Source organism: Peromyscus maniculatus, chromosome 1 (assembly GCF_049852395.1).
Source record: "Peromyscus maniculatus bairdii isolate BWxNUB_F1_BW_parent chromosome 1, HU_Pman_BW_mat_3.1, whole genome shotgun sequence".
Taxonomy (NCBI): domain Eukaryota; kingdom Metazoa; phylum Chordata; class Mammalia; order Rodentia; family Cricetidae; genus Peromyscus; species Peromyscus maniculatus.
In genome coordinates, this window is record NC_134852.1 from 166,861,692 (window position 1) to 167,005,870 (window position 144,179).

General features: G+C 39.2%; 1 pseudogene; it reads right to left on the reverse strand.

The window, feature by feature from the left end:
* Positions 1–8,031: 8,031 nt before the first annotated feature.
* Positions 8,032–71,081, reverse strand: LOC102906553 (amyloid beta precursor like protein 2 pseudogene; annotated as a pseudogene).
* Positions 71,082–144,179: the final 73,098 nt, after the last annotated feature.

A 144,179-nucleotide genomic window follows, 5' to 3' on the forward strand; every position in this document is an offset into this window, starting at 1 on the left:
CATAGGGCCTCCCTTGAAATCTTGGCTAGTGACTCTCTCAGCTTCCTTTTTCTCTCACAGGCATAAGCAGGCATATAGGGATAGAAAAGCTGGAAGCCAACCAGAGCCTACTCCAGTAAGCTATGACAAGGTATGTTCTGTATGCTACCCTCAAAAAAACTTCATTTATCCATGAAATGTGCTGAGCTATAATTTGTTTATTTGCTTGTTTGATTAAGAATACAGGACCTATTGGGAATCCTGTTTAGATAGGTAGGTTGGTTAAGGAAGACACACATACAAAATAAATAAATAAATAAATAAAATAAAATAAAAAAATAAAAACATTGATTGCATCTGAAGAGATGGGTGGCATCATTAATGGATCAGGTAGGCAAAGACTCAAGGGGAAGATAAAACCCACTTGCCTGGGGAGAACAAGCTAAAATAGAACTTAATATAAAAAAGATAGGGTGAGTCTGGATGCAAATAACTAACAACCTGGGACTTTTTCTTTAACAACAGCCAGCCATTATATCTGTCATCTTACTCATCGCTCTGCCTGAGGCATTCGAGTTAATTCACATGCTAAGAGGAAAAGTTGGGTGAATTATGTTCCGTAGGCTGAATATATAATTTCACCAGTGATGAAGTCCACCAATAGCTCGAATGGTTGATTTGCAATGCTGGTTCACCACTTATTTATTAACTTTTTTTGTGTACTGTTTATGTTGCCATTCTTTATATTGCCATATGAAGAACTTAAATGGATATTCCCTCAACCAGCACTGCTGAAGAAGGTTGTTCATTCCTTGCATTCCATGTAATTAATTCTTGGCTAATGCAGGAAGGGACTCTTCCACATCATTCTTTATTTTCCTAGCAACTGCTATCATTACTAATCATTTGAAGTGAGTTGTAAAGTTTCCAAATTTAATAAATTGGAGAGTGAGTAAATAAATTAATTGAAGCTATGTGGAGAGACAATTAAGCCCAACTTGAAATTTTGACACATCAGTTTTTTTTTTTAATGATCATCTCAATACCCATCTAATCACATTAATTCTTTCTGAACTATCTTGAATATTTTGGGAAAAATTGAAAAGAACTATTTTATCTGCCACAGATGGTAACCACTAGATGGTTCACACTTCAGCACCCTTGTGATGCAGTTCCTAGTTTCAGAAATCAGCCGATTCCCCAGGTTAGCTTAGATGCAGAGGCTAATAACCACTGTCCCTTTTTGGTTATTCCTGGAATTTTCTCTGCATTTCCAGCTTTCCTCTCTTGTGTGTGCTTGAAGTATATCAGAGGGGCACACCCTACTTATACTAAACAACAGCACCAAGTAGACTAATGTCTTCTAAATCATAACTCCACAGAGCTCAAGCCAATACCACATTTAAAGAGACCTTTTTTTCCTTCATATGGCAAGAAGTGGCTTTATAAAGGCCAGTTGGGGAGGGAAGTGTTCCCAGCATTGGTTGTTGCACTGAAGGTACCAGTGTAAAGGTGAAGATTCAAGGGATGGCCACACACTGAGAAGTAACTCAACACAGCTATTTTTGTGGTGTGAGGGACCTCTGAGGCCAAAATACCTTCCCAACTGTACACTACGATTCCTAAGGTTGGATGTTATCTTTAAAGATCATCAAGAGTTCCTAGCCTCTTTACTGTTCCAAGTATTATATTAACCAAAAATATAACATATAATCAAAATGTCAAAAGACTACATCTTACTTAAAAGATACATTATCAGTCATCATCATTCTATGAGAATAAGGCTCAGAAGGGAGCAATCCTTATGTCTAAAAAGGGGAGGACAAGGTGAAGAAAATCAAATCAACCTAGGATAGTATACATGTGTCATGGACATGTATGTGTGTTTGTGTGTGTCTTGGACATGTATGTGTGTTGTGGTATATATATGTGTGTGTGTGTGTGTGTGTGTGTGTGTGTGTGTGTGTGTGTGTGTGTGTGTGTGTGTGTTTGTGCTTGGTTGGGTGGGCAGAATATAACATGATTAGTGCTTTCCTTGACTTATGATGTGAAAGTTTGGGTCTGTTGAGGAGCAAATGTCAGATGTCAAGATGCGATTAGAAGGTCAGTAGATTTGTGGGTCCAAGGTTAACAGAAGGTGAGGATAGAGAGGTTAAGATGGTTGAGAGAGACATCTGTGAGACTATGACACAGGTCTGCTACCTAAAAGCCCAACCTTCAAAGAGGGAATAGAAGATGTCAGGATGAGGAGCACCATGCTCTTAGAATCACTTAATTCCAGAAGCTATTCCACCAAGCAAGTCCCTGAGCCAGAGTTGCTGAGTTTTGAGTTTCAGTGAAGCAAGCTTTCCTTCCTACTCATCTCAAGAGTTAGCTTACCATACCCCCTCTAAAACTACACCAAGCACAAGTGAAGTGATATAGTCCACATGTGGTACCTGGCTGCTAGTGAAACATAGTATGATGATCAATACTTGTCAACTTGACTGGATCTAGAATCCCTGGAGACAAATCCCTGGGCATATCAATGAGGGAGTTTCTAGATTGGGTTAATTGAGGTGGGAGGATCCATCCTAACTGTGTTTAGCATGATTCCAGGGACTGGGTTCTGGAATGAATAAAACCTAGAAAGAAGCTGAGCACCAGGACTCTTCACTTTGCTTCCTGACTGCATAGGCAGGGTGATGAAATGTCTCACACTCCTGAGATGGTGCCTTCCCCACTGTGAAAACTGTAAGCCAAAATACACCATTTCTTAAACCAAACCAAAACAAAAATTGTGTGTGTGCGTGTGTGTGTGTGTGTGTGTGTGTGTGTGTGTGTGTGCATGTGTCTGTGCCTGAGAGACTTTTATGTATACCACCTGCATAGAGTTGGCTAATAAAGCCAGAAGAGGGTGTCAGAATCCAACTTATAGGCAATTGTGAGGCACTTGATGGGTTTCTAGGAACTGAACTCAGATCCTCTAGAAGAGCAGTCATTGCTGTTATCTCCTGATCCATCTCTCCAGCCCCTTTCTACAGCTTTTGTTTTGTACTTTGTCACAGCTGAAAGGAAACCAATACAGAAAGCTGATACCAGGAGCCAGAGGTTGCTCTGACCCACCTGATGCCATGGTCTTGAAGTCTTCAGAGCTGGTTTGCAGGGGAATGTGGACAGTTTAGGAACTTCGGGCTGGAAAAGCCCTAGAATGCTATAAGTAGACATTAACAAGCTGTTCCAGTTGGAGTTTGGATGAGGAGAATGCCAAGAGAAACATGGATAGTGAACTGAATAAAAGGTAAGAGGAGTTACTGATTTATTATTGTGTGAGAAAGTGCATGATGCCAGGGCTTGCAAAGGTGCACACATGGAGGTCAGAGAACAACAAAATTGTAAAGTCGGTTCTCTCTTTCTACCTTTATGTGGGTTCTGGGGATCAAACTTATGTCAACCACTTGTGTGGAAGGGATCTTTAACACTGATGCACCTTGGTGGTCCAAATAAACTTTTTTTAAAATAAAGATTACATTAAAATAGTAACCAAATACAACATAGTACACACAACCAGTAACATAGTCATTGACTTTCATGATCATGTATTATGCACTGTACATAATTGTATGTGACATCCTTCTATACAGTTGGCACAGTGAGTATGCTTGTACCGCCATCACTACAAATACGCAAGAGCTGTGCTGCGATATCACAGTGGCCTTGGCACCAATCGGCAACTCTGCTATAGTTTTATGGGACTATTATCACATACATAATCTGTCCTTGACCAAACTGTGTGTATTATATGATTGTATATCTATACACACACATGTATGCTTGGTACTGTTTTGCATATAACATATTAGCTATATGTATTCATTATAGAAAAGTAAAGAGATATGATTTTTGAGCAACAATGTACGTTCAATTATATTATTAGCAAAAGTATAGCTCCACACTTTCTGTTCTTATAAAACTGAATTCAGCTCCCAGCACACACCCACACTGAACAGCTCACAAACCCCCCTAATTCTAGCTCCGATTCTAGGTCTGGTGCCCTCTTTGGACTTCCCTGGGCCCACGCACACACATGGCATCCATTCACACAGACACATAACACATAAATGAAAAAAAGTCTTTTTTTTTAAATGTTCTTTTAGCCAGGTGGTGGAGGCATAGCCCTTTAATCTCAGCACTTGTGGGCACAGAGACAGGAGGATTTCTGAATCTGAGGCCAGATTGGTCTACATGGAGAGTTCCAGGAAAGCCAGGGCTCTGCTGCAGAGAAACCTTGTCTCAAAAAACCAAAGGGGAAAAAGGGTGCTATTTTATTCTTCAAGGTTTCATGCTATAAATAAAATATGAGATCAAGATGGAAAGTAGAGGCCAGAAAATAAATGACAAACTACTTGGCTGCTGGAATAAGGTAGTTTTACTTTTTACTTTGTATAGTACTCAAAATCACCTTTTACAACCACTAATTCAGCCTGTAATGCCATCTATGTGCTGTGTGATGAAGACGTCCCTCTGTTGCTGCACCTCTTGGCTTGTGTCCTGCTGTCATCATCCAGCCAATATGACGATGACATTTTGACACTGCATTGTGACACAGTGACCTAGTGCTTAAAGCATCATGGAAGGACAAGTTGGGGACGACATGTGGCACATTAGGAAGCAGGGAAGTGGTTCATTACTGTGTAGAGAGAAAGTCTGCTTGGGAATTCTTATTGACAGTACTAGACAGTCTGCAACTGACTGATTATGAGATCAGTAACAAATACTTCTAAGTGGTGACTCAGCTTTTCTGGCTATAAAATGGAAATTATTCCATATATGTAATAATTTCATCCCACAGTGGTTATTACTTTTTAAACTCTGGACCAACAGAAGTCGTGGAAGCACACTTGGAAGAACAAAACTGCATGCTGATCCCATGTGACTCACTGGCTTGCTCCCTCCTATGCCCTGTCCTACAGGTCTTCATGATAGTTGAGTCAAGCTGTATCTAACTCGGTATAGTCCTACACATGCCGTTCAGCCGCAAATCCCATCCAACGAATCTCAATTTTGAGAATAATAATTTGTTGGTTCTGGTAAGTCAGGTTCTTGGGGAGAACATGTTCCAGACCCCAAAGGAAGAAATATCTTGTAAAGTCATGTCTTTCTCAGGTACCTGCTGGTCAACTCTATGGTGTATTTTGTATATTCAGCTTCTCCGCATATAAAACACAGTCACAGACTTTCTTGACTTGAAGTCCATGTCTTCTCAGGTCATCTTGATCAGGACCATTTTGGAGCCAAATTTTTTTTTCAGAAAGCAAATGGTCTCCCTAGAATAAAGCTTGTCTAGCAAGAAAATGGCATCTATTCTGCATTGGGTGGCAAGGCAGAATCTTGTACTGTGTGACAGGTGTGAGTAATGTAATGAGCCTAGGGGATGACTACAGCAGGAATTTTGCAATCAGACCATAAGGGGGTGGAGAAACATGCTTGCTTACCACCTCAGCCAGGGGAACTTATTGTGATTTGTATTTTTTTAGCCTTGTTTATTTTCTCAGCTACCTCAAGAGTATACTGATAAGTATTGTCACCAAAGAGGGTAAGATGGGATTAAGTACCAGGAAAAACCGTTAAAATGAATGAATGGGATAAAATTCATAACTATTCCTGAAGCTCAGATATTTCCTGTCCAAAATAAATGAAGACTAAGGTCAGTCAAGGCCATGATTCCTCCCTGGGCCCCTGTGTTGGCCAACTACACCAAGAGAGGCTGTGACGAGATGAATGACAGGTGTCTCAGGAACTTGTTGTTTTTAGCATGGAAACCTCACCTAGTTATTTTTAATGGCATTCTGTGCATATTTCCTTTTCTTTTTTTCAGACAAAAATCTTATATAGCTAATGTTGGCCTAGACTGCACCATTGCTGTGGGATGGTATGTATGTCAAATTACTCTGATTGGTCAATAAATAAAATACTGATTGGCCAGTGGCTAGGCAGGAAGTATAGGCGGGACTAACAGAGAGGAGAAAAGAAAGAACAGGAAGGCAGAAGGAGCCAATGCCAGCCACAGCCATGACAAACAGCATGTGAAGATGCCTGTAAGCCATGAGCCACGTGGCAAGGTATAGATTTATGGAAATGGATTAATTTAAGCTATAAGAACAGTTAGCAAGAAGCCTGCCATGGCTATACAGTTTGTAAGCAATATAAGTCTCTGTGTTTACTTGGTTGGGTCTGAGCGGCTGTGGGACTGGCAGGTGACAGAGATTTGTCCTGACTGTGGGTAAGGCAGGAAAACTCTAGCTACAAACCATGTAGGCATTCTGGCCTTAAACATATAGGCTTCACCTGCTTCTGCCTCCAGGAGCTAAGACAGAGACCTGTGCCACCACACCAGCCTCAGCACACAGCACTCCTTTTTAACCTTCACAACAAAAACAAAAAGAGGAGGAAAATGCACTTGGACTCTCACAGCAAAACCCGGCAAAAAAGAGTTCTTGATGAAGGAATGGTAGTTACCATATAATCTGACTCTCAACTTTCTATTCCCCAATTAATTAGCTTATGTCTCAAAGATCTTACCTCGGAAAAATTAATTACTAATGAAATATTCAAAAGAATAAAATCAGTTCTGCTGGTAAACACTATACATTCCAGGATAGAAATATGCTCATTAATGTTTTTGTATGTATTTATTTTTATATTTGAATTTTAAAATAATAAGATAATGTAAAGTAGAATATTAAAATAATGAGAAGTCATTAATTTCTCACCAAGAATTAATAAACAGATGTTAACATTTGCTAGCTGCATTGCTCCTGAGCCCCAAAGAAAAGAAAAAAGAAAGAAAGATCAAGAAATATCCCTGCCTATTTCTGTTTCCTCCCGACCTCTCTCCTTCCCTCCTGAGTGGAGAACATTTCCTACTTGGTGAATTTCATTCCTAGTCAATGGAATTGCACACACATTGTTGCAGCAAAACCCAGCCTAGGAAACACCATGTTTCAAGATAGCAGGCCATTTGCTTATGAAATGAAATAAAATTTACTAGTTAAATAACGGTAAATCTAGCTGTACTAGTAAATGAAAGCAGAAAAGCAAATTGTGAAACCAAACAAACACTCATATAAATCTTTGAAACATACATTCAAATAAGATGATGGCTACAAGTACCTAAGATATCATGGTGCAGTTGGTAATTCCCTTATCATGTACTGTGATAGGCATGGCAGAAGATCAAATGCATGTGATTTAAGATCCTGCTCTCAAAGATTAATTAGAGAGTGACAAGGAGAGAGATTAGACACTGCCTCCTAGGATGGCAGCTCAGTGGCTTATGCTCCCTCCGCAAGTAGTCAGTACTACCTGTACAAATAATTGCTGCAGACCATTGCCTTGGCAGTTAGGGGATGAGATAGTAGGTTTAAGTGAGTGACAGTGTCTTCCAAGTCAGCAGGAGCCTGGAGGCAGAGCTGGATCAGAACCTGTGCTTGCCTGCTGTATGCGGCCCTCTCCCTCTGACTATGCTAATTGACCTCTGTTCCAGGTCCTGGGAAAGAAGAAAGGCTGTAAAAATAAGTAAACCTAAGAACTCAAGATAACGCTTTGGGGACAGAAAAGAGACGGGTTGGGAGTTGAGGTGAGAGATGGCTGTAAGGGGGAGCAATTGATGTTAGGGATAAGCAAGAGTGTTCTAGATGTTCATCACTGTGGTGCTTGCTTATCGAAGCTCATAGAACTGTGTATTAAAACAAGTGAACTTCATTGCATGGAAGTAAAATCAATTGCAATAAGCCTGATTTTAAAAACAAAGAAAACATGGTTAAAAGCCCTCCCCCCCCCCCAGAACACCTCATTCTCCAGTTCACTGCGGCCTCATGTGTTCCTATTAAAAAGCTAGGAAGGAGAAAGGAGGGCTTGGGGTGCTGGGGCGGCCAGGACTCACAAAGCAAAAGAAAATCGCATATTTCTGCTGCAGTTTCTTTTCTAAATGGAGAAGGCTGGACCTGTGGGCTTCATTCCTATCTTTCTGCTTCAGGAGGAAAGGAGAGGTAACTGACACACCCTGCTGTGTCATCCGGGAAGTCCTTCCTGCTCCTGGCCTGTGGGCCTCAGGTGTCCACTCTGAGTGTGCAGCAGGCGTGGGTCCTCCCTGTCAGCAGCCATCCAGGAGGCACACAAGTTGCGCCAGCCTCCGAGCCTGCCTCTTCCACAGCCCACAGTCTGCACACAGGCAGGCATAAGCCACTCTTGTTTGTTGCCTAAGGATTTCAGCTCACGGCTTGCAAAGCCTGGCAGCTTAGATCCTTTGATTATTCCTGGCACAGAGGCAGGAAGACAACGTGGGGTGCAGTTTATCCAAGGCGGTGGGGCTGTCTACACAGAACCTCGCTATCCGCTATGTAGCAGGGAAGATTTTGTCTTCAGTCCTTGAAAGCTGCATTTCTTTATAACATGGGGCTGAGGATGTGTAGCGATTTCTGAGTCCATCACAGAGCCCGGCAGCACAAGACTTTAACAAGATTAGAAGATGGTTTTACCTGCCTGGCCTTACCAAACGCTTCGCGTAGCTCTTGTACTCCCTCAAGGGAATTAGTTGCAATTGGCAAGCTGGGAAGTATTTGATTTAGACTAATCTCACTTGCCAAGGTGGAGAGCCTCGTCACTCTGACAGGCTGACTTAGCCACACTGCCCTTCTTGCTCCAGGAACGTGGGAGAGGCTTCTGGTTTATAGCTTTTGATGGGTAAGAAAACGGGTCATTATCATTTTTTCATGAGACCCATAAAAGGCATGCAGTAAAGTGGACAGAAGAGCCATGACAGGGTGGTGACCCCGGGAGCTCACTCTCAGCAGGGCCACCCGCAGAAAGTAAATCTTCAAGAGCATGTTGTAGGTGGCATTCATCCTTCCAGGATTCTCTTGAAGTTAGGAAAGTCCAGTGTGTTAGGTCCAGCTGGAAAAACAAATCCATTAGATTTTCAAATGTTTTGTTTGTCACAAAGTGGGAAACAGCAGCAATTGGCACACACACACACACACACACACACACACACACACACACACACACTTAACAACCCAAAACTTCCTTTAATTAATTGCAAATGAGTGAGGTGAGGTTTTATGAGCCATTCCTATATTAAAGTGGTGGGAAATAAACTTCGGTGAGAAATTAAACTATAGATGTAAGACCCAACATAGTGCTCTTCAAATTTGAGGGTGCAACTGTATCCTTTGCAGACTTGTTAGGATGCAGATTCCTATCTAGAAGGGGGAAAGGTACCCCAGCTGGCCTCAGGAAACACTATGAGAAACCAGATCCTGAATAATAGAAAAATGAAAACTCGGTTGGAAACTTAAGGGTCTGAGCCACATAGATCATTAAGCTGACAGATACTCACAGCCAATTCCTATTTATATTTTTGTTACTACCAAGCATCAAATTTCTCTCCCCTTGGCTTGTGTGGTGATGCACAGATAGCTTCCAAGCTGCAAGGCACAGTACCCAACCCAGTCTTGGCTGGTCCTTGACTTTTCATCTTCCCTGAGATGTCTGTTGTACTTCATGGTTATGAGGTTAGTTTGACAATGACATTACCTGTCTAAATGCATGCACAGTTGAATCATCATTTTTCTTTCCAGAAAACCAGCCTGGCCCTTTCCAGGTTTGCACATTTTTGCCTCAACAGAAATCCTCATTTTTTTGTTTGTTTGTTTTTCAAGAAAATGCCATAAAAACAATCCTTTAGAACTCTGACCTGTATATAATTTGAGCGTGTGTTACTCATTTAAAGTCACTGATGTGCTCTATTAAAGAAATCACAATACTAAAGTCACCAATCTGTTGTTTATTTGGTTAAAAAGAGACAGGCTATGAAAACAGATAAGTCTAAAAATTTAAAAAATATTGTATATAATTGTTAATAGGTACTATTTCTAGGCATAATTATATATTTTAAATCTAGAGATGAGGAGGTGTTTCCTGAAATATGGAGCAACAACTGGGCCCTTTTTAGTGGCTTAAACACACATAATTAGCAGTTTAATTTCCTCTGTGGCTAAGTTAGCCGTAAGATTTCATTTAATAATAAGCGCAATTTTATAGCCCCAAGTAAGTGCCTGAGCCAGCTTCAGCTCAGCACTGCCCTCTGCTGGTCCTCAGCTGACTCATGCCACCCTGCTCAGGGCAAAAGCATCTTACTTGCAAATTACAATTGGGCTGCATAAAAATTAATTGCAAGAGAAATGTAGAAATATAATTCACTTAAAACTCTCTAATGAGGCTTTTATTTTTAACTGAACAAAACCAAAAAAGTCGGAAAGTATATTCCTAGTTGCCTTTCCTCCAGTCTCTCATGAAGCCATTATCATATTAGCCTCGAAGCAGGTATCTCCTCACTGCTCAGCACAATATAGATGATACTCAATATTTCCATTCATGGAATGTCCTCCAAATAACTGCTTTTCAAAACAGCAGTTGTTACTCCTTAAGTAACCTAAGCATGGCTTGTCTTACATTTAGCCAGTCCAACTTGGCTTTACTTCTCAGTCTCTTTATTTGATTATTTTTAACACAGTAATGAAATTTCCTCTATGCCCAGACTGCAGTCACTTTTTGTTAGCACCAACGAGGGCTGACTACAGAAATAAAGATGTGTCCTGAAGACTCCTGCTAACAAGCTGACAAACGTCAAAGCTGCTATGTTCTCCCAGCTTTCTCTTTTCATCACAAGGGGGAGGACTGACCATTACTTCAGCCCTTCCATTCCACATTCCAAAAGAGAAATATGCTGTCATCATATTGTAGCAAATAACTGTCTGCAATGGGAGTCAGAAGAATTCACTAGGGCTTAAATATAGCAAACGCTCCCATTGGAAATGCAAGCAGGCTGAAAATCCAAGTGGCTGTGCTGTTTGGTGCACTGAGCTCTGTTGGCAGTGTCCTCTCTGTGGCCTGCCAGTTACCTCAGACAAGACTGGCAGGCTCAAAGGCCATGGATAAGGAATTATTGCCATCAAAGCTTTTTAAACCATAATGTATCAAGTTTTGACTTGGGTTAAAACTAGGGTTCAAATGTCAGCTCTGTGTAGCTGAAGATCAAATACATCTCTTCTACTTCCTAATTCTTGTCTACTTAAGGTGATAATATGACTCATGTAGCATTGCATGAGGTTTAAACTGGATACCTTGTGAAAACACTTGGAGTCAGGCATCTTAGATAGTGTGGCTCCTGAACTGGATACACAACCAGATTCAAGGTTCACGTGATACAACAGGAGAAAGAGGAAAGGGATTGTTGCTAGGAGCCTGGTTCCTTAGTTGCATCATTATCAAGGGGCCTGGAAAAGACACTTTAATTTCGTTAAACCTCAGTTCTTTCACCTACAAAAGAATATTGGCAATTCCTGCTCACAGCACTATGGGAACTATAGGGGAAAGGGTATCAACATAGAGCTTTGTATAGCAAATGTGCCTAAACAGTTCATGCTAATAGGGGAAGAGAGCTGATATGGCGATGACCCATTTGAAGTGTTGAATTCATCATTTTGGCTGCCCTATGTCCTTGCACACTACATAGCTAATCATGATTGCTCTTTTTTAGTTCACCATAAATTTAAGGTTGATAGTGGTACTACTATGGGAAAAATAGTTGATCTGAAGTTCTAGAAAATATCTAGCATCTTGTCTGTGGAGCTTCCATAGGCTTTGTGCCCACTAGTTAAGAAAGAACTTTGACAGCAGGCTTATGGAATTCATGGGCTACACAAAGATGACCTTGACTAGTATCCCTTCATAGAGGGCACAATGCCACTAAACTAAAGCCATATTCTAAGTGCATCATTTCTGACTTTTTTTTGGCATCTAGTACCAGTACTATTTGAGGAACAATTAAGAAACCTCCCGGATGGAAATATATTGCTTTGCCTGGCTCTAACCTACCCAGAAGAAAAACAAGATGTAAAGACAGGTTTCAGAAAAGCTTCAAAAAAGCCCAAGCAGGGTGCTGATCTGTGCTGCCTGGGTTTGAAACAATTAAGAAACAGATATGAGCCAGATGTGATGGGACATGCCTGTAGCTAGAGTTTTCCTGCCTTGCCCACAGTCAGGACAAATCTCTGTCACCCGCCAGTCCCACAGCCGCTCAGACCCAACCAAGTAAACACAGAGACTTATATTGTTTACAAACTGTATGGCCATGGCAGGCTTCTTGCTAACTGTTCTTATAGCTTAAATTAATCCATTACCATAAGTCTATACCTTGCCACGTGGCTCTTGGCTTACAGGCATCTTCACATGCTGCTTGTCATGGCGGCGGCTGGCAGTGTCTCCCTCCACCTTCCTGTTCTTTCTTTTCTCCTCTCTTTTAGTCCCGCCTATACTTCCTGCCTAGCCACTGGCCAATCAGTGTTTTATTTATTGACCAATCAGAGTAATTTGACATACAGACCATCCCACAGCACTTGCCTATATTCTCAGCTGTACTCAAGGCTGAGGAGAACTAAGTCCATAAGTTCAAGGCCAGCTTGGATAACATAGTAAGATCATCGTGCCTTAAAGAAAAGCCAAGAGAAAAACCACACAGAGCATAAAGGGAGGTCAAGGGTCAAATAGCTTTGTGATTGTCAAGATGAATTGAATAAGGTATGATTCCAGAGCATTTTCTGGTCCTCTGGTTCAGAAACAGTCAGATACTCACAGGACAGAGCTGGACCATCCTGGAGCCTACTATACCAGGAATGCTTGCTTCAAAAAAGAGAAGGATGCTTGCTCTGCTTCTAGGAAGATGCAGGGGGAGAGTTGCTGACTTAAGACTTTGTTGGCAGCTTCTAGAACTCTTTCTTTTCAGATAATTTCTCTTCCTTCTGATTGGAACAATGAAGTAAGAGACAGAGTTGTAGACAGTACTACTCCCAAGGCAGAGCCTTGGATGAGCCAAGACTTTCTCCAGAGGCCCGGTGGAGTCTGGGGCCTTCATCCTGGGATTAGTAATTCAACACATAAAACAAAATATGTAGATTTGCAAAGGAAATACTTCATATTTAAATATAGGTATCAACATAATTAAAGATTTTAAATATAGCAATACACGTTTCTTTCGACTTTTTAATATTAGCTTCTGGTTAACATGCAAAGAAATGGGCTTCACTGTGACATTTTCATACAAAGGTATTATTCTGCTTTCTTCCTGTTTGCTCTTCCCCTTCAATTGCCTCCTTTGTCACCAAGAATGAGACAAGGGTGCCCACTTTCTTTATTCTCACTCAACATAGTACTTCAAATCTTAACTAGAGCAGTAAGACATTAGAAAAAATAAAAAGGATAAAAATAGCAAAGGAGAGTCAAATTATCCCTACTTACAGAAGACATGATTTTATACTTGAAAGACCTTAATAACTTCACCAGAAAATTCTTAGATCTGATGAACATTTTCAGCAAAGTAGAAGAACACAAAATCAACATGCAAAAAATCAGTAGCTCTTCTATATTCTAATCACAAACTTACCAAGAAAGAAGTCAAGAAAAAAATCACATTTACAATAGCTTTGAAAAATAAAATACCTAGAAATAAATCTAACCAAAGAATGAAATACCTGTTCAATGAAAACTTTTAAACCTAAAGAAATAAATTGAAAAACACACTAGAAGTGTTCATTAATTCGTATCTGGCCCTGAACAAAAAAGAAATTCAAAATGGGTCAAAGACTTTAAAGTAATATCCCCAAATGCCAGAAGAAAATAAATGCGATGTGTAAAAGTAATAATTAATGAAGAGTCATGAACTTGAAAGGGAATGTGGAAGACACAAGAGGAATTGAAGAGGGCAGAGGGAAGGGTGGAGATAATGCAAATACAGTATTAATATATGAAATTCTCAAACATAGAAAATTTAAATTAACAATAAATTGATAGTTTCAGGAAAATGGATGAAACTAAAGATCATTACATTGAGTGAGATAAGATAGACTTAACAAATATTACACACCCTGATGTCAACATATGCAGCAGAATCTAGATTTAAATGGTGTGTGTGTGTGTGTGTGTGTGTGTGTGTGTGTGTGTGTGTGTGTGTATGAAGAAAGCAGAAAGAGAATTACGAGAGCTGGAGAGATAGCTCAGAGTTTAAGAGCATTAATTGTTCTTCCAGAGGTCCTGAGTTTTATTCCCGGCAACCACATGGTGGCTCACAACCACCGGTAATGAGACCCTGTGCCCCCTTCTGGTGTGCAGGCAAACATGCAGACAGAATACTACATACATAATAAATAAATAAATCTTTTAAAAAAAAGAAAGAGAATTATGAAAGATGAGGAAGGGGACCATCAAGAGAAGAATATGATCATATGATTTCTGTTCATCTGTTTATCTGCAGTATTTCAATTTATTGATTTGCATATATTAAACCATCTTTGCATCTCTGTGATGAAACTAACATGATGATAATGTATGAACTTAATCTACTATTAAATTCAATTTTAAATATTTTATTGAGACCTTTTGTATCTATGTTGATTATGGAAATTCACTTATCATTTTTTTCTGTTGTTGTGTTGTATCATTATCCTGTATTATATACACAAATATATCCAATATTTGTGTAGTTTCTGTTGCTATGATTTAGCATTTGTTTTATAGGGTGGAGAAATCTAAATGTTCAATACATATGTATTTACAACTATATCTTCTTGATGAGTTGTTCCCTTTACTAGTGTTTAGAGACCTTCTTTATCTATAACTAATTTTGGCTGAAGTCTGTTTTATCAGATATCAAAATATTCACGTTAACTTGCTTTGGTTTTCATTTACTTGATAAAATGACTTGTATCCTTTGACTCCAGCAGTGGTGTCTTTGCCAGTGTGGTATGTTTCTCAGAAGTAACAGATTATTGGATATAGTTTCTCTTATTTATTTATTTATTTATTTATTTATTTATTTATTTATTTATTTATTTATTTATTTATTTATCTTCTCATACAACACATCCTGACTGCAGCTTTCGCTCCCTCTACTCCTCCCAGTGTCCCCCACTTTTCTACTCCCCCAGATCCACTGACCCTCCATTTTCCTTCAGAAAAGAGCAGGTCTCCCAGGGATACCAACCAAACATGACATAACAAGATGCAACAAGACTAGACACAAACCCTCATATCAAGATTCGAAAAGTCAACCCAGTAGGAGGAGGGAAAGGATCCCAAGAGCAGGCAAAAGAGTCAGAGACACCCCTGCTCCCACTGCTAGGAGTCCCACAAAAACCCATGCTAAACAAACACAAAGTATATGCAGAAGACCTAGTACAGACTCATGCAGGTTCTGTGATTGCCACTTTAGTTTCTCCGAGCCCTTCTGAACTCTGTTTAATTGGTTCCATGGGCATGTGCTCCTGATGTCCTGAACCCCTCTGGCTCCCCCTCTTAATTCAGTCAACTGGTCTGTGTCTTTTTATGGTGTGCTGAGCTTATATTTAGGTTATTATTGAAAGAAGTTTGCTGATCCCTGTAATTTTACTGATTGACTTTCTGGTTAGTTATACTGTGGTATGTTCTCTATCCCCAACATAATATTTTTATTGATTATTTGGGAATTTCATACAATGAACCCTGGTCACACTCACTTTCCATTCTTCCCAGGTTCACCCTCCCATCCTTGCTCCCTCTCCCTGCAAAAACCAAAAAAACAAAAACAAAAACAAAACAAAAAAAAACAAAAAAACCCACACCAAGTCCAATTCATGTTGCCTGTATACTCATGTTGCCTGTATACTCACTGAAGCATGCTCAAACTTCCAATGGCCAGACACTTAAAGATAATTGACTCCCCCTCCACAAACCATCAATGGTGAAGAGCTCCACTTCAGCATCATTAACACAATTTTTAAGGACTCTCTTCAGTAGCTTTCTGTCTGAACTGTTTCTGTTTTGGGGAGGGTAGTCACAGAAGTCTTCTATGTCTCTCATTTTCAGTTATGAGTCTGCAGTCATTGACACCCCTGCCAAAGAAGCTTCCTTGCTCATAGCAGTCAGCCACAGCACAGATCATGGGCTTCCACATGGTTTCTAGAGGCAGCACACACCTTTCTCCTTATTGCTATCAGAGGTTTGATAGTTCGCTGTGCTGGACATGATGGAGTCACTCTTAACTTTCTTTTGTTCATCTATCTGTTCCTCTCAGGAAATTCATTCTTTCCTGTGTTCTTGCAATTGAGACTGACTTTCTTCCTCCTCTCTGTGTTGTATTCCTTTAAGAAATTTCTGTAGTGTTTGCTAGGTGGCCATTAATTACCTCATTTTGTTCATATCTTGAAATGTCACATTTCTCTATCAATTTTAAATGCAAGTTTTGTTGGGTATAACTACCACTGTTGGTAGTTATTTACTTCCATGGCTTGAAATATATCATTCCATGCTTTCCTGGCTTGCTAATCAATGATCTGATGTTTGTTCAATGATCTTGCCTTTGTAAGTGAGTTTGTAGTTTTTTTTTTTATTTCAGCTTTTAATATTGTGTAATCACTTTGTATTTTTAACAAATTGCTTTCAATAAGTCAGAGGGAGGTTCATTTCTGGACATGTCTATTGGAGATTTTTAATGCCCCTTTATTTGATTTCCAGTTCTTTCTCTGTATTTTGAAGTTTTTCTGCTGTTATTTTATTGAACAGATTCTCTATGCCTTTAGTTTTTATCTTAGCTCCTTATCTTACTTTGTGGATTCTTGGATTTGGTGCCATGACCTTACCCCAGAGTTTTGGATGTTTTTGTTATGCTCAATTAGGTTTCTCTGGTACTGATGCTTGGCTGTAGTATTGCTTCAGCTTAGCCCTTCACACCTGATGTTCTTTCTCATGTTTGAATCTGTTGGCAATACTCTCTGCTAGGCTTTTTATTCAAGTTACTGAGTTTTCATTTATGACAACTCTGCATTTTTTTCATTTGTATCATGTTTATTTATTCATTGCCTCTGTCTATATGTGACCCTTTCTTTTACTGTTTGGATTCCTCCCTATGCCCTAAGTTGATTTCTTTATGCAATTCACTTATTTGTTAGTATTTTCTTTGAGATGGTTGATGGTTTCTTGCTAGCAAATCTTTGAAATCTTGTCTGGCCTTACCCATTTCCGTATCTTTGTCTTCAGAAGCTGGAAGTTGTGATCTTTGTAAGGGTCACAACACCTTGCTTTTCCATGATTTTTATGTTTCTCTGTTGTGGTTTGTGCATCTGTTCATTTGGCCATTTCTTCCAGTTTTATTTGTGAATCTCTTTGTTGTGAATAATCTACTCTAGAAGGTTCAATAATTAGTACCTCTTGGGAAGGAGAAAATAAACTAATTATAACAGCCATAGTACCAAATCAAGCAAGGTATGGAAATACAATTACAATAAGTTAAAGCCTGTGATACATCACTAATTACCATAAAACAGAACATGGAAAATTTAATATATCGTGTGAAAAATTCTTCAATATACTGAGGGAATAGAAACAAATGAAGGGAGAGAGGGAGAGGAAAAATAGAAGAGAAGCAAGGTTAAAATAGCAAAAAGGGGGAAAGTGGAGAAAAATATGACCGAGGTGAGAAAAAGGGGGATTAGAAAAATTAAAGACAAAATTTTAAAAGAATAAACAACAACAAGAAAGATGTCCTAATCATGAGAAAATTCATAACCAAAAGTAGATTGGGAGACTTTTAAAAATTACAACATGAAAAATTTAAAAGCCACTGAGTCACTGTTACTGCTCAGATTCTCCATCAAGTCACTGGGCCATCCGTAAACGCTTTGGCTGCCTGGTGCCTTCAGGTAAACACTTTGGCCCTTCTGTAGCTTGCAGATGAGGAATCAGCAAGGACTGTAGAATAGCTTGTTCTGGCCTCTTCAGACATCAGGCACATCTGTGTTGCATAGACATACATGCAGGCAAAACACCCATTCATATTAAAATAAAAATAAGAAAGAAGTAAAATAAAAAAAAAATTATAAACTAAAAATAAATGCTAAAGGTATAGTAAGAGGAGAAAAAGGGAGCACAAGGATCAAAAAGCATAAGGGCAGGAGCAAAGATAAGGAAAGAGAGGGACAAGGAAAGAGAAGACAAAGGAAGAAAAGGCACAGGAAGAAGACAGAGACAAAGCACTAGACCTCTTTTTGAGGTGCTACTCTTGTTACTTGCAGCCTCTGACACACAGACTGGGGGAGGGGTTGGCAGTCAAGCTAGTGGACTCCTGACTTTGCTGTGACTCGTGCTAGCAGTGACGTGCACTAGACCAGTGCCTTGTGTCTACCAGAGCCATCCTCATTTCAGTAGCTTCTCTTCTTGGCTCCCAAATGCTTGTGCTGGCCACAGTTGGCTTTGTCCTGCGTAGTCTGGCAGGTCCCCTCCCCTCCCCCGAGACTCCTTACATCATATTCCCTGGAGTGGCTGGGTGCTGTCTCCCAGCACTGAGGGCTGTGAAGGCAGAGAACTGCCTTTCTCCTTTGACAGCTCACTAAGCATTGGTCACCCCGCTGGACGGATCCATCTCTGAATACTTCTCTACCCGATAGCAGTGAATCGTAGCTGGCTCCAGACACTGGTCTACCTGCTGACCTCCAGCTCAGGGTTATCAAACTCCAGAATTACCTCAGATGACATGGCCCGATATCAGGTTCCCTTTACTATACACTCTACTGTCCCAGCTGAGCCTTCTGCCTTCAGCTCTTTGAGACTTGTTTATGTGGCCCTTCCCCTGTCTACAGCTGTCTCTTACTTCATTCTTTGGACTGAAGAAGGTTGAATTCAGGCTTGGACCTACTCCCTGTTCTCAGGCCCTGTAGGGTAGCTCAGTTTTAAACAATGAGCTCTTCTTTAGATGGCACTTGGCCACAGCCCTGTGAGCTGGGAGAACTCTTCCACTTGCTGACCCAGATGACCCGCTGTCTCCCCAATGGATTTGAGGCATGTGGGACCTGTGGGCTTGTTCTGAGGGAAAGACTGCCACTTTCTTTTCACTAGGGCAGCCTGGCTTCCTTTTGATGAGGTTTCTGTTTACTGTCTGCCCCCAGGGAGCTACCTTTAATCTTGTCCCTGCTCTGCCTGGTGTTTCTCTTCACTTGTCAACTGCCCAAACCCTTCTTTTGTGGATCCTGAAAGTAAGCACTTCCTCCCTTTACAACAGAATATTTTCTCTTATCCAGACACTGCACCGTCTTCTCTAAAAGTGCTTCAAACAAACAAACAGAAAACAAACAAACAAATGCAGTAACAACCACAACTAGCAACCCGCCACGTATTTACCATAATTTCAAGACAGCAATGATGTTTTACCATAACTGCAAACCCTTAAATGTGATCCGAGAATACCTCTCTGTTCAATTGGAGAACAGGCGAGTTCTGGGTCCCTGTCCATGCTCAAAACACAAATACTAAACTTTGACTAGAGGTTAGTGAAAATAAACATGTAACTTGTTCCCAATTCAAACTTGTGAATATCTAATATGTTAGTCTATTCAGTCTGCCACAAGAAAATACCAAAGATTAGATGGTTTATAAACAGCAGGAATTACCTCCTCACACTCAGAGACTAACTAGAACAGGACAGTGATGAGTGAACTGTGGAGTGGGGACCACTTCCTGGTGGCTCACAGGTAGCAGTGACCTTCGGTTTTCACCTGGCGAAATCGGTGAGTGATCTCTCTGAAGTCTCTAAGGACTCCACGCTCATGATTTGGTACCACCCAGAGGCCCCAGCTACTAATACTATCAAACTAGGGGTTAAGGTTTCAGCATACATATTTGTTGAACATCTAGGTTTAAGAACATCTAAGAAACCCTTAAGACCAGGAATCTTCACATTAGAATATGAAAGAGAATTACCCACATATCTTGTTAAAACACAGACTTCTGGGACTCATCTCCAGTGTCTGAATTAGGAGGTCTAAGTGGGGCCAGAAAAAAAAAAAGTACATTTTGTACAAGTTATCAGTGCTGATGCTGCTGTTAGGTCAACTTTGAGCAAATTATTCTGGAAGAAAGTTTTTCCCTAAAACTAGGGAATGCTGGCATCTCAGAGACTTTGTACACAGTTTCTAAATAAATATGGCAGACAGTACTAATGCTGTCGCTGCTCAAATCTCACTCCATACCAAAGGGTTGTTTCTCATCAGTTAATGTCTCTAAGACGCTTGTGTCAAGCTCTTTTGAATGTGTGGAACTGCCTTGCTCACCTTCCTTTCCCGTTGCTCCCACCCCTGACCATAGCAGAACACGTGCTCTGAATGAGACTTCCATGTAGCACCACCGCCCCTTCCTTCTGCATGGAAGGCTTTGGGACTCACTTGCTGATCATACCATCTGTGGTCGCTTATTTAAGTTCAACCAGTCAGCCGTACAGTGCATCAGTTTTTATTCAATCCAAGGACAGATGGCTCTTGTTGAGATGTTTATATTATGAGAGACAGAAAAGCGAGCTTGCTGTATTTGTAACTTGGGGTATAATGACTCAAATTTATGTGTGTCTTCCCGTGCAATTTAATGTTGAGGTTTCTCATGCCATGAAGCTTCTGTTCCCCATAGCCTGACCTGGCTGCACTTTGTTCTTCTTGATGTGTTCAATTGTTCCTAGGCTGGGATCTCATTTCAGTAAGAGAAATAGCCATGCTGTTCTAGAATACTTTTGAATTTCTGCTATGTGGAGAAAAACTGGAGCCTCTTCTTGGGGCTGAAGTATGTGGAAAAGTGTCACTTCCCCATGAACCAGAAGGAGACAAACCCAAAGGAAACCAGCACATTATTACCAATAGGAAAAAGAATGAATGCAATTTGGAAAAACTGAAATGAACAAATGTACATTACAACAACATCCTAGTTTCTGGTTTTATCTCACATTCTAAGCTGGCAAACAATTAAGGGTTAAAGAACCTGGATGGCCCCAAAGTTTGAGGAGTACTGACCAAACAAAGCCCTTGTATCAGAAAAACACAAATATAAACTCTGTAAAACACCTAAAACACGGTCATCATTCTCAGGGGTGAAAGCCTGTCCACTGAAGTCAGAAGACATGGATTAAGTGAGCCTTTGGCCATAAGTAGCTGAGGAACTTGCATCTAAAAATTTGTCTCTGTGTACCAAATGACATTTTAAATCTAGTGACAATATTGGCTTTCTAAGGTACAGGACTATTACCAACCTAATCCATTCTTATCTGAGTCTGTGTGTCATGTTTGATGTATATGTTTGGATTACATATTTGGGGACAGGGAACCATTATCTGAATTTAAGACAATTCATAGTTTTGATCCTCTGCAATGGGCTGAAAGTGTTTAGCCAAGAAGCATTTCTTACGGCATTTGCATCTCTGGGTCTGAGTTTCCTGAACTTCATTATCCCACATGTCCAGACAGTATTTCTGTTCTTCTCAGTTATTTGACTCTCATCTTTTATTTATTATTATTATTATTATTATTATTATTAAATTATTATTATTATTATTATTAGTAGTAGTAGTAGTTGTTTGAGACAAAGTCTCATGTAAATTGGCTTGTCTCAAACTTGCTTTGTAGCTGAGGATGGCCTTGAATTTCTGATTCTTCTGCCTGTACCTCCCAAGTGTTGGGATTACAACCAGGCATCACCATACCTAATTTATATGGCTCTGGGGATTACTCTAGAGCCGAGAGCCTGAAAGACAAGTACTCTACCAACTGAGCTGGTATTATCAATTTTTTCCAGGACCTCTGAGGAGATTTTAAACGCTGTTTGTACTAAAATATAAATAATTTGCCAATATTAAGAGTATCAAATTTCTTAAGCCTATGCAAACATTAACTCAAAGGATTGCCCTTTTAATGCCCTATTCAGAATCAAAAGGGGTTCTGAACTGCTTTGAAAGAATTTACATTTATTTACTCTGTGTGTGTGTGTGTGTGTGTGTGTGTGTGTGTGTGTGTGTGTGTGTGTGTGTTTACAGAGGTCAAAGGACAACTTGTGGATTTGGTTCTCTCTTTTCAGCATGTGGGTCCCTGAGATCAAGATTGGTGATAAATGCCTTTATGGGTTGAGCTGTCTCATTGACTCCTCATCTAGCTGCTTCACTGTTGGATTCTGAGTATGGGACTTTGCTTGTCTTGACCATAAGGCATCCATTATAAGAGGAGGAGGATGGAGTCTCTATGCAGACAGCTTTAAGAAGACCTTAGTAAGAGACCAGAGCATACATAGTGTTAGGCTCACAGAAGTCACTCAGTCCATTTTATTTTTCATTTCTAATCGTGGAAATCAGGTATCATTCAGCAGCTAGGGGTGCTCCTTTCTAGAATGCCAGGCTTGCTTAACCTCCCTCAAACCATTCCCACACAATTAGTTAGCATAATCACACACCAAGCTAACTTTGGATTCAGTATTCCACACTGTTCTCTTCCATATTCTTGTCTATGTTCTTCTTATATGCTTGGAGATCTAGGAGAATTTGTCTTTTGAACAATTCCTTTCCCATTCTCAAGTAATTCAAACTGAGTTATTTCAGCTATTTTCAGCCTATTGTAAACTTTGACATAAAGCTTGAAGTGAGATGTAGGAGGATAAGTTGACGATTCTAATGCAGGATCCAGTCATTTTCATCAGGTGAGAGAGGTGCCCTCTAATGTTTAGCTATATGATGTCCTGTCACATCAGCATCACCCACTGAGCACCCCTATCCTTTCCTATCTCAAACATGTTTGAGGAACAAGGACATTACCTCACTGTTATTGATAAGGTGACACCCTGTTGACAACCCCTTCCAAATGAAGAAGCAAAGGTTAGCTTTCCTCCCCAGGGGCTGCTAAGAAAGACTCATACAAGATTCATGACAGCACTGCCCTTTTTTCTCCTTCGTTTTCCTCCTTTGGGCTTCTGGTAACACCCTCCTGAGCACAATCGTGAAATATGCTCATTTGCTTTGACTTGCTTATAAGAATGCCATGGGGCTGGGGATTCAGCTCAGTGGTAGAGCGCTTGCCTAGCAAACACAAGACCCTGGGTTCGGTCCTCAGCTCTGGGGGAAAAACAGACTTAATTTAAAAAAAATTAGAATGCCATGGAAAATGAGATCAGCATCAGAGCTGTACTGAGGTCCTGGCTGATCACAATCTCACCCTCCTTTGTCACTTTGGACTGTTGATCCATTACAGGAAGGGATGAAATTAGCTTATGCCATCTGATCTTTGGGAAGCTGTTGAAGTAGCAACTCAGGATCTTTTTGGTCACAGAAGGCTGAAAATTGATAGATGATTTCCTCAAGTACCTTTCCAGGCCTTGCAGTAAGACACGGAGCTTTAGAATCACCAAGGGTAATTCCTTTCTTCTTTATTACATTTTGCAGCTCGTTTGTTTGTGCCAGTTTTCAGAGGTTTGCTTTGTGTTCTACAAACTTTTATAACATGGTGGAAAACTCAGTTATCCTCAGCCACTTCTTGTCCCCAATGCACAAACATCAAAATGTTACAAGATATGTGAGCCCTACCTTTTTACATGTCTTTCCACATGTTCACATTTTTTTTAAATTTTAATACCTTAGTTTAGATCTTTGCTTTCTCTCTATATATTTTCTTAATAGACAATGACTGATCTTCTTTCCATAAAATTCTTTTTAACTCAGTGTGTCCAGTAAACAACAGCAAAATAGAAAAAAAAGTGCAAGCAAGCAAACAAACAAATAAAACCCCCAAAGAAAATTCACAAATCAAAACATGAACGGAACCAGAATTAAAACAAAACAAAACAAAAAACCCATATGTTTATAAAGTGAGGAGATGAATGCTCCAAGGTATGGTTGAGAGGAGAACAGCCAAAAGGCACCTGAAAGAGTCCAGAAAAGGGAGAAAACGTAGTAGACTAAACATGGCCAGCAGACTGAGTAGGGCCATGGCAGGCAGAGTGGGGTCAGTGAGAAAGGAAGTGAAAAGAGAGAGGTCAAAAAGGAGACAGGGTCAAGGGAGGAAGATGACAGAGAGACAGGGGAGGGTGTAGGAGAGAGAGAGAGAGAGAGAGAGAGAGAGAGAGAGAGAGAGAGAGAGAGAGAGAGAGAGAGAGAGAGAGAGAGAGCAAAAAGCAGAGGACCACAGAAGACAGAACAAGAAGAGACGAGACCAAGAAAGTGCAAGGCCAGTAGAGTGGAGTTACACCAGAGTGAGCAGCTGAGGGAAGGGAAGCCCTTGAGCTGGAGAAGTCTAGGTTAAGGGGTATGGTGAGAAGAGCTGAGAAGAGTGACAGGTATGGAATGAGCAAGGAGCAGCCCCCATTTCCCTCCAGTATGCTGTGGTATGCTAATAGGCACTACAGATAGCCATTTGTTTCTTTTGGATCTGACACTAGCAAGGACTCAAAATCAGTCACATGGCCAGTCACATGACCACACTGTAAGTTTCCCTTGTCCCCCTTGTGGCTATTGGGTAAGAAGAAAACTTGTTCTCAACATCCAATCTGTGGCTTCTCACCAGCATTCCATCAATTGTCTTCCCATTCACAAAGATAGACTAGTGCCCAGATACTTATTTTTACAAGTCTTTAGTACAAAAACAACAAATAAAACAAAGTACTAGGAGCTATTCTACTGGATTCCCTTGCCTAGTGACTCTCCAATGCTTGCAAACCAAGCTAGATAAATTATGTACTTTGGCCCAATTAGCTGAATCTATTCATTCCATTTTTAAAGATTTACTCATTTAGAAGTCTCTCTTAAGACAGGAATTCTTGTTGCCACAGCTCTGTGCCATTACTGGGTTCTGTTTAATTTGATGGGACTGACGGATGGTGGGGAGATAGGCACTGGCTGAGGACCAGTGAAAAATACACAATGAATTTCAGTTGCTCCACAATTTCACTCTAGATTCATTCGAGGACTTGGGCTTTGGCATTTGATCTACGGAACATGACATTTAATGAACACAAGAAAAATCTAGGTCAGTGAGCTAGAATAGAGGTTGAACATGGCCTCTTTCTGCCTGCCAATTTAGGAGTGGCAGCGGCTGCCGTCTGCCCAATGTGCTGTAGCCATACGTGTCTCAGCTAGTCTGACTGCAGATGGTGTGCCCTGTTTGGCTGTTGAGGTCAGCTCAGGGTAAAGAGATCTCATGACACAAGTTCATACTCAGAATCTAACTACTGCACAGCACTGGCTCCCACAGACTCAGATGGAAATTGGTTAAACAGGTGCATGTCAAAGTTGGTATTAAGCAGCTTAGCCCTTTGTTTAATGAGCGGGTGACCTCATTTTATATTGCCTCATTAATCCTTTCAGATTTTAACATGGTTCTACTTTGAATGTGATGAAGGCGAAGGTCGCTATGAACACGATAAACACAAACCCCACCCCATAAGGACTGGAAGAAGGAAGCCTCAGAGATGCCAAGGGCCTAGAGCCAGGCCAACTCTTCATTAAACTTCATCTTGCCATCTCCTTGCCACTGCTGCCATAAACACCCAGTTTAGCAGCAAGCTGGGAGGGGAAATCTCAGTGGGGCCCGGCCTGCATCCAAGGGAATGGCCTTGGGCTATTTGGTCCTGAGTCCTTTCCTTCCCTTCTGGCTCTGTTTCACTTAGAAATGCACAGAACTGCTTTTATTCCCAGTAGTGACCCCACCAGCTACAGCTGCAGACTTTTGTCCTATTCCTCTTAGGCCCCCTAACCTGCTTAACTCCCCTTTCCTCAGGGTCCCTGTTGCACCCTCAGTTTGAAGAATCTTTGGATCCTCTCTCAAGAACTCAGGCACAGAGTAACCAGTCAAGGGCTTCGCAAAGGTGTTCAGCACTCTGTGACTCGGGTGAGAGGGAGAAAAGAATGGCCAAAAGCAAACACAAGCTTGTGGGCTGCTGTCATGCCAGCCTTCTGCTATGCCACAGCCCCGCTGTGGACCCTAGCCCTTCGGACATCCCCTCGACACGGCTCGGCTCCAGGCTGCTTGGGTCTTTGCGGCACTCTCTCCAGGTGCAAGCTGGGAGGTGCCATTAAGTCATTTTCCTATTGCCTTTCAGAGCAGCTTTGAATTATAAATAAGCCAAGAGCTCTAGAGCAGCCCCGGTGCTTGCTGGAAGGTTGTTTGCATCCCAGCCTCTATCCCGATTCCCCTATGGTGACTTTCCCTTTTAGAAAGCCCACAGGTTGCCAGGTGCCCCTCTCCTGCTGCCAGTGCCCAGGCATTAGCACTTAGTGTAAGGGAAACCCATGGCCTCCCCTCTCCTTTTCTAGCAGAAACGGCATAGATAAAGAATGACAGGCTAATCTATTGCATATACTTATTGTGCGGGTGCCGTTTTACATGACTTGTTTTTGAAAATGTAACTGTATCACTTTGGGCAAACGACTAGAATAGCATGTAGCTGTGGTGGAAACAAGATGAGGACTGAGTGACAGTAGCTGTGAGAGAGACAGGAAGACCATCTCTGTGTGAACTGCCCATTTGATCATTGGTTAACTATCAGCTGGGCACAGCTGGTCTCATGCACGGTGTATTATTTACAGTCACCACAAGTCAGAGTTTCATCTTTATCCAATGAAGAAAAAAGTGGAAGGTTAGGGCAATTAAATTATTTGACCAAAGGCCCATGGCAGGCAAGTAGGACTTCTGTCTTAGTCTACTGTCAAAGCCTCATTTCATGCTTCTCACATGACAAAGAATTTCACATGACAAAGAAAGTCAGGAGGGTTTAAACTTTAAATTCTTAAAAAAAATTTTTTTAAAGGAGCCTCACATCTTAAATTTCATGGGAAAGCTGTGGAGCCAATAATCTTCTAAATGTGAAGTAGCAAGGCTGACTTCTCTAGCAGATGAAGGGCTTTTCCACCGACATGACATTCTAAAAATAGAACATTTACTGTTCTCTCAGCTACATCATAAGGATATTTACTTCCCATCTCGCTTCTTGTAAGTCTAGAGGTGTTGTTGGTAATATAAAGAAAGCAACACTCCTGGGGTTCACATGAGCTTAAAGCTCCATTTCTTTCTTCCTCACAATATGGTTTTCATTGTAGAAAGAACTGAGTTCATTTCCTTGGCTTCATGGATTTGGAAATCTGGGAAGCAGGTCATTGGTAAAACAGAAAAGAAAGAAGAAACATTTGAACATTTTTAGGATCTCTGTGACCTTGAAAATATTATTTTCCACATTTTAACCAGATACAAGTACATGAATACAAGAACAGAGAAGTAACTGAGGTACTAGCAAAGACTTCTTAATCATGCACAGTCCATGGACTGTTGTGCAATATTACATCACCTTAGTGCAAGAGAGACTTATGGCTCTCTAAGTCTTGATAAGATGGTCAGTTCCCAGAGAAGTTAGGAACCATAGACCCTCTTATGTTTGAAGAAGAAAAACTGACATGAAAACATTTCCCCAAGCTTGCCTTAACAATAAGCATATTGATCACGTGATTGCTCATTTGATTTTGTTATGAAAGACATCTAAAAGTATGATATGGAAAAGAAATAACCAGAACATATCAAAAATGTTTGTCAATTAATGTTTGCTGTGTGCAGGCTTTCTTTTAAGTGGCATATATTTGTTTCCATGGGGTCCTGACAAAAAAGTCATGAACTGCTGCATCATTATCCCTACTGTACCAGAATATACAGTTATGCAAGGCTTAAAAAGGGGGGGGAGTAGATTCTGAGAAGTACAATTTCATCATACTTTGGACACCAGAGTGCCTTAGACACACTTCCATAGTATACACTAGTCACACTATGTGGCCTCCTGATTCGATCAGCAGATAGGGCAAATATCTTGGATGGGCTGCTGCTAGTGTTACTTACAACACTATTTTATAGCAAGCACCTTTTTTTTTTTTTTTTTTTTTTGGTTTTTCGAGACAGGGTTTCTCTGTGTAGCTTTGCGCCTTTCCTGGAACTCACTTGGTAGCCCAGGCTGGCCTCGAACTCACAGAGATCCGCCTGCCTCTGCCTCCCGAGTGCTGGGATTAAAGGCGTGCGCCACCACCGCCCGGCTAATAGCAAGCATTCTTTTACACATAGGAATATAATCTAAATTAATAGGAGTATAGTACAGTATATAGGCACATGACATAGTCAGTTCTCATCATTTTTGAGTGACTGCATGCCATTTACTTTGAGTATAACTGGCAATGCTCCAGGTGTGTATACACCAATCTCACCACAAACACACGAGTAATGGTTGTCTATGACATTATGATGGCTTAAGACATCATTAGGTAATGGGAATTTTCGTCTTCATTATATTCTCATGGGACCACTGCTGTGTATATGTTCCATTGTTGACCTAAATGCCATTATGTGGCTCTTGACTATGTATTAAATGCAACTGAATCCTGCATAATTAGGTCCCTTACTTAAGTGAGAGGAGTTCAGGAACAAGATCAAGGCTAATCTCCAGATATTTGGCCTTCAGGTGTCTACAGATCAGAACATGAATTTAGGGCCATGTATCATGTGGAGAAGGTTGATCTGCTGAACTGAAGGTAGTGAATTACCTTTTTTTTCTTCCTTGTGTGGCACCAATAAGAGTGCTACTATCTCAGACATCATTGACCTATCCCTTGGGGCCCCGGGCTCTATGAATAGCTGCCAACTTCTTCCCAAGTAGTTGTTTGTTTGCTTGTTCTATTGGGCAGAGTCTTTCTGATCCTACTATGATCTTAGGATGACTGAACCATCCCTGGAATCCAGAGTTTCCCAGTACCTCTTCTTTTCAATAGATCATGATAAGAACCTAGATCTTTGATTTCATGAAACCTGACTGAGAAGACAATGTCTGAGTTGGCAGACATGGGCAATGGAGCCCTTTCTGTGTGTGGCCTACTCTCTCCTTAGAAGAGCCAACAGTCCTTCATGCCCTTTCCTTGGTATATAATTACACATGGTATGAACATGGACACATCTCAGAGGCAGGTGGTTTACTTGAAGTCTAGGGTTATCTGACCCTACCAGTGTCTTTTCTCTCTGAAGTCACCTGTGTCTAACTCCATGTTACACTACAATAGTATTAAGAAGAGAGCTCAATTTAACCCCACCCACAATCACAAAAGAAACTTTTGACATCAGTTTATGCATTTTAGATTTTGATAACAGTCTCCTTAAAATCCCTTTTTGAAGTGTTTGTGTCTGAGAACCTTCAAAGAACTGACAAGGTGTCTTCTAATCAGGGCTGTACTATGGTCATCAATAGGGAGAAAAACCCTGAGAAATGCAATCACATAGGATTTCCAGCATCATTTTGCCATGGTATCTGTCCTCTTTTTCTCCTGGTTTTGTCCCACACACTCATGGCATTATACTCATGAGATGCTTTTTTCCAATTTCGTTTCCCACAAGTTCGTGTTATGTCTTGTTACACATAATAATGTTTGATGCAACTTGACTTGGGTGCTCTCTTACTCAAGCCAATTAATAGTAACACCCAGAACTGCCTTGGTAAAATCCTGCATGTAGAGTTGTAATTTGATAACCAGCAAATGACAAGGGGAGAGATAACTTCATGAAATGTGAGAATGTTCTATTTGTTTTCCCTGCTACTGATTACCTGGTCAGGAAAGCTGTACATGAATCTTTCATTTGCAGACATTTTAAATAGCTGTGTTTTATGCCTCTGGTATTAACAAGATCTACAACAAGATGAAATGTATAGCTCCTGGTTCATAATTATGAGGAGTTTTAATTTCAAGTTGACAACACTGCGGCATTTGATGAAGCATGAGGTCTATCTAATAGTGGGGCCCTGTGTGATTGGACAAGTCACATGCTGGTGAAGCTGGCCCTATGTCTGCACCTCAGGCACACAGATTGCTCTCAGGCTTGGAATCATATGCAGGGGTGTTCTTGTCTTTAGAAAATGTACCCTGCATGATGGTGCACATTTCTGATGATGGCTTATCTTGCCAGACACAAGAGGGAGAAGAGGAACGTCATTATAGCTGCATTCAGGGATATTTCAATCGGTGCTGATTGCTACTTCTCCTTAAAGCACAGCAATTTGCTGCGCAGATTCTGTAGTGGCAAGAACAGCACCCACTGCTATTTCCTACCTCTGTCTACCTCCCTCTCCTCCCTGCAACAGTGCTTTTATTCCTTTCCTTCTGTTTTGGATTGGCACATAACGCTCGGGGCAAAAGATTGCCTCCCTTACATTTTTACATCCCTGCTTTTATTCTGAAATGAATCTCCTGGCTTCATTTTCTTTTATTGGTCTTCTGTACAATGACAGCAGCAGCGTACTGCCCAATTAATTGGTAGAATTTATGAACTCCAAGAACTGACCTCTTTTCTTTGAGCTGTGAGGTGTGCGTGTGTTGATGTGTGTGTGTCTTTATGTACAACTCCATCCAAACAGATTTTGTAAGCTGCAAATGAACTAGAACAAAGTCATTTGCTACATAAACACATGGCTTTGCAATTTGCTGAAATTTCCAAAAGTGCAGTGTGCATAAAACAGAAAAAAAGAAAGAAAATGGAAACAAAAGAGACCTTGCAGACCAAATATTTTCCTCTTCAAACAGATTGAAATAATGGATTCAGATTTCCAGTTTCAAAACAAGTTAAGTAAAAGTGCTTTACATCCTAAAATTCTGTCCATGAATGGGGTCCCAGGTCCTCTCAGAATTGACAACATTTTAACAGCAGCTGGCACCAGACGCCTTGCACTGCACTGCCTTTGATACAGCAACCCTGCCTCTGGATATCTAAAAAAGAAATTACCCAATTAAGATGTAATGGGTCTCCAGCCTTCCCAGGCTGGGAATGAGAGGAGACATATTTACAGTCACAGCACACAATAATTTTATCCAGTTACATCAAATCAGCATGGCTATGTTAGCCCTATCCTGATGAAGAGAGCTGCATATGCGCATGAAGACAAGGGGCAGGACTAAGGGCCGGATGGAACCGAGGGCTGGGGAGATTTAGGGAGATGTTCATTAGACACAGGCTTAGGGTGAAGAGGTCTGGGGTGGAGTGGTGATGTAGAGAGTCCACCCAAGCTCATAATCACCTGCCCCCAAGACAGGTGATTCTGCTACAAAAGTAATGTAGTTCTAAGGGGGAGCATCTTCTAGGCCACAAAACAGATATTTTCAAGCAAAATTAATGCATACTAAATTTAAGAGATTAAAATGTTTGGAATGATTCTCAGGTACTTGCTTCTACTCACTTTTAATTTTAATGCACTTTCCTGGAGAAATCCATTTCTTTTTCAAAACATGAGTACTCTTCATGTATATAAATGCTAAAGGACTCTGGTGTTACTGAGGCTGGGCTTTCTATTACTCCAAAGATCAGGCATGAGGTGGGCACGTGGGCAGGTGTGTAGGCAGAGTTTTTCATCAGGACCACCTGTGGTAGTATTGTGTTCCCCAAAATATTGTGCACCCTAATAAACTTATCTGGGGTCAGAGAACAGGACAGCCACAATATTAAACATAGAGGATAGGCAGTGGTAGCACACACACCTTTAATCCCAGCATTCCAGAGGCAGAAATCCCTCTGGATCTCTTTGAGTTCAAGGCCACATTGGAAACAGCCAGGTATGGTGACACACGCCTTTAATCCCAAGAAGTGAGCCTTTAATCCAGGGAGTGATGCCAAAAACAGAAAGATATATAAGGTGTGGAGACCAGAAACTACAAGCATTTGGCTGGTTAAGCTTCAGGCTTTCGAGAAGCAGTTCAGCTGAGAGCCATTGGGATGAGGACACAGAAGCTTCCAGTCTGAGGAAACAGGATCAGCTGAGGAACTAGCAAGGTGAGGTTGGCTGTGGCTTGTTCTGCTTCTCTTACCTTCCAGCATTCACCCCAATAACTGGCCTCGGGTTTGATTCATTAATAAGACTATTTAAGATTCGTGCAACAACCACCGGTCAGCTCTGTCCTGCATCTGCTCCCAAATAACCATATAGAGACTCTTATTAATCGTGAAAGCTCAGCCAATAGCTTAGACTTATTTTTAGCTAGCTCTTATAACCTAAATTAACCCATTTCTATTAATCTATGTGCTGCCCCAAGGCTTGTTTACTTCATCTATATACTTTCCATGCTGCTTCTTCTGTGTCTGGCTGGCAGCTCCTCAGACTCTGCCCTTCTTCTTCCCAGCATTCTATCTGCCCTGAAAATCCTGCCTAGCTACTGGCCTTTTAGCTATTTTTGTTGTTGTTGTTGTTTTGTTTTTTACTAAACCAATTACAATGACATGTATTCACACAGTATAAAGGAATATTCCACACAGGTGGGCTGAAGATTTCAGGTCCTCTTTCTCCTTACTTTTCTTATTCACCTGTCTTAAGAGGATTGCAGAACTGGTAACTAGAAGGAACTTGAAGTCTCCTGTACACGGGAGATTTTCAGTCTTTTGCGTTTGGTAAGAACAAGAGCAAACTTTACTGAGAATGCAAAGCATCCTCTAATCTATGTCCTATGACCCCTACCTTGTTCAGGAAACAGAGAAGGTCCCCCTCTGCCAAGATGGACAGAATCAAAAAGCCTCTGAAATGTAGAGGGAGAATAGATGTTTGCTCTGGGGACTGGGCCTCGCTGGAGCAGGGAGTATGTCTGCTGCAGGTAGATGTCAGGGAGAGACGGGTTCAGCCTAGCAGACGCTGCCTCACCAGCACAGTCCACAGTGGCAGGGAGTTGGGGGAAGGTGTTGACTCCTTGTCAGACTGCCTTGCAAGCCTACATTTTAAAATTAAGATTTTCTGAATCTTCTCTGTCCAATGAGAAGCCGCATTAGTCACATGTGACTGTCAGTGGAAGGTATACATCAGGTTACAGAGGTTTACTTTGAAAGAGAGAGAGATAACGAGGTTGACATCAATTACAAGTTGACATCTTAATATTTCCAGTAAGTTGGGTAAATAAGATGAGTTTATAAAATTAATTGCACCTTTAAAAAATGTTCTAATGAGTTTATAAGGGAAAAAAAACTCGAATGCACACATAGCTTGCATTATTTCTCTTGAACAGTACTTCCCTCTAAATATTTCAGTCTCTAAAGTATGTGAACAAGGAAAAACTAGGAAGAGGTGTTCTTCTCTCTATGTGTATAATTATTTGATCTTGCTGTAGCAATTGCCCCCACACCTCTCATTCAATTACGCCAACCCGGAAAGAAATGACACGTTCTAGAAAGGACTATCTACAGTTGTCAGTTCCTCTGTGTCCTGTAATCCTGCAAAGGAAATATATTTACAAGGCACTGACACCAGGCAGCTCTCTCATCTTTCTTAAAATATGGGGGAGGGACTGGTTTTGTGACTGAGTACATAATGAGAGCTCCTCTCCTTCACCATCTTCCAAGCAGGTAGTATCGTGTGCCAGGCTATTTATGGAGGGAGGACAGAGCAGAAACAGAAGAAAGGAGAAAAAGAGAAAGAAAAAAAGACCTCTGTCCCTAAAGTCCTTGATTTCTTTGGGAACACAAAGAGCAGAACAAAGCATTCCATGTCAGTGTGCATTCATTTTCTAAACCCTCTCAAAGCTCTTACTAAAGATAAAACTTGATGCTATTAGTAATATCCTCTTGAATGTGTTCATTTTCATCATGTATAAAGCCAGGGAAAGGTGTGTCCTCAGCTTCCAAAGCTTCCTCAGCATTCTTTCAATGCTCCCGTGACTTTAGATTTATTTCCATTTAGGAATGGGGAAACTGACCTTCTTCTCGTGCTATCACAGAACACAAAGTTATGGCCCAGCAGGGACTGGGCTCCACTCCCAAGACTATGGCCAGGCAAGATGTGACCTCTGCTCACTCCAGCCTAGCACTTGGCTGTTCTCTCTCAAAGCTACTTAGAGGAATTTGTCCCCCAAATTCTTTAAAAGGCATCGGAACACTTTTGGGAGCGAGCACTGACATGACTATGGCACTGTCACATGGAATCAGCTGGGTTTACTCCTGACAATGGATGCAATGTAGATTAGGGCCACCATGTCATGTTGTGAACCAACTGAGGTCCTACAGGGGGACTTGTTCAGCAGGTCACTGGGCTGTTTCCACAAGATCTGATGTTCCAGAGCTGAGATAGGCTGAGAATCATCATTTCTTACTAGTTTTTGGTGGTTCCTGTTGCTACTGGTTCAGGTGCCACAGTGTGGCTTCAGAGTACACTACAGGTCAGAGTCACAAAAACAGAGGGCATATACATGCAGGAGTAAGAGCAGTTCTATAGAAGCTGCAAGTTTAGAAGCTGAGCATTTAATCAAAGGGATCAATGAGTCTGTGGGATATAGAGAATTTAAAAAACAAACAGAGGAAGTTAAAGACTGTGGGGAGGAGAAAAGAGGGGAGCAGAGAGAGAGAAAGAGAAAGAGAGAGAGAGGGAGGGAGAGAGAGAGAGAGAGAGAGAGAGAGAGAGAGAGAGAGAGAGAGAGAGAGAGAGAGAGAGAGAGAGACAAAACAAAGAACCTTTAACAGCCGGTTTTCCAGAGAAGAGTGACAGAGTGAATCGATACCAGTCTCCTGTTGTATACATATTAAGAATCATCAAACAATAAAAAGGTCATTAGTTAGCTATTTAAATGTTTGCAGTGTTTCCACGATAAAGGGCAATGATTGTTGATCATCATGGTTGAAGTCATTTAAAAATGTCTAAATACACAATTACCCAAATTGGCAATGTGGGCGGAATCTTGTGCCTACCCATGCTGTGACCAAGCAGTAGGACTTCACAACAGCCTTTATAAAATTCTGAGAGGGAGCCAGGATGTTCAGGGGAAGCAATTAACTAGAGAGACTTTTCCCATGACATAAATGCTAATAAAGTGGATCACCTGCTGCCCCCAACCCAGGCAGAGGAAGGGAGTTTCTCATTCTACTGAAATGTCCCCGGCGATCTCCATTTCTTCTGTATACTCTCATTATTTTCTTTATGTGATCCCAAGTTTAAAAAAAAGTCACAGGATGACGAGTGTTATGTGGCAATGGTCAAAATTTAAATTACCCCAAACACATTAACAAAAACTTTTGCTTAAGAAAAAATCACTCCCTTGTTTCAAATGCAGGACAAATGAACATTTCAAACAAATGGGTTTTTGAGGCATTAAGTTGTTCAGTATGATACAGTGAAACCACTTGGTAATTACAAAGCAGCTTGCTGCTGGGGAGAGTGATTTCCCACAAAGAAGAGAGCAAGAGTCAGTTAGAGAGGCAAGACTCTGCAATGGCTGGCTGTGGGCAGGGAAGCAAGGTGGTATCTTCATACTCACTGCCCACATGTGCTCTTGCACAGCCTCAGCAGGATTTTGGAATGAGGCTCTTTCTGCCCTGCTCAGTTAAAAGTTGGAAGGAGTGCAGCAGTAGAAAGCTATGGCTAGCACTTTTTTTTATATGAGCAAAATTTATAGAGTAATGTATCTACTTTTAGCATGACTATTGTTAAACTTGAAGATCAAGCGAAGTGACACCAAGTATATTGCTTTATCAATTGGATTCGTTCGAATGAAAAATGCTGATCGGGCCCTGTCTATCCCTTGGGTGCCAAAACCCTACTTCAACTCTTGAATGGCCGATACATAAAAGTCAAATTCATTATAATTTGTAGCTTTTTTTTCTCGAAGAAGCACAGGCTTCTCAGTACATCAATATCAACTCTTAAATCCACATCGAATGGAGAGGGTACAGCACAGTAATTCAATCTCTTTACACTTAATATGGTCAGGAAGGGAGAATGAAAACAGCCTCTTGTAAAATGATGGAAAAAACAGGATGCAATCACTCTGATGGAGCAGTGCAAAGGAGTCATTTTACACCAGCCGTTACCAGGGCAACAAAATACAGTGAGCCCTATACATCTAACAGGTGACATTTTAGCTAAGAAATTGCTTCTTTGGTATTTTTTCTGTCTATGAAAAACAATGTTACTGGCGTTTTCACTTGTCATGTACTATAGGGCAACATGTTCCTGCTGACAGACCCATAATGGAAAAATAGAGCAGTTAAATAGTATTTGAGTCTAACTTTTTGGATATATGCTAATATGCCCCTTACAGGGGCTTCAGAGACTTTCAAGGGACGAAAATCTTTTTATATAATCGTGAAAGCAAATTGGGATTTAGATAAGGAAAAAATACTTAACACTGGTTCTAAAGTATGGCATGAAATCCTAAACACACTTTAAAGAAAAAGATCATTGTTACCATTTCATATCTTAAGATCCACTTCTGTGAAAACTTTGTATTATATCTATATGTTCTTAAGGGGGAACAAAACCAGCAGTAGTGATTCACACCTGTAATAGTAACACCTGAGATGCCAAGTCAGGAGGATTGCTGTGAGTTCAGAGTTAGTCTGGACTATATACTAAGTTCCAGGCCAGCACAAGTTATAGAATGAGATCCTGTCTCAGAAAAACAAAAAGTAAGCAAACAAAAACACACAACACATCAGAGTGGTATTTTATTTCTAGTTTACTTCAGCAGTAATCTAGCATTGAAAAAAACATGTAAGAAATAAAGTTTTTTTTTCTTAAGAAACCTTGTTAGGAAACACCAAAATAAGGAAAAAGATCAGATATAATAAGGAGAATCTCAGAGAAAGAGAAAAGTACAAAGAAGCACACATGTGTTTGCACTTGTATGTTCATGTGTGTCTAGGTAGAGAGGTGAAATAGGACGCCAATAAAATGGCTTTTAAAATAGCACTCTGGGTTCTTCCCTGCTCCCTCTTTTGGTCATCCTTCTAGCCCACCTCCATTCCTTTTTGACTCCCCATCAACTGCAGAACCACTCTCTACCCACAGCTGCCACACTTGGCTGAGACTCAGGGACCCTGCAGCCACTACATGTGGCTGGAACTCAGAACTGCTCTCTACCAGGGACCTCTCAGCCTCCACATTTGACTAGGGCCCAGATTATGAGAACAGCAACCAAAGAAAGGAACACTCATCAATAAAGGCAAGATCAGATATCTATATCCAAAAAACCATACGTCATACCTCAGTTGAGAATACCCTAGCAAAGAAAGCATAAGCATGACTAATTAGACAATATGTCTCCTCCAGAAGCCAGCAACTCTATTGTAATAGACCTGGAGAAAAACTACTTAGCTGAAGCATAAGACATGGACCTTAAAGTAGCAATTATGAATGTATTCAAGGATCTTAAATAAAATATGAAAAATGCCATTACGATGATTCTGAAAACACAGTTGAATGAAATAATGTAAACAATTCAAGATGTGAAAGTAGAATTTAACAAAGAAATAGAATCACTAAAGGAAAGACAAACTGACAGACATTCACTTAAAATGAAAAACTCAGAAATTCAAACAGAAAGCACAGAGCTTAACCACACCAACAGATTAAATGAAGTAGAAAAGAGAACTTCAGGTCTTGAAGGCAAGCTAGAAGAAACTGTTAGTCAAAGAAAAAAAAATTCAGGCACAAAGTATCCAGGAAACCTGGGACACTATGAAAAGACCAAACTTAAAAATAATGAGTATAGAGAAAAGAGAAGAAACCCAGGTCAATGGCATATAAAATATTTTTTAACAAAATCATAGAAGAAAAATTCTCCAATCTAAAGGAAAAGATGCTTGTCAAAGGTGTGAGGCTGGCCTGAAGCTAAGATGTATGCCTAAAACCCCTGGATTTTCTGAGAGTGGCAGGAGTTTGGCTGCTCCCCCACCTTTCCAGGCAGACCCCAGCAGTTAGGCTTCCCTGAGTGAAGATGTACCACAATGCATGTAGCAACTTATAAGTTCATGCTTCTCCAAGGCTACAGAGACTGGCTGCTGCATATCTGACTGCTGAAACATCCCAAGCTGGACTTCCTACATGATCTTATAAGATTCCTTCTCCTGGCCGCTGTAGCCTCTGAGTAGACAAATGAAGCATTCTTGATGTTCTTTCCCCAAACAATGATATACCACCATATGGACCAAACGGGCCATTCTTCTTAGGGTATAAATGTCCCTTGCTTACTCCCAATAAATGAGCTGTCTACTGACACAGCCAACCAGGTGTCTTTTTCCAGTCATACTATTGGTAGCTGCTCAGGATCTGCCTTTGGCCCTGCCCTGCTGGGCTCAGTTTCACCTCCCAGGGTCATGCCCTGAACAAAGGTGGACTTGAATCAGGCATCAAGGTACAAGAGACATACAGAACCCCAAACAGAGAGGGCCAGAAAGGAAGCTCCCCAGGATATATAGTAATCAAAATGCTAAATGTATAGAACAAAGAAAGGATACTAAAGCCTTTAAGGGGAAAAGACCAGTTACATATAAATACAGGCTCATTATAATAATACCTGATTTTTCAGTGGAGACTCTGAAAGTGAGAAAGACCTGAATGGGTGTTCTACAAACTCTGAGAGACCACGAATGCCAACCCAGACTACTATACCCAACAAAACTATCAATCACAATTGATGGAGAAATAAAAACATTTGATGATTAAAAACAAACTAAAGCATTTCTGTCCACCAATCCAGCTCTTCAGAAGCCACTAGAAGGAAAACTTCAGTCTGAAGAGCTTAATTACACCAACATTGATTCAAAGATTAAATAATCCCAAAACAATTAATACAATCATCACAACAAAATAACAGGAATTAATAATCAATATGTAATAATAACTCTCATTAACTGATGAATGGATAATGAAAATGTGGCATATTTATGTAGTGGAATATATTCAGCTGTTAGGGAAAATGGAATTTTGAAATTTATAGGTAAATGAATGGAGCTTTCCTGTGGTAACCAGAGACAGAAAGACAAACACTGGATGTTTTATATGTGGATAGAAACTTTTTTATTATTATTATTTTATTTTATTTTATAATACTATTCAGTTCTACATAACAGCCACAGATTCCTTTGTTCTCACCCTTCCTGCCCCCCTCCCCTTTCCCCCAGCCCACCCCCCATTCCCACCTCCTCCAGAGCAAGGCCTCCCCTGAGGACTGAGATCGAACTGATAGACTCAGTCCAGGCAGGTCCAGTCCCCTCCTCCCAGATTGAGCCAAGCGTCCCTGCATAAGTCCCAGGTTTCAAACAGCTAACTCATGCAATGAGCCCAGGACCTGGTACCACTGCCTAGATGCCTCCCAAACAGATCAAGCCAATCAACTGTCTCACCTATTCAGAGGGCCTGATCCAGTTGGGGGCCCCTCAGCCTTTGATTCATAGTTCATGTGTTTCTATTCGATTGGCTATTTGTCCCTGTGCTTTATCCAACCTTGGTTTCAACAATTCTTGCTCATATAAACCATCCTCTTTCTCGCTAATTAGACTCCCGGTGCTCCACCCGGGGCCTAGCCTTGGATGTCTGCATCCAGATTCCTCTGTCCTTGGATTGGGTTTCTGGCACAACTATTAGGGTGTTTGGCCATCCCATCACCAGAGTAGGTCAGTCCCGGCTGTCTCTCGACCATTGCCAGCAGTCTTTTGTGGGGGTATCTTTGTGGATTTCTGTGGGCCTCTCTAGCACTTTGTTTCTTCCTTTTCTCATGTGGTCTTCATTTACCATGGTCTCCTATTCCTTGTTCTCCCTCTCTTTTCTTGATCCAGCTAGGATCTCCTGCTCTCTTTCCCTTGACCCTCACCCTTCATTGCTCCCACTTATGTCCAGGTTGTTTATGTAGATCTGATTCTCCATCATTGGGAGATCCTCGTGTCTTTCTTGGGGTCCTGTTTTCCAGGTAGCCTCACTGGTGATGTGAGTAGCAGTCCAGTCAGTGGATGGAAACTTTTAAGCTTTATGTGTGCATGTTTCAATTAGAATAACCACAAAGTTTAAGTAACTAGTAATGGACCAGAGTGGGAGAAGGGGATCTTCCAATGAAGAGGAAATAGAATATAGTGTTATAAAGAGAAAAAGTGGAAATTAGATTTGGAGGATTGAATGGGGAGGGGAATGAGAGATCATGGTAAAGGAGGGAATATGGAGAGGGGCAACTAACACTGAAGGTTTTTCAAAAAGCCGTATGGAAACATACTACTATAGAAACTTCCTAAAATGTATACATATATGAAAAGAGTTTGAATTTAATTGGACTCAATTTAATTGAAGACAATGCCCAATTAGATATTTTATGCCACAAAGTAAAAACCTCCAGTGCAAGGAATGTGGTATCTTCAGGACTTATTGGACATTTCAGACCCCATCCCCAATATCACAGGCTATGCCAAGGGTATTGGTTACCTTCTATAAGCAGACAGTAAGGCCACTATTGCTGAAGACACCATATTTATGTCATCAAGTATGGAGAAATTGACCTGGTGCCCAGCTAGAAGCACTACCTCTACTGACTGGCATTCATGGTCCTGGAAGTTACTATGTGCACTACTAGAGGAGAAAAACAATCATCAGCTACACACCCTGTGATTTATAACAACTACCTGCCTGCAAGATATACAGGTGCAATAGTGGCACAAATGTTAGAGGACTAAGCAACAACTTTATGATTGGATTTAAAACTGACACCATGAGAGGCAACCCATACACAGCACTGCTGAAGTGGCCAAGATCTTGAGACTAGATAGGTCATGAGCCTCACTAGAAGACCTACTACTATTATTCTGCTAAATGAACATAGCATAAAAATGACTTCTAGGCTGGGCGGTGGTGGCGCACGCCTTTAATCCCAGCACTCGGAAGGCAGAGGCAGGGGGGATCTCTGTGATTTCCAGGCCAGCCTGGTCTCCAAAGAGAGTTCCAGGAAAGGCGCAAAGCTACACAGAGAAACCCTGTCTCCAAAAAAAAAAAAAAAAAAAAAATGACTTCTAACGACATACTGCTATACCCATAGATCGGCACATTGCTCAGCCCTCATTAGAAAAGCTTCTTCTTGCAATAAATGGTAACTAACAGAGACATGTACTGGAAAAAATGCAGACAGGGAAAACATTTAGAGCACTCAGTCCTAAATAGGATGTTTTGATCAAACCCTAACCTCAAGACTCAGGGGTCTGTGCAGAAGAGGAAGAAAAAAGGAAAGAAAGGAAGGAAAGAAAAAAAGGAAGGAAGGAAGGAAAGAAGAAAGGTAGGAAGAAAAAGAAAGAAGGAAAGAAAAAATTATAAAAACCAGAGGTGATGGATGACTCCAAAGAAACAGTACATCCAGGTACAACAGGACTGATGCATATATGAACTCACAGAGACTGTGACAGTACACACAAGACCTGCACAAGGTCAAACTAGACATAATCCCAAGATAGAGCAAGGCAAATATACACAGAGTCTCACCCCTAGACAAGAAACTATTTGCAATTGAAAACTGCTAGAAAGGTAAAATTAGGTTTCTACAATAGAGTACCACTGGGTATATCAACCGCTCTAGAATAGGCCTCATGCCCAGGAGTAGCAGGATAATACAAAACAGATTCAATGTTTTTGTGTGCTCTTTGTTTTGATATTTTTAATCTTATTGTGTTATCTTAATTTGTTGATTTTTTTTTTGAGAGAGAGAAAGAACATGATATTTGGTGTGTAGGGAGATTGGAAAGATCTAGAAAGAGGAAAATATGATCAAAATACATTGTGTGAAAAAATATAAAGAATGAAAAAATTAGCAAGTGAAAAATAGTTCTCCAATTTCAAATGCATAATAAATCAAATTATCTGGATTTCTAGCACCTTTGTCCTATAAAAGTAAATGTTAAAAAAAATCAAGGTAGAAATAGTTAGCAAATTAACCTGAATCAAATTGGAAAAAGAAAAAAGGTTTTCTCTTGTAATTTATGCTAATCAATAAAAAGGAGAAAAGAACCAAATGATGGAGTGGCAAAATGCCTGAGACAAAGTGAAATTCTAGGAAATTGTGATCTGATGGAAGGCTAAAAACAAAACAAAAACCCACATGCCAAACATCTCTCCTACAAAGTGAAATGTCTTAGATAAAATGAATATATGCATGCTAACATTTGTATATCTGAAAAACAAGAGAAGAGAAAGTAAATGGATTCAATCATGTATTATAAAGTTATAATTACACACAGAGAGAGAAAGAGAACTCACCCAAGAAACACACAGTAACAAATGAGAATGGCTATAATAAGGCTTAATTAGACAAAACAACAAATTTCTTTTTGAGGACCAGAAATAATTAGATACAGCTAGAAGAAGAAATTAGACAGCTTTGTGCTGTTTCCATGTTGTGTTTCCCTCGTCCTCTGGGACGTCCTTTGTCACCTCTGTGCATTGATTTGCAGTGACTCACCTCACACGGGAAATCTTCTCAGTATGTTGAGATGTGCCATGCCATCTGGAGACACATTCTGTGACCCTCGCCCAGAGTGGGGGTTCTAAGAGGACCAGGAGGTGGTAGCATGCATGGATCAGTGTGTGTGTAGCTTAGCAGTGTGTTTAGAATCACAGTGTGAAAGCTAGGATTGATAAGCACTTGAGAAGCTAAAGAATTAAAATATTTAGAAATTTAAAATGTTAAAGAGTATATGTAAGGACAAATGAAAGGTAGTTTTCCTTCTGTAAGCAGGTTGGAAGATGGGTGTTTGTGTTTCCTGAAGTTTAACTGTCTGCCATTGACTCTTTGATCAGTGTACTCGATTCAGAACCACTGGGTAGTTTCAAATTTGAGCTTAAAAATGTGAGGGATTTCATAAAGAAAAAAAAAACCCACAAAGTAATCTAAATAATAACATAAAGCTCCTCCTGAGAAAAAACTTCTTAATCAGAACTTTGGAACAAATACAAATGCTAAAATAGCTCCTACCACATAACAGAAAAACTCAAATGTATTAAATTAAAAATTTGCAAGCAGATTTTCATGTTAGCATAGACCTTGGCATCTCTTGCTTCTCATCCAATAGTGTCTCTTAGATTGAAGTGTACATGATTTTTATTTCAAATAGTACTATCATATCCACAATATCCCATTACCTGGATAGATTGCCATTGTTTATATGATTGACACTTAGGCTAACTTTCTTACATTTCTCCTACTAAGAATAAAATTCTGACTGGATATGAGCTTGATCAATTTACTTTGATTTTTGATAGCAAGCAGAAGCTATCAGCATCAGGGAGTTAAACCTGCCAGCACTTTCCACGGGGACTCACACCTTGGTTCTGAGAAGCTCTCAACATTTCTGCAACTATGATATGAACTCACAGCTTTTCCATCCCAGTTTTGCTTTAGTTCCTGATTCTTCCCCATCTGTAACTTGTCTATAAATCATTATGTACTCAGTAAGGTATACATTTAGAAAACGAATTTTAGAAAATAAATATAAAATTAGTTTTCTTTCTTTTTGATTGTTTTTTTCCTTGTCCTTTTCTGTTTTTCATTTTTTGGTTGGTGTTTGTGAGTTGGTGTCACTATGTAGGCCAGAGTAGCCTGAAAGCGTCAATCCTCCTCTATGTACCTCCTGAGAGCTAGGGTCACAGGTGTGAACCACCACACCCAAAGTGAATCATAACAAATTCTTCTGATAATTGATTTATTAAACAATTAGTTTTTTTTCTATTGGTTCTGATGTCACTGGCACTGCATTAGATGGTAGTGCAGTGTAAGGTATTTTCTAAACAAAACAGCTATACTCAGTACAGTCACCAACATATTAAATGCATCAGTGGGAAGAAATCTCGAGTGAGTGAGAAGACCCGTTTTCTTTCATATGCTGAGCTGAAACCCCTACTGAATCAGAACATAAAGATCACACATTTAGGTGTTCTTTTGTTTCTTTCTTTTTCTTTTCTTTCTTTCTTTCTCTTTTTTTTTGGTGTTTTCCTGAAAAAACATTAATTTCACAAATCTCAGTTTAGGTTTATTTGTGAAGTCTGGTGGGCTGCAGCATGCCTCAGGTTTATTTTTAAACCTTTGAAAATGTAATTCATTCATAATTCTTTCAGGTTCTTCATAATTATAGATTAAACATTAATCACATATTTTAAGTAAAATGATGTAGAAAATATGTATAAAATACCTGCATTAACTCTTTGATGAGATGTAGATTAATATGACCACTGCTAACTGGGATAAGCCACCAACACTTCCAGTGTAGGGAGAATAGTGCTGCTTGATTATGATTCTTAAGTGTGTCTGAAATGGAATGTGTGAGAGTGAAATGCACAGCCATCAGAAGCAAGAATACGCAAAAAGAAGGTGGGTACTCAGGGAAAAATAATTCAGCGCCTAAAAACCATTAACGTTTAGGAATGGGTTTTCTGACTTTTCATTTTCAGAGAGGAGAAGGCAGCAATGTTCGTGAGGGGAAATGAAAGCAGAAATATATAACCTTTAGTCTGGACTCAGAAATATATGAAATAGGCCCTCCATATACAAGCTCCACATCTGTGGATTCAAACAATCAAGGACTGTAAATATTTCTAAAATTCTAGAATGTTCCAAAGTGTAAACTTCCCCTTGCTTGACACTGAATGTTCATGAATGGAGGCATGGGACACCCTACAAAAGGCTCACCATTTTCAGACTCTTACTGTCTCAACATTACACAGTACAACTGTAATTTCCATAGCATGCACATTATATAGTGTAAGTAACCCAGGGATGATTAAAGCATATAAAAGATGTAAATTATAGGCATATATAGTTTCATTTATATAAGATACTTGAGTATTAGCTAATTTTCGTATCCACAGGAGGTCTTGAAGCTCATGCCCCACAGATAAAATGATGACAGCTGTACAAATAAAATGTGTGCCAGTAAAAAATATGCTTTCATGTTGACAATTTAATTCCAGTAAAATATGTGAAGGATACAAGTTTTACTTTTCAATTTGATAACAATATATAACTATATACTTGTATATAGTCATACTAATGAGTGAAAAGAACAAGGAACAATTATTTAAAATTTGATCAAATTTTCATCCCTTTCTGTCCATTTCCGCTATTTCAACAAGTCCTTCCACAACAGATTCTGAGTGAGATAGTCAGCTCTGATGACTGTCCCTGTCACTTGTTCTGGTATGCTAATGAAGTGATCATAACATGATTGGCAGATCAGCCACTACCCCATGTATTCTACAGACTGTAGTGTAATTTCATTGATACTCTGTTCCTTTATCTCCTGGTTATGCAGAAAGGCTTCTCAAGCCCAAGTGCTTATCCTTATTCTTGCACTGCTATTCTGAAAACTCAAACTCATGGAAAACTATTGATGGGATATATGTTATCTTTCCAAGTTATTTAATAGTGTGTTGGAAATAAACATGAGCAAAGAAAGAAAAAAAAAGAGCCTTGAAAAATACGTTGAACTCCAATGACAAGGAAAATGAAAAAAGAAAATACAAGTCAGTTTTAAAATTCACTGACATTTGTAAGATTAATAAAATGGTTTGAAGTATAATTGGAAAGAAACAAACCAAATTAAGACAAGCAAGTCTCTCATCAAGGAAGGCCAGGAACCTGCAAAATAAAGTTGTCTCTAGAACAACCAAGTCCCTCTTTTTCTTCCAATGACAGAAAACACAAAGAACTCAAGGGAGTGTAGCTTCAAAAGTGTCATGTCCTAATTCTGACTGAGGGAGAGCTCAAATTGGATAAGAGAACAATCGAGATGAAATATACATGGGTGACTGATTGCCTTCAGTACTAGAACATATACAAGAATTATTTTGAGTACTCAAGGTTTTTGTACTTTCCCTTTTCTAGTTCTTGTCAAACTAGTACAAGCAGCACACCATGTATCTATCTGTTTGTACTGCTTTGCTTTTTACACACACACACACACACACACACACACACACACACACACACACACACACAAAACCCAAAAAAACAAAAAACAAACAAACAAACAAACAAAACACCAATAGACCAAGAACAAAATAAGCTTGCTTTTCTGGACTGAGAACTGACTACCAAACTTTGCCAAGGCAAGATAGGACAGTCCTTCAAAATTCCCTGCCTCTTGAAAATGTCTATCAGATATGTTAGACCTATAGGCAAAAGATGGATGTCCCAGCATTGCAGAGGAATGTTGTGTAATTGTTCAGGCAGCCAGATGTCCTTGTTGTTAGGTAATATTACATCCTTCTGGGGTCTTTGATGGAGTTAAAGACTAAATAATTAGATTTATAGTTTTTCTTAGTTATGATTAAAAAGTAAATTAGGTATAAAAGTTTAGACTTACAAAAATAAGATAGATAATAGAATTATTTTCTCTAAACTTGCCTAATACAAATGGTCTGGGTATTGTAACTGTAATTTTTACTTGATAACTGTTTTTGTTGTATATAATTTTACTATGTTAAAGTTAAAACCTTCCTTTTTAATTAGACATTAAAAGGGTACAATTCTGTGCAATAATATTTTTGCACATTATGAATATTTATTGCTCTCATTGGTTTTAAAAAGGGGCTAAATGGCAAATAGCTAGACACATAGAAGTTAGGCAGGACTTGTGGACAAAAAGAGAGCACAGAAATGAAGAAGGGCAGAATCACCAGTCAGATGCCGAGGAAGCAGAAGATGTACATGCCATGCTGAAAAAAGGTACCACCACATGGTAGACAGTTGATAAGAAATATGGGTTAATTTGAGTTGTAAGAGCTAGTTAGTAACAAACCTGAACTGTCAGCTGAGTATTTATAATTAACAAAATGTCTCAGTGTTGGTTACTGGGGAGCCAGTGGTTCCAATGAAAAATCCACCTACAGTAGAATGTAGATTTTTATTGCAATTACTAGCAAAACTAAAATATCCCACCCTTGGGAACTTTGAGCAAACCTTTAAGTTGTTTACTATTTATTTCACTTAACACTCTTCCAACAGGAAAATAGATGTAAATGGAGGCTATTGGGAAGAGATGGGCATTCATTTACTTAAAAAAATTCTATTATCCAAGAAAATAGAAAATAATAATGGATAGAATTTCCAGACTTCATCTTTTCATAAAAATAATGATAAAAATATTGGCATGTTTTATGAATCAATTTCTCAGGACTCTGAAAACAAAATTATATAGTAATGTATCCTAGTTTATTGCTTTGATGAACACCATGACCAAAGGCATCTTGGGGTGGAAAAGGGTTATTTCACCTTATACATTAGAGTTGATCATGAAGGGAAGTCAGAACAGGTGATCAAAAAAGAACCCTGGAGGCAGGAGCTGACTCAAAGGCCATGGAGGAATGCTGCTTTTTTATTTGTTCCCCATGGCTTCCCCAGCTTGCTTTCCTATACATCCCAGGACTACATTCCCAGGGATGAAACTGCCCACAGAGGGCTAGGACCAGCCACACCAATCACTAATCAGGTAAGTGCCCACACAGACTTACCTACAGGCCAATGTGATTGAGGCAAGCTCTCACCTGAGGTCATTCTTCCAAGATGACTCTAGCTTGTGTCAAGTTGACAAAATAATAACCAGCATACAGTGCAAGAATAATTTATTTAAGAAAAGTAGTTAAACATCAGTAAGAAGAGGAATTTTTGTTCCATTTCCTCTTGCTATCATCCTGTCCTCTTATAGACTATATGGACATATATTACAACCCATACTCCTTGCATCTGTTATGAGGTAGCAGATGCTACCTGAGTCAATGGACAGCTGTGCAAACAAAACAGAGACTAATCAAGAAGCTTGGGAAGAAAGGCAGAGGAATGAGAAAGTTTGAGGAATAAAAGCTTGGGAAAACTCTGATCTAAAACTCAGGAGCTAGAAGCCACAGGCAGGTCCAGGCCATTCATATCCTCCATAAGTATCTGCTAGAGCCATAAAGCTCTCACATCTGGCTGCCTTACAGTCTCTTCTTAAACAAAAATGATGGATGACTATCTCTTCGTTGGATGCTGAAGACATTCCCTAAAGCACACAGAACTTCTTTTTGAGAATGGGATCATTTGCTTTGTTTGCTTTGTTTCCTCAAAAGCATTTAAGGAAATTACCATCTTTTGGGGGTATGCGTGAGAATAATCAAAACTTATTATATACGTGTACACAATTGTCAAAAAATAAAATTAAACAGTGTTTTAAGAGAGGTCATGAAAAACTCAGATGTCTTTGTTAACAGGTAGTATGACCCTGCCATTTATCTTTATTGAAAACCCATAATTTCAAGGATATTGCTGTGTTCTTCTCAAATTAGAGTTCCATATTGCATACTATTACTACTCTGTGAGTTCGAGGCCAGCCTGAGGGCTACAGAATGAGTTCCAAGAAAGGCTCCAAAGCTACACAGAGAAACCCTGTCTCAAAAAACAAAAACAAAAAATGTATGTATGTATGTACATCAAAACTCTAATAAGATAGAAGAAACAAACACCTTTTTGTTTAATCTTTAATCAGGGAACCTGGCTTAAATTTGTATCTACATGTTCTAATTTGGTTCCTTTTACTTTGATAAACACTACACTAAAGCAAGTTGAGGAGAAAAGAGCTGACTTCATCTGACAAAGCATAATCCATCTTCAAAGGAAGCCAGAGGAGGAGCTCAAAGATAAAGACAAAAGCTGGAGAAGAGACCATAGAGGATCACTGCATACTTGTTTGTTCAATCAGATTTCTTGCCTATGGATGGCTTTGCTCTCAGTGGGATGGATCCTCCTAAATCAATTATCAATTATAGAAATTCCATACAGACATGACAACAGGCTAATCTGATGAAATTGATTATTTAACCAAGGTGTCTCTAGGTTTGTGTACAGTTGATATGTCAAGCTAACTACAACACTGCATGACAGTGATAGTATGCAATATGGAAATTACCTTCTAAGCCAGTGGTTCTCAACCTTCCTAATGCTATGAACCTTTAATGCAGTTCCTGATGCTATGCTGACCCTCAAACATAAATTATTTCATTGCTATTTCATAATTGTAATTTTGCTACTGTTATGAATTGCATTGTAAATATCTGTTATGCTAGATATCTGATACATGACCCCCAAAGGTGTCACAACCCACAGCTTGAGAACCACTGTCTAAGCTCTTGCTTTCTAAGCTGGTGGAATGGATACTCCAGTGGTTATGAACAACAGGCAACAGCATTTTACAAAATGCTCCTCTAGAGTTATTAAACAAAAATGGTTACAATGTATAATAAGGCCAATTCCATGGGTGTAAATAAAATTTTCAGAGTTTCACATCAATTTGTTAAAAATGTATATTGTAAACAAAATTTTTGAGGCATGACAAGAGGTAAGAAAATGTGACTTCTATGTAGAAAAAGGATATCAGTAGAAGCCAGACCCCAAAGATTAGTACATGAATTTACCTGGCAAAGATTTGAAATCTGCTATTTTGAAACATGTTCAGAGTTGAGGAAACCATGTCCACAGAACTAGAGATGCAGAGAACTGATACTGGAAACAAAGTTGTCAAAAGGAGCCAAGCAAAGGCTCTAGACTACATTTTTCAAATGAGGGAATGTTTCAGATATTCAACATGAAAGTTACACTCATTAACACCCTACTATTCTCAACAAAAAAGTGTTTCAAAAGTCTAAGTTTTGCTGAGGAGCTTCAGTTTTATCATTGTCGATGTTTGTGCTGATGAAGCTCCACTAATGACTGTTGTTTTCATTTCTGGGGCATAGTTGTTAATTTTTGTGTCCACTGTCCTTTGGATTTTTCTGTAAACTGAATATCTGAGCCACTTTCTCATTTTAGCTTTTGTGTTTTTCTGATTTTTCCCTGTTGTTCTATATAAGAGCTCTTGCTACAGCTAATCATTTTCATGATTTACATTGTGCAAGTTTATTCTCCCTCTGTTCTTCACATTTTAATTATAAGACAGTTTCATTTATGTTACAGAAGTTTTAAATGATGACTTGGTCAAATTTGTCATTTTTCTAATATAATTTGTATATTTTGAAACTCACTTGAAAATCCTTCATGAACTCAAGTTCTCAGTCACAATTGGTAGTTTTAAAGTTTTATTTATACATACATCTCTTTAAAACAAACAACTTCAGCCGGGCGGTGGTGGCACATGCCTTTAATCCCAGCACTTGGGAGGCAGAAGCAGGTGGATCTCTGTGAGTTCGAGGCCAGCCTGGTCTACAGAGCGAGATCTAGGAAAGGCACAAAGCTACACAGAGAAACCCTGTTTCAAAAACAAAAACAAAACAAAAAAACCAAACAACTTCACCAACATCTTTAAACAAGAATACACTTAGTAAATTAGCCTTCTAACCATGTTATCCATATTGTCTATGTGCTTGTGTGGTAGTTTGAATGTAATTGGCCCCCATAATGTCATAGGGAGTAGCACTGTTAGAGAGTATGGCTTTGTTGGAGGAAGTTTGTCACTGTAGGGGTTTGAGGTTTCCTATGCTCAGGATAACACCCAGTGTCCCAGTCAACTTCCTGTTGCCTGTAAGATGTAGGACTCTCAGCTACTCCTCTGTCCACATCTGCTTGCATGCCACCATGCTCCCCACCATGATGATAATGGACTGAAACTCTGAAACTGTAAGCAAGTCATCCCAATTAAATGTTTTACTTTATGAGGGTTGCCATGGTCATATTGTCTCCTCACAGCAATAGAAGTCCTAAGACAGTTTGATATCATTTTATGTGCTCTTTTGGATTTCTATAAGAGGAATATTAAACTTCTCTATTGTTGGGAGTTTATTTTCTCAATTTGATCAGTCATTTCTTTGAATAGTTTGTGTTCCACGGAAATGTATATATTAATTTGTTATTCTTGAATGGGGTACTTTTGCATAGAGTTCTGTGGTTTTACTTTATCACCAGTATACATTTGGGAAGTACTGTGACCCTACCCACCCACTTTTGGTTAAGATTTGATTGATACATTTTGGCTTTTTTGGTTTCATTCTCTTATGTGATTTATTTTTATGTGCATTAGTATGTATGTGTGTTTTAATAAGCAGCTGTTTGTTAATTATGCTCCAGAAACTCTCTTGCATGACTTACAAGTATTTACCAAATTTTCATTAACCTTTAAATGTACTTTTAAGTGGCATATAGGTTAAATTCTGTACAGTGCTGGCACCCAAAGTTCGTGGTACAAAATCATGAAAAAGCTACTTGTCGCAGCGGCATTGTGGACCCCTGCTCAGACCCGAGCTACCCTCAGCCAGTTGTAGTGAGGCACACTGGTTGGATTTGCTGAAGGAGGCAGAGGCAGGAGGATCCCGAGTTTGAGGGTGGCCTAGGAAGCTTGCTAAGGAGAAGCTTTGGCCAGGGCCCAGGCACAAAAAGTGGCAGCGGGACCATGGAGGCAGCAGCTGCTGCTCCGAATTGCTGGCTTCTTCTCATCGTGTTGGTGACTGCAATGATGCTGCTACCTGGGACAAAGGGTTTACCGCTGTTTGTTCAGAGAAGAATTGCCCAGACCATCGTGTTACAAGAAAGCATCAGCAAAGGTCAGTTTGGAAAAGTTTGGCAAGACAAATGGTGGGGAGAAATTGCTGTGAAGATTTTCTCTTCTAAGGAAGAATATTCATGGTTCCAAGAGACAGACATTTATCAGACTGTGATTGCTCCAAACCACAGAGGAGGCACAAAAACAAAACAAAACAAAAAAAAGAGTCTTCAGGGAACCATGGCCAAGCCTAACAGCAACTTTGAAATCTTCAAAAAAAAAATAAATAAATAAATAAAAAGATGACAGGAGCCCACAATGATAATTCCACATGGATTATGGCAAAGGCTTTAAGCTGATAAACACCACCAAAAGATGGACTTTGGAATACAAACTACTCAGGACAATTTTGAGATGGCTAGCTGAGATGATCCAGCCTGACAGACTACTTGAACAAGGACTTGAAACAAGCCCTGCATTTTCTCATTATGCAGCGACTGGACAAATGATACAGGACTTGGCAATTAACCCCAAAATTTTCTTTTTAGGATCCCCTAAAGATGTCTTCACCCTCAGAAAGTGGGAAGTAATTTTAAGAAAACAACGCCCACATTCCCAAGAGGTGGGATGGGAGGTTTTTGGTCGTTTAATGAGTTTTGGATATTGTCATTGTTTATGACGGTTGGTTACAAGTTGTTAATTGTTAATGGTCAGGAAAAAAGCTGAACAAGGAGATTAGATTCAGAGTTTTTGTTTAAAAAAAAGAAATGAGATAGATCATTGAGTCTATTCTGAGAAAAAAGATAAAGAAATAGGATAAATGGGTAGATCACTGAATCTACACTAAAAAGAAAAAGGGGGAGATATAAAAATGACAAAAGGTAGATTACTGAATCTATTATGAAAAGAAAAAATACTTTAAAAAAGGAACTACTTGTTTTAAATAAGATAAGTAATGAAAATTTTTTGTCTGAATTTGTCAGATGGACATTGTTATATATTAATGGAGTTTTTGTCTGAATCTATCAGATGTTAATGGACTAGACATTGTTAATGTAATCTTGACTGCGTATATTGTATATACTTATTGGATATAACTTTTCTTGTATTAGTTATAAGCTTTTTTAAAATTTTAGACAAAAAAGGGGAAATGAGGTGGTATTGTGTTCCCTGATCTATTGTGCACCATAATAAACTTATCTGGGGTCAGAGACAGAGCAGCCACAATATTAAACATAGAGGATAGGCAGTGGTAGCACGTGCCTTTAATCCTAGCATTCCAGAGGTAAAAATCCATGTGTTCAAGGATACAGCCAAGCATGGTTACTCACGCCTTTAATCCCAGAAAGCGAGCCTTTAATCCCAGGGAGTGGTGGTAGAAAGCAGAAAGGTATATAAGGCGTGAGGACCAGAAACTAGAAGCATTTGGCTGGTTAAGCATTTGGCTGGTTAAACTTTTAGCTGGCTAAGCAGCAGTTCAGCTGAGAGCCATTGGGATGAGGACACAGAAGCTTCCAGTCTGAGGAAACAAGACCAGCTGAGAAGTTGGCTAGGTAAGGTTAGCTGTGGCTTGTTCTGTCCCTCTGATCTTCCAGTGTTTACCCCAATAACTGGCCTCAGGTTTGATTTTATTAATAAGACCTTCTAAGTTTTATGCTACAACAGCATATTTTATTTTCATTCTTCACATAGAAGAATTACAAGCTGAAGATTACACCCATGTTCACGTTTACTTAAAGAATGCCAAAGAGTTCTCCATTGTGCATTCCACCACTGCTGCAGGAGAGTGCCTGTTTCTCTGTAACCTGTGGACAAAGGATGTACTTTTCCCATAGAGTATCTTTCGTTGGTGGCAACCGTTCTGTTTTATTAATGAAACTTTAATTACTATTTGATTTTCTACTTAAGTATATTTCCTTTTCATATTTTTGAAAGTTCAATTTTGTCCTGACCTGCAGAAGCTCTTTATGTACAAAGATACTAATTCTTTGTTGGCTGTCTGTGTGCCAACAATTTCTCTTTATTTTGCTGAGGCAAAACAAGTTTTAGCATCTTACTGTGAGTAGACTTTGAGTTAATTTTCTTCAAGTTATTTGGGCTTAATTGAAACTTTTTTTGTTGCAATATTATAAAAATATCCATTTCCCCCTTAAACTGTCTTCATTTTTACATGATGCCTTTGATGCAAATATCATTGACTTATGCTGGTCTTAAAATTCCAATTTTAAGTTAATTTTCCTTTTGTTATCAGTTTTGTCAGCACTAGTTGTTGATTACTAGGTTCATGCCTATGAATTTTCAGTGCACTCCTCTCACACATCAAGAGCTTCTATTTGTGTGAGGCTTTGTCTGCTTAAGTTAATTCTATAAGTATGTCAGTCCCTAGTCCAATGCCACCACATTATAGTTAAACAGTGTTCTAATAAGCCTAATACCTGAACAATTATATTTATTTGTCATTACTATTTTTGTTTAATATAGGTCCTTTGCATGAGTATTTAAATTTTATAATTAACTTGCCAATCTTATAAAATGATGCATGGATTGGACTGAAATTTTTAATAAAATTGCAAATAACATATTTCTAAGACAACAGCCTTTAATCTATGAGTATAATATGTTAATACATAAAGTCTTGGTTAATGTTATCATTTTCTCCATAAAGGTGCTACAGTTTTGCAGGATTTATACTCATATTTTTGCATTTTTATATTACTGTAACTTGTTTATAGTTTAAATCTTAATTTTCTGTCTTCTCATGGTATATAAAACTCAACAGCTGATTCAATAGCACTATCATATCTAGATTATTGTTTTCATTAGTTCTGTGTAGTCTTTTGCATTCACTATGAGGATTTTTTCTGTTGCATTTATGTTTACATCTTGTTTCATCTTTCTGTGTTTATGGGAACTCCATTTTAGTCTTGGTTAGAACCAATCATCTTATATAATCAAAGCACAAAACATTCATATATGGAAATACCACCCTAAAATAATAAATGCTGTGGGATGTTCTGTAGGTCCTGTGGGAGCCCATTCTCAGGTTCTTTGTGGCGTTACCCAGCAGGTCCGTATAGAGGATGATTGGGACCATGGGCCTGAGATGGTCTGCACTTGGCTGTGCTGGGGGATGGTCTGTATGTCAAGTTGCTCTGATTGGTTAATAAATAAAACCTGATCGGCCGTGGCTAGGCAGGAAAGATAAGCGGGACTAACAGAGAGGAGATATAAAAGGACAGAAAGGCAGAAGGAGACGCTGCAGCCGCTGCGATGACCAGAGAGGCTGCAGCCGCTGCCATGACCAGCAGCATGTGAAGACGCCAGTAAGCCACCAGCCACATGGCAAGGTATAGATGTATGGAAATGGATCAATTTAAGATAAAAGCACAGTTAGCAAGATAAGGACAGTTGGCAAGAGGCCTGCCACGGCCATACGGTTTGAAAGCAATATAAGTATCTGTGTTTATTTGGTTGGGTCTGAGCGGCTGTGGGACTGGCGGGTGACAGAGATTTGTCCTGACTGTGGGCAAGGCGAAAAAATCAAGCTACATTTGGCGCCCGAACTTGGGGCTAAAGAAAAAAGAGGGACTAAAGAAAAAGGACAAATGAACAGGGATAAAGGCCGGTGTTATGAAAATAAATAAATAAATAAATAAATAAATAAATAAATAAATAAATAAATAAATAAATAAATACTAAAGACAAAGTCCCTTAACCAAGAGGCGCTCCAATAAAGTGTGATCTGAGAAGAATCCTCGCGTGGTGGTAAAGAGGATTCAGAACTCAACACACGGAGCGGTGACGTCGGTAAGTTCTCCAGGAACGGTGACGTCGCTAAACGCCCCACAGTTCCTAATTCTCTCTCTCAAATGAGCGGCAGCCGCCGGTTTGAGTTACTGGCGGGTTCCTGGGGCTTGGAAGAGAGAGGAAAAGGAACATAGACAGTTATATAAAGAAATAGAAAGTTTAAAAAAAATAAAGTCGTTAAAGAGAAAGTAAGAGTAATATAAAAAATAAGCCATGTAAAGATGGATATCACACAGAGAGTTTGGATTATATTGTCTTTGGGATTTTTAACTGCAGAAAAACATTTGATCGTAAAAGATGTTGAGTTAAACCAATATGTATATATTAAAGATATCTTGACTTTAAAATTTGGATATAAGGATGTGTTACTTTGGAAAGGAGACTCTGTTTTTGTCTCTACAGAAAGCCAGAGGCTATGGATTTTTTCCAGATTGAGATATATCAGGTTTGACCAGCCAAGACCACCTGAAAGGTCTCCGATGACACCATGGCCCAGATGATCCAACATCCAGAATCGTTTCAAGGCAACTGGCTCAGACGATACGGTCTCACGGACTACTCCATGATCCTAAAATTTTCTTTGCATCCCCATAAGATATAGCGCCCCCCTCCAGCAGGAAGTAGTTAAGAGAAGCTACGCCCAAATTCCCAAATATACCAAGCTGACTTTGGAGATGTGTAAAAGTTAAAACCTTCCTTTAAAAAAAAAAAAAAAGAAAGGGGAAGTGCTGTGGGATGTTCTGTAGGTCCTGTGGGAGCCCATTCTCAGGTTCTTTGTGGCGTTACCCAGCAGGTCCGTATAGAGGATGATTGGGACCATGGGCCTGAGTGCAGGTGTTTGAGATGGTCTGCACTTGGCTGTGCTGGGGGATGGTCTGTATGTCAAGTTGCTCTGATTGGTTAATAAATAAAACCTGATCGGCCGTGGCTAGGTAGGAAAGATAAGCGGGACTAACAGAGAGGAGATATAAAAGGACAGAAAGGCAGAAGGAGACGCTGCAGCCGCTGCGATGACCAGCAGCATGTGAAGACGCCAGTAAGCCACCAGCCACATGGCAAGGTATAGATGTATGGAAATGGATCAATTTAAGATAAAAGCACAGTTAGCAAGATAAGGACAGTTGGCAAGAGGCCTGCCACGGCCATACGGTTTGAAAGCAATATAAGTATCTGTGTTTATTTGGTTGGGTCTGAGCGGCTGTGGGACTGGCGGGTGACAGAGATTTGTCCTGACTGTGGGCAAGGCGAAAAAATCAAGCTACAAATAAATGTGAACAATTTGTAATAATTAAAATTTTCTTTTTTTGAAATTCTTTCTCATGTAGTCTAGGCTCATTAGATGACCTGAGAAGATTTCAAATTTCTGATCCTCCTGTCTCCATCTCCTACATGTTAAGAATATAGATATGTATAATCACACCCGGCTCTTCATTAATGTGTTTAAAAATAATAAACATCTTGTGTGTTCCTTATTTGAGATGAATTTTCTCGAGTTTAGTCATTTAATATATTTGTTACATATTTTTGATAATTATTCTTCCTGTGGTGGTTTGAATGAGATTGACCCCCGTAAGCTCAATCACTTCAATACTCGGTCCAGTTGGTGGAACTGTTTGGGAAGAATTAGGAGGTGTTGCCTTGCTGTAGAAGGTGTGTCACTAGGGGTCGGCCTTGAAGTTTTAAAAACTCATGCCAGGCCCAGTCTTTTTCTCTCTGCCGGCTGTCTGCAGAACAGGATGTAAAGCTCTCAGCTACTGCTCCAGTGACATGCCTTTTTGCTTCCAGCCATGATGGTTATGGAGTAACCCTCTGAAACTGTAAAATAAATAAATAAATAAATAAATTAAATTATTAAAGAGTTGTCTTTACTTCTGGTGCCTCTTCATAGCAATGACTAAGGAACTCAGGCACTTGCTCAGATTAAATGTATTTTTTACTTTCCTAAAATTTATTTTAAAATACAGTGAATAAATGTTATATTTTGTCAACTGCCTTTTCTACGTTGACTTATACATCAAATGACTTGTCTCCTTTCTTTTATTAATGCAGTAAATTATATCAGTATTTCAAATGGTTGGTCAATTGAGCAGTGAAGTTTTAAAAACACAGCTTAATTATTTTTCTAGTATATTATAATTCTTTTGCTATCTACACTTAGGTCCTTGGTTTCCCTTTCTTCTACTTTCTTGTTTGCAATTCAGGTTTGTGAGCCTCATTTACATATTAACATGGGCGATATTTCCTTTCTGGAGACAGGTTCTATCATTTTGGGGTTGTCACTTCCTCAGATATTGCCAGAACATCCAAAGATTTTAGCAGGGCAGAAGTGTGGGATGCACATATTCAAAAGCACTCATTGCATTTATTTAGGGGTTCTGAGACTAATCATTTTGTCCAGTTCTCTGGAAACTATTTACAGCCAAGTAATATTTCAGGTAATTGATCATTTCATCTCATTTTACATATTTGTCAGTATAAACTTTTAATATTAATTATTCTTTGTTCCATAGCATTACTATTACTAATATCATTTCTTCACATTCTGCTTTCTTGTATCTCCTACTAACTGCTTTTTTAAAAAGCATTTTGAACTGAGTAATTATCTCAGATTTTAGTCTTTCTTCTTTTCAAATAAAATACTTCATGGCTTTGACTGTATTTACAAGTACCACGTTTTTGCTCCATGGTAGTTATCTGGCATTAATCAGCATTAAATGCTTCTAATCTGAGGCAAGAGAAACATGACTCTAAATCCAGCCTGGGGCACAGAGTAATACTCTGTCTAAAATTCTACTTTCCACTGTAGTTTATTTTGACTAATTGTTCTCTAAAATATGATTGTAAATGTTTAAAGATTGCCAGTTTTTTTCATCTTTGGTCAATATGTTTTTGTATCCCATACAGTACCTCTTTAATTTAGTCAACCTCTTCTGCCATATACTCTATTTTTTCTTGATTTTGTTTAGCTGTATTAAATTTTTATAAATTATGGGTCTGGAACAGGCTTGTTTTCCTTTTGCCATTTTCATGTTCTCAGATTTCATAATTTCTTTTTAAACTTTTATTTAGATAACTTTTTTTCCATTTATTTTTACATACCAACCACAGTCCCCCCAGCCCCCTCTTCTCCCCTCTTGATCTGCATTCAGAAAGGGGCAGGCTTCTCATGGGCTTGAACAATTGAACAAAGCATGGCACATCAAATTGAGGCAGGACTCAACTCCTTACCATTGTTTCAAGGCTGGTTGAGGTAATCCAGCATGGGGGACAGGTTATCAAAAGCCAGGCAGGTTCTGATCTCACTGATAAAAGCTTTACAAAGAGACCAAGCTACACAACTGTCACACACATGCAGAGGGCCTAGGTCGGTCACATGAAGGCTCCCTAACTGTTGGTCCAGAGTCTATAAGCTTCCACCAGGTCAAGTCAGCTGTCTCTGTGGGTTCCCCTGTCATGACCTCCCTGGCTCATACAATCCCTCCTCTCTTTGACAAGACTCCTGGAGCTCAGCCCAGTGCTTGGCTGTGGATCTCTGCATCTGCTTCCATCAGTTACTGGATAGAGAATCTCTGTTGGCAATTAATGTAGTCATCAATCTGATTACACCACTGGTCAGTTCAGGCACCCTCTCCACTATTGCTAAAAGCCTTAGCTAGGGTCATCCTTGTGGATTCCTAGGGATTTCCCTGGTACCAGGTTTCTTTCTATTCCCAAAATGTCCCCTCTCATCAAGACATCTCTTTTCTTACTCTCTCCCTCCATCCTGCTTCCAATTGGCCTCCTGCATCCAGCTGGTCCAACCTACTCCCTCAAGTCCCATTCCTCCATCCTTCCCACCCATGCCCCTAGTTTACTCAGAAGATCTCTTCTATTTCCCCTTCCCAGAGAAATCCATGCATCCCTCTTTGGGCACTCCTTGTTATCTAGCCTTTCTGGGGCTGAGGATTGTAGGTTGGTTATCCTATACTTTACTCCTAATATCCACTTATGAGTGAGTACATACCATGTTTGTCTTTCTGGGTTTGGGTTACCTCACTCAGAATGATTTTTTTTCTAGTTCCATCGAAGCCCTCCTATATACAAATGATAAGCAGGCTGAGAAAGAAATCAGAGAAACATCACCCTTTACAATAGCCACAAATAATATAAAATACCTTGGGGTAACTTTAACCAAACAAGTACGAGACCTGTATGACAAGAACTTTAAGTCTTTAAAGAAAGAAATTGAGGAAGATATCAGAAAGTGGAAAGATCTCTCATGCTCTTGGATAGGGAGGATTAAAACAGTAAAAATGGCATTCTTACCAAGAGCGATATATAGAGTCAATACAATCCCCATCAAAATCCCAACACGATTCTTCACAGACCTCAAAAGAACAATACCCAACTTCATATTGGAAAATAGAAACCCAGGCTAGCTAAAACAATCATGTAGAATAAAGGAACTTCCAGAGGCATCACCAACCCTGACTTGAAGCTATACTATAGAACTATAGTAATAAAATCAGCTTGGTATTGGTATAAAAACAGGCATGTAGATCAATGGAATTGAATTGAAGGCCTTGAAATAAATATACATACCTATGAACACCTGATTTTTTGACAAAGAAGCCAAAATTATATGGAAAAAAGAAAGCATCTTCAACAAAGTGTGCTGGCATAACTGGATGTCAACATGTAGAAGAATGCAAATAGACCCATATCTATCACCTTGCACTAAACTTAAGTCCAAGTGAATCAAAGACCTCAACATAAATCCAGTTACACTGAACCTGATAGAAGAGAAAATGGGAAGTATTCTTGAACACATTGGCATAGGAGACCACTTCCTGAATGTAACACCAGTAGCACAGACACTGTGGTTGACAATTAATAAATGGGACCTCCTGAAACTGAAAAGCTTCTGTAAGGCCAAGGACACAGCCAATGAGACAAAACAACAGCCTACAGAATGGGAAGATCTTCACCAACCCCACATCTGACAGAGGACTGATCTCCAAAATATATAAAGAATTCAAGAAACTAGACATCAAAATATCAAAGAATCTAATTAAAAAATGGGGTGCAGATGTAAACAGAGAATTCTCAACAGAAGAATGTCAAATGGCCGAAAGACATTTAAGGAATTACTCAACATCCTTAATCATCAGGGAAATGCAAATCAAAACAACTCTGAGATACCATCTTACACCTGTCAGAATGGCTAAAATCAAAAACACTGATGACAGCTTATGTTGGAGAGGATATGCAGTAAGGGGAACACTCCTCCACTGCTGGTGGTAATGCAAACTTGTACAGCCACTTTGGAAATCAATCAGGTGATTTTTTAGAAAATTAGGAATCAATCTACCTTAAGACCCAGTTATACCAATCTTGGACATATACCCAAAGGATGCTCAATCATACCACAAGGACACTTGCTTAACTATATTCATAGTAGCATTATTCATAATAGCCAGAACCTAGAAACAACCTAGATGTCCCTCAATTGAAGAACGGATAAAGATAATGTGGTACATCTGCACAATGGAGTAGTACTCAGCTGTAAAAAAGCAACAACCTCATGAAATTTGCAGCCAAATGGATGGAACTAGAAAAAATACATTTCTTACAAATAGTATGTCATAAAACCTTTCTTTATCATCTATCTAGGCATCTATCTACCTATACATCCATCTACCCATACATGCAAGCACAATCCATTCTTTTACACATACATATATTCTTCTGGCCTGTGGTCCTGGCCTGAAGCTTAGAAGGGGTTGAAGCACACCTAAAACCCGGGATTTTCTCACTGTGAGAGCAGCAGACATTTGGCTGCCCTTTTCCCACATGTGCCCAGGAATCAGCAGACCCAAGTAGTTAAATTTCTCCGAGTATGGGCATGCCCCCATGCATGTTGAAACTGATAAGCTCATGGGGCTTCAAGGCTACAGGGACTGGTTGCTGCTTGTCTGACTGCTAAAATATCCGTGCTGGACTTCCTATATGACCTTATAAAGTTCCTTCCGCTGGCTCCTGTTCCCCATGAGTATACAAATGAAGAGCCCTTGATGTTCTTGCCCCAACCAATGACATACCACCAGATGAACTAGGAGAAAGAAAAGGGGAAGTGCTGTGGGATGGTCTGTATGTCAAATTACTCTGATTGGTCAATAAATAAAATACTGATTGGCCAGTGGCTAGGCAGGAAGTATAGGCGGGACTAACAGAGAGAAGAAAAGAAAGAACAGGAAGGCGGAAGGAGTCACTGCCAGCCACCGCCATAACAAACAGCATGTGAAGATGCTGGTAAGCCACGAGCCACGTGGCAAGGTATAGATTTGTGGAAATGGATTAATTTAAGCTATAAGAACAGTTAGCAAGAAGCCTGCCATGGCCATACAGTTTGTAAGCAATATAAGTCTCTGTGTTTACTTGGTTGGGTCTGAGCGGCTGTGGGACTGGCGGGTGACAGAGATTTGTCCTGACTGTGGGCAAGGCAGGAAAACTCTAGCTACATGAATCCAACCAGACATTCTTCCTAGGGTATAAATGTTCCTTGCATCCTCTGAATAAATGAGCCATCCACTGACACAGTCTCCCTGGTCATTTTTTTTGCCTACCATGCTTGCTGCTGCTCTGGATCCGTCTCTGATCCCACCCATACTTGGCTCAGTTTCTCTTTCTCCTAGTCGGGCTGTGCTCAATAAGTCTTACCATGCCAGAACCAAGTGGGGCTCAAGCTCAGTACTGGCCAATTTGGAAACATCATTTTTTTTTGGGGGGGGGGGAATTGCACTATATTGATCATTAAATTGGCATTTGTAGATTCATTTCTAAATTTTTCTTATCTCTGTTATATTCTTATGCTTTTTTCAACTTGTCTTTTGGTAATTATTTCATTTATATATTTGTCTTTAGTTGTTTTTATTTTAATGTCTGCTGTAGATGAGAGATGGACAAGACATGTTTACTCTCTCAAAATTTATCTTAGACACTTTAACATACACATTTAATTTATCATATATTGGTTAGTCAATATGCTCAAATATGAGGACCTTAGGTTTTTCTTCAACTGCTCCAAACAATGCTTTGTCTGAGGTTTCAGCTCCACATTTAGTAACTCTTAGTTTGCTCAATATTATTTTTGTGTAGTTAAAGTCTATTGTATTTCTCCATGTTTATGTTGCCTACTGGGCTGGGGCACATGGACTTTAGTGTAGTGGAATGATGTGTAGCACCAGAGTGAGGTGACTCATAGCTCACTTTGATCCTTATCATATTTCCTCTTTCTTTTGTTTACTAAGAAATGCTAATAATGTCTGTTAGATATTCACTACACATTCTTCACACACATTGATATGTCTAGGTATATTTTCATGATGCAAGTCCTTCTCTGTTCCACCAGCCAGTTCCAAAATCATGACATGGGAACTTCTTATTAATTGTGAAACTTCAGCTAGTAGCTTAGGCTTGTTTCTAACTAGCTCTTATAACTTAAATTAACCCATTTCTATTAATTTACTGTCTGTTTTGTGGCTTTATTACTTTTACTCTGTAGTGTCCATGCTGCTTTCCTGCTTCCTCCATACCTGGCCAGTGGCTCTGCCTTTATTCTTCCCAGTACTCTTTCTGCCCTGAAAATCCTTCCTAACTATTGGCTGTCCAGCTTTTTATTAAACTAATAAGAGTGACACATATTCACAGTGTACAAAAAGATAATTCCACAACATTTGTCTTTTGTTTTCTCTGTTTTCTGGCTAATTTCCCAAAAGCTGTAGTCCTGTCCACGAATTTTTTGCTCAGTTATGTTTAACCTGCTGTTAAAACTTCTCATTAAAATCTTATTTGATGAAATCTGATATTTTATTTCTAAACATAATGTCGGCACTTTTTATCCACAGCATCCTTATATTACTGTTTTGATCCTCTTGGTATAGAATGAATCCTTTTCACGTATATTTTCATTATAGGCTTTATTATGTGATGTTCTTAGGAATCTAATATTTCTATTTTTTAGTTTAAAGTTTTAAAAATGTCTTATGATATTTAATAGTGAGGTCAGCGTTAATAGGGTCACATCAAATATAAATTTTTGAAGTATGAAATATGTTAGAATGTAAGCTTTCAGAACAGTGATATGTTTATTTTTTCTGGGTGACCCATGGCTACTACAGACTATTTGTTTATTATGTTATAGAACAGCTTATGATTTTAATCTCAAACCATGTGACAATAACCCTTCATTATAAAGTTTTATGGGAGGTATCAACACCCCTTATGTGGGACCATCGTGTAACAGATAAAAAACTTCCCTCCTTTCTCCTAAGAACACATTCATCCAAAAGCCAGTGTGGTTCTACATTTGAATTCTTCATCCCCTCCGATGAGACTGTCATTTCCCATCCTGTCCGGCCCATCACTACAACTACAGAAATCATGCCTTGCTCTTCTTCATTGCTTCAGAAACAATTGCCCTTCCTTCAGGTTCTGTTCCCATTTCTTTTATTTTTAGTCCCTAAAGACATTCCTATTTGAGATTTTAATTATACTTTTTAAGAAATGTTTGCTATATTTATCTATAACACGTGGCTTTTAGACTGTAATTTTTATATTATCTAGAATTATCTTTAAATGCATAAAATTGTTTTAGTAAACATTAATTAATTTTGTAAGCATTTCCTTAAGTTTGTGCCTTTTGTTGCAATTTACATGCTGTTTCTTTTCTCTTAGACATTCCTTACAGTGCATAACCATTATTTCAAGACTGTTGAAGGTCTGCAGGAAATCTAATTTAGTAGGTCATTATACTAACTTAATTCTTGAATGTCAGTTTAGCTGCATATTTAATTTTGACTTCACTGTTTATTTTTCTCCAATACTTTGCTTTGAACAAGTGGCTTCATTATTTTCTGACATCTATTGTTACTAAAAACCTATCCTTGTTGAAATTGTCACTTTACTACATAATTGAAAAAGAAAAATTAAGATATGAAGCAGTATTCTTAATGGAACCCCAAGTTTCTAAAAAGCATTTGTACAAGATTTCTTCACTAACACCTAACTTCTGACAACAAGAATTCAGATAGGGAGGGGATGCCCTTTCTTAGAAACCACTGAGCTCCCAGAATCCAGATTGCAAGTGGTGTGTCACATACATCACTTTGGAAATTTAACTTAATAATATTATGCCAAGAGCAAGAAGTTTTCATTGCTAGATTTCATATTAAAAATGAAAGCAATATACAAGTTCAAATTTTTAATAAAATACTATTCACATTTTTTGAAAAACATGCATATGTTTTTAAAGAATTACAACTTATAGGTAAAGTCCATTTTATGCTGTTTTAATAAAGTACCAAACAATTTATCATTTACTTATTTATTTTTGATTATGTGCATGTGAGTGTAGGCATGTACACATGAATGTGGGTGGCTGTGGAGGCCAGAGGGGCCAGATCCTGGAGCTGGAATTATAAGTGGCTGTGAGTCACCCCAGGTGGGTATGGACTCAGGTCCTCTGCAAGAGCAGCACGTGCTCTTAACCATGGAGTCATTTCTCCAGTCCCCAAGCAATTTATTATGAGGAAATAAAGCTGAGGAACAATCAACTGTTTGTTGCTGTACATCTCTGCAATTTCTTAAGAGTGTTTGGATCTGAGTATTTCCTTCTTGTTTTAGAAAAGAGTTCAAATTATTGATAATGAAGAGGTATTACATTTTTGATTAAAACTCAAAATCTACATGCATAATAACCCTTTATACTAGCTAGTTTTGGATAGAGTGTTGATTGTTTTTAATTTTGACAATGGACAGACAGCTTCTCTGCAATTTTTTTCTCTCGTCAAAAAAAAAAAAAATGCAGCCTGCATAGTACCTTGTTGGTATTTCTGTCAATGTTTGAAGTAAATGGTCCACTTTGAGCACTCTTTATACAAATAGGGTACTGAGGCCAGATGTTAATGACAGCTATCTTTCTCAGTCACTCTTTACCTTAGAATTTTTGGGGGTGGGGGCAGGGAGCTCTAACTGATTGTAGAGCTCAATGATTAAGCTAGACTGACTAGGATCAAGCCATAGGGATCTAGCATGGGGATCACCAGTGTGCATCATCACGTCCACCTTTTTATTTGGATGCTACAATTCCAGTTCAGGGCCCTGTGCTTGTCCAGTAAGTACTTTACCAGCAGAGGTACCTCACCAGGCCTGGACTTGTTCTTTTTTTTCTTTTTTCTTTCCCAGACAGGTTTTCTCTGTGTAAAAGTCCTGGCTGTCCTGGAACTCACTTTGTAGACCAGGCTAGCCTCGAACTCACAGAGATCCACCTCCCAAATGCTGGGATTAAAGGCTTGCACCACCACTGCCTGGCCTCCGGATCTGTTCTTTATTCTTCCTCTTACTTAACATTTGTATTACTGTTTACATTTAATTCCTTATTGTTTGTGTTGTTCAAATTCTTTTCTCTCCTAACTATGACTGCCCCTGTCTATTCAGGCTTCCTTGTCTCTAGAAGTCTTACCTGAGCCACCCTCACTCCCAGGTAATCAATTTTTCTAGGTCTTCCCAGTCATTTCCAATTTTTATTTTCACCCACTTTCTCACTTCTATCATTATAGAATGGCATATTATAAAGGAGACCAAATTATCAACCTCTTTAAAATTAAGTACCTTTAACAAACTAAAGACAACAAGACTTCCTATTTCTGCATTTAAAACTCGGTGCATCTCACATTCGGGGAGCACACTATCTTTAGTAGGAAACCCACATGAGTGTGCTGAAGCTTTCGTTACTGTTAACATTATGAAACTTTCTGTTCTTTTTGCCAAGGTGAATTGATGTAGTCCAGGATTTTGTTCTTTTCAATAGAAGACTAGCAACTTTATGAGAAGTCTTAAGGAAAATGGGGTGTGTGTGTGTGTGTGGGGGGGAGACTTGTATAACAAGTACAGCTTGAGTAAGTGATATTTTTACATGAGAATTTCTGGCTCAGTATAAGAAAGAATATTTTACAGCTCCAAACAGCAATCTGAAATCCTTCAAACTGATGTAAATGCTTTTGAATATTAGAAATTCCTTTTGAAACTAGGAAAAAGTTAATTTTGATATATCATTTTTGAAAATAGAATTATCCTGGGAGAATATTACACAGTTATATCCTCATGAACATAAATCTGAAGACTATCTCTTATCTTTAAAAACTGTACATTGTTTTGATGCCAGTAATAGGATTAGTGATGCCAAATCTGGATTTGTGTTTGGCTGTGAAGTTAATTACCATATGTAATTAGTTTTTCAGGTGGTCCTTTAGAAGGTGGTTTTAATACCTATCTTGCTTCTGCATAGCATCAATGTGAGGGTGAAAATCAGGTAATGTATATACATTGTAAGCTTCCAAGCACTGCACTTATCTATGACTAAACCCAGAAAAGACATCATTGCTTATGAAATTTTATGTAATGAAAAGATACTCTCTCTATCCTCAACTATTTCTCCTTGAATAATAAGGCTTTTGTACTCAGTGGCTCCCATCCTGATTAATGCAGACACAGAGCATTTCAAGTCATGGTAGTGAGTTCTATTGGGCAATGCTACTCTAGAAAATTCTCCTAAGAAAGTAGACCTGAAATCTTACAAGCTTGGGAGGCTGAGACAGGAAAATGGTGAGGGCAAGGCCTTTCTCGGTGATAGAGTAAATTTCATGGTGGCCTGTGCAACTTAGTGAGACTCTCATCTCAAAATTACAAAACCACACCAAAATGAAACAAAAATACTGAAAAATCAATACAAAGAAGATAAGGAAGCAAAGACTGGACACAGAGTACATGCCAAGCATGCGTGGGTCCTACGTACAATCCTAAACACTGGAAAACAAAGGACAAAGATACCATCAAAGAAATGCCAAAGAGAAATAAGGCAATTTAAAACTAGGTTAGCATAAGTGAGCAAACTGTTCTCTCCGCAAAAATGACAATTAAATTTGCTGTGCGAAGATTTAAGAAATTGTGAAATAGGCAGGTTGCACTGGTTATTGCCAATCACTTGGGCAACATTATCTGTCAGTCTCAGCTGTTTTTGCCATGAAATGTTAGATGTTGCCACCAAATATACAACATGATACTGTGCAGTGTCATAAGTCAGCTAAAACACTTGTAAACATATGTCATGTCAGTCATTAAGGAAAAGGTATAATTACACTTTTAAATGTGGTGAAGCATTTTGAAAGTGGTGTATAATTTTCCAGAACAGGGACCTTTGTGAACATATCCCTCTCTGAGTGCTTACGCAGCCTGACATCTTCAGGTTTGTTCAAATCAGAGCCCCACTGTGAACACGCCAGCTGCAGACAAAGGAAGTAATTTGTTGGTTAGGGTGCATTTCATTGAGAGAAGCAAGCAGAAGGAGTGATATCAGCACAGAGTCACAGAGACAGAACACTCGAGACAGTGGAGTAAACTGCCAGGTTAGAACAAGCAGCCGAAAATGGCTACTTCTGATAATATTAAAGGAACACATCTTTAATCATTGATCATAACCAATGAAATCCAGGCACGAATGAGGCTTTATTCCATAAAAAGCTGATATCTTTGCATTCTTGAGTCATAAAGATCTCAAACACATCACGATTCAGCATGCACACTTTTTAATTGCTTGTTCAGCTCAGCCTCCCACTACTTGAGCGCTTTCCCTGGTTCTCAACCTTCTTAATGCCGCGATACAGTTCCTCATGTTGTGGTGACCCCCATCCATACATTATTTTTGTTGTTACTTCACAACTGTAGTTTTGCTACTGTTATGAATCATAATGCAAATAGTTTTGGAGAAAGAGGTTTGCCAAAGTGGTTTTGACCCACAGGCTGAGAACCACTGCTCTAAGGCAGCTACCCAGCCCTCTCCATTCTTCTCATCTGTGCACCACAGAGCTCTAATCACAAGGCAGAGCTGCAGGCTCACTCCTCACATTGCCGCTTCACACTGCATCTCTTTTGACACACAGTCGTTTCATAGTGAGCATGCTCTACGAATAAATAATATGAAGAGGCTAAATTTATTTCTCTTTCCTCTGTTAAATCATTTCTTGGAGGCTCTGTGCTTTGGACTTTTGCAATGTAGACTTTCTGGTGTCTACTTTAGCATCTCATATTTTTTCCTATTTGAAAAACTTGGTTAAATCAAATACAGCAACACAGTGAAGTCATACAGAAATATTAAAAAAATACAGAATTTTTACTCAATGTTTATTTCATTATAATATAAAATATACAATGCTATTGGTATGAAAAAATCTGAATTTCTGGCAAGTATTATGTTTTTTACATAATTAATTGTTTGGGGCATCCTGTTTTTCCATAATTCAGTTACCTGAATAGGTCTATACTAGCCATTAAAAAACACATAATAATTTTAGTTTTTTTTTTCTTCTTATTTTTCAGCATAAGAAATTAATCAAAGGTCAGTGTTATCTTAATGACCGGAAAACAAATAAACCAAAGCACTGCTTCTGCTTCCAGTGTTAGTCAGACCCACTCTGTCTGAAGTGTGTATGTATAGACTTGTAAACCCTCCAGTGACTTTTGAGGTTAAGCAGCAGCTATACAATTTCCTTTCATTTTATTTTGTCCTTCCCTGTCTCCTTTTGTTTTGGTTGCAAGGGTTTGTAAACTTTATATTGTCTAATCCTCTCACTTACTTGTTAATACACTCAGTCAGAATACCATCATCTTTTTTTTTTTTTTTTGGTTTTTCGAGACAGGGTTTCTCTGTGTAGCTTTGCGCCTTTCCTGGAACTCACTTGGTAGCCCAGGCTGGCCTCGAACTCACAAAGATCCACCTGGCTCTGCCTCCCAAGTGCTGGGATTAAAGGCGTGCGCCACCACCGCCCGGCCCCATCATCTTTTAATAGGAGATTTTGTTTTGTTTTGTTTGAGATAGAGTTTCTCTGTGTAGCCCTGGCTGTCCTGGAACTCACTCTGTAAATCAGGCTGGCCTCAAACTCAGAGATCTGCTTGCCTCTGCCCCTCCTCCAGTACTGGGATTAAAGGTATCTGCCACCACCACCAGCGTAATCCATTCATATTGACTATGGAAACTGTTCAGATATTAACCATAAGTCTGCTTCTCTTGTCCTTTCTCAATAGGCATTTCCTACTAACCTGTATACTGTCCTTTTCACAGTCACAACCCCCTCAGCCTGTGCTGCTTGGCCTATAAAATTCATATCTCTCTAGACCTACTAGATGACTACTGAAATATCCATGTTCTTATGGCACAGCTTTTTGATATTATTTGATTATGTTGATTCTTGCATGAATTTTCATCAGTATTAAGCCATTTTACTTAATGTGTCAACTCACAGCTTTATTTTACAGTTAACAGTGGGTCAATTTCAGTACATTTGTGCTCTCCACTAGATAGTTTTCTTCTTCTTAAGATCTATTTTATTTCATTTTGTGCGTATTCGTGTTTTCCCGCATATATGTATGTGCACCGTGTGTGTCTCTGGTACCCGAGAAGAACAGAAGAGGATATCAGAGCTTCATGGATCTGGAGTTACCAGTGGTTGTTAGCTGGCATGTGGGTGCTGGGAACCAAACCTGGATCTGGCAATGGCAGCAAGTGCTCTTAACTGTGGAACCATCTCTCCAGCCAGAGATAGCCAGAGATTCCATAATGTCTGTAGATGTAACCAACCGTCTTGCTCTGCCATTCCAGATCCTTCATTCTCAGACAGAGATAGGAAGGAGTGGAAAGGGTGGAACGGTGGGATCTCCTCACTCTCCTTAGAGCTCACCCAGACATCCACAGGGCTCTCTGAGATGGAGCAGGTGAACTGGTCCATATCTGCTTGCTGTTCCTGAAGGAGCTCATCGATTTCCTCCTGGATTTCTTGAGCCACATAAGGAACTTTGTACAATAGAGAAAGGCTTTGGTTCCTTCTTTCTTCAATTACACGGAGGTGTGTCATCACCTGGGATTTCATCTGGGCAGCCTTTGCTGGGTCAACAGCCAACACGTGCTGGTAATGACGAATGGTATGTAGGCGATCTTTATTTTCAGCACGGACGTAACGACGCAGAGCTTGCAGAATACGATGTGGCCGAGGTGAGTCAGACTGCAGGGCAGCCAGGTAATTCTCCAGAGCTATCTGCTGGCGGTCATTCAGCATGGCTTCCACTCGGGCCAAGCGAGTTACCACAAGCTGCTGCTTCTCGCTGGCTGCTTCCTTCTCTAAAGCTTTAACCATAGCTTGGAAGTGCTGAATGAGGGTCTGTCTCTCTGCTTTGGGGAGGTTCTTGGCTTGAAGCTCTGCCTCTTCCCATTCCTTCTTTACCCTATCCATTCGATTGCAATGCCGAATTTCCAGTTATTCCTTAGCCTTCTGGAAGTGGGCGTGCTCGTTATCATCTGCTGAGGTCTCAAAATACACATCAACATCATTGGTTGGCAGGGGAGTTGGGGGAACTTTCACATCGTGAGCAATGTCTTTGTCTGAAATAGTGCCATCGCTGCTGGGTTCAGTTGGGTTCTTTTCATTGTAGTCATCTCCTTTAAGAGTCATAGTAGTAATCACGGTCTTCCACCACTTCCCCTTCCTCCTCATCCTCATCCTCTTCATCTGCAGCTGCTTCTGTGAAGTCTTCCAAATCTTCTTCAGTAGGAAGTTCACTTTTATCAAGATCATAGTCTTCCTCTTCATCCTCCTCCTCCTCCTCTTCCTCCTCCTCTTTGGACATAGTAGAGTCAGAGTCAACAATCTTTGTCTGAGGGCAGCACACATACTCGGTACCGTGGAACTGGTCTACCCCACAAGGCAGCAGCATGCCGTAGCTATAAAAGGTCATCCCCTCAGTCAGACATGCCTCCTTGACTATGGTGTGCCAACGCTGGTGCTTCTCACACACCTCCATCCGCTCTCGGTGGAAAAACTGGCAGTTTTCTGAAACCAGCAGAACATCACTAATGAACTCACCCACAAGACACTTGAATGGAATGATGATGTGACTCTTGCACTGTTTTTTTGTCCCTTCAGCACCAGTCATCAATACTGACTGGCTGATTTGCTTACATCACATTTGTGATCTGCAGCTCTGGATAGATCTCCTGGCAGTACTGAAGAACTTCTTCCTTTGTTCCAAGGCAGCTCTTGGTACCTGTTGGGTCAGGCTCCCATATCCCAGTCTAGATTCCATAATGTCAGGTCATGTCTCCTGGAGTTCTCTCATGTTCCTCTGAGAAAAGATTACACTTTTTCTTAATTCACATTAGGTTTCATTGTTAATTTTATTTCCCTAAAGTTTGGGGGATTTCCTTGATTTCTTCTTTGTCCTATTTGCTGTTCTGAAGTGCTCATGACTTTTAAGCACACACTTGTCTTCCTGTTCTGAATTCTTGGTGTATTGGTAGGAATGACGTAAGGCTCTGCCTACTTCTTTTATTATTAAGGCAAGGCCACTGAAGCCTCCCTACACTTTTGGCTTTGAACCATGACTCTGCTAGTTTAAAAAGATAGGATAAAATTGCTATAATTTTTTGAAAGAAAATTTAGAAGATGAAGATTAATTTTTAATTAGATTTAAAATGATGTAACTCAGGGATTTAAGATTATGTTAATTTTCGGTTATATTTTATGGAGTGGTATCTACCTGGAAAATTTCAAAAGAGAGTTTATTGCACATATAAATTTTAAATAGATGAAATCAACTAACCGATTGAGTAAAATAGTGATAAAATGTGTCCTGGAAATCAGGATGCCATAAAATGGAATCCAAAGGAAGAAGAGATGCCAAAGCTGCAGAATGTTTTGGACCTTGAATGTGGGTGTGAAATGAACTCAGTGCTTCTTTTTCCCAGAGGTGTTGGGTGTTATTAAAGGATGCACCACATATAAGTCTCCTGTGACCTTGTTCATGCGGCTGACATTTTAATGGCAAAAATGGCAATCTTTTCTGGAGAAAGATCTGAGTAGGAAATTGTGAGGGGTACAGACTACTTAAGGAAGATCATGAGGGTTAGAATTTGACTTGCATTTGGAGCAGTGGGCCAGGGACTATAGACCTGTGAACTGTGTGTGAACCCATTCAGTACAGGCTGTCATTTATACTACATGTTGGTGTCCTTGGCTGGATAGGTGGAGAGAGCTCCCTCTATTGGTTACTTGTGTGAGTTGCCTTGTTAAGTACCCTTGCAGTAGTCAGCCTCACGCTCTGATCTCATGGTTGGGTGTTGAGAAAGGAAGGGACAGAAGCAAAGAAAAACAAAACAAAACAACAACAACAACCCCCTGCAGAAACAAAAAGCTACAGTACAGTCTTCACTCTGTGGACAAAAATTTAGAAGGGCCCTTACTTTTGCAAGTGCTATTCCCTTGGCCTTATCTGCTATATGATTACCTCCCAAAATTTCAAAGCTCTGCCTGGTGCCTTCTGCATACTCATCCTACTCTCTTCTGAACATGGAGAGATAGATGTGTCTATAAGAATTGTGGTCAGAAACCTCTGGGTTTTGTATCTAACTGCTTCCACGCTTAACTCACAGCTTTTCCTACATGGTCATTTATGAAACAGCCTGAGAGTATGTTCATAATGAAAGCACTCCCCGCTAACACTTGGAACATCTCCATGAATATGTAGCTTTTCCCAAAAAGTGCATGAAGCTGGATGTAGCTTAGTTGTGAGCCTTTACCTGAAATAGTTTTTAGGGTTTCCTAGAGGAACAGAGCTGATGGAATGATTACTTATGATAAAGGGATTTATCAGATTGGGTTGCATGATAGGGCATAAGTAGTTCAGCAATAGCTGTCTGCATGCCAGAGAGGCTAACTCAGTACCCATTTAGTCCAAACATCTGGGTGCCTCAGTTCACCAAACATTTCCCTAAAAACCTGGAGGATTTCTGGTAGGAGTAGTCTACTTTTGGGCATTCTACCAACAATCCTGAACTTTGGAGGATGTCCTCCAAAGGTACATGAGTTAAGGCTTCAGCCCTAGGATGGCTTTGGCCCCAGAGTGGACCTGTTCACAGATGTTGGGACCTTTGGGAGGTAGGGCCTAATGGGGAGTCTGTCACTCACTGGAATGTATCCTGGAAGAGCATGATGAGAACCACCGGCCCTCCTCATTCCTGTCCTTCCTGGATCATAATGGAAGCAGTTTTCTCCACCACATGCCCCTCCCACAAGTTACCAACCTTGCCAGAGTCCAAAGCAACTGGCTGCATGATTTTGGACTAAAACCTCCAGAATTGTTAACAAAAATCAACTTTTTTTCCTTTACAAGTTAATTACATAAAGTATTTCATTAAAGTACTGGATAGTACAAGTTTATATTTTCTTTCTTAATTATAATTCTGTGCTTATAAGGGTTTAGTCATGATCTTCATTAATCTCTTATGTACAAAGCTTTAAAAACTGTTAGGAATATAACAGATGCTGACAAATATGATTACCACAAACAATCAAGTCACTCTTTATACTTACTGTTTTTCTAACTTTACAACTATTTGTCCCTAAAGGCAGTTACTATTTGTAACTAATCTTTCAGTGCTACTTATAATGGTCAAAATTAGATATTTGTTAAATAACATATTGATATTTGTTCTTCATTGGCAAATATTCGTGGATTTTATTCGTTGAAGTAAATGAGAAAAATGTTTAAAGGAGATCTTTTTGTTCATCAAGCCTTGAGGTAATGGCACACTCTAAGTAACGAAGGTCACCCTTTGGCATTAGCTCTGGTATTAGCTGGGCATACACCCCTGACCTTGCTGATCTTTTCCGTTTCTCATACTATATCTCATTCATCTTTGGACTTGTTTAATATCACTCTTATCTTCTCTCTGCTCTTGTCTCATTCTTTGCATTTATTATCACTCTCTTTTCTCGCTAGAATTTTCCTGGTTCTCAAAATACCGGTTTTTGTAGACCAGCTTTAATTTTTCTACAGTTCCTACAGTTTCAGCTCTGGACTCTGCTCAACACTCTGTTTTTCCCAATTCTGCTTTGTGCAGAGGACTTTCAACCAGCATATAATGGTCCAAAGTGACTGATAAACTTGGTACAACCCTTCAATATCTTTTAAGGATACACATGCTTTGTTTATTTCACAGACACATAAGAGGATATACAATATACATTGGGCAAAATAATCTATAAATTCTAAATCCACAGTTACACAGTCTTAACGGTATTTTCAAGATGACCCCAATCTATTTCTGGTAACCTGTCTATCTCAAAACCTAATGAATATAGGTTACCTTGAGCAAGAGACACATAAAGATAAAATTATTTTAAGGATGTAAAAAAATTTTAATTGTGTGTGTGTGTAGCGGGGGGTAAGGGCATCTGAGCAGCAGTGCCCATGGTGGCCAGAGGCATTGGATCTCCTGGAGCTAGAGTTACAGGTGATTGTGAGGTACCTAATGTGGGAACTGAACTCCAGTCCTCTATAAGAACATTACAGACTCTTAATTGGTGAGGCATCTCTCCAGTCCAAAGAATACAAATTTTAGTCTTTCAATGAAATTCTCTGTTTAGTTTAGTATATGTATTTTTGCTAGATGGAAAGACTAACACCAGGCAAGGTAGTAGTGACAATTACAAAAACTGAGAGAAGATTTTTAAAAAAAGCCATTTTTTCCAGACATGTTAATGGGAGAAAATTTAAAACTCTGACAGGAAGATTTTGTACAGTATGTGAAATCTCTTACTGGGTCACCGTTACTCAAAGAAGGATCTGTTGAAAATAAGGAATTCACAGCTTTCCTGCTGACATGGGGGGAAAGAAAACTTCAAAGGAAACCTTGAAGAAATGATTTTTTAAAGCAGGACAGTTGAGGCTTGACCCAGTAATAGGTTTTGAAAGGGTGTTTGATATCTCTGTGGTAAGTCAGGCTGTCCCACAGACAAGCTCCTAACCTGAGTACAAGCAGGCTCGAGGCACCTTAATAACAATATTGATTGACTATAAACAAAGACAGGCACACGAAGCCAGGAGAGTAGAGAAAAAAATGTATTTTGGGGAAAGATTATTATCCTCCTTTGGGATGACTAATACCACAGACTTAGAAATTCATTTTACAACAAACATTTTTGAGATCCTTCAATGTGTCCAGTACGAGATAAAAGGTACACTTCTAATCCTCTAGGCATCTGCAGACTGCTTTGTGTGTTTTAGGCAGTTTGGCAGAGGAGGGAGGAATCCATGGCCTCTATACACAAGCTTAAATCTGCCACTTTGGTATTACCAGTAAGCCACATTCCTTTTAATAGTACTGGGAAAGGAACTATACTACACAGATTGGCTCTCAATATGTTTCCATCACAACATAGCTCAATGACTTAACACGGCTCATGCAAGTCACTTTCTTGAGCTTTAATTTCCTCTGGACCACATATTGGACACCATTACAGTGGTAGTATTGAGAGGAAAGAAAACAGTAAACAAAATAAATTTTGAGTCAGCTTCTAGTTCTAAAATTTAAATTCTCTTGAGATTTGATATAAAGTACAACATTCTGATTAGACTTCCAGAGATCTAGGTAAACAGATTTTTTTTTTTCAAAAATTGGTTTGTATCATGTCTGTTGGGGCCTTTCAGAATCAATGATTTATATTGCTGGCTTGCAGTCTTTGAGCGGATTCTCCATCTGGTCTGTAGTACGCAGAAGAAGCACCACATCCCCAAGCATCATAGTAGGTGAGCTTTTGGGAGCAAGTTAGCTACATCTTAAAGAGCCAACCATATACACACATTATAGGCTCTGGACTTCATAATCATCTACCAATCAAGTAACACTGCTCAAAGCAGGAAGAATTCTAGAACTGAAGGGATGAAAGAATAGATAATTCAATTTTACAATCTAATGAGAAGACAAAAGCATCGAACAACAAAGAGTATTATTATAAATCACAGCTCCACATCTGTGTTTGGTCATGGTTGTGGCAACTGTTATGTGCCAGCTTTAATCAGCTTCATTCAAGTACAGCTTGCTGGTGTTCCACTGTGGGCCTGTGGACTTCCACATGCATGAATCAGAGCTTCATGGACACTAGTGAGAACCTGCTGGGCACTCACTCATGGAACTGTGCCCCTGGAACACTCACACCTGGGCATGAGGATACATTCGTTCCCTAGTTTATCTTCGTAGATGCTTTAATTTGCATCTATTTAGGTACCTTGGAAGTTTCCCCCAAATTAAAAACAGTTATTATATTTGTTTTCCTTCTCTACTCTGCTCCTGCTCCTTATTCCTGTGCTTTAAAAGCATTCCTACATAAACTATCTCCTATGTGTTTTTATCTCAAGGTCTAATTTCTAGAGACACCCAGGGCACTATAACTTATACAAAGCCTGACTTATTCTGGCCTGTATAAAGGCTGTTGCTTCTGTACCCTTATCTACTGGCATACTCTTCCTAGCAGAGCAAAATGTATGAAGAGGTGGGATAGTGTGGAGTGTTAACTTGAAGAGAGATTTTCGAATTGTTTGCGAATACATCGTTGAAGCTGTGCTTCATATTTCAAAATCCACCTGAATGTTGCCTTTTTCACAATACCTACATGTATGTTTTAGTATACAATGCTTGATTTGTAATCCCACCACAATGTCTAGACTCCTACAGAAGTGCTCTGCTTAACCTCCCTGTTTCTGGTATTGTCACTATCTAAGTGACACTTTCCATTCTAATATGCAAACTTGGTCACAACAAGCTTTGGCTTAAAACTTTGAACGAGGCTGACTGCTGAAGTTTCTATCAAATTCGGACTCACCAGCCCACTTTGAAGCCCTGTATAAGTTGGCCTGTGCTTACCTCTGAAGGCTATGTGTCCTGGATGCTTCGTTATCACGAATTTTCCCCAAACCCTTTAAATCTCTGTGTTTTCTTGACTCAAGCTCTCATTCTCTTGACTCAGTCTGGAATTTTCTCCACTACTCTTTAACCTGTCCATATAAGAGTTCTTCAGTGTTTGGTGCCTTCCAGGAAATCTGGGCTCATGCCTATTCAAGTGTTCCAGCTGCTTCTTAATCTTTCTTCACCACTGCACAGTTCTTTTCCTCTTGCTTTTCCTGTCAATCTCGTTCTTCCTTGGAAGACAAACACATGGAGGAGATTACTTCTCTCCTCCTTGTCCAGTACCTTGCCCAGGTAAAGATGATGAAGTTGGGGTCCTTAGGGTCATTACTGTTCCTGGCACCTGCCAGCCTGCCACTCTGTAAGATCTTTCAGTTCTGGATTCTCCAGCTGTATATTGGTGGAAGATAATATCCTCATTATAAGATGATTAAAAACAAATAAGTCATGTGGTTTAGCACAATGACCCACAGAAGGTGTTTGATAAATGACAGATACTGTACTATAATTACTGCTATAATTATTAAGATTCTAATAATAATTTTGATGTTATTAGGCATTCAATATATAAGTATGCAATGACTGTATAAATACAAAACAAATGGAAATATTTCATATCTTTTGTTTGTTAATGAGCCAAGTATTTGTCATTGCCTATCAATTTCTTGGAAAAGCAGAGCTGAACTGAAGCTAATGATACATACAAGATTAAGCAGCATCTAGAAAAATTTTCTTCATTGTTTTACTGTCACAAATAAATGTATGTATGTGGATTCAACTGACTTTTGTTCTTTAGTGGATTTTTTATAATTATATAATTAGGATAATAACAAGAGTATGTCATCAACTGAATGAGACTTAGCTCCTCTGGAAGGCTCCTCACGTCTTTATCCTTAGAACCCATAGATATGCTATTTTGCATAGCAAAAAGGATTTTTTGACAATATGATTAAATTAGGGAATCCTAAAATGGGAAGATTAGCCTGTATTATTCAGGTGGGTCCAATATAACCACAGGGCTTTCAGCAGTGGCATCAGGAGGCTGAGTCAGAGAGGGATGATGTAATGATGGAGACAGGGCTAAAAGTACAGGGCTAAAAGTACAATATAACTTGAGACCATGAGTCAGAATGAGGTGGCCCCCAAAACTGAAACAGGCAGGGAACAGATTCTCAGGGAGCCTCCAGATGGAACGAACCCCACTGGAACCCTGAAAGACAACGGAATACTCTGCCCTCTAGAACTCTCCGTGATGATTCTCTATTGTTTGAAGCTTTATGTATTGATTGTGGTGATTTGTTACAGCTGTACCTGGAAAAAGACAGCTTTGTTGACATACACTGAAATATTGCTGACAAGTGGCTTTAGCACACTATTTTGGGGTTGGAAAGATTGCCAAGCATTAACTGACACTTAAGAGATGATCTTTTCTCCTGTAAAAAGAGATGAAGACACTCTAGAGATACACTTTCATCTTCTGCTGGCTATTTACATGGGGGTGGGGACCAGTCTTTCCTACTGGAGACTCCAGCACATCCATATCTACTTTTCTCTTTAATGATGCTGTTTTAAACATGTGGCTCTGTAATGTATTTATGTATGTGCTATAATTAGCCTTCACTCATTACTTCTCCTTTCTTGAAGTGTCTGGCTTTTTGCATTTCCATACCTCTTAGGTGATCTGAAAATAGTCCTCTCAATATCATTTAAATTTTCTCTCAGTTTTTATTGACTTTCAAAGATATTTAGGAAGAAGAGGCATCTTACCTTTATTAAGACTTCTTATTCATGAATAATGTTATATTTCAGACCAATTTGTCTTATGTGAATTACCAGTAGAGTGTCGTCTCTTCCAATGAGTTCTATAGACTTAGCATTTGATTGAGTTCTAGAAAAGGCATTTTTGCTCTGATGAATGGATGTTTCCACCCACTGCCATACATACCATCTTCTCATCTTATTTTGTTGTCACAGAAACTTATGCTTGATCTTTGTCCTGTTTTGGCCTCATCCTTTCAGGTTTTACGTTTTATGCTCATGAGAACTACATGGGATGTACATAATTTTCTTTATGCTGCCTGGATTATTTTTTTTTCTGGAATAGCGTTTTTTATTTGTCTTGTGTAGTCTATTTCTTTCTTCTTTGTGTGATTTTATTCCCAAAGAAAATTTTCGATGCTTTCCTTTGTTGGAGGAGTAAGGAGAGGAGGAAGAGGGAGGACCAGAAGGAAAGGGAGAATGGGGGGGGATAAGGAGAAACAGCAGCAGCAGCAGCATCTTGGAGAGGCAATGGCTCAACTGGTAATAGTGCTTGCCACCAAGCCTGACAACTTAGTTTAATCCATGGAAACTACATAACAGAAGGTGAGAACTCCCTGCTGCCAGTTGTCCTATGATCTCCACACATGTACTATAGCATGTGTAGGAACACAATAAAAGTAAAGAAAGTCTTATGAAGAAATAATAAACAGGATGGGATAGGTGGACACTCAACAAAACACCAAGGCCATTCGATGAGAAGAGTAAAAGAAAGATCAGGTCCTTAAATGGTGGTCAGCCAATCCTTAAGTCCTGTACAATGTGAAGCAACACACCCCAAATCTTAGTCTATCTTCTACTTTGCCCAGTACTTACTGAAATCCCAAGCAGTCCTTACTATGTTCTTATTCTCCTTTGTTTTGTACCAAAATAAACAACAATCTTATTTATTTAACCTGGATGGAGAAATCATCTGCTCTCTCCTGAGAGAAACCAGATTTCTTTCTCCTGAAAGAAAACCTGAGAGAAACCAAACAGCTGTGAGTTCTTGGGCATCTATTGAAAGTCTCCCATTGCACTGTGGGAAACCTCATTGTTTGGGAAGAAATTATTACATGCCAGCTGATGCAGTTCTACTTGGGTGGTAAATACCCTTGACTAAGTAGACAGCTGCAGTTGTCTGATGTACCAATGGCTCTCAGCCTTTGACTGTCTCTGTGTATTCCACAGTCGTGCTCTGTCCTTGACTCTCAGCACTTGCCACGACTGTGCTCATCAGTGAAAGGTCTGTACAATACATGTCTTCTTCCACATTAGAAGAACAACATGCATTTTGAAGAAGATGCCATGGAGTTGACATTTTAAGAAGTAATTGATTTGAAGGAGAAAACTAATTTTAGTTTTAAATTGTTATTTTGAGTCTCTGTTACCCTACTGAAATTGATAGCAAGGCAAAATAAAACTGTGCAAGGATACCATGGCTAATATATGTAAAAGAATAATCTCACTGATAAATGTGAGATGCACAGTTGTGTATATTGTATATATGTATATATGCACATATTTACATTTATGCACATATGTAATAAATACATATGAAGGAAAATAGGAAATATTAATAATGATTAGGCCTAGGTATGAATGTGTGGAAATTGTTTGCATATGTATTTTAACTTTAGAATACCTAACCTCATAATTAATGAATTTAAAATACCCATAACTACATTAAAATTTCAATGCACATAAAATTTGAATGAGAATCATTCCCAGTTATATAAGAACATGGGTGGTAGAATGAACGCTATGCATTAAACACATGGAACACAACACGCCACACCAGCTGGCAATGTGTAAGAGGCTGTGGCATGCCATGGTGGCACGCAGGATCTAAAGCAGCAGTCAGGCACACATCCTTTCCTTCCTGCTTCCATGCTTCCTGATTCCGTCTGCTGCCTGCTTTTCTGCAGTCATAGCCAATGACATGCTTGGGATAGGATCGGAACTCTTTTCAACTGGAGCTGCCCATATGTTCATTATAGAAAATGTGTTTGCATTTTCACTGCAGCACACCGCATATACTGACGCTGCCTGACTGTGAATTCATAGCTGGAAGAGAGGAGGGACTGGCAGATGAAGTGAAAGAAAGTTGGTAAGAAGTTGAACTCTGGTCTGAGAGTTTTGGAGTTTCATTGGCCTGTGGGAGCTCTTCTCTTTAGCTTGGGTCTCATGGCAGAATGCTTGAGTTATTGATTTTCCTCCCTTCAAGCTCTTTCCACATAGACATACTTATGATTCCATCAGCTATAACAGCATATGAACTTTCACAACACGTTCCTACATGCAACAAATGTGTTTAATCTCCAGTTGGTTGAAATCTGACTTTAAGATGGTTTTCTTTTTCACAAGCCCTGATTCTGTTAATTCCTATTTCATGGGTCCATCTACAGTTAACAGCCCTGATGTGTTCTGATTTAACTGTGCATTATGTAGTTGGAGGGAAGGATGGAGAGATGGCTGAATAGATGGATGGAGAATAGATAGATGTACGAATGGACAGACGGGCAGAGACAAAGAAATAACTCAATGTTTTTCTTGCTTTTGGCTATTCTTAAAACTTCTACTGGAGAACCAGTAATGACATCTAGCACACAGAAGTTGAGGAAATTTTGTTTGTTGAATCTTATTGTGATTTATCCAATTGACAGCTGTCTGGAATGTTGTATCACCTTGTCTTCATAAAGTCTATGACTTTTGTAAGATTTATTACTTCTACTAATTTGGGGGGGGAATGCCATATTATAATCAAGTTTATTTTATCATTGACTACCTATGATTTTCAGTTGCCCACTGCATGAGTTTGCTAGAATAGCCAAGATTGTACATCAGTTTGGGAGACTTAAGACAACAGAATTGTATTTTCTCATGGTTCTGAGTTCAGCAAGAACATATTCCTTCAGAAGAAAAGAATTCCTCCTTGCCTCCTCCCAGTTCTCCAGATTTACCCGAGGCTTTTGTATTCCTGGGTTTGCAGATATGTCTTTGTAGATCTTGCCTTTGTCTTCACATATCTATCTTCCCTCTGGAAATGACCTTGTCTTTCATGGCCTCTTATTAGGATGTCAATTTTGGATTTCAGCTCACTTTAATACATATGATGTCATACAAATTAATTATGTGTGAAAATACCTGTTTGCCAATAAGGTCCTGTTGATATGCCCTGAAGACCTAAATATTTTTTGGAAAGACTCTATTAAATTCCCTATGCCTACTTAGAAATAAATATATTTATCTGGTGTGTGGGCTTCTATTTTGAGATATTCAGAGAAAATGCACTGATTGTATTTAAGATTTAAAAAAAATATTAAATCCTTTTTCTAACTAAGAAGGTATTTTCTCTATTCTCATTTTTTCTACCTGCAGACTGAATTTCTCCATTGTTTGTTAATTGTGAAAGAAGGACCTAGAGCAGCTGTTCTTAATCTGTATGTCATGACCCCATTGGGGTCATATATCAGATATTCTGTATATCAGTTATTTATATTATGATTTCTAACAGTGGCAAAATTATAGTTATAAAGTAGTAATGAAATAATTTTATGGTTGGGAGTCAACACAACATGAATAACTGTCTTTAATGGTTGTAGCATTAGGCAGGTTGAGAACCACTGAGCTGGAGTGTTTCCAAGAGTACTCCCTTTTACTCCAATTGTTTCAAAAATAAGAAGTCAGGATGGACTCAGGCAAGAGCTCAGAACCTAGAGACATGTTTCCCCCGTGTGCTCCTATGTGAAGTCTAGACTCATCGGGTGCTGGCTATGACTATCAGCTGTGCTGAGTGTTCCCCTTTCTTCTTGCTCCTCTCTTTGCTCTTGCTTCCATAAGCAATGCATCCCTTCATGACTCTTCCTTATTATCAATATCCCGCAGGTCATTCAATGACTGAATTGAAAGACTTCTTCCAGGTCCCCACCAGTCTTCTTCTCTTCTCTTCTCTTCTCTTCTCTTCTCTTCTCTTCTCTTCTCTTCTCTTCTCTTCTCTTCTCTTCTCTTCTCTTCTCTTCTCTTCTTTCCTCCACCTTCTTATAGTAGGGGTCAGTTCTTTGGATTATTTCCCAACCCCACTATACATTCATATGTTACTTCAGCATTTATTTAGCTTGACTTAAAGTTTGGTAAGCTGGGAATAAGAATTAGTGTCTGTATGTATGATGCTCAGCACAAAGTAAGTCAATGCATTCATGTTAGTTCTCTATTGTAATCTCTATTGTTTTTGTCCTACGATTATTTGTAAACACCCACATATGCTTCTAGGAATTATGGAAGGCCAGGAATTGTACTCTCTCCATCTTTGCATGCCACTTAGTGTTAAGAATGTGCTTAACAAATAGATGTGATCACTAAATGTTTATAGTTTTAATAGAGAAAGGAAAACTTCAGAGTCTGTCTTAAATCTTACCCAATATGACACATTTGTGCCTGTTTTTTATTGGAGTCATAGTAGAAAACTTTTTACCCTTTATATATTTCATCAAGCACATACTCATCAAACATTGCGCTTTTGTGTTTTTATGAATTAATAGTAGAATAAAATAATTGTAATTCTCATTATAGTACAATTTTTATTTGTTAGATACTTGATACTTACTAGAAACTCATGTTGTTATCTCAGTTTCTACTCTTCTTAGAACCATGCAAAAAAGTTATTGATAGTTTTCCAAGTTTACAGAAAAGAATATGAAGCTCAGATAGGCGAATCCAGCTACAACATGGAATGCCACAGTTACAACTCAGGACAAGCCAGCTTATGCTGTATCAAAAGCTCTTAATATTCCTTTTACATTGTGCTGTCTTCTTTCCTTTGGTTATTTATATTATTATTTTTTAAAATGAGCACTAGGGAGAATTGTCTACTATGATTCCAATACCTCCTTTCACCTGCTGTGTTCATTGAATATTATCTTCTACCCTTCTCTACTAACATGTCTCTCCATACCATGTACTTAATATTTTCACCATCGCAAAGTCTTTCCTACTTCATAACCATCCTATTGTTACTGAGCTTAGCTCCTTATCTCCCCTCAGCTTCCTACTTCTTATAGTAGTGGTTTTCACTCTTCCTAATTCTTTGACCTTTTTATACAGTTCCTCATGTTGTAGTGACCCCCAGCCATAAAATTTTTTATTGGTACTTCGTAACTGTAATTTTGCTACTGTTATGAATTGTAATGTTAATATCTGTGTTTACCTGATTGTCTTAGGCAACCCCTGTGAAAGGGTCATTCAACCCCCTGTTGTGACCCACAAGTTGAGAACTGCTGACATGGTCTCCATCAAATGAATTCAGGAAAGACATAGAATGTAATATTGAAGACAGAGTTTATCTCACATAACAGGAGGCATTTTCAAAGGTGAGAGTGGGCAATGACCAAAGGCACCATCACATTGGAAACCATTCACAATGGCAAAAGTAACATGCACAGGAAAACACTCAGGGGAAAAATGGACAGTGACAAAGGGAGCCATTGCAGAGGCAATCATTCTTGTCATGCAAGTCAACACTGTGCCAAAGGGATTATGTTCAGAAAAACACTGTTATAGGGCAAGAGTAGACATGTGGGTAGACCACTGTGCCAGCCTATAGTCTCTAGACACTATTTTCTAAAGTTTCTTGGGACAAGTTTCCTGGGGGCATCTTCTTTCTTTTTTCTTTTTTTAATTAAAAGATTTTCTATTCATTTTACATATCAACCACAGATTCCCCTGTCCTTCCTCCTCCCACCCCCCACCCCCAGCCTTCCCCCCCAACTACCACCCATTTCCACCTCCTCTAAGGCAAGGTCTCCCCTGGGGAGTCAGCAGAGCCTGGTAGATTCAGTTGAGGCAGGTCCAAGTCCCTCCTCTCTGTACCAAGGCTGTGCAAAGTGTATCACCATAGGCACTAGGCTCCAAAAAGCTGGCTCATGCACTAGGGAGAGGTTGAAGTCCCACTGCCTGGGGACCCCTAAAAAGTTTGAGCTAAACAACTGTCTCACTTACCCAGAGGACCTAGTCCAGTACCATGGGGGCTCCTCAGCAATTGGTCCACGGCTCATGTATTTCCACTAGTTTGGCTAGTTGTCTCTGTACTTTTTCCAATCATGGTCTCGATATCTCTTCCTCATAGAATTCCTCCTCTCTCTCATCGATTGGACTCCTGCAACTCCACCTAGGACCTGGCAGTGGATCTCTGCATCTGCTTCCATCATTCAGTAGATAAGGGTTCTATGATGACAATTAGGGTATTCAGCCATCCGATCACCAGAGTATCCACACCCACTTTGATTAACTCCCAAGAGAACATATAATAGTAGGCTTTTTAGGTTGTTTTCCCAGAAAGCCTCCTGCAGGGTAATAATCTGATAATTTTGACAGTTCAGAAAGCTACTTCTCCATCCAGGGCCAGAGATACCACTCAGATTCTATATCTTTGACCGAAAAGCATGCCACAATAGATTTAAAAAGATTAAACAAAAACATGAATCTATAAAATTAGACCTGCTATAGCAGGAGGAAACAGCTTTGCCTTAATGGACCTCAACAAGGCCCTGCTACCTCCTATCCTTACGGTACTTCAAATTTTAAAGAGAGGCAATTACAGGTGCTTCCTCCCTTCTTTTACGATATGTTGTTTTCACTGGTAAAGTTAGTGTGTTCCCAGGGACACAGGAGGTAAGACTATGGGGGAGTCCATCCTCCTGGATAACCTTCAAGCCTACTAAAGTCCACATAGCTACCAAGCATCCTACCCTGTGCTGGTTGTCAGCAGGTTTCCTTTCACTGAATGATAGGCAGGGCTTATGCATTGTTGTCAGATGCTTTCTGGGGAGATATGAAGCAATACCTGTTCATCAAGGGAGGGCACCCTTGGGGTCATTCACATGAGAATTAGTATGGGCTGACTTCCAGGAACAGGTCACTTAAAAGCCTCTGCATCCGACTGCTGTATCATTCAAATCCCACCCTCAGTTAGCTTCCATCTCTTATATACTCCAGCAGTCCCTAAGACAGCATGAAGCAGGGAGGCAGAAGAAAGTGGTGGCTGGAGTCTTAGGTGTGGGTCTGGTGACCCTTTTCCAGTCTCTTCTATAAGTGTTACCAGCCCCTTTACTATCATCAGAAACCAGACTTAGCTTTCACTACCTTATCCTTATTTCCCTGTCATGGATGGAGGCTGAGATGTTCTGTGGGCAACTTAGCAATCTCTGCTCCAAGATGGCCAATGGTCATGTCAGGCCCCAAAGAAATCACTTCAGGACAAAATCAATCAAATGGACTCTGGCATATTTTTCATACCTCGTGTGTACCGACCTAATTCAATTTCTCCTCTTGGAAAAGGGAATTCAGGAGGAAAAATAAGAGGAAAACACAGCCATAGGTAAGGACAAAATGGTTTTGTGTTCCAAGTTCAAGAAGGCTTGATTTTTTCCCCACAGGATGTAGAAGTACTTTTTCATCTTAAATAGGCCCACAAACCAGCTCATCTGGCACATATGCACATGAAGAAGGAGAGAATGCTGAGATATAGCTGTGCCTTGCCCTTAGTTATTTGATGTGTGTAAAACAGTTGTTTTCGGACTCTGTCTTGTCCTGAATGACTCCATTTTGTGAGAAGCCTTTGCTCCATTCTGAGGATGGAGGTGTTTGGGTTGTCAGGTGAACAGCACCTTCTGTCCAGGAACAGCCACACAGCACAGAAAGATAGGTGACTTATCCCCAATTGTAGAAAAAGAGTACCATCCTATGGTTTTATCAGGGTGAATCTGGACTGCAGGGGCACATAGGTGTATTTAAAAAAGCATCAGGAAAATGAGAACTGACTGGACATGCAGGGCTGAGAAAAGGATGTAATTTCCTCATCTGGGCCCTATAAGGAAGAGGACACCTAACACTGTGATGGCCTATAGACCTAACATCCTATTGTTGGGTATGTGCATCAAGGGTTGGACAGGGAAAGAACTCCTGACTACCCATAGGGCTCCAGTGTTAAGCTTACTACTGCTGTTGATGAAGCCTACTTGACTTGCTGTCTGCATGTCTTCTAGTTCACCATCTGGACCAGACATCCATTCATATACCCATCAACCCATCTGACTCCAGTACCATCCTTCACTTCATCCAGCTCCTGCAGCTCAACCCCAACTCTGAAGCCAACTCAGTAGCTGCCATAGCTGCTGCACCTACAGCTCCATTCTTGATTTGGTTTGACACCATTTCTATCAATTCCTCTGCTCCTCAGGACTTCTGAAACCTCTTTGTGATGCATAATGTATGATCTGGGGGGCGGTAGTAACAGAAATTAATATGAGTAAATAACCCATGCTTGCCTCAGCCAGGACTATCAAGAAAGGTGGAAGTATCTGGCAAACTGCTGCCAGTGAAAACACCTATCTTGTGGATTTCTTGTTACTCAATAAATCTGACATTGTGGAAAGACACAAGCATGGTCAACATGTTCACTATGTTTCTTTGGTTCATAACAGAGAAGCAGGGGAGGGAAGTGGGGAGAAGAGGGAGAGGGAGACAGGTGGGAGTGGGAAGAGAAAAAGATGAGATGAGATACAAGGGTAAAGTTCCCAATAAAGCTTAAAGGAGAGGGGAATTTGGCATCTGCTCTAAAATTAAATAGGAATGGAAGTTGTTAGGCTTCCCGGCAGGCTTTTCTCTCCAGGAACCTGATGAATTGTTATTCTGTGGCTCATACTCACTGCCATGAAAAAAATCCTCTAAGACTGTGCTCTTCATATTTTTTCTTTTTCCCATATTGAGTGTGAACTGAAGTTCCCAGAAAAAAAGCCACATCTGTGTTAATTATTTTCTAAGACTGGGGACTGGAGAGATGGTTCAGCACTTAGGAACACTTGTTGCTTTGTCTGAAGACCTAAGTTAGCTTTCCAGCTTCCAACAGCAGGTGCCACAACCTCCTGCAACTCCAGGTCCAGGAACATCTGATGTCTCTGTCCCAGAAAGCATCTGCACTTATGTGCACATACCCAAATGCAGATATATATCATAATTAATTTTCTTTGAAAATCTTAAAAATAAGACTTTGTAAGGCTAGTTGATTGATTCAAATCTATGATTATGGAATATAGCAGGCCTGGAACCATATTATCTTGGGCTGTCTTTTCCCATTCATTGCTATTTATTACTCACCTTCATATCTGACCTAACACCCTTATAACACTTTGGCTTCCACCAACCCAAAGGCTAAGAGAGGCAGATAACAGATTTCCTTGCTATGTTACCTGGTCTACCTGATGCTCCCATCAATATATTTTAAAAATACTTTGACTTATGACAGTCTATGTACTGCTGCTACAAAAACTGTATGAAATTATTACAGTGTTAATATGGTATTCCTTGTGATTGTAATCCATATTCCTGGACTATGGTCACTTACATTTGGCTCCAGAATAAAGTACCTCTTACTCCCTTTGAGATGAGAGCTGTGCCTTGCTTAGACATGAGCATAGCTAGATCTTAGGTTTAGGAGATGTTTAAAGACAATCCTGTTTTCAGGCTTGATAAATTTATACTTCCAGAAAATGGCAAAAGAAAACAACACAATTAAAAATGATAGAAAAATTCTCAAACATATCAATCACTAAAGATATTACTTCCCCCAAACATCTCTATAAGATCAAAAACCAAAACAAAACAAAAGAAACTAATCATGAAAACCAACAAGGATGGAGACAACATGATTTTTTTCATAACTTTGCATCTGGGTAAAATTACTTCTAGCCATAAAAATATGATAAAATGAATAGTTACATCCTAGCACTAATTTATATTGTCCCTTATTTTTACATTTCAATGTTTTCTTGTTGTCAGGGTTAATACTTATTCCATTTTCATTTCATGCCCATCAAATACTTTCATGACTGTAATTCTTTCTGTAGCAATGATTACCTAGTGTACTGGTACCCCTCCCACTCCTCTTTAGCCTAATAGAATTTATATATTATATACCCATTTCAAATGTATGGCCCACTATCCTTTAGCATGTTCACAGACTTATTCAATAATTATCAGTATCTAGTTTTAAAATATTTTGTCTTCTAAAGAGGGCCGGCATCCTAAGAATCACTGTCCATCAAACTCTCCAGCCATTGGTGATCACTTGGCTTCTCTCTGTAATTAGTGGGAGGCATTCGAGTGAGAAGGGAAATGAAGGGAATCAATGTAGGATTGCTACTACAGTGTTCTCCTGAGATTTACTAGAATAAAGTCCCCCAAGGGAGACATAGGATCTGGTTTAAAACATTCTTCAGAGCCACCAAAAGGCTACAGAGGCAGCATATTTAGTCACAAGCTTCTGTTAGTAATCAGCTTAGCTTCTTTGGGAGGGGTATTCTATCCTGGTGTTTCTGCCCATGGGTAGGAGAAAGCCTTCAGGAACTGTTGTAAATTCACTATATCAGAAATATAGATGGACATATTTCTGTATTTTCAGTCTTAGATTTTATTGAGTAATAATGCATTTAGAAACAACATCAAGTTTTCTTTGACTGCAATTTGCCAAGTAGTTCCAATTTCTTTGATAGATAGCTATTGGAAAACATGTTTTTTTTTTCTTTTCCTTTTAGTCTTAATAACTAATGTTAACTCTTAGACCACCACATTATACTATAGCTCCTCCCTTTCTCCCCCCTCTTTCTCTCTCTCTCTCTCTGTATGTGTGTTTGTGCTTGTGTGTGTATGTGTTATGTGTGTATGTGTGTGTATGTGTTGTGTATGTGTTGTGTGTGTTGTGTGTGTGCTTGTGTGTGTGTGTGTGTGTGTGTGTGTGTGTGTGTGTGTGTGTGTGTAAACTATCTACAGCAGAGTTCGAGGAGTTGAAAGAGGCCTTATTAGACACAGAGCAGAGAGCTGATACAGATGCAGGGATAGTTACTAAAGTTAGACAAGCTATTAACAAGCACAGCTGGAGAGCTGCTGGAGGCTGGGTTGCAGGACCACAATGATGAGTTAGGCATTAGGGTTGAGCTGAGCTCCAGAGATGACGCACAGAACCAGGTCTAGATGGATAGATACAGGGATGGAGAGGAGGATGGCAATTCAAGTAAGTACTCAATAGTGGGGAGTGAGCTGAGCTAAGTCCTAAGAACTGACAGTTCACTTGTCAGTCACTTGATAAACCATGTGGTCAGATGACAAGTTGGATGGGGCTATTGTCACTCTTTCTGAGGTCCATATGAGGGTGTTGCACCCTTCTTCAATCTAGTGATCTTGGTGTTTAGGGTCCTGATTTATTGATGTGGTTTTAATATGCTTGTTTGTTCATTTGTTTCAATGTTTCTTTGTGTGTTTATAGGTTGCGTGATGGCTAACCTTGGTTGTCAACCTGACTGTATCTAGAATCAACTAAAACACAAGTCACTGGGTACTCCTTTGAGGGTTTTTTTAAAAATCAAATTTTTTGAAGTTGGAACACACACCTTAAATATGGGCAGTTTCTTCAGGTGGTAGCCCAGAAAAAAAGGACATCGAAGAAAGAAAATGTGCCCTTTTCCTGCTTGCCCTTGCTTTCACTGACAAGTTCATCTATTCTGTCGCTGAAGCATTTCACCACCCATATTACAACTAAATTCTCTGGATTTCCAAGGCAGACTGAAGACCAGTAGCCTTCAAGAATTCTTCAGTTCTTCAGTGCCATATTGGGAGTATGGAGACATCCACCCTTGAGAATTGAGTCACTGAGGGGTTCTCAGCTTCTCCAGTATGAAATAGGCATTATTAGACTACTTGGACCATGTCTTATAGACCAGTCTAATAAATCCAATATAAATACATACTTATATTTAAATATATGCATTCATCCTACTAGTTCTGTTCCTTTAGAAAGCCCTAACTAACACAGGGAACTTTTACTTTTACGAATGAGTTAGTTATCAGCCTGTGCCTCATGGATGGTGTTGGGACAATGGTGTTGTCATCCTGCACAGTGAGCTGCAGCATCCTCCAGCCTCTGCATTTGCATTCAAAACTGAGACAAATGCTGCTTTTCGGTGGAGTCACACAGAGGAAGGAGCATCACACAAGCCACTCTTTTACACAGTGTGTAATAACTTGGAGAAGGGCACAGGCTGACGACCACATAGGAAGACGCAGATCTGAGCAATTGGAAGTAGGATGTCTAGGAAGCACCAGTAAGTCACAGATCCATAGACACTTTAATATCTGGAAGCTTCTTTTTTTTTTTTTTTTTTAACCATTTTTCCCTGTCTGTAAAACATTTTTGATCTCTCTGCCTTTATCTTAATTTTAAAACTTTACCTTTTTGGAAAACATGTCTTATTTCCTTTTCGCAGTACTGCCTTATTTTCTCGGAAATAACCCTTCTAGCTTAGTCCTCTCTTTGGTCTGCATGTGCTCTCACTATGACCAGTTGAAATCCTTTCAATTTCTGCCATGTGGTTACACCCCCCCACTGCTGCATGACATTTTTTTTTCTTTTAAAACTGCTTCTCTTTGGTTACTTCAGTCAATTTTCTTAGGAAAAATTTGCCAGCCAGGATATAAGGAGCCAATTTCCTTAGACATTCTCAATAGTTGAATTATGACTGATTAATTACTCAGTAGTTCAAAGTAATTTGCAAATAAATACAGAGTGTACTAAGCCAAAAAAGTTTTTTTCCAAACTTTGAAATGCAATGTAAGCTATGGATATGGTACATATGTAACTTAACTATCCAAGCTAAAACAAAACAATTAAAAACAGATGATATTAGTTTCAGTAATATATTTAACCCAATATGTAAAAATTTTATCTCAGTATATAAGTGATATAAAATTATTAATCTGATAGCTTATATTCTTTTTCATTCTAATTCTTCAGTATTGGGGGAACATTTTGATTTTATAGAAAATTTTAGTTCATCTTGGCCACTTTTAATAGCCATATGTGGCTAGTAGCTATTATTTTATACCACACAGCCTTGTGTAAGAGAAAACTCATTTTTTTTGTGGTAAATACTGCTAATTATCTCTATTAAATGTTCTTTATTTCCTTGTTTGTGACAGTTGAATCCTAGTATCAGAGGGGAGATGTGAAAATATACTCAAATCCCAGTTTGCCTGGTGATAGGACCGCTCATGAGACAGTCTGGCCAATCAGGACCCCAAACCAGAAAAGTACGCAGGATTTCAGGGTATGACTTTCCTCAAATGATGTCTCATTATTTGCTCTCTGTTGCTTTCTTCTGCCTTCTTAGAATGTAGACATGACATAGGACCTAAGTGACTTCGCTACACTCTGATGACTGGACAGAGAGAGCCACTCTAGGACTGATAGCTGAGGACAGAGAGGGTGCAGGTAGTGACATGGAGCTGATACACAAACCATGGCTGCCTGGATTTCACTCTGTAACGGTAAGCTCTTGATTGACAAGTCTACTGTGGTTCCACAATGCAGAGTATGAATCTTGGTTGATAATTTCGTTTCAAATTTCATTCTATCATTTCAAGAAAATAGACTTTCCCTCAATAACTAGGGTTATTTTTTTCTTTTTAATCAGTGAAACACTGAAAATTCTTACTGGGTTAACATTTGTTAGCAAATATGCCATTCACAGGAACAAAAATAAGGAAAATAGAAAGATGTATGCTTTTGTCATTGTCACACAGATGGCCCTACAAAGGATGAGCACTATGCACTGTGGACAAATGTGTTTAGGTCACAGCAGTGACCATCTTTGATGAGTTGTTGCTATGACAGAAAACTGCATCCTGACAGTGTGCTAAGAGCTTCTGTCTTTGGAAAATCTCGGAAGCATCTCTCTCTAACTCAGTTTCCTCATCTATAACACAAGATGGAGTTGTAGAATCCCAAGATTTTTTGTGTGTTTCTGTTTTTGTTTTTGTTTTGCTTTAGAATCCTACAACTCTATGCAAGAGTTCCAGGAGGCAGAATTCATAACCTGTCTTTCCCCACTTTGGGCCTTTAAGGCTGAGCTTGTTTAAACCAGTGATTTGCATTCTGGTAGTGATCTCTCTTAAGCATCCACCACTTGGAGCTCTGGCAAACTCCTTCTACTGCAGAATGCACCCTTTTACATCGCTCAACCTCTTCAATACTGCATAAAACACCTTCATCAAATTTCAAGAGAAAAAGATTTCAGAAAGTCAGATTTAGTACCTACATTCTGTTTTAAAGGCTCTAAGAAATTATTTCCAGTGAGATAAGAAAACAAGAATAATTGATATGATTTAACACTATTATGTGTATTTGTTTGGAAATGCTTATTTCTTTAGTTCCATTTATTTTATTAAGCATAATTGAAAAACCCTACCTCATTCCATTTGATCTTAAAAATATCTCTGAGCCTCTTTCCAATTCTGAAAACTCTTGGCTAAATATTGGTGCTATTTTCATCTTATAGTAGCTGGCAACCTCACATTTTTGCAAAGTTCAAGAGGAGCAGAAGTTCGGTTTCCAAATGCATTACCCTGTCAGCAGCCTTCAGTGAGCTTGAAGCAGACAATGGCAGGCAAATGTCTGCAACCCAAGTGCCTTTTCCACATAGAGAGCAGACATGGGTTAAGACTAGCTTCCTGCCTCCCCTTTTAGATGGCACTATCAAAGAGGAGATGGTACATTCTTCTAAGCCTGCCTCTTCTATCTAGAAGAATGAGGCTTCTATTAGACCTCTGCTTTTTAAGCACTCTATATTTTAAAACTATTACTATCAAAAGCATGTATTCTACCTTATGAAATGCCTGCAAACAATGAGCAGCTTTGTCTAAGGATTAAAAATGGAGGGGTTTGTTTGTTTTCTAATGAGAGACAGGAAAAAGGGTGGGTTTGGATCTGAGGGGAGGTGGGAGGAACTGGGAGGAGTAGAGGGAGGGGAAGCTATAATCAGGATACACTATATGAGAAAAAATCTATTTCAATAAAAGGGAAAAATGCAAGGATCTTGGAAAGAGATCTGTTGGTTAGGAAAAACAGTTACTTACACTAAGCCTGATTTTCCATGATTGTATATTGTAATAAACATCTCTAGTATGGTGATGATGTCAGATAACCCATGTAGAGCCCTTAGGTGCCACTGGCACATAGTTAGCATCTAATAGCTTTGTTATAATATTAGTTGTAAATATCATTGTCATTGTTACTTCAAGTAGTACCAGTGCTCACAGACCTGATGTTAGAAATCAGTTTTTTATGGTGCCAGCATGAAATACCTCCTCTCTGCCATTACATAAACGAGGTGAAGTTGTCCTAAATATTTTGAAGTGCTAAAAATGGAGTCTAGTACTTCATGCCTACTAGGCAAGTCATCTAGCTTGGAGAAGAAGCTTCTCTGGCCCAAGATACATTTGAATTGAGTAGTTTTTAGTTTCCCTAAAATAACCCTACCCAAGATTTGAGAACAAGGATACGGTCCTTACATTTTCAATGCATGTGGCAAGGCCTAATGTATAAATTCTCATTTTCATTAATTACTTATGATTAACTAATAGCAGAAGCTTGACCAGAGTCAGCTTGACAGGAGCAAAGTCATTCTAAAGAGGTGGCTTGAGCTCCTTCTTTTTGGCTATCAGACTATTGAGACAATGGATCTCAAAAAGTTGGAATTACCTAGGAATCTCCTGACATGAGAAAGACAAGACTAAAGCCTGGGCTCATCAGAGGGGGAGCTTATTTCCCAGGCAGAGATTGCTATTTCTGAGTACATGTCAAGCTACCTTGCGGGGGAACCTGGAGGACAGAATGGAGCACACATTGGCCAGGATCACTTAGTTAGGCACACTTCTTGCCTTCTACTTTAACCTAACCCTAATATAGGATCCTGAAGATGGGCTTGAAGGGTCGCTGGACATCTTTGCTTCTCTTCCCAATGGCTATATTGAATAAATCTCCTTTCTTTGCTTTTAACTGTTACTCCTCAGTTTAATTGGCCTATTCAAGATAGATGGCCAAGTGTAGCTTTTCAGGGCCATCAAGACTCAGGCTTGGACCCTAATAACTCTGGGAATAATAGGACTTTCTGGTATTTTATTATAATCTTCCATTTAAAAAAGAGAGAAAGAGCCAAATCTTACTCCTAATGTTTAGGTATGAAGTGGAACTTTTTCATTGTCTTAACACTAAGACAAATTCTGTAGACAAAGAGAATGTTTCATTCTGAGGACAAATAAAACCCTAAACACAATCTTGAAGTGCTTGTTAAAAGCAGCAAATGCAAGCTGGGCAACTGTGGTGCATGCTTTTAATTCCAACACTTGGGTGGCAGAGGCAGGCAGATATTTCTTAGTTTGAGGCCAACCTGGTCTACAAAGCAAGTTCCAAGACAGCCAGGGTTACAGAGAAACAGTGTCTCAAAAAACCAAAAAGAAATAAGAATGCATGTCCATTGCTGATTACACCCGTAAGTTAACATGAGGCATATACAGAGAACTTGGAGCCACGGAGTAAGAGGACTCCCAGGAGGTGGTGGGTGAGAGAGAGTTGCTTATAGAGACGACAATATCAAGAAGGTAAGAGTGGGTCTTCAGGCCCACTGTTGTGCCTGTAAACACTGCATTTGCTATGCTACCCTCTGTTCCTGTGTAAGAGAAAGAGGGAAGTCACGGTGGTTACATTGAAGTGTGAATGAAAAGGCAGACTCAACTCTAAAAATCAGCTGCAGAACATCCTCAGGAAAGCAGATCAAAGCAGACCAGGGTCTGCAATGCCTTATGTGATGCCTCACAACATTAGCACGCAAAAGTCATGTTGCTAAAGAGGCAGGCTAAATCAACCAGTACCTCCTCCCCCAGCCCCCACTGAAACCGGCTCCTTACACTGATGTTGCCTCAGAGGTTGTCCAGGTTACCTGATAGTAACCTGTGGCTCATGATGATCCTAAAACAAATACTCCTGTATGGAAATTTACGATGGCAATGATACATGTGACTTGTGAAGTTGTATGCAGTACTACATGTAATAGGCAGAGCATATACCCAAAAGCCCATACTATGCAAATGAGACCAAAATCTATATTGTGGTAACATAAAAGCCTCACCTAGTAGATAGGATGACTCCTTGGTCTGTCTTCTCTTGGAAGTACATTCTTTCTTGCTTTGCTAGCTATCTGTCTATGTCCAATTTTTTGTTCTGGGACGCAAAAACCTGGGACTCCTTCAGAGTTGTCATCCAAGTCTCAATATCCATTATCAGGACCTGTTAAAGAAGTGCCAATTTGCACAGTCCAGGCAGCAGCTTCAGGCCAGGCCAGTGCTGGGTACTAAGTAAAGACAACACGCAGTAAGTAGAAAGATTTCAACCTTTTTTTAAAGATCCAATATCTCTACCCTATTTTAAGAGATATAGACTAAAGGTAAGGAAGACACTAGGCAGACCAAGGTCACAGGAAAAGACAAACTTGAACTGGATATAAAATATAAGTATTAAGACTAGAGTGGAAGTGTTTCTAGCTTGCTTTCTATTGCTGGGATAAAATGATATGACCAAAAACAACCTGGGGAGGAAGGTGGTTATTTCATCTTACAGCCTTCAGGTAACATTCGGTTACTAAATCAAACCAGGGAAGAAACTCAAGGCAGGAACCTGGGGGCAGGAAGCTATGGAGGAAGACAGTTTACTGGCTTGTTCCTCATGGTTTTCTCAGCTTGCATTTTTTTTTTTTTTTTTTTTTTTTTTTTTTTTTTTTTTTTTTTTAGTATAATCCAGGACTACTTGCCCAGGAAAGGGTAAGCAAAGTGAGCTGTGCCAGTTACATGTTACATATCAATCATTAATCAAGGAAATGCCCCAAGACTTGCCTATAGACCAATCTGATGGAGGCATTTCTCAGGAGGTTTTTCATTACTTCCCTGTTAAAAATGCCAAGATGACTTTTCTAATACTAAGAGTTACAGGTTCTGTAAGGAACATATGCCAGATGCTGTCAAGTGGTTTGCAAAGAAAGGTCAAAGAACAAACAGGAAGCACTGACAAAGGACAATGATGAGTCTCTTCTAATCCCTCCTGGGAAATGAAGGTAGCTCAGGGCACCAGTGACAAGCACAACATCCTCAACATCCTCCAGGAGGAAAATGATGGGAGAAAGTCGTGAAGATAAGTACTTGAATAGGTGAGCCAGTCAAACTCAGCTGTTGCATTCACTGTGTGTGGTGCCATTGAGAATCAGAAGAGGGGATGCCCAGCAGAGAGCCCCACCCAGGCCTCTTGTTCTCCCACCCAGGCTGCCTCCCATGAAAAGGACTTCCCTCACACAGCTCTTTAAATTAACAAAGCACTCCAGTGAACCACTGCCTTGCCAAGAAATGTTTAGTTGGGAGAAAATTCTGTGTAACGAGGTGTCAAAACAACCATTAACGATGTTTCTAAGAGCATTATCTCAACACTGCAGGGAGTCGGCACAGTGCAGAGAAAATACAGGACTGGGAATCTAAGGCTTGCATTCTGGTCAGAGTTCCACAAGGAGCTTGAGAAAGGAGCCTGGCATTTGGCTTCAGATTGAGATTCAAATTTTGGCTTTAGCATTTAGCAGTTGTATGACCTAAAGCACAATTCATAACCTCTTTAATACTTGATTTCTTCATGCATAAAATGGGGAAATGCCACCTACTTCCCAGGATCGCTGAGAGAAATAATGAGATCCCACAGAGGCCTGGGAATGTGTTTGGAACCCAACGGGTCCAATAACGAGTTTTATCAAACCATCAGCTCCTTTTTGGCTCTGCTGACCTTAGAGAAAGCTGTTGATGATGGAATACAACGTATTTTAGAAAAACTCTTTGGAGTGAAAGCTACTTTAAAATACTTTTTCTTGTTTTTTCTGAGTGGTATTTCTTCGAACTGTGGTGCTATGGAGTGAAGATGAGATATAAAATTTTCTGTTGTCTTAGAAAGTACTTTCTAATCTGCAGAATCAATTTTGCTTTGGGCTCTTTAAAACTAGTTACTTTTATTGATATTTTATAGACATTGTATTTATTTTCTTAATTATAGAAGACACATACAGTTATTGTAGACTATGTGGGGAGTTTTGCAAAGTACTTTTTTTTCAATTATTTCTAAACAAGACTATTTTGAAGAATTGTATTTATGTATGTAACTCTATATAATTTATTTTATAGTTAATATGGCAAAATGGAATTTTTTTGATTAACTGAAATCTAGCTGAACATCTTACTCACTGGACAATCAAAAAAGGCATGGTAATTCACTGATATATAGAAAATGTAAAGGTAAACTCTGTGGATGATTGGTTAAGAATGGTTCCCATAGGCTCATATAGTTGACTGTTTAGTCACTAGGGAGTGGAACTATTTGATAGGATTAGAAAGATTAGGAGGTATGGTCTTCTTGGAGGAAGTGTGTCACTAGGGGGTGGGAGTTTCAAAAGCTCAGTCTTTCCCCTCCACCTCCTCTCTCTCTGCCTGTGGATCAGAATGTGGCTTTCAGCTGCTGCTCCAGCACAATGCCTGCCCTCATGCTCCCTGCCATGATGACAATGGACTAAACTTCTAAAACTGTAAGCAAGGCAATTAAATACATTCTGTTATATGAGTTACCTTAGTCATGGGTCTCTGTAGATGTAATTCTGAATGGTTTCATTAAATAAGAAACACAGAGCCAAATGCAGAGTTAAAAGCCCAAGAGGTGAGAGCAGCAGCCAAGAGCTAAGACCAAGACTCTTCTTACCCCTCGCTGTCGCTGTTGTCCTTCCCCTCAGAAAGAGACCTACTTACTGTGTGTCTGTCTTTTTATTGACTTTCTGTTCTGCCTTCTCATTGGTTGTAAACCCAACCACATGACCTCCTCATCACTGCCTGTCTATACAGACCTCCAGGTCTCTATGGTTAATATTGAGATTAAAGGCGTGTGTTTCCAATCTGGCTATGTCTTTGAACACACAGACTCTGCCTGCCATGTGAGTGTATTAAGGGCATGTGCTACCACTGCCAGGCTTCTGCTAAATAGCTTGCTATTAGCTCTGACCCCCAGGTAACTTTATTTATTAACATACAAATAAAATCACATTTTCAGCACAAATAAAATATCACCATAGGTCTCTCTTCACAGTAATAGAACAGTCACTAAGACAGACTCTTAAATCTATCTGCTATGAACTCTATCCAAGCTACAGAAGACAAGGTAAACAGTCTGTATTCCTTTGATAGACTATAAGAACATTGCCTGACTACTGCAAACACTAACTTCTGTCTTTAGATGTAGTGTTCTGAATGTTTCCCAATTGTGGCAGCTTACTGTATGTACTACCAAGGGTCCCAGGGGCCATCAGCCACTTCCTTTTCTTGATTTTAGATGCCAGGTTCTTTCCCATGTCACTGAACGTAGCAACCTTTTCTTTCAGTGTTTTTTGGTTTGTTTATTTATTTATTATGCATAATTAGAAAAGATTTTTCAACATCTAGATTATGAAGAAATCCATAGATGCTTTCTTATAAAGGTAATTATATGTCTTTCAAAGATCTTCTGAAGATTTTGTCACACAACTCGTCTATTTCATGCTAACTTTATTTCTAAAAATTATATTACTTTAGGGTTTGCCTTCCATTGTATCATCTAGATGTTTATAGTTTATATATACTATCAGACTTGATTTTTTGTTTATTTTAGTATTCCATTTTGTGATTTGCCTATTGTTTGTGTTAACTTTGTTGCTTATTATTCTCAAATATTTTCCAGGTGCTCTGTCATACAATGTGCAAATATAGACACTTACCATATTTTATTTCTTCACACTTTTAATATATATTAGCAGGGCTATCTAAGTGTCTTTTCATGATATTAAGAAAAAAAATTTCTATTGTTTCTGCCTAAGTTAGATGCTGGTTTTAGAACTGATAAATTGGCACACACACAAACACACACACAATCCAACCCACAGACCAATCTTAACTCTATCTTCTTCCCTCTACCTTTGCTTTAAATAGAAAAAACATTCTTTTCTCATATAGTATATCCTGATTATATTCCACTCCTTCCAAGCCTCCCAGTTCCTACCCACTTCCCCTCTCCTCTGAATCCACCCCCTTTCTGTCTCTCACTAGAAAAGAACAGGCCTCTAAGAGATAACAACCGAACATGGCAAAATGAAATATAATAAGATTTTTTTTTTTTAAAAAAAAAAAGATCATATTGAAGTCGCACACAGCAACCTAATAGTAGAGAAAGAGCCCCAAGAGCAGGCACAAGAGTCAGAGACCCACTTGTTTTCAACAGTCAGGGGTTCCATATACATACTAAGATAATAGCTATAATATATATTTATGCAGAGGAACTGGTACAGACCCATGTAGGCTCTATGATTGCTGTTTCAGTCATATGTTGATATGCACTTTGCTTAGTTGATTCTGAGGTCCTTGTTCTCTTGGTATCCTCCATCCCCTCTGGCTCTTACCATCTTTCTACCTCACCTTCTTTAGGGATTCCTGAGCTCTGAAGGGAGAGATTTGATAGAGACCTCCAATTTAGATTCTTTCTCCACATAATGTCTGGCTGTGGGTCTCTGCATCTGTTCCTATCTACTGCCACAGGAAGCCTTTCTGATGATGACTGGATAAGGGACTGATCTATGAGTATAGCAGGAGATCATTAGGAATCATTTTATGGATTATTTTTTTTTTTTAACCAATAGTGTTTAGTTTTATCCTAGATCTCTGGGCTATCTAGTCTCTGGTTCTTGGTTATCCAAGCAGTGTCCAGTGTGGGCTTCTTCTCATGGAGTGGGTCTTGGGTCAAACCAGACATTAGTTGGTTATTCCCTCAAATTCTGCACTACCATTGCCCTAGCATATTTTACAGGAAGGACAGATTGTAGGTCAAAGGTTTTGTGGATAGACTGGTGTCCCTGTTTCTCTTTCCAGTAGCCTAGAGAGTACCTTCCCTCACCAAAGAGATGAGAATGTAGGGTTGAGGCTCCATATAGGCACCAGCTTTACTTCTTCATGTTCAATAAGTTGTGTGGGTGTTGTACTCAGCAATGGGGGCCCACTGTCAGTTTGCCGAGAGCAGCCTTTTGTCTTATCAACAGCCTTTTGTCTCATCTACTTATACGTATCATATTCATCTTTCTGGGTCTGGGTTACCACTCAAGATGATTTTTTTTCTAGATGATTGCACATTTCATGATACCTTTTTTTAACTGCTGAGTAATACTCCATTGTGTAAAGGTACCACATTTTCTTTATCCATTCTTCTGTTGAGGGACATCTAGGTTGTTTTCAATTTCTGGCTATTGTGAATAGAGCAGCAATAAATATGGTTGCACAAGTGCCTTTGTGGTAGGATGGAGCATCCTTTGCATACATTTAGATGTATATTAATGCAAAGAAATGAAAGTGAAATACTGTCAAATAAAATTCAACACACATTGAAAAATAATGTAGTGTGGGCAGGTGAACTTTTTATAGAAATGCAGGCATGGTTCATATACAGGAATATCTGTGGGATATTTATATTCAAGTCTTAAAAAGGGAATCATATAAATATTTCTCTAGATGATCATAGAAAATTGATAAAATTCAATATTTTTTCTAATAAAAGTCTTTAAATAAAATTTTAGTTCATGTATTTATACTTGCAATTATTTTTATGTATATGTAGATAAAAAGAATGCTACATAGATAAGGAAACTGGATAATATTATTCCTCACTGGAGAAATGCCATGGATAACTTTCTAAGGTCAAGAGCAATGAGTTAAACCATTGGCAATGGTGACAAACACAGACTGTCACCGAATGCAAGGAAAAAATGAGCCTAGGGCATTGAGGTGAAAGTACTTACCAGACCAGAATGGATGTAAATGTTTTAGCAAAGAACAGACACCATAGAGAGCAGGTGAGCAGATGAATTCTGAGATGGGGAGGAAGGAGAAAAGGAAGTGGGAGGAAGAGGGGAGAGAGAGAGAGAGAGAGAGAGAGAGAGAGAGAGAGAGAGAGAGAGAGAGAGAGAGAGAACCCAGAGAAGAAATGAAATAATTAGGTCTGTCCGTCTGTAGCAGTTAAGAAAAGTTACCTGGCACTGTCTCCTGGGTCATTCATGTGAGTTATATTAAAATAGAGATGTGGTGCGCATCTCACTTTCTTTTGCTGTAGTAAATATTATGACATTATTTGCTCTTTCTGAGACTTGTGGCTTGATGAGGCACTGAGGGCCATTAAGAGTTAGGTTCTAATTGTGTCTCCCAGTAATATCAGAAACTATACTCATAAAGTCTTACCCATGTGAGTATCAAAGCATTCGCTGAACAAGGCTAGTACCAATGAACATGCTAAACTGGAAAGAGAAAAGCACATGAGGCCTCAAGCCTACACAAAGAAATTCAGGAAATCTGGGAATGGCAAAGGTGGTCTTCCCCAGGACAGAGCACACCAACTGGTTGTCTAGCACCAAATTGGTCAACCTTGAAAACACACATACAAGTAACATTATACAGATTGAACAGGTTATATTTATGAATAGATAGATATGCATGTATATCTATGCAATAGCAATTAGTGAAAAAGAGGCCATGAATTTGCAGGAGAGCAGAGAAGTATGTGGGAGGGTTTGGAGAGGCAAAGGGGAAGGGAGAAAAGTTGTAATTAAATTATAATCTCAAAATAAAATAAAAATTTAAAAAAAAGAATTAAACTTTAGTTGTTTTCATGAAGCATCACAAATTGCTGGGTCAGGCTCTGAAAACTTGGTATCTGATTGTTAAAGAATGAGAGAATTTGTATTTTACTTCTTTTTCACTTTTTGTTTTTGGTCTTTATCATTAAGTCTGAACATTTTGGACTTGTTCAAACATATACAACTCTGACTGTTTCAGTTATAGACTGGCTATGGATCAGAACAGAGTAAGGCCAGTTTAAAATTGGATTTGTTGTAAAACAAAGTGATATTTCAACCACCCTCTGATATGAATGACGTTTTACCTGAGATTTATCCCCAGGCCCATCTACCTGTATAGATCATCTACCTGAAAATTCAGGCTTGCAGACATGATCACTAAAGTTCCAGAGTCAGCAGCTGTAGGATGCTTCCATGGAATTTCTGTCCTAACTTTGGCATTCTATGGATGGACATAGTTTCAAACACTATTTGTGTGTGTGTGTGTGTGTGTGTGTGTGTGTGTGAGAGAGAGAGAGAGAGAGAGAGAGAGAGAGAGAGAGAGAGAGAGAGAGAGAGAGAGAGAGAGAGAGAGAATGTGCACAAATGAGTATGTATAGGCCAGAGGTCAATACCAGCCTGCTCTCCACCTTATTTTCTGAGACAAGAGTTTCTCACTGAACTTGGAGAGGCCAATTCAGCTAGATGGGCTGACCCCTGAGCTCCAGGGATCCATATGTCTCTTTTTTCCAGACTCTGGGATTTCAGACACACACCATCACATGTGGACTTTTACATGTGTTTGGGATCTGAATTAAGATCCTCATGGTTGTGTAACAAGCACTTTACCAAGTGGAACATCTCCCTAGACCCAGACACTATTGATTTTATAAACTTTTATACTTATTTATTTACCATCTTGTGTAAGAATGGATTTATAATGGTTTACTTGGAAATTTAAAAGGTAGAAAGATATATTTAAAGTAAATTGAGAAGCAGAGGCAGAAGGATTGGAATTCAAAGTCATTCTCAGCTACACAATATACCAATACCTATAATTACATTCATATCTAGGTAGATGAAGCAAACAAAAAACTGTAAACATTGGATATCAATTGATGAAAGGAGAAAAAGGCTTTCCCCTTGTTTCTGGAAGCTCAGATCCTGTGGAAGGGCAGAGAAGAGATGGAGCGTCTGAGAATGTAATCTGTAAATAATGGAAGTAGCATGATATGAAAGGCAATAGAGTTCCTTTCCTAAATCATGATGTTGCCACTCTCAGCTGATGTGGATGGAATGCAAGGGAGATTCCATGATTTCCTCAACACACCCAGATCTAGAAGGCTGGAGCCACATTACTAACTAGACTAATTCTCAGGTTCAGTTAATACTGCTGGGAAAATTGTTTTAATATCTTTCCTCATCTGTCTCCACCTCCTACCTTTTCTTGATGATGTAATATCTTCCTCCTAAGAGCACTGTTCTCAGTTACAGTCAATCAAATATAAGTGAAGCTATGGGGAGTGGGGACATAGGTAAAATTAATTAAACACCCAGGGCAGTACCTTTCTCCCAGCAAGCATTCTGTGTTCTTCCTTATTCTCTCTACCTAGCTACAGTGATGCCAGAAGTAAACATTAAATAAAACATGGATTGATTATGAGTTTGCATTATTAATAAATTAAGATTGAAAATGCAATTGTGAACATTTTCAAAACAGAGGATTTCTAGTAATGAATTTTCAAATGCCGTTCTCATGACAGGGTAGTAAGACCACAGACTGACAGAATGAGTGGGGTTGGAGTTTCTCATAGTGAGAAAGGGTTAGTAGATTTGACAGAACCCAGGGCAAGGGGGAGACCCAAGGAACTATGAATCCTAAGGGCAAAAACAGGGCAGATCATGGTTAGGGAAAGAGTCACAGGGAAAGAATGGATAACGAAGGAACCATAGTTCTGCTCTGTATGGCTAATGTGGGGTCATTAGTTTAAAAACAAAGGCTGTCTCTCATCAAGACACATACTTTCAGTTCTCAAGATGCCTTCTACCTCTTTTTCATTGATTTCTATTTCATGTCATACTCCAGTGTCATTTCAATCAGATGTGCTGAAGTTAAGCAAGATGCACATTTTAGAGTCAGCAGCTCTTGGTGGTAAAACATGATCAAATGGTCAAAGGCAAGCCATTATTTGCATCAGGGTGATTCCAGGAGCCCTGCTTAACCTACCTCTCTCCTACCTAAATGTAATCTCTGTTTGCCTCCTTTTTAAAAAAAGGTACAAATTGCAGTTGGGTGCTAGGAGCCTTATGCAAAGTCACAGGAGATACTTGGCAGAGAATAGGAAAGAGGACAAATCTCTCTGACAGACTGAGCTGTCTTAGCCCATGGGTAACTTCTTCAGGATAGAGTACTTTCACACACCAGCTTTCTCACTCAAGGATCTCAGAGAACATTCAAGAAAGAAGGTTCACCATACTGGGGGATCCTAGTGGGGCAATTTATTATGGGAAATAGGTTATCAGGAGTTAGCAAACCAAAGGCCAACATAGAGATGAAGTAACACAGATTAACTATTATAGGAAGCAACTCCCCCTTGATAGCTGGAGGAGCAGGGCAGTGTTACCAGAGTCCAGGGCATAGCCTCCAGACCTGCAGGGTAGGCTGAAAACTGGGACGAAGGCTGTTGGTGGATACATGCCCGAAGCAGAGAGATGACAAGGAATCTTGACAAGGAATCCAGCCTCCAGCTAGTACCCCAGCTTGCCCCTAAGGAGCCAGAAACTAGCTGATAACTGAGTGCCACAGTTTTCATGCATCTGAGGCATACCAGGTCCCACAAACACACAGGAGAGGGCTGAAACATCAGTTCAGTTTTCCAAGGTACTCTCTTTTGTTTACTTGTTTTGATTTATAAGATGGTCTTTATGGGCACAATGTCAGCATGATATTACCATCTCACTTTAAAAGTTTCCCTTTCACAGAAGTGAAACCATTGAAGACCATTCTACCTAGATAGGTGGTTTCTTTCAGTGCCAATTTAAAATCATTTTCATAAATATATATGTATTTGAAACCAGGGAAGAAAAGAAAAGGGAAGTGAGTAGAGTGCTACACAAACCAGAAATCCATTACAATGTACTTTGCAAATACTGTAGGTAATTAAAGACTTTTAAAGGCAGCTACGGTATTATTTACTTGACAGTAGAACTCTTATCGGCTATTATGTAAATACACATTGAGCACATTTTAAAAGTGCATGCTATTTACTATTCATAAGTGTTGTTAATATGTATTTCATTTAACCCTAAGGAGCCATTTCAGTCTCTTGTGTGAATTTACATTTATGAATGTTTTTATAAAATGCATATTATTTACCCAATAGGCAGCTTTGCCATAAGAAATGCTAGAGCTGATTGCCAATTTAACTTCACGTGAGTTTCTGTGCATTGTTGCTTAGGTTGGCTCTCATGGCTGGGCATCCATAAATAGTCTTTCCTTTCAGAATCCTGCAAGCTGAGACCTATGAACTGTTCCAGTGAAGGAATTTTCTAGACTATTTTGTTAATTCTGGGGATTTTAGTATTGTGGAAAAAGAGACTAGGATATGTCCCAGAAGATTAAATAAAAATTCCACCAGTGAAGCTGGTAGTCTATAAACTATATGTGTGCAATTGCCTTGATCTGAAGTCAACATTCACAAAATAAATATGAACAAGCTGTATTTAAGAATGAACTTCCCCTTTCCTTTTTCCTTCCTTCCTTCTTTTCTTTCTAACAGGATGAAATCTTTTCTGTTTTAGTTACTTTCATTGAGACATCAATATGCCCTCCCCCACATTCAATATGGAGAATTTACAAGGTGAATAAAGATTCCTGCCAATAGGCACACCATATGCAGATTTACAAATGGAATCTGTTTCATGACTTCTGCACCTTGCCATCAGATGAGAGACATAATTAGAGATCAGGGGGAAATTATAAAGAACAGACTAGTAAGGAGAACGTCTTCAAGTTCTTCCAGGATGTAAGCCCCCATTCCTTTCACTGACTGAAGTGCTACATTCTGATACCTAACCTAGAGGGGCACACTCAAAGCTTGGAATTTTATTTCATTAAGCCTATTACATGACATGAGATTTGAATCTCAGTATTGCAGACAAGGGCCAGTCAATGACTAGACATGGGAGGCCATTGCTCAATATGGGTGGTTGATCCATGGGACCTGTCGAAGCTTCACCACTGAACTCAGCTTTGATGGTCGATTTCAAGGAATTTTGAACAGGAAGAAAAAGATTATTGGAAGTCTTTGGATCAATTTGTTTTGTGGTGGAAGTGACTGTTGGGCCCCTCATCATCAGATTTACAGAGCAAAGTGAGACTGGATTGAGGAAGAGGAGAAATTAAAAATGTGTATGGGCATAAACATTCGAATTTCTGAATTGAGCCAGTATTTACAAATGAGCATAACCAGAGGAATCCCTGAGATTACTCTTTAATCCTCCCAATTCACCTATGTGAATTTCACTTATGGTCACAGAAGAATAACAATCACTCCCAATGACTAGAAGTTAAGGGAATGTTAAGGCATAAACCTGAAACTGTACTTTAAAAAAGTTTACTTATGGACCATTTTATCACATTGGTCCAACATTATCTCCAAGCATCTAATCTGGCTTTACTGGCCACAGTCAGCAGAAAAGAGATGGCCCAGTCAAGTACACCTCTAATAGCCTGCCTCTAGTGTATACACTATGTCCACTAGCAAAAAGACAGTAGAGATACCATATTTATAAAATGGTTTTAGAAGGAAATGCCAGGTTGGTCCAGGGTCCTGTTGGAAATAAATATTGGATATACGGATCTGTAGATCTATGGTTGGTTAAAGCTGGTTACAAGCCAGTCCTCAGCCCAATTGTTTGTCCAATGACAAAGACTCTAGTGGGTTATGTTAATGGTGACTTCTCTCACAGAACCATACTTTGTCCATTTAGTACTCCAAATCACTAGGAAAATTTGGTGGTGAGTCCACTTTAGCAATTCAGTCTCTTTTGTTTCCTGACTTCTACTAGTTGACTCTTCTGAAACTTTCAGGGACTACAGAAGTCTAGACTCTGATTCCAATGCAAAACACACAACCATTGGCAAAAACACTTAAAATATCCAATACTTTAATGATCTTAAGCAGACATAGCAAGCAAGCAACCTCACTGGGAAGATATGAGCCTCAGGTGAATAGTAAGTGAGAGATACCTTTAAATGCTATGAGGTAAAATGCAAAGTAATTGATTGAGCTGCAATAGAAATCTACATGTAATGCGGACCCAATACTGATCACAATCCAACATCAAAGTACTGTCACTACTGGGTGCAAATGTGGTACTTACTTCAGTGACAGTCTATTTCTCATAATTCTAATTCATGTTTCTACTTTTCAACATCTAGTGTTCACTCTTTTATATACAAGGGACTCCTACAGTAACCAACTTATTTTGATTTCAACTATAGCAAGCAGTTGTCAGGCTCTGCATTAACTGATTTGTATGCCATTTCAGAGTTCCATTAATTTAATGATTTGATTATTCATTTACCTTTTCCTCACAAAACCTTAAATTTGGATTGTTTTGAAAAAGAAAATTAAAATGGATTATACGCTACTCAATTAATTCTTTATAATATATTTTATGAGTACTGTGTAACAAGAGAGGTAATTGTCCTAGTATTTCCTCATCTTCCTCCCCTCAACTTCTAAAAGTATAAAAAAGAAAAAGATGTATTCTTCCCGCCACACTCATGTATAGTCAGATGACCCCTCCCTGACCATAGACAGCATAAGCTGTGACTTGTGGATAAACATTTGCTATCTTAATGAAAGGGCTCAGAGATGCTGGTCCAGGGCTGGTCCAGGGCTGCCACTTTTCTTCCTGTGAGATGCTGCGGTTATCAGATGGCTGTAAGGTTAAACACACTGATGAGAAGCTGAGGCATGGTTGTACCTCAGAACCATCACACCAGTCCCTGACTTTCTACTTCTAGACTTTGTTATGTGACTAGAAAACCAACTTGCATTTATTTCAGTCATGAGTGGATAGGTTTTCAGTAATTTGAGGCTGGGGAAAAAGAGCCAACTGACCCCTCCCAGCATGATTTTTTCCTAGTGCTGGAATCTGAATGCTCCTCAGAGCCCCTGCCATACTATCATCCTTCTGACTACCCGTGGCTTTAATAACTTCTCTAATAAACTCCTTAGTTGTTAGTTACCAAAAATACTGATGTCACAGCAAACATGAAAAAATTAACACACATCATCTACAGGAATTATCAGGGCATAGGTAAAAAGATATTGTTAGGGAATCCTAATCATAAATTAGGAAAGTTGCTTTCAGTGATAATTTTTACTGGTATCATCATAAACATGCTGCATTTCTCTTCTCGCATGGCTATAGAAAGTGTGATTTGGCTCCTTGATAGAGATGACACTTCAACCATAATGCAGTAGCATCAGCTCATTTTCCAGAAGACTGAAAATTACTTTTGGATTAAACCTTATAAAATAGCTGCTTGTAGCCTGGGTCTGGCCATATAAATGACTCAACATCTTACATAGTACCACCTTCATGAGTGGAAGGCATGTCTTGACCCTGGCAGTAGCTATCTGTAACATAAAACACACCCTTGAAATATATTTGAAAATTTTATTGATTTACATTTTGAATAAAAAAGAATTTTAAATCATTGAGTTATTCTGAAAATCTCCACTATCATATTAAAATTTAGCAAAATATTAATTACACATTGGGACCTCAAAGCAATGTAATGCCAATATACTGTACTGGCATATTCACAGATCTTTAATATATGATTAATTAGAATGTGATAATTGGACATGAATTTATGCATGTAAAAACTACATACATATGCTCACATAAATGTGCATGTATGTCATATACAACTCACTTGGTATTTGCCATGCACTCAGTCATTTTTATTTTCAGAACACATTGGAATTTCTTCAAAATAAGAATTTAAAAATTGTTTTAAGCTCATTAAATGTCAGTGATAATGACATCATCTTAGATGAGACACTTGATAGCATTTTAGGGCCCATTATTTTTTATTAAAATATAATAAATATTATTAAAGTTTTAAAATCTGTCTGAAATGTCAAAAATAATACATTTCCCTTCATTCTCTGTAATTTCTGATTGAATTCAAACTTTTAAATAAATCTTCCAATATCTAATGTATCATATTATCAAAGCACAAAAAACCATTATATGATTATAAGAACCTCAGAACTCACTGTCTTCAAATTTAATGGACTCCCAAAGCTTTTTTCCCCCTGCAAAGACTGTTTTTAAGACATTTCACAGTATTTTATACATTATAAATGGATTCCATTCTTGGCTTAGTAATTCACCTAATGGACAATGGATACAAAAAGCTGTAACTCCAGGGACATTAAATTGGTTCTAAACTCTGAAAATTACAGCTTTTACAAAAAGAAGAAAATACTAAAAACATGTCTAATGCAACACTGCATCTAATTTCCTACTACCTCCAGACTGTGTCTAAAAGCTCCTAAACTTCTTAATGACACAATATGTTAAAATTGCCTTCCTTTATATTTAGATCCCAGAAAGATCTCACCCACTTTATAACCCCAAGGAGAGCATACCAGCAAAGAGGGTTTCTGTGCATGTGCTGCAGACATGGGAAAGAATGAGAATCCTAAGATATGAAGGCTTCTCATACTGAGCCAAGACACTAATACCCTTGTGCAGCATCCTTTTCACTTACCAATGGAATTATAAACCCAAATTTCCACTTGAAGAGGTAATCAATGGTATTTCAGTAAGGAGATGGAAGATATAGTTTTCCTAGACATACCTATGATTAACTGTAAGTCTAAAGAGCAGCCTTCAATTTCATAGACCCTTATCCTTCAGAGGACATGTGCAATTCTCTCTGGAACTAAAGAAATATATTCAAGTAGAAGTCAAGTTATTTAATTGAACTGTCAACACAGAATCCTTCATATTTCTTTAATTCATATATAATAAAATATGTTCAATATCTGAATGTGAAGAAACATCATGGAGTTAATTGTCTGAGTCCTGTGAGCTATTCTAAATTCTTAAGAGACTCTTCCTTATTCCTGTTACCACTCCCTTGTCTTTAAGAAATAAGTGGTCCAGAAATACTACTATATCACAGGTCCTTGGTTTAATTCTTTTTTCCTTATTTCTACATTTATATGAGATTGGGAATTTTCTTTCTTCAAGTAATGGTGTTCTTGAGAATTTTGCCATGTCTTTGCAAATGGTTAACACAAGCCAGAGAGTGTCTTATATGCACCTCTGATAACACAGATGTAAATCCACCTAGTTGTATTTAGAAAGGTACTTCTTGATTTGTGATTTTACTTACCCGGCTTAAATTGCCAATAGACCAAAGTGGTTTTCCCACCATTCAGAGAATTTATGTTTCTTTTAAATTATAACCTCCTGACCATCTAGATAAATAAACTCTACTTAACATTATTATTTCAAATCTAACCTATTATAAGAGAAATTTATTTAAACGAAGTCATTTGGCTACCTAGATTTTTAAGTATTTTTCCCTGTAATACAACAATCATATATTCTTCATCTTTAATGCTAAAGGAAAAATCATCTTGCTCATGCTTAAATCTTAGCTTCTCTATTAATTTCCACCTACTCTTTATTAAAGGCCACATGCCACCCTCCAACTCTCAAGGACAGCACTTGATTTTAATGAGGAATTAATTTTTTTTTTTTTTTGCTAGAGGGTTAGGTACCCTCTTCCTCTTTTGGTTTAGTTTGCAAGGTTTCCCATAAATAGATTAGTTCATCTTGCTTCTTAAATCTTCTTGGACACTCTTCATCCTCAGTCATGTACACCACACCTTCACACCATGTGAGGTGGCTGTGGTTAGTATTTCCCACCATTTTTGTAAGAAATATTTGTGTGAAAATAAATCTTCATTTCTCTGTGTTCTGGGGTGCCCTTTCTCCCCTTTCTTTATTACTTATTATCTACCATCCCCCTGGATTCTCTTGAGTGTGAGCACTTAAAATCATGTCACTCTCTCACCACTGTCCCCTCATTTCCACAGAAAAAAAAAATCCTGTGAATTTTGGCCTACGGACACCGTTCCTGTTACTTTACAAATCTAGAGTGTCAACTGAATTCATTGCAAAGTTGTAATGGGTCCATGTTGTTAACCCTTTACTTTCCTCTGTTCTGTTTAATATTTTTGTCATTTAGTCATTGCTCTTTAACTCTGAGGATTAGGACTTTAGTTACAAAAGTGCTCAAGTCCTGCCCTCCCCAAACCTAGGGAGAAAGTATCATTTGAATCCAGGCAGACTGGCAGGCTGATTTTGAAGTCTTTGCAGTGTGACAGACTTCTTGCTTAGTCTGCCCAAGATGTGCTAAAGGGTTTCCAAAGACCCTAGTTTCACCTTCCTTTTATCTCCACACACCTACTGACCTGACTTTCTGCAAGACAATTCATTAAAGGAGATAAGACTCAATTCTCCTGCCTCCATCTACCCCACACACCTCATCAGACAATCTCCCTTCCCAGAACTCACATTCCATATATCTGTCTGTGACACCCTACTCTAACTTCACTGCCTTGCATACTCCTGCCTGTAATGCACACTCCTTGGATACATAATTATCATTTCCTTGATCATAAATATCATCTCTTCTGTGGAATCTTCTGGAAATGGCTCAGCAAAATTAACCCCTCCCTTCCCTGAGTTGTCTGGGAATTTTGCTCTGTGCTCTGGAAAGGCTGAATCTGCTCTTTCCCTGAATTCTGAACATGCCCGGGGATAGTATCACATCTAGATCTTTCTCATCTCTCCAGTGCTTCCTATTTAATGTTGATAAATAACAAATGTTAGTCAACTCTTCTCCTTATTCTTCATTTTCCAGAGGACACTTTATTCTGTAAATAGAAATCATATAACTGAAAATATTATTGAGGGATCATTAAGAAAAATACTAATTTTCAATCAGACCAAGCTCCTCCTTAGGGCCACTACTACATGCCTTTTTCCAAAGGCCCCTCCACTAAGTAGCTGATCACCCTGTAGCTACCAACTCATATCAAGAGATTCCCAGACTGTGTCCTGAGGACCATTGGTGGCCCTGATGCTCAAGGATCTGGGGTTGAGACTGCTTTCCTTGTCATACCAGCCTGTTCCCCTTCTTCATTCTTGTTCAAGAGCATGGAGTGGAGTCTTCATGCTTGATATACAATGATACTGTCAGTCATGGGCTACATGTGCTTGTGTTTCCTGTACTTAACCATTTCTTCAGTTTTCATTTCCAATATAGTAAATATTAAATATTACACATAAAGAAAATTCTTTGCAGTCTTCAAAAATTTTAATAATATTAGAGACTTTTAAGATGGATATTTTGAGACCACTGAGCCAGCAGCATGCCAGGGTGGTGGGCCCTGGAGCACTGGCAAGGCAAAGAGGGTAGGAAGAAGGAAAGCCCTCAGGAGCCCATGTACACTTTCATTGTATAAGTTTCATGTTTATCATACTTGAACAATGCTACCAAAAAATCTTTCTGAAAAGCGGTGTTGATTTTTTTTTTTTAACCCAGAATTTTGTAGTACTTCATGGTTAATCCCAACATCTGCCTAGGTGTCAAAGTAGGTAGATATGTACAATATTTGTTCCACGTTAAAAAAATAATGACACATATACATTTTAATTTTTCAATATCTTAGAAGATATTGTGTATAGTTTGTTATTTCTATCTTGGGTTTTGAAATTATGCTGATTACTTCCAGAGTCCTTGAAATAGATAGTGCCTGTTTTGGATGCCACATGCAAGTCATAAGGATTAAAACTTTCTCTTATTTATTTAAATGTACAAACATTCCTCAAAATAATATACACTTTAGTCAGCTCCCTAGAATTCTATACTTATGTGTTTAAAAATGAATTATGCTATCATTGTGTTTTTGTATTTTCTTAAATGTAGTAATGAAAATATGTATGAAAAATCTATTCTAGGATGAGCCTTTATGCCTTCTTTCTAATAATCCAGATTTAGCATTTATGAGTTTTCTTATGTAATTTCTTCTTTCACGAAGGCATACACAAAAAGAAGTGCTAAGAGATTTCTAGTTATTTCTACTTTCTAAAAATACCATGCATACATTTATCTTGGCTAATCTTGCCACATGTGGCTTCAAATAGATTATGTTATAACATGTTCTCTGGCATAAAAGTCCTTTATGAGTTTTGACTAAGATATTAAACTCATACAGAAATGAAGGTACTTATGAAGGAGGCTTTGCTTCTCCTTAACGTGATGCATTGTAAAATTCAGCCTACATCCAAAGATGATACGGTGGAATGCAACAAAATAACACAGAATTGGAGTACTTAAAGTTCAATATCGACTGACATTTCAGGGACCCTTCAAGTGCCGTGTCTTGATTTTTAGCACAAAAGTAAGACAAATTTTTCATGATTATCATTCTTGTGGAAATAGCTGATGTTTAATGAGGATGTAGCCAGCAAGGAGAGGAGAGGGATACAAATCTCAAAATCTGATCATGAAGTCACATTGAGCTAAGCTCTGTCAAGTGCAAGCTCCAGGAATTACACCTGATTCTCAAACTCACTGCCAGGCTGCACTACTCCGCACACTGCAGCTGTCCTTTAGGGCCCTGCCCAGCCCCCATAAACACCCTATTGTTTCTCACATTCTCTTGTAATTTGAAGAGATAAATGGTGCCAGCTGGCTTCACTTTAACTCAAGGCAGGATGATATTCAGCTCTTTGAAAACTTGCTATACACCTTACAAGTCTTGCCAGGGGGAAGGAAGAGCAAAGAGTATTGTGTGTTCACATTCAATTCAGATATGGAGGGACACAGAGGGAAGGAAGTAACCCCAAATAAAGTTACTGGTGCAGCCTTCTTTGGGGATTTAACAGGCAGATAAAAAGCAATTCTTGCAAAATTACAAAGAAAGCACCTCGAGTTGGATGAAAGTTTACACAAAGGTGGTAAAACAAGGACTTGATGTGTTTGGAGAATATTGACATCAGTACTTCTTTCTTAGATCGTTCTCATTTAGAAGCTGAGAGGATCAATTAGGGACAGAATATGGCAGAGGGATAGAATTCCAGGAAACACTTAAGTGGCTTTTCTTATAGGAAAACCTGTGTTGAAATAAACGATGGGTACAGTCAGAACGCTGTGCTGAACTGTTACTTCTTCTCTTGTTTCTCTGTTGAGTAGATCAAGTCTCCCTGTCACATGACAGACACACAACAGAGCCCTCTCCCCTTCACTGTAGCAATGCTAGCTCGAGTTTCCCATGCATTTATGTGACTTTTGATGTTGCCTTTCTCCTTTCTAGGCAGATTTCATGATAATTTTTACTTATCTTTGAATCCTAGGTGCCTGACACACAAGAGATCCTTAAGTAAACATTTAGCACATAACTTTCATGCTCTCCAGCTCATTCCATTGACTGTGTTCAGTACATTCTTTTTTTTCTATAATCATGTATCCAACCAATATTTGCCAAGAGTCAACTTTGTCCAAAGTCTCAGCCTCACACATTCAAGTCAACTCTCTAATAACAATAACAGCCAGATAATGGTATCCATGAAAGAAAACTCAAGGCCAGCATGGTCTACATAGTGAGTCCCTGCCCCAGAGGCAAAAATCACACACTGAACAGATGCCAACAATAAAAATCATAGTTAAAATACTCGTTCTCGTGGGAATTTACTATGTAGTAAGCATCGTGATAAATATTTTAACTATGAAAGCTATTTCATCCCCAGAAGATGAGAATGTTGTAATTATAGCTTCAGATAAAGGTGAGTAGTCTTTAGAACATTTGTGTAATGTTCAGTAGACCACATGGCCAGAACTAGATTTAGAATGTAGCTCTAGTTTCCAAACCTTCAGGTTTTTTTTCCCAGCACATTATTGGTTTTGTTCTAAATGGCCCATTTCTTTTCATAGTAGTTATGTACATATTTAAACCTGCTTTGTATGACAGATATTAGTCTGGTCTCATTTTCTTAAGTTTTCACTCAGTAGAGGGTTTTAAGAACTATCCATGGTACTGAAACAAACACATCAATTCTGTTGCATTACTGTAGTCAACAGTATATATTTAGCATAATCTTAACTGCAATGTCAATGATGACCCTTTTCTGATACCCATCCCTCCTTCTTCCTTTAATACTAGGAGACAGCTGAGATAAATGATGTTTAGATAAAAATCACATTTCCCAGAGTCACTTGAAGCCAGGTGTGGCTGTGTGACCTGTGTTCTGAATAATGAGATACAAGTGTGGGAAATGTGCCTTAGCCATAAGTGTAATGTTCACTCTACCTTTCCTAATGCCTCTGCCTCCTACCTGCTATTGGAAGAATCATTTGGACCTAAAGACAGAAGCATGTTGAAATGTCAAATAATCAAAACAGTCACAAACACATAGAACTGCCAGGGAGCCTTGAACCATTGCTAACACTCAGACTGCATATTGAGTGAGGAACATTTTTGCCTTGCTCTGACCATTATTATTTGGCCTTCTTTGGAGTAGTTTTGCAGTTCAGCAAGTCTATGTGCTTATCCTTTCTGTTAGTGCAAGACAAGAGTTTCTTTTACTACCAGCCTTGGCACGAGCAATGCTTCACAAACACCTTCCCAGCATTCCTCTGTCATTCACAGGGATCCACTGAGACATTGTCTAAAAAAGGTACTCAAGAGAGGGAGTGTGGAGTCATGGTGTATAATCTTATGTCATTGATTAAAAACTGCTGGTTTTTTTTCCTGTAGAATAAGATTTTGCTCCACCACACACACACCTAGTCTCTCTGTCTTTGTCTGTCTGTCCGTCTCTCTCTCTCTCTCTCTCTCTCTCTCTCTCTCTCTCTCTCTCTCTCTCTCTCTTTCTGTGTGTGTGTGTTCATGTGCGTGTGCGTGCACGTGTGTGCATGTGTGTGCGTGCATGCGTGTGTGTGTGTGTGTGTGTGTGTGTGTGTGTGTGTGTGTGTGTGTGTGTATCAACCTATAGCCTTGGCAACAACGTTAGTTGTTTGGGGTTGCTATGGGGACCCCTTTGGCAAACAACTCCATTAGAGGTAACCCAATCCCAGTATGGAAACTTCATTTGATGAAAAGTGTCAGCCAGTTGAGGTTCTGGCTCCCCTGTTATTTGGCAATTTTATTTAGATGGCTTTCATATATGTATATGTTTTATGAAGCTTCTGCTGATTAGGTTTCCATATTACCCTTCAAAGACCCTTATATTTAGCTGTGTCTCCCCATATTCCCTCCTTCATCCCCCTCTCACCTCCCCATCAACACTTGATCCTCCCATTCTACATCCCAACCATTCAGCCTTAGCTTTCTATCTTCTGTTTCCATTTACTAGGGAGACCTATTTACCCCCTGCCACTCCAGTCCCATATCCTATACCTAACTTCAGTGGTCCTACAGATTGTAGCATGGTTATCACTGACTTAACAACAAATATCTAGTTATAAATTAATACATAATATTTGCCTTCTGGGTCTGGGTTACCTTATTGAGGATGATTTCTTTTCTAGTTCCATTCATTTACTAGGACATTTCATGATTTATTTTTTTAATGGCTGAGTAGTACTCCACTGGGTAAATGTATGATATTTTCTTTATCCATTCAAGTATTAAGGGACATCTAGGCTGTCTCCAATTTCTGGCTATTATGAATAGAACAGCAATTACCATTGTTGAGTAAGTATCTCTGTGGTAGGGCGAAGCATCCTCTGGATATATGCCCAAGAGTGGTATATATTCAGGTAGATCAATTCTCATCTTCCAGAAGAACCACCACACTGACTTCTATAGTGGCTGTACAAGTTTGCACTCCCATCAACAATGGATGAGTGTGCCCATCACTATACATCCTCACCAGCATGAACTGTCGTTTGTTCTATTGATCCTAGCCATTCTGACAGGTGTAAGAATCTCGAAGTAGTTTTTAGTTGCGCTTCCCTGAGGACTAGGGATGTTGAACATTTCTCTAAGTGTTTTTCAGCCATTTGAGTGTTCTCTATTGAATTCTCTGTTATATCTGTACATCATTTTTAAATTGGGTTATTTGTTAATAAATTGTTTTTTTTGAATTATTTATACACATTAGCTATTATCCCCCTCTCAGATACGTAATTGGTAAGAATCTTTTCTCATTCTATAAGCTGTCACTTTGTCCAATCAATGGAAATTTTTTCCATATAGAAACTTTTCAGTTTCATGAAGTCCCATTTATTAATTGTTGATCTTAGTAGCTGGGCTAATGGTGTTCTGCTTAAAAAATATTTTCTGTGCCAATGAATTCAAGGCTACTCCCCCATTTTCTTTTTCTTTTTCTTTTTCTTTTCTTTTCTTTTCTTTTTTTTTTTTTTTGTTTTTCGAGACAGGGTTTCTCTGTGTAGCTTTGCGCCTTTCCTGGAACTCGCTTTGTAGACCAGGCTGGCCTCAAACTCACAGAGATCTGCCTGCCTCTGCCTCCCGAGTGCTGGGATTAAAGGCGTGCGCCACCACCGCCTGGCCCATTTTCTATTCTACCAGGTTTAGGGCTTCTGATTTGGGATTTGGTGTTGATGTCTTTGATTCATTTGGAGCTTAGTTTTGTTCTGGGTGATGAGTATGATTCTATTTGGATTATTCTACATTCATGCATCTAGTTTGATCAGCGCCATTTGTTGAAGATGGTGTCTTTTTTTCAGTTTATATTTCTGGTCAGATGCCCATAGGTAGATTTAGGCCTGAATATTTGATTCAATTTCATTGCTCAGTGTATCTGTTTTCAATGCCAAAACCATAAGGCTTTTATTACTATAGCACTGTAGTACAACTTGAAATTGGAGGTAATGATACATCTCACAGTTCTTTTATTTTTTAAGCTATCCTGTTTTTTGTTAATTTGTTTTCCATATGAAACTGAGAATTGACCTGTTGAGGTCTATGAAGAATTGCATTAGAATTTTGATGGGGATTGCACTGAATCTGTAGATTGCTTTTGGTAGGATGGCCATTTTTAATATGTTGAACCTTCCTATCCATGAACCTGGGAGATCTTTCCATCTTCTGATATCTTCTTCAAATTCTTTCTTCAAAGATTTAAAGTTTTTGTTATATAAGTCTTCCACTTGCTTGGTTAGAGTTACCCCAAGATATTTTATGTTATTTAAGCCTATTGTAAAACATGTTATTTCCCTGATTTCTTTCTTAGTCCATTTGCCATTTGTATACAGAAAGGCTACAATTTACTGGGTTAATTTTGTTAATCTATTTACTTTACTAAATGAGTTTACCTTATGTAGGAGTGGAATTTTTAGGATCATTTATGTATATTATCATATCATCTTCAAATAAAGATACTTTGACTTCTTCCATTCTAATTTTATCCCCTTGATATACTGATCTTATCTTTGTTCAGGGGGTATGTTGTTCCTTGATTTGGGTTGTTCTCTCTGGTTCTTAGGAAGATATGGTGGCTTTGTGTTGCCTGGTAGATAGTTCTTCAGAGATGTTTATATGTGTGACCACTGGGGGTTCTGTGTAAAATGTGTCTCTAGGTATTGGAGGCTAAAACTAAGGATGGGAATGGGTTAGGGAGGGGTTTAGGGGGTTCACGGAAGGGAGGAAAACAAGGTGTTCTACCAGGATCACTTAGTTCTCTGGGGATGGGGGCAAAGAATGAGGAGAGGCCACAGCATGCAGTCTGCTTCTGAGCTGGAGATGGGACTGAGAAATTGGGTTTGGAGTAGAAGAATGAGAGGTAGAGATCTGCAGTTGGCCTACTTGTTTCTTTGGCTGGAGTGGGCTATGAGTTCTCGGGGAATGCCTGCTGGAGTTGGGGGCTAGGATAAAGTGATGTGTGGTGATATTTTATTTGTGCAAATAAAGCTTGCCTGGGGATCAAAGGAAATAGCCAGCCACTATATTAAACATAGAGGTCAGGCAGTGGTAGCACACACCTTTAATCCTAGCATTCAGATAGCAGAGATACATCCAGATCTTTGTGAGTTCAAGGCCACACTGGGAACAGAGCCAGGTATGGTGGCACACGCCTTTAATCCCAGCTTTAGTTAACCATAGAGGTCTGGAGGTCTGTACAGACAGACAGGAAGATAGAGCTGGGCAGAAAGAGGCAGTGATGTAGCTGGGCAGAGAGAGGAAATCAGATGGCATTACACAGAAAGATATATAGGCGTGAGTATACAGGGAGTAGCTCACTTGGGCTGAGGATTTCCTAGAGGTAAAAACTTGTGACTTGGCTTGTTCTATTCCTCTGATCTCTCAGTTTTCACCCAAATATCTGGCTCCAGTTTTTTTTTAATTAATAAGACCTTTTAAGATGTGTGTTACAGTGATGAATAGAAGGAAGGGAGTTTGGAAGGGAAGACCTGTGTGACCCAGCAGGGATGGGGCCAGGAGGGAGTGGGGACTTTATCAAGTGGTCTGCTATGGGGCTGGGAATGAGACTGGGGAAATGGATTTGGAGAACAGTGGGGAGAGGTGAAGACCTACAGTTAGGCTACCTGTTTCCCTAGCTGGAGTGGTTGTTGCTCGAACCCTCAATGGTTTTATAATAATAACCCAGAGCTAGATATTGGCATAAATGCTGAAAGATCAGAGAGTCAAAGGAACAAGCCACAGCCACTTCTCACCTCACCAACTCCTCAGCCAACCTCTGTGAATCCTCTGATTGAATGCCTCTGAGTTCTCAGCTGAAAGAGCTCCAGTTCCTGTCTCTTCATGCCTTATATGCCTTTCTCTGCCCAGCCATTTCACTTCCTTCCTAGTGCTAAGATTAATGGCGTGTATGCTTACCAAATACTAGTAGCAAAGGCGTGAGATCTCAAGTGTTGGGATTAAAGGTGTGTGCTACCACTGCCTGGCTCTGTTTCTCTCCTAGACTGAATCAATCTCATGTAGTCCAGGGTAGCTTTGAACTCACAGAGATCCAGATGGATCTCTGCCTCCTGAGTGCTATGATTAAAAGTGAGTGCCACCACTGCCTGGTCTATAAGTTTAATCTAGTGGCTGGCTCTGTCCTCTGATCCCTAGGCAAGCTTTATTAGATACACAATATATCACCACAAATGAGGTTTTGTTCTTAGTATAAGTGTGTTTCTTTCCTCTAAAATTCTCAGTCTGTCACCTTCTTCTAGTCTACAGTTTTAGCAACCTTAACCACTGCTTAGTTTAAGTCCTTTCATGAGAAAGAAAAGGGATAAAGTTAAGAAGTTCTTGCTGGGTGGTGGTGGTGCATGCCTTTAATCCCAGCACTCGGGAGGCAGAGCCAGGCGGATCTCTGTGAGTTCGAGGCCAGCCTGGTCTACGAAGTGAGTTCCAGGAAAGGCGGAAAGCTACACAGAGAAACCCTGTCTTGAAAATCTAAAAAAAAAAAAAAAAAGAAAGAAAGAAAAGAAGTTCTTATCCAGTTGGGGAATATTTTGCCTCCTGTTGAATTTCAGATGCCTCCTGTGCATCTCTTCTTATTAATTAATTAATTTATTTATTTATTTATTTATTTATTCATTGTGTATAGTCTAGATCTTTTATTTATTTTTTGTGGGAAGTCATGAATTCATAGGGAATGTGCTCCAGCTGCTCTTGGTAGTTCTCACAAAGTGTGTTTCTCTAGGTGGGGCAAGATGGCACTTTAGTTGAACCCAGGTGCCTTTCTCTTTGGCTCCCCCTGCCTTTTTTTTCTTTTCAATGATCATTTTCCTTTCCATTTTTAGGAAGCCATCTCTGCTCTTAGCGTTCTCAATGTGGTCAATCTGCACATTCATTCTCTTGGCAAGAATCTTGCCCTTACTTGCCTGTTTATGATGATGTTCACAACATGCTGAGTGATATTGTAGATGCTTCCAGTTGTGCTTGATAATACTAACATGTGCTCCCTTTTCAGCAGTGTCCATTTCATTGATAGCTTCAATATCACCCTTCTTGTAAACTCACATGTGTGGCCAATGGAGTGACTCTCTATTTCCTAAAAGGTCCGGGGAACATAAAGTGGGTGCCTCTCCTATTTTTCTGTATTTATCATTTTGGCAGGTTACTGGAAAATGGTTGTGACAGCTGGTGATATGCATCTTTTAGGGAAAAAATGCATAAAATTTTACTTACTGGTAATTGAGTTTTGTAATCCTTGATAATCTTATGACTTATCTTTATGCTCAGATACCCATATTATTTTGTAGTCTTGGGTTAAAAATTTGGCTCAGTTTCCAGTGTGATTTAACTGAAGGAAGCATCATTGCATGATGAATTGTGACTTTGGGATCAGACTAACAAACCACCCCTGCCTTTGCTACCACAGAGACGGGGCATTTATACAAATCTCTTTTCAGCATCCATCTTTATTTTTCTCTGTATTCATAAGATAGGTAGACCAAAACAATATCTAGAACATTTGCATGCATGCCTTGCTAAGTCCCAAACACTATGCTAAGTTCTGGTGACAAGAAGATTAATGTGGTGTAGCTTGTTCCCTAAATAGGCTTATTATCTAGGGATAAATGTAGCAACCCAAACACATAATTCAGTACTGTATTCTGTGAGATGCTAAATGTACCCTCCTTGTGTGCCTTTCAGTCTCAGTTCTGGCTCTTGTCATTGCAGAGCAAAGTGTTCTGTATGAACATACTGGTGACTCCATAGAACAAGTAGAATATTGTGTCTTAAGTTAGCATGTACCACACAGTTCACCTAGAACCACTAAATAATCAGGTGGATAAGGCAGCCCACTCACTAGGGTTATCATATACAATATCATCTCAAAGTAAGAGATGTAATTTAGTTCAGAGATGGTGGGATAGAACACATGATGCTAAGACCCATCAGTCCTTCTATATACTATATCACTCAAAAGAGAAATCCACAATGAATCAATAATGAAGTACAGGTTAAGGAGAACAATGTGTGTTGCTGGTTCTTTCTTTCAAATGCTCAATGTCTGCTTTTCAAAGCTAAGCATTTGAATCCAAAAATGAAAGTCCACATGTGCAAAATGTGCAGAGTGTAAGAGCAGTGAGACTGACAATTTAAAAACTACCAAGGGAAGTCAAAACACATTTCCTTTCAGTGAAAACATGGAAGCAACCGACTTAATAAGGAAAAGAAAACTTTTGTATATGCTGAAGTTACCAAGATGTTCTGAGATAAAATACATTCACATGACTTTTGTTTCAGTATATAATTATGACCTCTATATTATTATTACCAATTTTTAGACTATTTCCCAATTAATGAAGTCAACTATGACATAATTCATCTGCATAAGAAACTTACAGTAACTAGACAGTTAGATACTGTCCATGATTTCAGGTATGCACAGGGTATCCTAGGATACATTCCCCACAGGTAAACTGCAATCACTGTACTCAGAATTTAGACTCAGCTCCTCCAAAACTGGCTGATTTTCTTAGGGGAAAAAAAAACCTGTTCTTTCTGTTGACTCAACTTTCCTGTTCTAAATTGAGTGGTAATAAGAGTAAGTTGACTCTTATAAAGATATCTGGAACAATGACATGTAAAGGTTTGTTATACACCTGATCCATAGAACGGTACTTGAGTCATGCAGTAAAGATAGTATTATTTTTGTTTTGTTCCTGTTTCAAAGGGTCATTTAAATTTAAGTAGATGCTGCAAAGACAAGACCACACTAAACACTCTTATATTCCCAGTATATCAATACAAATAATAATTTCAATTAAAAAATTAGTGTGAGGGCAGAAGTCTCGGGTCTGGGAATCCCAGCAGAGTGAGCTCAGTCACCTGTCCCAGTATACCAATTACAGAGAAGAGTTACAATGGAGAGCAGAGAAAGAAAAGTTCATTAATGTGGCACATTAGGAGGACAGACACAGTAGTCTGAAGACTCCAAGAATGTAAGAATTGACATGGGTTTACACAGAGGAAGAATTAGGGCAGAGGGAAAGAGGGATGCATAATTAAACTTTGTTGGTTAAAGTGCAATGGATTAATTATAATTTCAATTCTGGTTCTGTAAGAAGGGTCCTCATTGTTCAATGGGACAAGTCTGGCTCCCGTAAGAGTTCTACTGCTCATCATTATAGATTACTGCCCCCATTTGGGGGTGATGTGTAATTCCAGGCTTTTCTTGTTTTGGAATTTAAGGTAACTGTAGGATTATAACAATGATTAGAGACCTTTGGATATATTTTGGAAGTTTGGGACAGGACCTCCTGAAAAGCCAAGAGTAAGATGCCTCAGCTAGTCTCATCTCTGTGCCTGCAGCCTAAAGGGAGGTGAGATTGGCAGATGAGCTTTTCCGTAGACACCTTTAGAGAACTGACACACCTGTGAGCAAAGGTAGTCCTGGGACTGACTTATAGTTCAAGAGAAAGGTATAAAATAAAGCTTTTATTCTTCCTTATGGACCAAGTGAGGAGTCAACGTTCTTCAGCAAAAGTAGTTTCTGAATGCCTGCTTCAAACTTTTAAGTTCAAAGCTAGGGGTTCATCTAATTGCCTGACTTGAAAAAGGAGCATTACAAGCTTTCTAGCACTTGGAGAAGAAATCTGTTGTGATCTTGTCAGTTTGCCTGGACAGCTAACCAGTTACCACTTTCCCTCCCCAGGCCATTCCCTTTTCTAGAATTCACATCTTCAAGTTGTCATTAGAAGTGTTAATGCTGGGAAGTTCCCAGCTTATTTGTTCATGAGGAAGGCCTCTGTCTTGCATACATAAAGAGTAACATAGGATCTACTTGTGAGATGATTCTGGTCATATGGCCAGTGGCTGGTGGCTTCTACCCAAGCCTTGCTAGAAGAACAAGACAACACTGAAAGACAATGCACCTTTCATTAGTGACCTGGGTAGATGCAAATGGAGACCATCACATAGATCTTTCTAGGACCTCTTGCTGTCATGCATAAAGACACCTTAACACACACACACACACACACACACACACACACACACACACACACACACACAATAAGTAGGTTTGACTACCACAAAGTTTCACTCAGTAATTCCCCAATGCCACTCTGTGGTTATAAAAGTTTTATGTCAAAAGCCTCCTATAATAAGCTGTAAGCATTCTGATTTTACAAATGAAAGGAGGCACTTAGAACCCTCATCACTGAAAAGGCTCCTCTATGAGGCACTGGTCAAGGCCAACTGTGAGGTGATATCATCCTCTGTATTAAAACAAATATCTTCCTTATAGCTGCAAATCCTTTGTCATTATGGGTCTGGATTAAGAGGATGTTTTCTCTTGTTAATAACTTTTGTTCCCAGCATCTTTTAAGCTTCACCTATTGTGTTTCTGCTGCAGCATTGCATCTTCCCACATCTTAACATTCTAACCTACCTGAGGCTGCCTGAACTTCTCACGGTGAGCTTCCTCTCCTCCAAGCCTTTGCATAGCTACTCTGTCTTGTTGGAACACATGCAGAAATGACTCCAAAGCTCTACCTGAGCTCTAAAGGGCCAGTTCTGTGTGTTCAGCTCTCTCATCTTTGAGATGAGCCATCTCTCAATGAGAAAGCCAATTTTGCCTCAAAACATGTCGTTTTGGAATCATGACAGATAGAATTGAACAAATTGAACATTAACCAGAAACAAGTTCTGAGACATTCTAAGTGCTGAACAGTATTCATCAGATGGTAAACAGCTGTTGTCCTATCTCAAGGGTGTCCCCCAACAGTTGCCTTCAAGAACTCCTCTTCACTGCATGGTGAAAGCTGGCCTGGCCATAGATTTTAGAAGCCAAATCTAGAGGTCCTGCTCAAGTCCATTTTAACTTTCAAAGATGGCACTAGTTGCTAAAATAGTTTTGAGATCTTATTTATTTTTTTCAGGCAGGGAAGCATAAGAGACAAGTTAGTACCCTGAGACCCTATTTGGCTTGTGGTTATGCACATTGTCTCCCTCTTGCAGTAGTACACCAAGCAGCTTACTTCCTTCACATGTGCATAGTATGTATACACACCCCTCTCCAAAACAATGCACCTAGAAACCTTCTAAACCCCTCACTCCTCCAGGTGCATCAGGCTACATGCACTTACATTTCTGAACAATACAATTTCCCTCCCCAGTAACATTCAAATTTAGACAAATTCTATTCAAATATATCCTGATGTATCCAACTTTGAAGAATAGAATAGCTAATCTGACCTGAAGTGGGTATTGGTGAATGCACAGTAAGGCAAAATTGTGTCCTCCAGCAAATGTTTAGGGAGAATCTCCTATTTATCATCTTATGCCTATGCATAATTGAATGAGCATGTGATTAGAATTAGATGCATTATGGGAAGGAAAATGTGCATTAGAAATAAATGAATGTATGACCGAATTCATCAATCAAAATAGAGAACCACCCACGCTACACCCCTTAGTAATCAATGTCTCCTTCTCTTGAGCCCTATAAAAGGAAGCATCAAACAATAGTCAGACCCTGGAGTATTTTCACTGCTGTGGCCCACTGTCAAGATTGACAGAATATCACCCTCAAACCTGTACTATTGCTTTGCTCCAAATAAAGTTACTTTGCTTCTTTGAAAATCTGTGTGAGCCCTGTTTTCAATTCTTGGAAAGAGAACCAATGACTTGAAAGCACTTGGCCCAGACCCTGACCACCAGTAACATTTATACAAGTCACTAAATTCACCCAAGTTCTGGAGGAGCAATGGCAGTGATTCTGTGTCAATAATATAATAATAACTGACAAGGAAACAAATCTAAGTGTGACTGAAAATCCAATCTGCACTTAGGAAAAGGATCAATACAGAACTATGCCTTGAACCAAAAGGATCCAAGAGTTCCATGAAAACTGTCAAGGAAAGACAACTAAGATTAGGAAAATTAATACTTTAAATGAACCGCCTAAAATGGTTTAATTGAAATCATCAAACAGGATAAATGCCTTTCATTATAAACCTCTTATTGACTGTAACCATTCACATGTGTAGGTGTTGAAACACATTTTGGTTTAGTATTTAATAACTTGTCAAATGCATATTGAGCTTTTGTGGATTTGGATGCATCTAGCATATGCAGGAGAAAATAATTATAGAGAATCTACAATGGGGGTAGTCCCATGGTGGGATTTATTGGCATAATTAAGGCTAGTGATGAAAGATGGGCGGAGGCAAAAAGAAAGACACAGATTATGAAGAAGATGCTAAGATACACAATAAAGCCTCTGACTGTGGGAGACATTTACGGGATAATATCACGTCTATTATTGTGTAACATATGAGATGCAAAAAGAAATATGTAACAAACAGGAGAAATAAATAAAATTCAACCATAGCACATATACAGAAAATGAATCTGTAATGAATGTTCTCAGATCCACATTTGTTTAAATGGAATCAATGTTGGCAGTGGTAGGAAGACAAGCAAGGTGGTGAATGAAGTAAAAGCATACTTAGATCCTCAAGAAAAAGTGAGTAGTCTGTGAAGGAATGTGACTCAGAGCAAAGTGGCTGCGAATCTCATGAAGAGTTTCTGGGATCCTGGTATGTGAGACATTCTATTCAGCAATGAAGGCTATAGAGATCCCTATAGTCCTTTAAGAGACTCCCACAATCATGAGAGTGGATGGAGAGCTACAGAGCCACAGGTCATTATATTCCCTTTCAGTCAGCAATGAGTGCTGTGGAGATGTAGAAATGGGCCAGCTAATTCTAATCAAGAAACATTAAGCACAAGGTATATTCTGTTATTAAACAGAGACCAATGATGAGAGACATTATTTTTTAATCAGAGAAGACAATGTATCATCTGGGGGTTTAAAATCACTTTCATGGAGTGATAGTAAACTATCCAGATACATAGAAAATCCTCTGCACCGGGCAGTGGTGGCATACACCTTTAATCCCAGCACTTGTAGGCAGAGACAAGTGGTTCTCTGTGAGTTCAAGGCCAGTCTGGTCTACAGGGTGAATTCCAGGTAAAGGTTCCAAAGCTACCCAGAGAAATGCTGTAGTGGAAAATGAAAGAAAAGAAAAAAAGAAGGAAAGGAAGGAAGAAAGGAAGAAAAGGAAGGAAGGAAGGAAGGAAGGAAGGAAGGAAGGAAGGAAGGAAGGAAGGAAGGAAGGAAGGAAGGAAAGAAGGAAAGAAGGAAAGAAGGAAAGAAGGAAAGAAGGAAAGAAGGAAAGGGAAAGAAAAAGCAAGCAAGCAAGCCCTCTGCAAGTCTGGGAAGTCTAAAAAAAACATCCTTATTATTGTTCCTATCATAGGAAAAAGTCAAGGAGAGTATAGAATCAGGGCTCTCTAGAGGGAAAGAACCAATAAGAAGAACATATATTCAAGGGGGATGTATTAGGTGGGCTTATGCAATACAAATCTGGGTGGTCCAGCAGCAGCTGCCTTCACACTAGAGAGGCTTAGAACCTGATGGGTGCTCAGTCCACAAGGCACAATGCCTCAGTAGTTCTGATCTGACACTGAAGGTCCAGAGGATTTCTGGAGATTCACAGATCTTCAATACATGATGGAAGGCTGAAACCTGCATTCTAATTCCAATGAAGGATGGCAGGAGCAGCTGGAAACCCAGGGCAGCAGTAACTAATAGGAAAGAATGCATTTACAAGCAGGCAGTCAGAAAGACCAAAAGCTTTTCTCTCTGACTTATATCTGACAAAAGGGACTTTCACATTCAGGGTGGATCTTCCTATTTCAATTAACATAATCAAGAAAATGCCTCACTAGTATTCCCGTAAATGAACCTAATCTAGATAATCCTTCACAGATGTGCCCAAAGGCTAATGTAATCTAGATCATCACTTACAGATATGCACAGAAGCTGACCTAATCTAGATAATCCCTCACAGATGTGAGTAGAGGTTAACAAAATCTAGATCATCACTTATAGGTGTGTTAGAGGCTAACATAATCTAGATAATTTTCCACAGATGTACCCAAAGGCTAAATTAATCTAGGTAATTCTCTACGGATGTACTCAGAGTCTAGCCTAATCTAGGTAATTCCTCACAGATGTGCCCAGAGGCTCATAGACACCATCAAGTTAAAAACCAACATTAAACATACAGTGAGTGCCAGCATATTTTTATAACATTTTAAAATGAAGCACCATCCACAAGAGAAGCTGTCTTTGAACCTGGTCTTTATTCCTGCATTATTAAATGGCATTGCTTAGTGTTTCCAGCCTCAAAGTCTCTACCTTCAGACAGATTAGCCTCCACTTTCTGACAAGCCCAGTGGGAAATGGTATTAATCACATGACTAGGTATAGAATGGAAAAAGATTTTCACCAACTCCACATCCTATTGTGCACTAATATCCAAAATATATAAAGAACTCAAGAAACTAGTTATTAAGAAAACTAATAATCTAATTTTAAAATGGCGTGCCGATATAAACAGAGAATTCTCAATATAGGAATCTCAAATGGCTGAGAAACACTTAAGAAATGTTCAACATCCTTAGCCATCAGGGAAATGCAAATCAAAACTACTTCAAAAATTCTATCTTACACCTGTCAGACTGGCTTAGATCAAAAACACAAGTGACAGCTCATACTGGAGAGGATGTGGAGCAAGAGGAACACTCCTCCATTGTTGGTGGAACATGTACAACCACTATGGAAATCTATATGGTGGTTCCTCAGAAAACTGGGACCTATCTACCTCAAGACCCAGCTATACCACTTTTGGGCATATACCCAAAGGACACTCTATCCTACCATAAAGACATTTGCTCAACTATGTTCATTGCTGCTCTATTCTTAATAGCTAGAAACAGGAAAGAACCAAAAGGTCCCTCAACTGAAGAATAGATAAAGAAAATGTGGTCCATTTACACAATGGAATATTACTCAGCTGTTAAAAATGACATCATAAAATTTGCAAGCAAATGAACTAGAAAAAAAAATCATCCTGAGTGAGTTTAACCCAGACTCAGAAAGACAAATATGGTATGTACTCATTTATAAGTGGATATTAGCTGTTAAGTAAATGATAATCATGCTACAATCCACAGACCCAGAAAGGCTAAGTAACAAGGGCGGCTATAATGGGGATGTATGGATCTCACTGGAAGGGGAAATAGAATAGATTTTGTGTGTGGATGGGGGAAAGGTGGGAATGGGAATAGCTCAGGTGAGGTGGATTGGAGGGAGAGAGAATGGGGAGAGACAACTGGAATTAGAGGGCATGGAGGGGGGGGCAATGTGAAAACCTAGTGCAGTAGAAACTCCCAGGATTCTATGAGGGTGATCCTAGCAAGGACACCTAGTAATGGAGGATACAGGAGCCTGAACTTGCCACCCTCTGTAACCAGGCAACTTTCAGTGGTGGGACTGTGACAGCAACTCAGCCAAAAAACCTTTGACCTACAATCTGTCCCACCTGCAAAATGTGCTGGGGCAATGGAAGCACAGACCTTGCTGGTGTGACCAACCAGTGACTGGTCCAACTTGAGGCCAGTACCACAGGCAAGAGCCCATGCTGGTCAATGCCCGAATGACTAGAAACTGGAGGCTGGATAGCCCAGAGAGCCAGGGTAAAAAAAATCAATACAATAATTTTTAATGATATTCTACTATACTCATAGATCAGTACCTAGCCCAATCATCACCAGAGAGGCTTCTGCCAGATGCTGATGGGAACAGATGCAGAGATCCACAGCAAATATTAGCCAGGGAGAGAGACCAAATTGGAGATCCCAATTGGACCCTCTTCTTGGAGCTCAGGGAAATCACAGGGGGAGGAAGAATTGTAGAGCCAGAGGGGTCAAGGACACCAGAATGTGGCCCACAGACATCAACTAAGTAGGGTTCATAGAGACTGAAGAGGCAATTACGGAGCCTGAATGGATCTGCACTAGGTCCTCTGCATATATGTTATTGTCATTAGCTTGGTGTTCTTGTGAGACTCCTAACAGTGGGAGTAGCAGTGTCTCTGACTTTTTCACCTGCTCTTGGGACCCATTTCCTCCTACTGGGTTGCCTTGTCTGGCTTTAATATGAGCATTTGTGACTAGTCTTATTGTATCTTGTTATGCTGTGTTCAGTTGATATCACTGGGAGGCCTGCTATTTGCTGAAGAGAAACAGAGCAGGAGTGGATGGGGGGGGAGTAGAAAGAGTGGAGGGTCAGAAACTGCAGTTAGTATGTACTGAAAACAAACAAACAAACAAATAAAAAAGACATAAGGCTGGGTGGGAGGAGACAATATAGAACTTCAACCTCTTCCTAAGGGATAAGCCAGCATGGGATAAGGAGACTGGGGAACCTAGGCATCTTTGTCTCCAATGTCTAATTCTGTAACCCAAGTGATGCCTGGCTACTTCAATTAAAATCAATTAGAACAGAATGCAATTAGAAGGTCAGCTCGTTGGGTCTGGAGAGATGGCTCAGTGGGTTTCATGCTTGGTCCTCTTTCAGAACATCCAGGCTTGATTTCCAGCACCCACATGGTAGCTCTCAAACATTTTCAACTCCAGTTCCAGGTGATCTGACATCTTCTTCTGGCCTCCACAGGCACGGAGTATACACAAGATACACAGACATACGTGTAGGCAGACAAAGCACTCATACACATAAAATAAAAACTAAGTAAATCTTTAAAGAAGAAGTCAGCTTGTCATTCACATTGTCAGGTGATCAACAAACAGCCTTAGCCGGTGAGTAAATGTACCGGTTGGCACAGACAGAGAACATTTCCACTTCATGGGAGGTTTCTTTTAACAGCACTGAGGTAGAATTAGGAGTAAGGGGCAATAAACAGAAATAAAAGTGAAAACTAGACAGAAATCAGAAAGGACAGCAGCGGTCATGGAGTAGAGCCCACCTGCGCCTTCAAGACAAGCTGTGTCTTCTGTGGATGCTAGAGCCAGAAAGTGAAAGCTGCCCAAGCTCTGTGGGGCCCAGCAGACCATGAGTGAGTCCCAGACATCAGGCACTGAGTTTTTATGCTGTTGGATGTTGGGTTTGCTTTGATATGATTACATCTGTGTCTTTATCTTTATGTCTTGGAATAAGAAAGAACTCACCTTTTTAAAAAAAAAAATTTTTTTTTTACAAGAGTCCACAGTTAAGAGATTTTAAATTTTTAAAGAGAACTTTTTTAAATATTGGAATTTTAAAAAGTCTATGGAACTTTTAAAGTTATGACCTGTTTTGTACTATGATGGTAATATTAACAGGAGATCTTGGGGATAAGGAAAGGTTATGGTTGGATGTGATTTGATTGCGTGTTATGTTGACAAGAGGTTGGTTACACTGATTAGTTTTTGTCAACTTGACACAAACTAGAGACAACTGGGAATCTCAGTTGAGTTATTGCCTCCATCAGATTGGACTATAGGCATGAATGTGGCGTTTTCTTGATTAATAATTGATATGCGAGGAACTATCCTACTATAGGCCATCCCACACCTGCGGAGGGATTGTCCTGGGTTTTATAAGAAAGCAATCAGAGCAATGATGCATGCAGCATTCAGCATGCAACACTCCTCTGCCCCTCCATGGTCTCTGCTTCATTTCTTGCTTCCAGGTTCCTGCTTGACTTCCTGCCTTGACTTCCCTCAGTGATAGAGTTGGTCATGGAAATGTAAGCTAAATTTGTCCTTTCCTCTCCTAAGCTGGTTTTGGTTGGTATCCTCAGTAGGACAGGAATCAGGGGACAGCCAAAATCGAGTAGCTCTTACAGCACAAGCAGGTACTTTGGGGGATGCCCTTCACTCCTAAAAGAGGATTTGAAGCACAGTGGAGCCAGGAGGGAGGTGAGCAGACAAAAAAAGATAAACCCAAGTCCAGTGAACAGAATATTACAGACTGACACTATCCAGATTTCCTGTGGTCTCTACTGTCTTGATCCCCCCACTTTTCTACCGCAAAACTCAGTCACCAATCCACAGTTTTAATTAGCATTGCCTTTGTTCTGTTTTTTTCGAGACAGGGTTTCTCTGTGTAGCTTTGGAGCCTGTCCTGGCACTCGCTCTGTAGACCAGGCTGGCCTCGAACTCACAGAGATCCACCTGCCTCTGCCTCCCGAGTGCTGGGATTAAAGGTGTGTGCCACCACCACCCAGCCAGCATTGCCTTTTTATGGAAGAATATTCTTACAATGCCCAGATAAACATCAACTATGTGCCTTTTCTTTTCAGTCATTTACAATTTTAAGATCTCTCCTAGTTTCTGGTGGTGTTAAGGTAATATGCTGAACAGTAAAATGAATAAAAATGTCAAAACATTTTTAAAGTTGAGATTTCAGGCTTTTTCATATTCATAAAAGACTCAAAGTATATCTTTGAAATCTGCAATGAATTTTAAATAAAAGCAAATGCTTCTTTTTAAACTGTGACAAATGGAAAGATAAAATAATTCTTAATTGTTATTCTCAATTATCCTTTCTCAGTTGCCTAAATATAGGCTTACTATACGTCTATGGTCTTCAGAGTGCTTGTGCTTAGTCCAGAACCTAGCTAAGGTATACTGTGCTGACTAATTTTTTTCAAAAAGTCAGTGACAGTTATGTTTTACTGTGTACATAGTCTTTATATTTCTCTCTGTGCAGATGCATTTAGCCACACAAAGATAAATGTGCCTATCATCATTTTTTTTTTCCGAATTGTGTGCTGTGATTAACAACAGGGAGCCTGCAAGGAATTATGAAAACCAGTTTGCCTGTGTAGTTTAGAACACACCACCAGCTTCTGTAGTGTTTACTCTGAGACTAAGGCTACTCTTCCAAGAAGAACTTGCTTTTGAAATCAACACCAGCTATTGATACCTAATTTTACTACTTAACCCAGTATCACTGTGAATCAATTACATTTTATTTATGTTTTAACTTTTAAAGCCATCTGAGTTATGGAAGCTTCAGGACAGATCTTAAATTTGATGTTTATATCTACCTGGAATATACATCAACTGTGCAGCTGGTGAGAGAGAAAAGGTAGGTGTGCACAATCTTTAAAACCGAGGAGCCTAACTAAGTGATCACAGTGACAGCTGTATCATTTGAATCTTTGGATTCGGAGAGATGTATTAAAAACTATGCTTTTTACTGTCCAAGAAATAGTCTGAACAAAGCCATCATCCACCAAGAATGAGACTTCCTTAGTGTAGAATATAACAAAAACTGTGTGGGGTACTGAAGGGACAACTTTGATAATATGGAATCTCATGTTTTCCTGGTCTTCACTTTCTGTCCTCTCAAATCCCTCTGGGGTTGTTTGTTTATTTATACACACGTTTTGATCACTCCACAAGACCAAATTCTTATACACTGTATTCTAAAGAGCTTTTTCCACAGCCTTGCCCTAGCCTGTATCTGTGCCCCTCATATTGTGATGATCTATCGGCACTTCAAGTTTGTCAGGTGTCTCTAGAATGTTACAGGGTCCCCAGCGCCAGCAGGCCATGTCCTGTGTACTCTTCCTCTCATGTGCAGGATGTGCTTTGTGTCTTCTTCTACAAATGGAACCAGGAAAAAGTGAGAGGTTGTCACTTCTGATAGTAGACAACAGAAAGATGGAAATGTCCATTTCCTCCTGCGGGTGGTGGTGGTGCATGCCCTTAGTCCCAGCACTCAGGAGGCAGAGGCAAGTGGATCTCAATGAGTTTGAGACCAGTCTGGTCTACAGACTTAGTTCCAAGACAACGCATGCTACACAGAAAGACCTTGTCTCAAACAGTAACAACAACAAATAGATGGAAACATGCATCTTTCTCTCAGTTCCTTACTTTCCAGCCCACTTTCTCAGAGGGAAGCTAGTCACTGCATTGTGAGTTGCCCAATAGAGAAGGTCTTCGTCAAAAAGCTTTGCCTAGTAAGCTGATAAGAACTGAATTATGCCTACAACCATGTGAACACACTATTTACACATTCCTGACCTTCAAAATGTATGAGGTTATAAATACTTGTTTTTCTGTGCTCTGAAACATCAGGTGATTTGTTACATAGACAAGTAAAATAAAAAGCTAAGCACACTACAAGGCAATAATCATGTGTACCCTAGGACTTCCACTTTCATCTTTATCTTCTTTCCTCTTTGTTGGACTATAGGCTCTTAAAGACAGAACTCTTCTTTCATGAAATAAAAATTATATCATGTAAAAATGTCTTCTTTTATATAGCCCAGTAAAGCAAAGCCAGTTCAGCCATTATGCATCTAAACTCTTCCTCTGGTCACCATATCTCCATTGCTACTCCTCAAAAAAGTCAGAGATTATGTCATTATGCATCAAGGAAGGGCATAGTGAGACAAATCTGTGAAACTGGGGGACAAAGAGAAAAATTCAGCCAAAACATTAAAGAAGTCTGAGGAAGAAGTAGCCAACGGAATTAGTTGATGTGTTCCATTGGTGTTTCCACGGGTATGGGACCAGAAAGGTGTCCTGAAAAATAACAGCAAAGGAAACATAACACAGTAGCAATAAAAAATCACAAATTCTTATTTAGACTATGCCTCCTTGATTGCAGAAGCATTCTACAACAACAATAGGCTTTGTTTAATAGTTGTCAGAAAACTCAATAGCACCATAAGGATTCATAAGTGTTATTTTTTGCTATCATATTTTACCAATGGGAAATTAAGACGCTGATGTCTCTTGTTTGCTATCCTATGTGAGCCACTGATGTGCTATGCTCTTGGGGTACTTTGCACATGGTGACTCAATTATTTATTTGCATCCCCCATTCTTTTCCAAGTTTAAAAGTAAATCAAGAGTCTTCAAAAGTACATATCTTTTTAACATTCAGAGAATACAGCATGAGCATTCATGCTCCTACTCTAGTTTGTATCTGAAGCCGACACCTAATGATGCAGAATCCTAGTTCACTGGGGAGCACACAGAACAACCAGACCAACTCTTCCAGGGTGTTAATGTCTCAGACAAGCTTGGACATCTCACGTGGCTAATTGTCTTTGTGCTAGGCATCTCACAGTGGTGAGGTATTCCTTTTTCCTTTGTATGGCTCATTAAATCCAGCACAAATAATGGAGCCCAAAGGCCCCATGCTTTACATAGTGTCAAGAGAATCTGATCACTTTACAGTCCATAAGCTTTGAAGATTTTAAATTAAGGTTGGTCCTGCTGGGGGAAAAATCCCTCCAAAGGAGTCTGATAGCACACTTTGGCTGCAGGACACGTGTGAACACAAAGAACACACTTGTTTTCCACCTTAAAGAGCAACCGGCTGGGGATTTCTGCTGCAATCGCTCCAACATATCTCTAAAATACCTATGAAGAAACAGCACAAGATAAAAGTTCACACCTCCCAGAAATGAGGACTGATAGGAAACTTAAATTTCTTAAGTCTGGAAATTCTATCGACTACCCACCTCCAGGTGCTAGAATAAAAAAAAAAAAATGCTTGTATCGCCAAGTGCCATACTTTATCAAACACAGAATAAATAGGGCAGGAGATATTTCCCTTCTCCTCACTGCTTCCTGTCAAGGAAAAAAAATCAGGTAGACAATTCTGTACTTTTGGAGGTGATGTTGCTACCTCTACCCTAATTCACACACACACACACACACACACACACACACACACACCAATCTTTCTATATCCATCTATCTCGATCTGCTTTCTATTGTGATAAAACACTGTCAAAAGTGATCTTTTGGGGGAAGGAAAGGGCTTTTTTCACTTACATATCCTGGGCCACAGTCCATTTAGGGAAGACAAGCCAGAAATTCAAGGTAGAAACCTGGAGCTAGGAATTGAATCAGAGACAATGGAGGGATACTGCTTACTGGCTTGCTTTCCATGTCTTGCTCAGTCTGCTTTCTTATACAACCCAGGACCACCTGAATAGGAATGTTACCCTTAGTAGTGGGCTAGGCCACCCTATATCAATCATTAATCTAGGAAATGCCACCACAGATACTACAGGCAAAGCTCATGGTCACATTTTTTTTTCCTAAATAAGGGTCTCCATTTTCCCAGATAACCCTAGCTTGTATCAAATTGACAAAATCTAGTCAGGACAGTTGACCACTTGGTAAATTGACACACTGATAAATTACTATTAAACTATAACTTTTTCTATCTCTAAGATCTTATGTCAATATTTAGTGTCAATATGACGATATAAAATATAACTTTGAAAGTCCTACAGTCTTTAAAAATTCACATACTCTAAAAGTTCAGTCTCTTTATCCATCTCTCAAGTATAGGCTCCTATAAAATAAAAAATAAGTTAAATACTTTTGTACTCCAAGAGTGAAGAACTAGGGCACAGTCACAATCAAATAAAAGGACCCTCTACCCACAGGTGGCACCACCCACATTGGCCTGGACCCTCCATCAATTGTTAATCAGGAAAATGCCCTGCAGACTAATCTTTTTTTTTTTTTTTTTTTTTTGGTTTTTCGAGACAGGGTTTCTTTGTGTAGCTTTGCGCCTTTTCCTGGAACTCACTTGGTAGCCCAGGCTGGCCTCGAACTCACAGAGATCCGCCTGCCTCTGCCTCCCAAGTGCTGGGATTAAAGGCGTGCGCCACCACCGCCCGGCTCCTGCAGACTAATCTTATGGAGGCATCTTCTCAATTAAGGACCCCTCTGCCCAGGTTATGCTAGCTGTGTCAAGTTGACAAAAACCAACCAGGACAAAGTTCTTCAAGCCCCAGTGCATTAGTTAACAGAGGAAAGAGACCACGACTAAGATTTATGGAAATGTTAATAATATCACACTAGTTCCTGAGTGCGGCTATAGCTAAAGTTTAACTCAGCCTGGAATTTTTTACTTATGAGCATCAATATACTTTCATTATTGTTTCTCTTCTTAAAAGATCATTCTATGGATCACCAAGCTATAACTTTGATTACCAAAATGAAGAAAAATTGCCACAAGGAAATAAAGATGCAAGCTAATATTCCTTATGAATATACATGTGAGAATCACTATCAAAAACCTAGCATTTCAAATACATATAGTGTTAAAACACAAGTATCATGGTCAGGTGATTTAGTTCAGAGCTGCAAGGACAGTGCAATCTCAGAACACACTCAATGTGTGATGCCATAGTCACAGAATAAAAGGAGTCCCCTACTACATCAGTTCACTAAATGCAAAAAAAATCACTGGGCAAAACACAACACTCTTTCCTAAATAAATCAGTCAACAAACTTGTAATAGAAGATACTTTCTTTAGGTTAATAAAGGTGTATTTGAAATCCCCACAGTTAACAATGTATACCATGACAAAAGACTGCCAACTTCCCTTTCAATACCAGGAAAAGACAAAATTGTTCATTCGGCTGAGCTCTACTCTACAATGTACTGAAAATTCAAGTTAGGGAAGTTAAGTAGAACAAAAACTACAGAGGCATCTCAAAGATGGAAGAAGTAAAATCATCTTTATTCAGAGACATTTTTATCACTGTAAAAGCTTATAGAATCCATGTTTAAATACTATTATAACTCATACAAAAGTTCAGGTAAGTTATAGCATAGAAAGGAAATGTACAAAATAAAATTTATTTACATAAAGATGTAATTTATAATCTATAAAAGAAATTAAGATAATATTTACAATATGAAAAAGATTAAAATATTTAGAGATAAGATCTAGGCCAGGAGGTGGTGGTGGTGGTGGTGGTGGTGGTGGTGGTGGTGGTGGTGCACACCTTTAATCCCAGCACTTGAGAAGCAGAGCCAGGTGAATGTGAGTTCAAGGCCAGCCTGGTCTACAGTAATAATACCTACACATTTGTAAAGTATAAAACTTTGTGTGTTTTTGAGACAGGGTCTCACTATATATTATTGGCTGTTTTGGTATTCACAATGTAGATCAGGGTGGCCTCAAATTCACAGAGATGTGCCTATCTCAGTCTCCTGAATAATGCAACTGAAGGTATATCTCACCATATCAGCTTGAAACATTTCTGATAAAAATGTAAGAAGATATAAATATAGGAATGTATATAATGCTCATAGATTAGAATAGTAATATGGATAAGACAGCAGCATTCTCCAAATAGATTAAAGATTCAATCTTTTCTATCCAAAAATCCTAACTGATTTTTATCCCCAAATGGATACAAGGGACTTTGAAGAACTGGAATAGTTTTGAAAAAGAAACATAAATTAGAGAAGTCACATTTCTCCTAATTCCAGATTTACCAGAGTAAACATTAATCAAATTATAGTGAAACTGACATACATATCAACATATAGTTCAATGGAATAGAATTAACAGTATAGTTAAACCATGTATCTGTGATGAGTGGACTGTAATAAGATTGCCAAGACCACTAACAGTAGAGTCCTTACAGCAAATGGTGTTAGTAGTGTGGACTGTCTGTGTACAAAGAGTGAATTTGGCTCCTACTTTAAATCACCAAAAAATGTAGGTCAAAATAGATCAAAGTCTTAAACATAAGAATTCAATCTGTAAATCACACTGAAGAAATTTTGGGTGGAAGTCTCTGTTTCTTTGGTGTAACTAATGGTTTTTTAACTGTGACACCAATGGAACAAGGAACAAATTTTAAAAACAAATATATTGGACATTGTCAAGGTAAATGTGTGTGTGTGTGTGTGTGTGTGTGTGTGTGTGTGTGTGTGTGTGTGTGTGTTTTTCAAAGGGCACTTTCAAAAAAGCTGAAAGATACCCCAAAGCATGCAAGAAGATATTTTTAATCTCATGTCTGATATGGATTTAGCACATAGATGATAGAAAACATTCTTAAAATTCAATAGCAAAAATAGAATTAATGGGCTGATAAGCATGTGTTTATTTGTCCGTTTATTTATTGATTGATGTGTGTGCATGTCACAGTGTACATGTGGAAGTTAAATAACAACATGCAGAGGTCATTCCTCTCTTTCCACTATGTGGATCCTGGGGAATCAAACTCAGGTTATCATATTTGGTGGCAAGCACTGTTACCCCCTGAGCTTTCTCACTAGCCCTTAAACAGACATTTCATTGAAGAATATATACAAATAGTCAATAATCACATGAAAAGGGGCTGAAGGTATTTAGTCCCTGGGGAAATGAAGAGCAAGATCACTCAGAATTACTACATCATACCCATTGGATGGTAATATTTTAAAATAAAAAAAAAACAGCTCTCCTTGATACATTTTCAAGTGTTAAGTAAGGTTGTGGAGAAATTACATTGCTTGTGTAAATGCAAATTGATGCATTCAAGTGGCAAATATTTTGACCTTTCTTCAAAAAGTTAAGCAGAGTTTATTTCCAAGAGAGCAGAAAATATGTTGCCCAAAATGAATGTTCACAGCATCATTATTCATAGAAGTCAAAAATGTAAACAACTTAGTGGCAATCAATTGATAACTGGGAAAAATAAAGTGTCAATACATATGCTACAAGGCAAATGAATCATGGGAGCATTATGTTTTGTGAAAGAAGGCAGTCACATGAAGTCATGAGCTGTATGATTCCATTTCTATGACATGTCTAGAATAGGTGAAATTGTAGAAACAGAAGGTTGATCTGTGGTTGTTACAAGATGAGAGACAAAGCCTAGAACTTCTGTACTTATTCTTTGGGGTAATTAAAACATTCTAGAAGTAGATAGTGGTGATGGTTGCACCTCACTGTGAATAAATACAAATGCCTGAGTCAGAATTGGTGAGTGACCCACCTGCCAGCAGAGCTGCCCCCTCCATTGATTCTGTTCCCAGGGACCCTTGCCATGGCTCACACCTTCCTAGCTTGTCACTGGCACCATTGGTGGGCCCTGCTCCCAACTGCAGGCGATTTCTGCCACTGAGACACAGGCCACACTAGTCAGAACCAAAGAGTGACACTGACTGGCTGTGAAGTGGCCCCCTCCCTAGATTCAGTTCCCAAGGACCCTTCCCATGGCCCACACCTTCTCAGCTTGTTGCGGGCCCCACTGATGGTCCCTGTCCCAAACCCCAGGGGATTTCAGGCACAAGCCATACAAGTAAGAACATGGGCAAGCCACACCTGCTTGAACAGACTTCAGCAGCTCAGATGTAGGCCATACCAGTCAGAAGAACAGATGCAGACCACACCAATCAGTTGAACAGAGACCCTTTGTTGGACCAAAGGCTAAGATAACTGCCAGAAGACCAACTCCCAACTTGGACAGAGACTCCCTACTAGAACAGAAATCTAGGATACAAAGACTAGAAAATCAAGGAGGAAACTGAAACTGAGGAAGAAAATACCCATCCAAAAAAGACAAATTCAGAAATCAGGTACTAAAACTTATCATCCAAACTCAGATGTTTAAACACCAGTATAAAAATATAATCAACAGCCGGGTGTCCGTGGTGCATACCTTTAATTCCATCACTCAGGAGGCAGAGCCAGGTGGCTCTCTGTGAGTTTGAGGCCAACCTGGTCTACACAGAGAGAGAGAGAGAGATCCAGGGCAGGCACCAAAACTACACAGAGAAACCCCGTCTCAAAACAAAACAAACAAAACAAAAAACAAAAAAGATACAATCAACAACAACCAGGGCAATACGGTATCACCAGAGCCCAGACCTGAATATTCCAACACAGCTGAAGCACAAGAAAATGACCTTAAAAACAACTTTATGAAGATGATAGAGGTCCTTAAAGAAATAAAAAATACCCTAAAGAAATTGAGGAAAATAAATCAAAAGAGAAAATCACCAAATACTTAGAGAATGCCAAGAAAGCCAAGAAAAAATGAACAGGTAAAGAAAACTATTCATGCCGGGCGGTGGTGGTGCACGCCTTTAATCCCAGCACTTGGGAGGCAGAGGCAGGCAGATCTCTGTGAGTTCAAGGCCAGCCTGGGCTACCAAGTGAGTTCCAGGAAAGGCGCAAAGCTACATAGAGAAAACCTGTCTCGAAAAACCAAAAAAAAAAAAAAAAAAAAAAAGAAAAGAAAAGAAAACTATTCATGACATAAAAATCAAAATAGAAGCAATAAAGAAATCACAACCTGAAGAAATTCAGGAAATGGAAAATCTAGGTAACTGAACAGAAACTACAGACTCAAGCATCACCAACAGAATACAAAAGATGGAATAGAGAATCTCGGGTATTGAAGATACAGTAGGAGAAATAGATTCATGGGTCAAAGGAAATGTTAAATCTCAAAAAACTCCAAACACAAAGCATCCAGGAAATCTGGGACACCATGAAAAGACCAAACCTAAGAATAATAGGAATAGAAGAAAGAAAAGAATCCCTGCTCAAAAACCCAGAAAATACATTTAACAAAATTACAGAAAAAAATTCCCTAACCTAAATAAAGACATGCCTATGAAGGTATAAGATGTTTATAGAACACCAAATACATTGAACCAGAAAAGAATGTTCCCAAGTCACATAATAATCAAAACACTAACCATAAAGAAGAAAGAAGATAAAAAGCTACAAGGGAAAAAGACCAAGAAACATATAAAGGCAGACCTATAAGAAGTATACCCAACTGCTCAATGGAGACTCTAAAAGCAAGAAGGTCCTGAGCAGATGACTTACAGACTTAAGAGATCACAGATGCCAGCCCAGACTACTCTACCCAGCAAAATTTTCAATCACCATAGATAGATAAAACAAAGTATTTCAAGACAAAATCAAATTTGAACTATCTATCCAGAACTCCAGACCTAGAGAAGATACTAGAAGGGAAACTCCAACCCAAGGAAGTTAACTATGCCCAGGAAAATACAAACAGATAATCTCACGCCAGCAGAATCCATACTACTGTCACCACCACTAGCAACAACATAATAACAAGAGTAAACAATCAGTGGTCATTAATACCTCTCAATATCAATGGCCTGAATTCACTAATTAAAAAAAAAAAAAACCACAGTCAAGCTGTGGTGCATGCTTGTGGTGGTGCACACATTTAATCCCAGCACTCAGGAGGCAGAGCCAGGAGGATCTCTATGAGGCCAGCCTGATCTACAGAGCAAGATCCAGGACAGGTATCAAAACTATACAGAGAAACCCTGTCTCAAAAACAAACAAACAAACAAACAAAACCAGGCTAACAGAATGGATATGAAAACAGGATCTATCCTCCTGCTGTATACAAGAAACACACCTCAGCATCAAAGTTAGACATGAAAGCGTTGGAAAAAGATTTTCCAATTAAATGGACATAACAAGGAAGCTGTTGTAGCTATCCTAATATCTAACAAAATAGAGTTCAACCCAAAATTAATCAAAGAAGATGGAGAAGGACATTTCATACTCATTAAAAGGAAAAATCCACCAGGATGGCATCTCACTTCTGAATATTTATGCCCCAAATGCAAGGGCACTCACATTTATAAAAGAAACATTACTAAAGCTTAAATCACACATCAAAGTCCATACATTAATAGCAGGAGACTTCAACACCCCTCTATTACCGATGGACAGGTCATCCAGACAGACACTAAACATAGAAATACTGGAGATAACAGACATTGTTATTCAAATTGACCTAATACATCTAGAGAACATTCACCCAAACACACAAAAAAATATACCTTCTTCTCAGCAACTCATGGAACCTTCTTCAAAACTGACTATATACTGGGTCACAAAGCATGTCTCAACAGATACAAAAAAAAAAAATTGAAATAACCCCTTGTATCCTATCACACCATGGATTAAACTTGGATTTCAACAATACCAGAAACAACAGAAAACCTATAAAGTCATGGAAACTGAACAACTTTCTACTGAACTGCCACTGGGTCAGGAGATAAAGAAAGAAATGAAAGACTTCCTAGAATTCAATGAATATGAATGTACAACATATTCAAACTTATGGGACACAATGAAAGCAGCCCTAAGATGAAAGTTCATAGCACTAAGTATCAGCATAAAGAAATTAGAGAATTCTCACACCAATGACTTAACAACACTCTTGAAAGCCCAAAACAAAAAGAAGCAAATTCATCCAAGAGGATTAGATGGCAGGAAATAACCAAACTCAGGGCTGAATTCAATAAAACAGAAAAAAAGAGAGCAATACAAGGAATCAATGAATCAAAGAATTTGGGTCTTTGGAAAAATCAACAAAACAGACAAATCCTTGTACAAATTAACTAAAAGGCAAAGAGAGACTATCCAAATTAACAAAGTAAGAAATGAAAAGGGGGACATAACAACAGACACCAAGGAAATCCAAAGAATCATTAGGTCATACTTTAAAAACCTGTACTCCACAAAATTGGAAAATCTAAAAGAAGTGGGCAATTTTCTCAATACATACCACTTACTAGAGTTAAAACAAGATCAGAAAAACAATTTAAGTAGACCTATAATCCCCAAGAAAATAGAAGCAGTCATCAAAAGTCTCTCCACGAAAAAGTCCAGGGCCAGATGGTTTTAGTGAAAAATTCTACTAGACCTTCAAAAAAGAGTTAATACCAATACTCCTCAAATTAATCCACACAATAGAAACAGAAGGAACATTGAAAAATTCATTTTATGAGGTTACAGTTACCCTGAAACCTAAACCACACAAAGACTCAACAACTAAGGAGAATTACAGCCCAATTTCTCTGGTGATCATTGAGGCAAAAATACTCAAAGAAACAGAAACTGAATCCAAGAACACATCAAAAAGACCATCCATCAAAATCAAGAGGGCTTCATCACAAATGTAGGGATGGTTCAACATGAAAATATGTCAATGTAATCCACCATATAAACAAACTGAAAGGAAAGAACCATATGATCATCTCATTGGATGCTGAAAGAGTAGAAAAATCTAACATCCCTTCATGATAAAAGTATTGATGAGATCAGGGATATAAGGAACATACCTAAATCTAATAAAGGTAATACACAGCAAGTCCATAGCCAACATCAAATTAAGTGGAGAGAAATTTAAAGCAATTCCATTAAAGTCAGGGACAAGACAAGGCTTTCCATTCTCCCCATATCTATTCAATACAGTACTTGGAGTTTTAGCTAGAGCAATGAGACAACTAAAGGAGATCACGGAATATAAACTGGAAAGGAAGAAAGCAAAGTATTGCTATTTACAGATGATATGATAGCATATATAAGCAACTTCAAAAATT